Genomic DNA, 144,179 nt, shown 5'->3' on the forward strand with positions numbered 1-144,179 from the left:
CAACATCATCTCTCTGAATATTTATGTTACAGAGAATTGCTATAAATGTTACCTATATATCAAGTTTCTCCTTGAGTGATGTGATAAATAAGAATTACAATATTTCATAATTGTGATACTAGAAGTATGAAAAATGTTCCTTATCATTTGTGGCAAAAACCTTCATTGGTTTAAAAAGAAAAAAACATTAAAGATAGTTGAACATTGGCTATCAGTAATATTTATACCGTTTTTACAGGGAAGTGTGTTAGGATTTAAGAAACAATACAATCCATTACAAGTAGTCCTCACTTACCGACCACAATTGGGACTGGCACCTCCGTTGCTAAGCAAAAAATCACATGACCGTGCTGGACTTACAATGTCACTTCCACTTCTGTCGTTAAGCAAATCACCTGCAGTCGTTAAATGAGATGTCATGTAACTATGACTTGCAATTTTACCGTTGGCTTCTCCGTTGATTCTGCTTGTTGGAAGCTGGCATTGAGGGGCACAAATGGCAATCGCGTGACTGTGGGATGCTGCAATGGCTGTAAATGTGAGGATTGATCACAAAGCTGTTTTTTTTTTCAACCATCGAAACTTTGAATGGTTGCTAAATAAGGCAGTTGGTAAGCAAGGACTACCTGTACTATTTTGTTTCAATGTCATGACAGAATCTGTAATAGCAGCAAGGAATTATGTCCAGTATCTAATTCCGAATAATATGGTTACTGCACAAGAAACAATACATTATATATCTGAGTCAAACAACACTTCATTTCTGATTTCTTTAGGTCATTGGATTTAACTGGCCCTCTGCTCCTTGGAGGAGTTCCCAATTTGCCTGAAGATTTTCCTGTGCATAACAGGCAGTTTGTTGGTTGTATGAGGAATCTCTCCATTGACAACAAGCCCATTGATATGGCCAGTTACATAGCCAATAATGGCACTCTTGCAGGTATAACCTCAACAAGAATGAAAGTGGAATAAAAACTATTTTGGGTTCTCTGAAAATTATATACACAAAGAACTGTGTTTTCATAGGAAAATATAAAAAGATGGAAATAGAGATGTATTCATGGGCTAATTTTTCAAATTTACTAACTATGTTGTGCATACAGGTAGTCCTTGTTAGCACCCACAATTGGGACCGTTAACTTGGTCATTAAGTGAAGTGGTCACTAAGTGAAACCATGACATATGACCTTACTTCAGCTTTTCTTTGCTTTACAGACCTGTGGTAGTTAATGTGAAGATTGGTCGTTAAGTTACTTTTTCATCACCGCCATAACTGCAAACGGTCACTAAATGAGGCAGTAACTAAACAAGCATAACCTGTATAGAGAATATCTTTCTGCAGATATATTTAAGATGACATCCTATGAAAACTGTTTCTGCACAGATGTTATTCTGAAGCATTGCTTGTAGCTTAAGTCCCTGATACATGTATTAACCACATAATAATCGTTTTGCCATGTAGATTTTATTATATTTGTACTTTTACTGTATTTTGTATTATAAAGGTTTTGAATTTTAAACTTGTTTTATTGTAAGCCTCCCAGAATCCCCCCATAGGGGAGAGAGGGGCGGTGAATAAATTTATAAATAAATAAATAAATTATAAACTTCTTTCTCTGAAGGGAAATGAAAGTAGTTGAGTTTCAAAGTTTTCAACTTTTGTTATAATACAATAACAGTCCTCTAGTTTTCAATATTTCCCCTTCACAAAAGAGAACTAGATATCACAATATAAAGTATGATAAAGCGTTGTGAACTACTTTCTAGAAAATGCAGTTGCAGCTATTCAGAAGCATAACAGTGAGCTAAACCACAGCTTGTCACAACATGAATGCACAATTACTGAATGACTTGAGGACAAAACTTTTTTTGAATTGCAGGTTGCTTAGCTCAGAAGAATTATTGCACCACAAACTGGTGTCAGAATGGTGGTACCTGTGTGAACAAATGGAATACTTACACTTGTGATTGCCCCCTGCAATATGGGGGGAAAAACTGTGAGCAAGGTAAACAATGCATCCTGTTTTCCACTGAATATGTGAAATCTTCCAAAAAGTGTGAGCGAATTTTAATTATTATAGAACAGCCTTTTTTATTATGGGACACTAAATGCATTATAAACGCGCTCTTCACCCCCTTAAAACTGGTATTATCAAGAATCTAATAGTCTGCAGCAACCTTTGCCAGTTTGGTGCCTTCTAAATATATTGGGACTATAATTCCCAGTATCTACACCAATTATTTTCATGTTGGTTGGGAAATCTGGGCATTACTGTTGAAGCATATCTAGAGGGTTTTAGACTGGGGAAGTTTGGTTCATAGAATCTCTGGATGGTAGGCCATGTCCATTCTGGTACAGCATAGTCTTCATCTCCACTGTGGAGGCAATCCCAAACACAGAAAATCAATCTTCAATCTTCTTTGAGCAAAAATGCTCCAGTTTAAGATGATCTGGTCCCATTTAGTTCAATCAAATAATAGCATTAGTTGATAATACTGGCTTAATTAGGTTCAGCCTCTTGTTTGATCATCACTAGGGCAGGAAATCAGCCCAGACATAAAAGAATTCATTAAAATAATTTAGTCACCTGTATATCCTAATAGAGAACATCTTCATTAAATACTCTTCATTGCGATTCTTTGGCTTCCATTTGGCAGCTTCAGTCTTCAGGGAATTCTTTTTTCATTTGTTCCTCAGCTGGGGAAATCTGTATTCTGCACCATATCTATGAAACATTAGCACATGACAGTGAATGTGGGAGCATATTTTAAAGTTCATATTCATGGAAGATACTGGCTAAGTTTCTTGAGTTTCAGTGTTTCCAAAATGGGCTTCAAAAGCAATAGTTTCTAACTATTAAGTTGTACTTTTACACAAACTGTATCTACATGTGCATGGATGGTGACATTTGGGTGATATAAGGAGCAGTACTCTGAGAACTGGAGCTGTCTATTTATAATTTACTAAGTGCATTTAAGAATATGAGTGTGGGTGCTTTATGCTTTCAAGAAAATGTGAAAATCAGATTGATGAACTGTCTTTCAGCAAGATTTTGGAAAATGTTTCTCCCAATATTGCTAATTCCATGAGGAAACCCTTAATAAGTTTCCAAAGAATTATTACTGTGAACAGTATATATGTTCTGCCTTCATTTCTCTTACTATAATCAAAATGGTATACTATAGTTTAGAAGATTTAGTCTCTTTTGTGCTTTTCTTTCAGCTGATGAAAAATTATTTTTAATCATTATTTAATCATTCTTCTTATTTAGACTTCTTGTAATAAACTTTGACAGCATGTTAATCCCTAATCATGATTCAAGTCAGAACATACGTGATGCGTATTGCACACTCTTGTTCCCATTTTTGCTAGAAATTCAGCTAAAGCAGACTGATAATGCAGTCCTTCCGTATAGCGTAACTGCTTTTCTGCAAAAATCCACTTTCAGAAACCAGTTGATTCATGCTATTGTCAGGTGTAAGTAAGTAAATAAGTAAGATCAATTACTTATTTCTTGTAAGATAGATATGTGGGGCAGAATGTGCATAAAGGAAAATAAGTAATGTCAATAAATGCTTTCTGCCTGGGGTGTAGATGACACAGCAGCCACAAATTTGGGTTTGCCAGATCCTTTATAGAAGTGTTTTTTTGCTGCCCCTTGGGGCCATAAAAATAACATTGTCAAATTCTCAGTAGACATTAATAATAGATAGCATGCTTCCTTGCTATGGCCAGGGCCTTGAATTTGTCAGATTCCCACATAAAATTTTAAACATTTTACTGGATTTTGTTACCTTCTATAAAATCATTATTAAACTCAATGCATTTGTATAACTACTGTACACTGAGAATAACATGCTTGCTATTCGATATATAGCATCACTGCAATGGGCAGAGGCTTTACAGATGAGCTGTACATAGTTAATATTACCTTCCAATTAGTGAAATGTATAAATGCCCATGCTTCTTATTAGTATTTGTGTAGCATAAATAACAGTGTAGGTGTTGCCAAACAGAGAAGTATGGTTCCTGCTCCAGAAGCCTTCAACTCCTCTAGGCTGGATGTGGGCAGTTGGGCATTCTCTAGATATTTTGGACCACATAACCTACAATCCTTTGCCAGTAGCCATGTTCCCTGGGGCTGGTAGAGATTGATGCCCAATACTTGGAGACATTGTAGGAGGAGAGCTGTGTTAGTCTATTGTGGCAAAAAATCAGGAGTCTGGTAGCATCTTTTCTGACTAACAAACCTTAATAAAAGGCATCACTTTAACAATTTACACAAAAATTGTTAATCAGAAAAGATGCTACCAGACTCTTGTGTTTTATTTTTGCTTTCTTAATTCAACTGGATAGCTTTTTCAGAGTGTGTGTGTGCGTGTGTGATTTTGTCTACAAAATCAGTTGGCCACAGATTTTGCAGAAGAAATACTTCTACATATAAAGACCATTTTGACATCTTAAGATACAGCCACTACTTACGTGCTTCTTGGTTATATGGGGATTCAAAAATGTTACCATTAAAGTGTCATTGTGGGAACACTGGAATCTATTAACACGCCTGTTTTCATTTACTGTTGTGTAGGAAGTATCTCCTATGCCAGCAGCGGGCAAAATGTTGATTGGGATCCACAGGCAAATCTCTGAGGGATTTGCGAGATTTCAGATTCTCAGTTGTTTAATAATAGTACTTAGAAAAAGTAACCCCAACCTAAAATTATATAGAAAAAATGAAAAAAGCTTGAGATAAATAGGCGTGGATATTTCTCTGGAAAGACTATAGATTTTATTCTGGACAGAGAATCCTTATTTTATAAGATATCTGTTTTTTGCACTAGACTTCAGTTAATAACATTTGAGGTTTAATAAAAAAGAAGGTAGATTCCAACAAGCTAAAAGTCTGCCTGACTTTATACTTACTGATACTGTATGGTATTTATTTATTGTGCAATTAAGAATGCTCTGAGGATTTTCCCCTCATTCCAAAGTTTTTGATTAAGTGATCCTGCTTTGTCTTCTTTTTGTCTTGTGTTACAGTAATGCCTTTTCCTCAGCGTTTCACTGGGGAAAGCATCATCACCTGGAATAACCTTGATATCACTATCTCTATACCATGGTACATTGGCCTCATGTTTAGAACTCGGAAGGTTAATGGTGTGTTAATGCAAGCCAATGCAGGGGTATCATCTAAGATTAATATACAGGTATGTTAGCTTATAAATCTAGTAACAACAACAACAACCAGAGAATGCCATTAGATAATAAATGGCAACAGTTAACAAGTGTCTTTGCTTAACCATGAAGACAACTCAGCAGTACAACCTTATACGTATTTCATTTACAACAGGCTCTGGATTCTAGTGAAAAGCAAAGCAGATTGAACAAACCTGAAGTTGCCCATCCCTGGAGGTGCAGAATATCATAAAACTGTCAGAGTTCACTCAGCCTACAATCAGAGCAGTCTTAAGGAGGAAGTGAGAGGAGCAAAATTAGTAGCTATTCAATTCCCCTTGTTCATTTCAGCAGAAGGAAAAAGGCTTTTGCCAAATTGAGACTGTTCTAGATATTAATTAATGCATATTGATCTAGAACAGTGGGCATTCTTTAACTGAGAGTTGCCACTCATAGTGGACCTAACACTGAATATAAATAGGCAGAATATTGGTATAAATACTAATTATCCACTGAAGAATAAATAGTAAAAATGTCTTAAAATATAGTCTTTTTATAACCATGTCCAAGAATTGTATATGTAATTCTATATACAGGTATATAGGGTTTTTTTCCAGCAATTCAGGTTTTTTTCAGCAACTAAAGTTATGTTTCAACAGATATTGAATAAATATGTGGTATTTGAGGTCTATGATGGGCTGAATCAGGTGGCCAGTTTAAGGATGACCCAGGCACGGATCAGTGATGGTGAATGGCATCATTTGCTAATAGAGTTGAAGAGTTCGAAAGATGGCAAAGACATCAAGTACCTGGCAGTTGTGTCTTTGGATTATGGCATGTATCAGGTAAGATGACATCCATAATCTTTCATCATAAAAATGAGACGGGAATGACCAGTTAAGGAATATGTAATGGTTGCCTATCCCAAACACTCAGACTCACAAGAGGTTACTTAAATGAAATCTGATTTATTAGGGAAATTATGGTAGATACAGAGAAAGCTGAGAATGACTAAAAGCGTGCCAAATACAAACTAAAAACCCTTGGCTCCAAACGTAATCCCTCCCCCCTACCAGCCATAGCAACCACCCCCCTCCCAGGTGCTGGTAACCATTTTCCACACATCCTGGGAAAGCAACCTTGAACACATGAGATAACTCAAACACATTCCAACCCAGCGGCCAACAGATAACAACTCCTTGACGAGGAATCCTCCTCTCTCCCGAGATCAAACACGTATCAGGCAAATGACATGCGAAACGTTACGATGTACCAAGCACATTGAAACGGTGAACATGACAGAATAGGTGGCAGCACGAACGATGCCAAAATGAAGTTATTTCTCATTGCATTTATCCTGGATTCAGAAATATATTTTTCTTTAACAGTTGTGTTACAATCCACCAGCTATTCTTAACCCAGTGTCATCCAGTACTGTATGTTGAACTCAAGTACATCTGCAGCTGGTGAAAATCCTGGAGGAAACAAATTATCTAGATCTGTTTCAGTCTGGATTCAGATTAGGATTTAGTATTGAGAAAGCTTTGGTTGCACGTGTAGTTGATCTGTGGCAGAGCCAGGATGGCCAGTGGTGCATCCATCCTTGTGCTCCTTGATCTCTCAACAGCGTTTGATACCAATGACCACAGTCTCCTTCTGACCTGGCTCCATGGGCTGGGGACTGGGGGCACTGTTTTGCAGTGGTTCTCTTCCTTTCTCTGGGGCCAGTTTCACTTGGTGTTAGTTGGGGGGCATAGATAGCTTCATAGACCCTTCTTTGTGGAGTGCTTCAGGGTTCTATTCTCTCTCTCCTCCTTTTCAGCATGTACATAAAACCACTGGGTAAGGTTGTCTGCCAGTTTGGGGTTCAGTATTATCAATCTGCTACCAAATTTTATATTTCAACCCCAGACTGGCCAAGTGAGGCTGTCAAGGTTCTGTCCCAGTGCCAGTGGCTGTGAAGGTTTGGATGGGGAAGAATTGTCTCTGACTCAATCCTACCAAGACTGGGTAGCTGTGGATGTTTGGGCCACCTAGATATTCCATCTTTAACATTGGATGGGGTTGCGCTTCCCCATTCAAGAGTGGTTTACAATCTGGGTATCTTCCTGGACAAACAGGATGCAGTGGCATGGAGAGTGATGGGAATGCTTCAGTATGCCCATTTAACACCTCTGCTTCACAAGCTGCACTGGTTGCCGGTGTGCTTCTGGTGTGATTCAAGGGGCTGATTGCTACGTATAAAGTCCTACATGGCATAGGGCCTGGTCTGTCTCCCATAGTATCTGTCCAGCCAATTTAATCTTGGCTGGGTTGGTATGGTCTGGGTTCCTTTGATTAAACAATGACATCTGTTGGGATCCCAGTAGCATGCCTGCCTTTTCTATAGCAGTGCTTGCCCCTGCAATGAGGTTCCCCCCAAGATCTGGACAGTCCTTCCTGCTGGTGTTTTGAAGGGCCTTGAAGACATGGCTCTTCGCCCAGGCCTTTGGGGAGGGAAATGAAGCCCCCTTTCTTTTTTGTTCCTGCCCAGTTTTTCTCATCTTTGCCTTTTTTTTTTATTCCTTTGTCTATTACCATATTTTTTTTCTTGTTTTTTACTTGTGAACTGCCCAGAGTTGTTGGGAGTTGGGTGGCATACACATTTAATTAAATAAATAAATCTTCAAGGCCATCAAACCTGGATGGCACCGGAACAAGGAAAAACTGAACTACATGGGCATCATAATTCTATCAAGATGGATTTCGTGACTTCCAAAGCCCACACATTATACACTGGATCCTATTGAAATATTTAATTCTATTTGACTTCTTCCTCTTGGTGACAGAAGATTTATTCACTCATAGAGAATTAATTACCATTTTAATTTCTTTCTTGCAATTGTACTGAACAGAGGAAGTCATTATACCTTTTGGAAATGCTTCCTTATTGGAATCACATGATTAGCTTCTATTACCACTTTCAGACTTATTCTTGCTTATGTTTTTGTTTTTTTTTACTTTTACCAGTGAAATACTATAACTAAGAATTTACAGAAGAGCTTCAATCACCTTTCCTATCTTACTCTTTTCAGAACACTGTACAGATTGGAAATCAGTTGCCTGGAATGAAAATAAAAAGCATTATTGTGGGAGGTGTCTCTGGAGATCTAGTCTCTGTGCAGCAGGGCTTCTATGGCTGTCTACAGGTGAAAACTGAAAATAAATAACTTTACAACATTAGCTATGAGAAGATTTCTTGTTTCGTCAAAGACAGGAGGAGGGGGAGAGCAGAATGAAAATGAACAGAGTTCTCTCTAATTATGAGCTTAGGTTCCTTTGATTTTAGTTGAACTTATTCCATTGGAATTGCATTCAAATGATTTAATTGCTTGGGAATGTTATTCTGTAAAGCGTTCAGAAAAGGCTCCTATGCAAAACACATTGATGCAAGCAAGCACCCTTTTTGACATATTAAAGCAGCTTTGTCCTCTGGAAGACTCACACAGCTGCTTCAAAAAGTTTTCCTGGTTGTCTGCGCATGCTTGTCCTGGGGCTGCCAGCAGAGTAGATGTGCATATAGACAGACAGTTTGGGAAAGCCTTCAAAGCAACTTTGTGAACCCTTCAAAAGATGCAGCTTCTTTAGCACTTTGAGGAAGGGTGCTCCATTCATGGTTTGTGAAACATCTTTTTTAATCCTTTGCCCAACCCTACTGTTAGCAACTGAGTTTTAAGAAATCAGGATTTTGATCTAATAGCTCCCATTGACTAATTTGATTTTTGGAAAGTCAAAGATCTCATTGCATTCATTATACTTTAGCATGATGTCAGCCATGAACAAACCACAGTAGACAGTGGGTGTGAGTTCTCCACACTTCCAGCATGGAAAGAAGAAGGGGCGTACATTAATCTGAATGTAGGGTTTTATTGAAACCCTAAACTGTAATTTAACAGAGTTTTTATGAAAACTTCATAAGCTAGAGTTTAAAATAGGCTCATTTCTTTAAAAAAACAAAAACAAATCAGAACCTTAATCATTAACACCTGGGAATTGGAGTGTTTCTATTTTTGGTTCTGGTTGGGATGGCTGTACCTGGGCTGCCCTAGAAGATCATCTGGAAGCTTCAGTTGGTCCAGAATGCAGTGGCAGAGGTAGTTATGGGCACAGCGGTGGTATGCCCACATAACACTGCTACTCTGAGTTGCAGTGGCTCCCAGTAGGCTTCTGGGTGTGATTCAAGGTGCTGGTCGTTATTTTTAAAGCCCTACTTGGCATAAGACCAGATTACTTGAGGGACCACCTTCTCCCAAGAACATCTGCCTGTTCCACATGTTTCCACATGGAGTCCAGGTTCCCTCTTTTAAATCTTGTCACCTTATGGGACCTAGGCAGGTTTGCTTTTTCAGTGGCTGCCCCTGTGTTCTGGGACAATCTCCTTCCCACCCCCAACAGTTATTCATGGGGGTGGTTGGCCCCAGGAGGGTGCCAGGATAAGATCTTTGCCCATCTTGAATTTTATATGTTATATGTTATATATGTTATATTTTATATATGTATTGGATTTATATGTTTTTATATTTATTCTTGTTCTTTGTAAGCTGCCGAGAGTCGTGTATGAGATGGGCGGCAGAGAAATTTAAATACATACATACGCATACATACAACAGGCTCCAACTTTGCTTGCCTTTTGGAAAGCCTAGCTTTTCCCCCAGCCATTTGGGGCTAGTTGATTGGGAGTCCCTTGTTGGTTGGTTTTATTATGGTAGCTTGGTTGCCATTTTACAGACTTTACTTCATATTTATATTTTGGATATGTTTTAATGTTAATGGGGGGGAGGATTGGTTTATTTGTTTTTCGTTATGGTATACACCACCCAGAGTTACATTTTTTGAGTTGGGCAGCCTTATAATTCTAGTAAATAAATAGATAAATTAATGTGTTGGGCTTAACCAAGATGTGCTTAAGCAAAAATGGAAGTGAAAGTTTGCCATTCTTCTTGTGATTACATCAAAGGAGTGAGTGAAAATGACCCTCTTTCTCCTATAGCAATACTACGCCTTTTATTGTGATATATATATTAATTGGTTATTATTTCAGTCTCTTTTCCCCTATTTCAGGGAGTGAGAATGGGGGAAACATCTACAAATGTTGCTACATTGAACATGAAACAGGCAGTCAAGATTAATGTCAAGGATGGCTGTGAAGTAGACAATCCTTGTGATTCTAACCCTTGTCCGCATCACAGCTATTGTAGTGATGACTGGGACAGCTATTCATGTGTCTGTGATCCAGGTAATTAAGGCTTGTAGCAGGTTGGTCATAATATCCAGGGCTCTGTACCTTATAGAACTGCATGCTTAAGAATGTTTTTCTAGAATTTGGCAGCTGAACAGAAATCCCTGCCTATAGTGCCATGCAATGGAAGCGATCATCTTGCACGCACACTTCTGAATGACACTCTGTAGCTCTCTGCTATTCTTACTTTCTCAAGTATTGCCACTTTCACACTTTCATTCTTGTGGGGAAAGGAGGAAGAATGGTATAATTTCTATGAAAACTAAGCAAAAACTCCTCTTCAAAATCTCTTATTTGGATTTGTTTTAATTTGGATAATTTTGAATGTTCACTTCTTGCCACCTAAGAGTTGGAAAGAAAAATAGATAATTTACATGCAATTGAGTATGATCGCAAGATTAAACATGTGAATGAAATATAAAATGCAACTGTTATTTGCTTAAACTTCAAAAGAATTTTAATTTTAAAAAATACTTTAATCCCTGTTTTATATAATTCTGTTTTTTTCAGTCTGAGTTTGTTTTGAGCCTTAAATTGCATAACTGACGTGTTAAGCCATAAATACTTAAAAAGTGAATCCCAATAATTATGTTTAATGTAAGGTTTACCATATAGGGTTAGTATACGTTTAGTATTATGATTACTACAGAGCTTACTTCTAAACCCTTGTGTCTGAGATTACAGCTTTTGAACAACTGTTTGTGAGATACGTTTTACTGTTAGGCATATCATTAAGACTTTTTCTGAAAATTTAGAAATCAAGAAACATATTTTAAATTAGTTCCTTTAATATCTTAAGCAACACAATGCTTCAGTTGCACCCATATGTGACTGCGAAATATTGGACCATCCTGTACTGTATGTGATTGGAGTCCTAAGCAGAAGTAGTTTCTGATGGCTATAGAAAACTGTATTGATATTTCAAGAGGTGTTATTAGTGTCCAGATTTGTTTATTTCTGAGATAAACAAATCAATTCTCACTTAGTTTTCTCTATGTCTATAACCTTGTTTCCTCAGGGTACTTTGGGACAGAGTGTGTTGATGTTTGTAGCCTGAACCCATGTGAACATGTCTCTACTTGTATCCATAAACCAAGCTCTTCCCATGGATACACTTGTGAATGTGGACAAAGCTATTATGGACAGTACTGTGAAAGCAAGTAAGCAAAGGATATTGGCTAGCTCTTTTCCTTTCTCAATACTCTCTACACTCTCTCTCACACAGACGTACCCAGGGTCAAACTGTTATGTTCCAAACAGAATATATTTGGAAGAGAAATTCCATTTGTTTAGTTATATTTCATTTGTACCTTTTTAATGCACTTTTAATTGTGAAATTTCCATATTGAGTTCAACTCCTGGTGACTTTGTGGATACTTCCAAGTAATTTTCTTGGCAACAATATGGAAGCAGCTTGTTCTTGTCTTCTTCTGGGATGTATTTTTGACTTCCCAATCTAGGCTACAATCCTGGGATTTCATGGTGGTTTCCCATTCAAGTACTAACCAGGTCTGACCCTCCTCAGCTTGTTGAGACCAGTCATGGTTGGCTAGGTGCCATCACCAGATCTCTCTAAGAAAGACATTACCTGTTGCAGAAGTCAGAGTACTTAGCCTGAATTGTCTCTCTCTCTATATTCATTCTTTTATTATATATATTATATTTTATAAATTCATATGTGTGGTGTCAATATACATACATACATACATACATCTGATTTTATAAAATATTAGCATAAGAGGGCAAGGTATATCTTGCTATTTTCAGTGAAAGAGAGTGCCTTTTTCTTCATTGTCTTTACATAATTTTGAAAAAGAGTAGTGGTTCTTACATCTTTCAACATTCCAATTTCTTTGTAGAATTGATTTACCCTGTCCCAGAGGTTGGTGGGGAAATCCTATCTGTGGGCCATGTAATTGTGAGGTCAGTAAAGGATTTGATCCTGACTGCAATAAGACAAATGGGGCATGTCGATGTAAGGTAAGGAATGGATCATTCTTTCCATCAAACTTCAGGCTGTTCAGGCAATTCACCCCACAGGGTTGTTGTGGGGAAAATGGGAGGAGGAAGGAGTATTCGGTATGTTCGCTGCCTTGAGTTATTTATAAAAATAATAAAGGAGGGATAAAAAAAAAATCAGGAATGAATAATATTGATGAAGTTTAACTTAAATCTCCACACACCTTCAAAACTTCCAAGTTCCTTTTATATACTTGGTTTTAACAGTTACGTTTCAAGAAAAAGTAAGGGTAGATTTGAGAGTTGTCTGAATGAGAATTATCAGTGTCTTATTTCTATGTTGTTACATTTTGAAACTTGAGAAAGTCCGGCTGTTATCTCCAGTGCTTGTACATGGAAAATATATTTTAAGCATCATTTTCCTGAGGGGAAAAAAAAAGTCTGAATCCCTGAGTTTTTTACATTGTTTGTATTTCTGGTAGCCCTGATGAAAAAGCATTGACCAATGGGTCTTCATCTTTCCAGATAAACTATTACCGACCACAGAACAGTGACTCCTGTTACCCGTGTGACTGTTTCCCTTCTGGTTCCCATACTCGCACTTGTGACATGGAAACTGGACAATGTCCCTGTAAATCAGGAGTGATTGGACGACAGTGCAATCGCTGTGATAATCCCTTTGCTGAAGTTACACTTCATGGCTGTGAAGGTATTTTCTTGTTGGTTTGCCATTTGCTATGTTTGAAAATTTGTCCCCTATTTTGAATAGTGTTGACTGCCATAAATGTGAATAGAACTAGATATAATAACTACATGATCTCTCTCTTTCTCCTCATAAAATGTATATAAATGTGTATAAATTCCCCTTGAATCTTATGTAGTGGTTTACAACGGATGTCCCAAAGCATTTGAGGCTGGTATTTGGTGGCCACAAACCAAGTTTGGACAGCCTGCTGCTGTTCCCTGTCCTAAGGGATCAGTGGGTAAGTAACAATTATTCTATATCTATATCTATATATCTATATCTATATCTGTATATCTCTAGTATTATTCTAGGTTAAGTGTTGGGAAAAACAGAGATTCAAAAAGGTCAGCTGACATATAGAAGAGAGTTTTCCATCAGAGTCTGAAGACGGAAGTCTGTTTCACGGATGGAGAACTTGTTAAGAATATACTAAAAATATCTCATTTAGAAAAAAAAATCAAAATATAAATTAGATAGTTGGAATATAGGAGTGAAGAGAAAACAAAACTTTTAAAAACATAATCAGAATCTTCTTTTACTTTTATTCTGTAGTATAATAACATGTTTAATAGTGATATATATATATATATAGAGAGAGAGAAAGAAAATTATTTGATGATTTTAGTGGTAAAACCACCACCACCACCAAACTCAATCAATATCTGATTCTGTTGTAAAATGCCCTTTTTAGAAATTATAATTAGAAGTGCTTCTTACATATAATTGTGTATTTGTTAGGAATCTATTGCTGTAAGGAAAAAGTTATGAAAGTCTAATTTTCTTATTAATTAAATATAGTGGTAAAATTTTTGAATCTCTCACTAATTGATTTTCTATTTAAGGAAATGCTGTCCGGCATTGTAGCAGTGAGAAAGGCTGGCTTTCCCCTGAACTTTTTAACTGTACTACCCTTGACTTTGTGACTCTTAAAATCATGGTAAGAGTGGGGCTGAGCACAGTATTAATTGTTCCATAGTAATTTGTAATATTGCTGGAGAAGTTATAATGTATCATTACATTGCTGACTCAAATCTCTTATGTGAGATTATACATATGTTATAATTTTGCTGGACCCACAAAGAACTAGTTCTCACGATCTTTCAGTGCATAGGCAAACATGTGGGAAGGAATATTCACCTCATAAGAGTTTTTGCCCAAATGTCTAACAGATGACATGTGTACAGGTAAAATGCACATGTACACATAGACCAGATACTCTTCATACACTGAAAGTAGAGTATGTTTGCATGTGAATCAAACCTACAAATTAGACCACCATTCTACCACATTCAGGTTTATTTATCAGGTGAGCCAAACTTGACAAATTTGAATCTAGACTGACGAATCAGGCACTTCTTTAAATCATTTAACAAAGAAAAAATGAAATCTGTTTGCTAAAATTTAACTTACTTCTTTCTTTCTTTCTTTCTTTCTTTCTTTCTTTCTTTCTTTCTTTCTTTCTTTCTTTCTTTCTTTCCATCAGAATGAGAAGTTTCTCCATAATGAGACAAAAATGGATGGTGATAAGTCAGTGCAGATAGCTAAAGTGCTTCAAAACGCCACAAACCACACAAGTTCCTTCTATGGAAATGATGTGCGGACAGCCTACCAGATGATGATCAGGGTGTTGCAGTATGAGAGCCAGCAGCAGGGGTTTGATTTGGCTGCAACAAGGGATGTGGAATTTAATGAGGTAAGAAATGTTGAACTGATAGTGAAAAAGCACAGGTTGTGACACTTATGGAGGACCAGTTGCAGAAAATGTGGGAATGTAATTCCTCTTAGGAGGGCCTGTGAAGGAAGCCCTGAAGATTGCACAGTATTTGTTTTGTGGTCCCTTTCAGTCCTTTGACCACGCAAAGGACGAGCAGTGCTAAGGGCTTGATGGAAGAATAGAAGGTCCAGATGTATCTTTTGTCTAATAAACACTGTGCAGAAAAATCACATAACTGAAAAAGCTTTCTAAAGCGGTTCAGCTGAAAACAACTGCAGATAAGAATATCTGTATCTTATAGGATCTAGGAATTCGATTTAATTTTTTTTCTAGTGTGGCTTTTAGTGATCAATCCTTGTTATAATCTCTTTAGTGCAATGGAGCAATATATTTCTATTTTTAGTGGTGTTTGCTGGGCTGAAATGGCATTTCTGATAAATTGGTACTGAGAAAAGGATAGGTTGTGATCACGGAACTGTGATGGGCAGGAGAATCATTTCATGCCAAGACCAGGATTCTGCTGTCACCCTGTTAATACCAAAACAAAACAAAAATTCCTCTTGATCAGCCCTAGATTATATGGCTTTGTGTTAAAGTGCATTGCAAGGTATCTATATACTACTAAAACTCTTGTGTCTGTGGAGTCCTTGGTGCTCTCTGAGCTTAGTTCTTGCAGATGTTTCATTGCCCAACTAGGCAACATCTTTGGTGCTAGAAGGGAGTGGGGCTTGCTCTCTGTTTACATATAGTAGCTTTCTCTGACAGTGTTGGTGGGGATGTTGTTCTCTCCATGGTAGTTCCTTGATTAGGCTGTTGTTTGCTGCTTGCTTGTTTGACTGAGTTGGTAGTACCTTGATTAGGGTATAGCTTACTGCTTGATTGTTCGTCTGGTGTTAATCCTGGTGTTAATCTTTGCTTGCTGGATAAGGTGATGACTGGGGAAGGCAATGGCAAACCACCACAATATAGTCTGCCAAGAAAACATCGCGAAAGTGGCGTCCCCCCAAAGGGTCAGACATGACTCTGTGCTTGCACAGGGGACCTTTCACCTTTCACAATCTTTGCTTATCTGGGTGTTGACTGCTGGCAAGGAGGTGTTCTGGTCTTTTTGTTTCCTTCTTAAAAATGAGTCCGATGGAGCATAGAGATTCTATTTGTGGAAACTTAAGAAACCCCATCTAATTTCACCAAAAACTAATCTAATCCTCCAAAGAGCCAAGTCACTGTGTTATGCGAAGTTCGTTTAACTCTTAGTGAAACAATAGTTATATGACTGTAGTTCTAATGCCCATCTCTCTACACATTTATAATCTGTGCTAAATGAAAGCACTTTCCATTATTATCAGGTTGCAACAGAAAGAAACATTTTTCCTGAAGAAAATATATTTACTTTGGCCTTGTTTTTCATTAGCTTGCCAAATTCCCTTAATATTAAATAATCACTTTTAAATACTAAAAAATTAACCCAAATGATGTCTGTGTAAAAAAAAAGTGTAGAATCTGCTTTTCCACAGAAATCAAATACAAAACTTTGAAAAATAGTTTGTGTTCCAATTATACAGTTTATACTTTTACATGAATGTCAAGAAACATTACGTATTACAGCTTCCATGTTGAGGTCAGGAAAAAGCCCCTCTTACCCCATGCAATGCTTCATTGTAGAACCAACTGCAGATAGAGATCTGTAGTTTTGTGAAGAGATGCTTAATCATTCATGCCAATACATAGGAAAGAAGAGTTTTATTATTATGTTCCCTATGTTGAATGTTCTTCTTGGAAGATATGAATCCATGTGAATCTAATACAAAAGAATACTGTTTTCTTCCATTGTTAACTCAGCTATGCTAGCTAAGAATGGCTTCTGCCTCAATTCACTGACAAGAATAAGTACTCCTCTAGGTTTCTCCCTGCAGGTATTTCATGGATTTCTAAAAATGAGCTTTCCATTGTAATGATTGATCAATTATGTGCCATCAAGTTGGTGTTGACTTTTAGAGACCATAGATAGATTTTCCCCATGATGATCTGTCCTCAACCTGCTCTCTCAGATCTTCCAACATCATCACTGTAAGTTCATCCAGCTCACTGCTGGACTTCCTCTTCTTCTCTTTCCTTCCACCTTTCCCAGCATTAGAGCCTTCTCCAGAGATCTGGGTCTTTGCATAATGTAACCGAAGTAGGATAATTTGAGCCTGGTCATTTGTGCCTCGAGTGAGAACTCTGGTTGATTTGTTCGATGATCCATTGATTTGTTTTCTTGGTTGTCCACAGTATTCTCAGGATTCTTTTCCAATAACTGTTCTAATGACAGATGGCTTATTTATTATTTCAGTTTGAGGACAGTTATCAAATCCTCCGACCATTGTATTACTTAAAATACAGCAATAATCCAATGTAAAATTCTAAAAGTCTTACAATATTTTTAATAAAAATATAAAAATTGCAAAAATTGCAAAAATCATAGTTTGTGTTTATTTTAGCATTTTGCTCTTTGATGGTTTTAATTTTTAATTTTTTATGGTATTTTGGTTTTGCAATTTTTATATTTTTATTAAAAAGACTCCTGAGAATACTGTGGACAGCCAAGAAAACAAACCAATGGACCATCGAACAAATCAACCAGAGTTCTCACTCGAGGCACAAATGACCAGGCTCAAATTATCCTACTTCGGTTACATTATGCGAAGACCCAGCTCTCTGGAGAAGGCTCTAATGCTGGGAAAGGTGGAAGGAAAGAGAGGAAGAGGAAGTCCAGCAGTGAGGTGGAGGGACTCAATTACAGCGATGATGTTGGAAGATCTGAGAGAGCAGGCTGAGGACAGATCATCATGGGGAAAATCTATCTTTGGTCTCTCAAAGTCAACACCAACTTGATGGCACATAATTGATCAATCATTACAATGGAAAGCTCATTTTTAGAAATCCATGAAATATCTGCAGGGAGAAACCTAGAGGAGTACTTATTCTTGTCAGTGAAGGAAAACTTCATTAGATTCCGTGCAGAATTTCAGTTATATCTTCAGCTTCTTTCTTTCCACCATAAGTATGATATTGTTGCGTTTTTTTCCTTAGCATGTTTTCCTTCTTCTCCTAGAATATCATAAAAACAGGTAGTGCCTTACTAGATCCTCGCACTAAAGATCATTGGGAACAAATCCAGAGGACAGAAGGAGGTACAGCTCACTTGCTGAAATACTATGAAGATTATTTTCATAATCTGGCAAAAAACATGGAAAGAACCTACATGAAGCCTTTTGTTATCATTGCTGCAAACATGAGTAAGTACTTGCCTCTAGTGCTTTCATTTTCCTAGCAGATATGACCTCTTAAAGCAGTGTTTCTCAAACTTGGCAACAATGCTGGCTGGGGAATTTTGGGAGTTGAAGTCCACAGGTCTTAAAGTTGCCAAGTTTGAGAAACACTGTCTTAAAGCATCTTTTCTCAGCCTTCCAAGGATATTGGGCTACAACTTTTAGATTTCCCAACAAGTATAACTAGAATTGGGGCAGCAATTGATTGATCAGTATTAAAAACTAGTAATCAATTTTAAAAATGTCTGTACAGATAGTCCTTGAGTTATGATGGCAGTTGGGACCGAAATTTCCATCACTAAGCAATGCAGTCGTAAAGTGTGATTGCATCACTTCGCGACAGCAATCCCTGCAGTCCCCATTGCCATCATTGAGCAAGGATCATGGGTCATTAAGCGAGTACCTCCTTGCAATCTCTTGCCGGCAAGTTGCAAGTCCCAGGTGGCTTGCAAGCAGGGCGGCAGGCAGGCAGGCAAGTGGCTGCTGCTGGGTGAGAGAGGGAGTGAGGGGGTGCACAGGAGACCAGGGAGGTACAGTGCAAGCAGGGCTTGGGGTGGCTGCTGCTGGGTGGGGGAGGACGTGTGAGGGGCAGGGGAGGCGCGGTGTGAGCGCAGCGAGGGTGTGCAAAGGTGTGTGGGTGGCTGGTGAGGCGCAGCATGAACTCAGAGGGGGTGGGGGAGGGTACACGGGTTAGGGAGACTTACCCAAGTGACTTGCAACCTTCTCTGCCAGCTTCCCCATTGACTTTGCTTGTGGGAAGCTGGCAGGAAAGGTCACAAATCATGATCGTGTGACCGTGGGAAGCTGCAACTGTCATAAGTGAAAGCCAGTTGCCAAGCACTCAGATCATGAGCACATGACCGCAGGGGTGCTGGGACAGCCAGAACCTCGAGGACCAGTTGTAACCACCACTTGTTGATTCTGTTGTAACTTCAAACAGTCGCTGAATGAGTGGTTGTTAACCAAGGACTACCTGTAGTTACTGAGCAGCATGTTTTATTTGTTCATATCCTGCTTTGAAATTGCCAATGCCAGGAAACATTTAAAAAAAAGCATTTCCTTTTTCCTTCTGTCATCAGGCAAAATGGCTGTTTTAAAGTTATGTGTGCTACGATGCATGTGTCCATCATTAAAACCAGAACTATGAAAATTCATGCAAGTTTAATTGATAGATAAAACCCTGTACAGTTGTTTGATCATGCTGTCTGTCAGTTCTGGGAATATTCCCCACATACTTAGAAGGCAATAGATTATGGAAGATTCATTGCCTGGTCCCTGGGATGCCCAGTATGCATAAGTAACATGGATATATGGCATACTTGAAGGATATATAACAAGGATACCCACACAAACATGCATGTATATATATGCATATACAGTGTGTGTGTGTGTGTGTGTGTACGTACGTACGTACGTACAGTGTCTCTCTCTCACACTTGAAAAAGAACAGGAGGGACAGATGGGACAGATATAGCTCTACATCCAATTTCTCCATTGAATCCAGAGGCTTCGTCATAATGACAAAATATGTGTCAAGATGTTGTGACACAAGCTCCACCCTTATGTACAGGCATAAAATATTGTGAGGCATGTACGAAAGGTGCAGAGTTTGCCTTACTTGTGTTGGGATGTGTATTTCATCATTTGCCCCAGTTCCCCTGCAGACACCCCCTGCAGACATTCTCGTCTTCTGTTTCCTTGTGCTGCTGCTTGCTTGCTCAAAACCATTCTAAAAGCACACTTAGAACTGGCAGAAAATGCCCATCAGAGTGGCATTAATTCTGCCTCTTAGCCCCTGTTGTTTTAAAGCACTGAAAGAGCTACATAGTAGCTTTTTAAAGTAGTCAAAAAGCAAGACGATAGTCCTCATTTAGTGACTGCCTCATTTAGCGACCATTCACAGTTACCACAGTGATAAAAAGTAACTTTACGACCAATCCTCACATTTATGACCTTCACAGGTCTGCAAAGCAAAGGAAAGCTGAAGTAAGATCATAAGCACAGCTGCAATTTCACTTAATGATCGCTTCGCTTAACAACCAAGTTGCCAATCCCAATTGTGGTCACTAAAAAAAGACTACCTGTACACAGTGGTCCAAGTGAAAAAAAAAACCCTACTATTTATGTTTCCTTCCTTTAGCACCTCAATGATGCCATGAGCTAAACCGTGAAGGGCCACCCAAGTCGGGAAGGTCATGACAGAGAGGTCAGACTAAATGCGATCCCTGGGGAAGCTAATGGCAATCCACCCCAGTATTCTTGCCGTGAAAACTAAATGGATCAGTACAACCAGAGATATGTCAGTATACCATCAGAAGATGAGACCCCCAGATTGGAAGATGGTCAAAATGCTACTGGGGAGAAACAGAGGATGAGTTCAACTAGCCCCAGACGTGATGACGCAGCTAGCTCAAAGCCGAAAGGACAGCCAGTGGCCGACGGTGCTGGTGGTGAACGGCGAATCCGATGTTCTAAGGATCAACACACCATTGGAACCTGGAATGTAAGATCTATGAGCCAGGGCAAATTGGATGTGGTTATTGGTGAGATGTCAAGATTAAAGATAGACATTTTGGGCGTCAGTGAACTGAAATGGACTGGAATGGGCCACTTCACATCAAATGACCACCAGATCTACTACTGTGGACAAGAGGACCACAGAAGAAATGGAGTAGCCTTCATAATTAATAGTAAAGTAGCTAAAGCAGTGCTTGGATACAATCCAAACAACGATAGAATGATCTCAATTCAAATTCAGGGCAAGCCATCTAACATCACAGTGATCCAAATATACGCCCCAACCACAGATGCTGAAGAAGCTGAAGTAGAGCAGTTCTATGAGGATCTGCAGCACCTACTGGACAACACGCCTAAAAGAGATGTTATTTTCATCACGGGAGACTGGAATGCTAAGGTGGGCAGTCAAATGACACCTAGAATTACAGGTAAGCATGGCCTGGGAGAACAAAACGAAGCAGGACATAGGCTGATAGAATTTTGCCAAGACAACTCACTCTGCATAACAAACACTCTCTTCCAACAACCTAAGAGACGGCTTTATACATGGACTTCACCAGATGGACAACACTGATATCAGATTGACTACATCCTTTGCAGCCAAAGGTGGCGGACATCTATACAGTCGGTAAAAACAAGACCTGGAGCTGACTGTAGTTCTGATCACGAACTTCTTACTGCACAATTTAGGATCAGACTAAAGAGATTAGGGAAGACCCACAGATCAGCTAGATATGAGTTCACTAATATTCCTAAGGAATATGCAGTGGAGGTGAAGAATAGATTTAAGGGACTGGACTTAGTAGATAGGGTCCCGGAAGAACTCTGGACAGAAGTTCGCAACATTGTTCAGGAGGCAGCAACAAAATACATCCCAAAGAAAGAGAAAACCAAGAAGGCAAAATGGCTGTCTGCTGAGACACTAGAAGTAGTCCAAGAAAGAAGGAAAGCAAAAGGCAACAGTGATAGGGGGAGATACGCCCAATTAAATGCAAAATTCCAGAGGTTAGCCAGAAGAGATAAGGAATTATTTTTAAACAAGCAATGCGCGGAAGTGGAAGAAGACAATAGAATAGGAAGGACAAGAGACCTCTTCCAGAAAATTACAAACATCGGAGGTAAATTCCAGGCAAAAATGGGTATGATCAAAAACAAAGATGGCAAGGACCTAACAGAAGAAGAAGAGATCAAGAAAAGGTGGCAAGAATATACAGAGGATCTGTATGGGAAGGATAACAATATTGGAGATAGCTTTGACAGTGTGGTCAGTGAGCTAGAGCCAGACATCCTGAAGAGTGAGGTTGAATGGGCCTTAAGAAGCATTGCTAATAACAAGGCAGCAGGAGATGACGGCATCCCAGCTGAACTGTTCAAAATCTTGCAAGATGATGCTGTCAAGGTAATGCATGCTATATGCCAGCAAATTTGGAAAACACAAGAATGGCCATCAGATTGGAAAAAATCAACTTATATCCCCATACCAAAAAAGGGAAACACGAAAGAATGTTCAAACTATCGAACAGTGGCACTCATTTCACATGCCAGTAAGGTAATGCTCAAGATCCTGCAAGGTAGACTTCAGCAATTCATGGAGCGAGAATTGCCAGATGTACAAGCTGGGTTTAGAAAAGGCAGAGGAACTAGGGACCAAATTGCCAATATCCGCTGGATAATGGAAAAAGCCAGGGAGTTTCAGAAAAACATCTATTTCTGTTTTATTGACTATTCTAAAGCCTTTGACTGTGTGGACCATAACAAATTGTGGCAAGTTCTTAGTGGTATGGGGATACCAAGTCATCTTGTATGCCTCCTGAAGAATCTGTATAACAACCAAGTAGCAACAGTAAGAACAGACCACGGAACAACAGACTGGTTTAAGATTGGGAAAGGAGTACGGCAGGGCTGTATACTTTTACCCTACCTATTCAACTTGTACGCAGAACACATCATGCGACATGCTGGGCTTGAGGAATCCAAGGCTGGAGTTAAAATTGCTGGAAGAAACATTAACAATCTCAGATATGCAGATGATACCACTTTGATGGCTGAAAGCGAAGAGGAACTAAGGATCCTTATGATGAAGGTGGAAGAAGAAAGTGCAAAAGCTGGCTTGCAGCTAAACCTCAAAAAAACCAAGATTATGGCAACCAGCTTGATTGAGAACTGGCAAATAGAGGGAGAAAATGTAGAAGCAGTGAAAGACTTTCTAGGTGCGAAGATGACTGCAGATGCTGACTGCAGTCAGGAAATCAGAAGACGCTTAATCCTTGGGAGAAGAGCAATGACAAATCTTAATAAAATAGTTAAGAGCAGAGACATCACACTGACAACAAAGGTCCGCATAGTTAAAGCAATGGTGTTCCCCGTAGTAACATATGGCTGTGAGAGCTGGACCATAAGGAAGGCTGAGAGAAGGAAAATAGATGCTTTTGAACTGTGGTGTTGGAGGAAAATTCTGAGAGTGCCTTGGACTGCAAGAAGATCAAACCAGTCCATCCTCCAGGAAATCAAGCCAGACTGCTCACTTGAGGGAATGATATTAAAGGCAAAACTGAACTACTTTGGCCACATAATGAGAAGACAGGACAGCCTGGAGAAGATGCTGATGCTAGGGAGAGTGGAAGGCAAAAGGAAGAGGGGCCGACCAAGGCAAGATGGATGGACGACATTCTAGAGGTGACGGACTTGTCCCTGGGGGAGCTGGGGTTGTTGACAACCAACAGGAAGCTCTGGTGTGGGCTGGTCCATGAAGTCACAAAGAGTCGGAAGCGACTAAACGAATAAACAACAACAATTTATGTTTCAGAATCACTCAGCGCTTTGTCAAATTCAACAGCTCACTGGGATTCCAACCCTGTCACTCTCTTCCGCACCACCACCATCCCCACCCTAGCAGCTGTGGACCATGGTGTGGAAAAGAAAGAGACAAAGAAAAGGAAGATGAAGATAATAGGGGGATAGACATGTCACTCTCTAACTTCAGTAAGGAAACGATTGCCTCACTGGCAGGGAATTCAGCAACTGCTGAAGGATTTGACAGGGAGCTTAAATGAGAACGAGAAAGAAGCAGCCAAAGAAAATATTTAGGGCTAGTTTTGACATTAAAATTTGTGCATTTGTACACAAAGACAAATAGGAGGGATGGGGAATATGGATAATTGGCACCATTTAATGTCAGAAAATTGCCGGTTATTTTGTGTACAAGGCTAGGAATGTTTACTCAGGAACTTGGTTTCATTGACTTGAGGGGGCTTCCTTCTGTCTAAGTGTCATTCCTGTCATCTAACGGTTTCATTTAGTATGTGATCTTGTACTAATCTGATCTGTAGAATACTGTATATTGTGTTATAAATCTGATTGATTGTTTTTGTTATGTATGTATCCTGTCCTTCCTCCCAGTTCCTGAAGACATGAGCTTTCCTATTTTCCATGTGAAGTTAGAAGAATGACTGGCCCAAGGTCATTCAATGAAAATTAAATGGCCAAGGGAGGATTTAAACCTACTAGTTTTCCTATTCCTCATCTAATGCTAACCAGTGCATTTCACACATTGTAGCACATCATGGATATGCTAAGAGCGATTTTAATACAAACCTGCATTTCCAAGAGCACAGTTGTAATTTATAATCAACTAATACACAGTTGGATTATATTCCAAAGAAGATCAAAAGAAAAGTTGGTTGGTATTGTGAAATTAAAGTGGCTCCAAATCCTGAGGTGTGCAACCTATGATTTGGAGATTGCGTGCGGTCCTCCCATTTGTCGCCTGCATGACTCTGTAGCAAAGTTTCTGGGTTTTATCAGTGTGATTTGTGTTGTTTTTCATGAAAGAGAGGCAAAAATAAATGTGTTAAGCCTCTATGAGTTTGGTTCCTTAAAATTACCACACATCTCCCACCAAAACTATGCCATTCACCTTGGAACTTTTAGAGGCAGCCATCCATCATAATCACTTCAAAGCGCAACCCCCAGGCCAAAAGAAGACACCTGCTCTTGAAGTATATTTATTTTTCTCCACCCCTATGGCAAAAGACATTTCTCACTAACATCATTGCTCTACAAAACGCTTAGCAGTATTTCAAGACGTGCTGTGGCTCAATGGTAGAACTTTTGTATTGCCTGCAGAAGCTTTGGGGGTCAATCCCTGACCTTTCCAGGAGGGGTGGGAAAGCCTGAGAAAATTTGCTGAAACCATATAAATTAGATGAGTAAGTAGTCTGACTTGATATAAGGCAGCTTCTCATAATGCTGTGCTAGAACATGGAACTCATTTTCTGAGAAATCATTTAAAGTTGTCAAATATCCAGTGCGTTCTTGAAAGTGCTTAACAATGTTCCTGTTGCAGAATATGGCACCACTAAAAATGGACTGGTGTGTTGTATCTTCACACGCTTCTTTGCAGCTTTTACTCCTTGAAAAAAATCCTGTAGATGAATATGAAAAAGTCTTTCCCCCAATATCTGTATAGTCTAGCATTAAATTTACTAACTATTATTTGGTATTTAAGTCATATGTGAAAGAAATGAACTATACTATGACTTTTATTGATATTGCTGTTACATTGTTTATATTGTTTCTTTTAGTTATTGCTGTTGACATATTTGAAAAGTCTAATTTTACGGGAGCTAGAGTACCACATTTTAGTGCAATCAAAGAAGATTATCCGAAAGATTTGGAATCATCTGTTTTGTTTCCTGAAACGTTGCTCAAAACATCTATCAGAAAAGGTATGATGCTGCTTTAGGGTAGTTCTTCCCAATCTTGTACCCATTAAATCTATTGAGATTTCAACTCCAAAAATTCCAAGACAGCATAACCTTTAGCTGGCTGGGAATTCTAAGAATTATAATACAAGCACATTTAGAAATAATGAGATTGGGAAGGTTTCTCTAACTGTTTTTGGAAACACATAATAAGAATGTTCAATCTATTGATGTATCTGTACTTTTCTTCAGTTGATTAGTGCAATAATTTTTTAAAAACCTTGCAATTGTGAACCACCATGGGAATACTGGGGGAGACTAGAAGGAGAACTACAGATGAAATCAATATTTCACTTTGACCTTCAATTACAAATTCTCTAAATCTATAGTTCCAGCAACCTCTTAATTCACTTCTTTAAAGTAGGGATAGGCAATGTTTTTGCAGCCAGCTGATGCCCATCTTTTGTTATATTTTGAGTGAATTTGACAGTACAATTTGGGGGGACTTCAGGGACCATCACACTAGATCTGGTGGTCACTTCAGACCATGAAATTGCCATTGCTGCTTTAAGTATAAATCCATGCCCCGGATGATAGCATATTATTTGGCATCACATTTTTCTTTAGTGGTTCCTACAACAAAGCCTTCAAACTATGGAATTTTGTCCGAGATGGAGGATGAGATTGTAAAGAACAAAAACATACATGCCAAAAGAAAGCGCCAGCATCCACAGGATTCCAGCCAGCATGCTGTTGGCATGGTGATTGTATATCGAACCCTGGGACACTTTCTACCTGAGAACTATGATCCAGACCGAAGGAGTTTAAGGTAAATTTAACATCTTTAATAATCCTGAATAATAATTATGTTCTGGATTGGGCAATTGTGCTTATGTATGACAAAATAATGTATTGTACATTTAATCTTAGGTTTAGTGAGAAATTAGTTGCTGACATTTCTGTCCTGGATGATCCTAGAAACTAATCCACAATAAAAGAGATACCAGTTTGGGAAAAAATTAGGATTTATTTGTTTAAACATTCTATCTTAGAAATCCCAAGGACTCTTAGGAACAATTCAGAACTCAGTTGAGTTCTCATGATTTTTGGGCTCACAGTTAAATGTATGAACTGACTCAGTTATGTGAGAATATTGTGCATGTTCTGTCAGTGCTTTTTACATTTGTGATGACTCACTAATACACAAAAGCCATCACTCATTTGCTACAGCTATCAGGTAATGAGTGTGCTTGCTTAAACTGCCCCTTTAGATGTCTTCACACAGCACAGCATTCAGTACTGAGTCCTGGCTAAACCTAATGGAATATGCTCTTTGGAAAACAACAAAATATTTTGTTGCACATCTGTAATGATAATTTTGTTCTATTTTGCCAGGTTACCCAACCGGCCCATCATTAATACTCCAGTAATCAGTGTAATCATTTATAGAGATGGAAAGTCTTTGCCCAATTTACTGGACAGCCCAATTATGATTGAGCATGTTATGCTGAAAACGGAGGAAAGAACAAAGCCTGTTTGTGTGTTCTGGAACCATTCAATTGCGTATGTTTGCCAATCTGCACTGTTTTGGAAGATAGTTATTGTGTGTGGGCATTTTAAGGATAATAGCAATTGATTGATTGATTAATTGATTGATTGATTAGGTGCCATCAAGTCCATGTCAACTCTTAGCAATCACATAGATTTTCTCCATAATAGTAATAGTTTGGTCTTTTGTATATAGATAGCATAATATAAAAAGCAGTGACAACTTCCTTGGCTATTATTTATTGCCAATTAGAAATAAAAGTTAGGTAACAAGTTTTTAATAAAGTATTCTGATATTCAAACAGAGAGATGGCATTTTTAGCCAAATTCACACAACATATTTGAGAAATGTTTCAAGACAGAAGCTATCTGTTTAAATGGAAAGAATTCTATTTAAAAAAAAGATTTAAAAATACATAGACTATCAATCTACTTTTTGAAGCAGTATCAAATTGACTCAAAGACAATTCTGTTAATTATCAGCAGCTTTCTGTCACTCTATTAGTCATCTTTATTGTTTGTAATAAAAATAGAAAGAATATACTTGTGGATATAAAGAAGTGATTTCACTGGAATCTCTGACTTCTTTTCATTCTGCCTCTTATTCCCAGATGGGGAAAAAATAGTTTGTGGAGTCCTTGGTGCTCTCTGAGCCTTGTTGTTTTCTTGCAGACGTTTCATTGCTCTGAGCAAGGCCCACTCCCTCTTTGCACTGAAGATGTTGCCTAGTCTGGCAATGAAACGTCTGCAATAAAACAACAAGGCTCAGAGAGCACCAAGGACTCCACAGTTCAACCCTGAGCTACAAATATTTGCTTTGATTGGTAAAAAATAGTTTATCCATCCAGGGATATAATCAGTAGAAAGGAATATTTATGTAACTACTGTGATTGAGGGCACGTTCTCATGTCCCATTAAGCATGGCAGAAAGATACCACATAACTATTTTTGCAGGTTATAGCCTCATGAGCTGCCTCATCTCATTCCCAGATCACCAAGGACAACGTAAACTCATATTTATTCAAGCCATTCTTAAAGTCATGTTTTCCCTCTTCTTTCAACACAATTATTATCATTAAAACAATCTATGCCTTATTGATCATGTTGATGACGATGCCCAGCTCCTGTTGGCTGCCTTAGGCTACCATGAGCAAACTCTCTTTCTTCACTCTCTGGGATTATTTTTAAGGCCATTCTGATCTTGGTAGTGGGAGACCACAATCCAACGGCAGGCTCTTCTGTACCCACATACCCACATACATCCAGTCCCACATACTTGATCCATGAGATTGGAGAACTGGCAGGCAAAGAGCTATCTCTCCTCAATTCTTCTGCCATCACTCTAAGGCCTGGCAATCAATCCAGGGGTGTAAGAGATGTGGAGGGAGCCATCAGTTATCCTTCACCTTCAGCCCACTGCATAGAATGGGGAAGGTGCTTTGGATCATCTTGCCCAAAGCAAAAATGCAGAATTTAATAAAACCTTGTGAGCATCCTAAAAAAAACATAAGAGGTGCTTGTGTTTTAACCATGCAGTCTTACATATTAGGAAGGTTCTAATGAAAAATTCCTTTTTGAAAAACAGTGAAGTCAAATCTCACTATATAATAAGAGTTTATTAAGAAAAGGGAAATTAGGGAAAACAAGAGAAGATAAACAATCATGTCTTCCTAATTCCAAATAAAATCAATACAGACAGCTGAGCTTGCTTAATACTTGATACTTGATCATGAGAATCGATGGTTATTAGCCTTGATGGCAGTATGACTGCCTGTGAAGACTGTCTGCTGGGAAACTAGTGGGCTTCCTTCTGCAGTTGGTTGGCCACTATGAGAACAGACTGCTGGACTAGGTGGGCCAGGGAATCCAGAAGGAACGGCTTATGTTTCTAATACCTCTTTGAATTGCAAAGATAACAGTTGAATAGAGATCATCTACTTTCCTCTTTACTTCTGAGCATGCATCCCCAATTTTCTGGGGAATAAATGGAATCCACTGTCTTTCTGGGAGACTGACTGTTGCTTTGCCCAGTTAGAAAGAGTGTTCCTTATATGATATACTGGGCCCCAGCAGCAAATCAGAAATTATTTAAGAGGTTGATTTGCCTTCCTAAAGACCCTTGGTGGAATTAGAAAAGCGTAGTTTAATTTTCACCAGTTGTTGTTGCTGTTGTTGTTTTGTCTAAATGGAATTACATGGGAGAGGCTTTTTTTTTTTTTTTTTTTTTAGGAAAAGAAGCTGAAACCCATCCATTCTGAATTCCTCTTAGAAAGGGGTCAGTTTATCAAATGTTCTGGGGACTGTGTGGTGCCCTACCAAAAATGTGGGGCTTCTGTGCTATTTATTTTTGCAAAAATTACAGCTCTTACAGAGTTATAAGAAGTTATGTGGGCCATCAAAATGACATCCCTGAAGATGTGGGAAATACTGTGCCTGTATATTGAAATCAATCTTGGGATATAAAAATAGATACATACTGAATAATCTGAGAGATTTAGAATAATGGGATTTTATTATAGCTTTCTTACCAGGAGAAGATTCAACATTACTTAAAGCTCAAAGAGATAGCTAAGTCTCATAAAGTGATAATAATGGGTTACTTGAGTTCTTAAACTACCTGTATATAATCTGGTCATTTGTCATGTTGCGGCAAAGTTGAAAGAAACAACAACCTTTACTTATTGCAAACATTGACTTCAATTGCCAGACATTGCATTAATGAGCAGGCTGCTCCAGGACATGAGTGCTGTTCTTGAGAAGTGGGGGTAAACTTGTGAAAGCACCAGTTTTCATAAATGCTGCACCTTTAAAAAACTGTTATGTTACGTGAGTTGCACTGTTGATTATTTAGAGGCGGGGGGGGGGCGTGATGAGAAACTAAAATACCAATCCATCCTTGAATCAGTTTGACCTGTCAAATAAAAAATATAACTGGAATTGATTTATTTTTTTCTTTCATTGACCAGAACTAGAGAAGTAGGAGGCTGGTCTTCAAAAGGATGTGAGCTGTTATCTCGGCACCAGAACCGTATTACTTGCCAGTGTAACCACATGACCAGTTTTGCAGTCCTAATGGATATTTCAAAACGTGAAGTAAGCAGTTCCCTTGTGATTATTTTGTTTATTACAGTAATGAAACAGTGCTTAATGAAAGTAATAAGCAAGTGAGATCATTTTAAATTAGTGTTTTATTTTTACTTTAAAAGCTACCTTCCAGTTTATCAAAGTAGTATGTTTTAACACACAGTACCCTCTTTCAGCTACAAAGTGCTTGTGTAGGGCAGGATTTATTGTTCGATTCATTTTTTGTTTTCTCACCATCATACAGTGAACATTTTTAGAAAATGAATTACTGTCATTTTTAAATCAGGAATCTGGTAGCACCTTTTTTGACTAACAAATGTTATTAAAAAGCCTAAGTTGCCATGAGCTGCAGCCTCAGCTGAACTGAAAGGTGCTATCAAATTTCTGATTATTTGCCACCATAGACTAACACAGGTCTTCTGCTACAATGTCATTATTAATGAATTCCTGATCACCTGTATTTCTTGACAGCTTTAAATCTAAGTCAAGAGAGCTAGTTTTTTTTTTTTTAAAGGTTTGCTGATTATTTACTTATTTAGTAATTTATATTTACTTTTCTTCTTTTATGAGTCAAAGCATATCAGGTTCCTAGGTTCTCTCTCACTGGGCACTGATTGGCCAGGGGCTTGCATGAGTGCAGGTAGAGGAGCAAAAAATTCAAGATGGCACTTACATGATGAAACCCCCATTCTTTTTATGGGCATGCCATGCCCATGAAAAGGGGTGGAGTTTCAGCCATGTGGGCATGCCTACCATCTTGAATCTTTGACACACACCCCTGCAGATGCCCCTAGCCTAACCCCAAGCCATCAGTACCCTACATCTCAACCCATGTATTCCAGAGCAAAGTATGGACCCAGAACTGTCCATGTTTAATCATTTGCATCATACTTTTTGTTTGCAAATTGCTCTATTTCTTAATGTATTTATCCTTACTATAAGATGACAAAGTGAGTTGTTGCAATTCCCATTTCACAGATAGGGACTTGCCAAAGTCAAGAATCCTTTTTGAGGCCATTGCAGGTGGGTTTGCAGAGAAAGGCTGCAGGGGAAGAAACTGTGATGTCATGTTGTCCCTTGAGGGGCGCAGCTTAGATCTTCTGGTGGGAGGCTCCTGCAGGAGCTTAATAGCTTGACCTATGGGGACTCTGTGTGCTCTAAAAAGGGTGCCTTCCCTTCCCTGCTGTAATACCTATTTTTTTTTTCTTATTTATGCATATACTTTCAGAGACATAGATACTTGGAAATCTCATTACTGTATTTCATCTTGAAGCTTTTCCTTCTGGCACAGGATAGTCTCTTATTGATATGGATATGCTTCAGGAAGCAGTGAAATAGAAATAAAAACATAAAGGCTAAATAAAAGGGTTGAAATCCATTTAACTATGCTCTTCTTTCACTAGAAAAAACTTGTTAGTGAATTAATTGCACTGCCTGACATATTCTCTGAAGTTTTTTAAAAAAAATTGTGCTTGGAAATTGACAGCCTTTCATGCTGCTTAAGTGAATCTGGATTTGAGGTGGAACAGCATTTAGTCAAATAAATATACTGACTAAGAAATTAATGCTGCTTTTAAAAGCATAATAACTGAGCATTTGGGAGGGGAATAACGACAAATGAATAATACTTTCTTTTTATTGGTTTATATCTGTGATAAACAGATTGATAAGTAATCTTTTATTTCACAGAATGGTGAAGTACTTCCTCTCAAGATCATCACTTACACAACAGTCTCCATCTCACTGGTAGCTTTGTTGCTGACCTTTATACTTTTGGTCTTGATCCGAACATTGCGGTCCAACTTGCACAGCATTCACAAAAACTTGGTAGCTGCTCTGTTCTGCTCAGAGTTAGTCTTCCTGATCGGAATCAACCAGATGGAAAATCCAGTAAGAGTTAATATCAGTAACTTTTGTCTAACATGCTTTTTCTCACTTTGATGTATCCCAAACAAAAAGATATACCATGACCCAAAGGTGTGCATGCATTTCTATCAGTTTTGCTACCAAATTGGCCTTGTTCTGCTTGGAATACACAGTTTGAGCCAAACAGATGGTTGAGCTTAAGATGGATCCCACACAGACACTGTTTCTTTAACCGTATAGACCAGCTCTTCACAATGTTCAATTTTGCAATTTGTTGTAGCCTTGGTGCATCTGGACGGCATCAGGTAGGGGAAGACTGATGTGGAAAAATAGTTACTTTATCAACCACTGGAACAAGTGACAGGAAAGGTATCTAAATCTGTCTGACCCAGCCCTTCCTTCACTTCTTGTGGAGTAGTGATGGACAATGTTAGAGGGGGTAGGGGGTGTAATTCTGCCTCCCAGTCTTTCATAGGACTGCAGAGGACATCACCAGAACATGGTGCTGATGTCACTGTTGGCATCACTGAAAAGGGCAAGATTTTACAAGCAGGCAAGGGGGTGGAAGACCTCTGGAAGTCAGACTGCTCTCATTTCCACCCTTAAAACCCCCAAACAGCCAGAAATAAAACAGACATTTTTCAGGCTATTTTCAGCCTTTTCCTAAGATTATGATGAAGTTAAGTGTGGGATGAATGCAGGTTTATTTATTTATTTATTTATCTATCTATCTATCAGATTTATATAGCCACCCATATCATGAGAAGTGACACTGGGCAGCATACAATAATCAGTAAAAAACAATACATAAATAAAAACAGGCATATAAAAATATAAAAATCAACAAAGTGGAGATTAATTAGAACTAAAATATACACAAACCCCAAGCAAAGAAAGAATGAGTACATCCACCTCAGTAGTGAAACCATCTAGACAAGGCGACAAGATTGTCTCCTGTTCTCATTTCCACAAATGTCTGGTTGAAATGTGGCCATTTTCAGCTGCAGAATCTTGAGTATTGGAGTGACAGATGGGGCACCTTAGGGTTATATGTGGTCCACAAGCCTTAGGCTACTTATCCCTGCTTTAGAAAGAGAGCGAAAGAAAGGGAACATGTGTTGGGTTTGCAATTTGGGCAGGTGACATTTTTTTTTTCTTTATCAAATTTTGCCACTGCCTGTGGTTGTTAGGACACTGCCCATCTTCCCCCAAAAGAGGGACTCTGGGCAGTTTACAATAAAGCTAAAAAATTTAAAATACAGTAAGACCATAAATAATACATAAAATATAAATACAAGATATGAGTATAAAATAGAATCCAGATGGCAGTTAAAAGTTCTAATTCGATTCATGTATATATGAGGACCACTTTAAGGCGCCAGTCATCCCCAAGAACGACCACTCCCCTTCCCGCCCCAAGCAAGGTGGCAGAGCCAGGTCTTTAACTTCTTCTGGAAGGCCAGGAGAGAGGGGGCTTGCCTCACCTCTTGGGGAAGTGTGTTCCAAAGGGTGGGAGCCACTGCAGAGAAGGCCTGCTTCCTGGATCCTGCCAAACGGCATTCTCTTATAGTCGGGTCCATAACATGCCCTCTCTGCATGACCACGTGGGACGGGTCGATGGTATATGGCAAGTCTTCTCTCCCCCACCTGCCTTTTAATAGCCAGATGTTATAAAAAAGGAATGCCATGGTTAGGAGGCAGCAGCATCCATGTCAACCCTACTAAGTAGACCAGACCAGGAAATCAACTTAACAAGAAGGCTAAAACTACTTTTATTGAGATTGGCTATAATAACAATCTTGCAAGTCTGATTGTGCTGTACCTCTTCCTCCTCCTCATAGTTCAGTGAGTTAGAGAGGGGACATCCTGAGTCACTTCCAAATGCTATCTTGTTCTGGTCTTAAAAATGCTTCAGCCCCTCTTGCCTAGGTAACAGTTCCTGCATATCTCCATCAAGGTCCTTACTTTCTACAACCCATGACTCTCCTCAAGTGCCTCTAGTCTCTGATGTGTCACTTGTTGAATCAGGAGCAGGATCTAAAGAAAGCGAAAAGCTGTATCAACCCAACTTCACACTTTCCCTTTCAGGCTTCTAGATTCAGGGGACAATGGGCCCTGACATTTGCCCCACCATGTTGGTGCTGATGATGCTTGGCCTGGGGATTGCTTCTGAGTAAATAAGTTTAAAATGGGCCTGGGTGTCACCTCTATATCCACATGGAGAATAGAAAACTCAGCACAGGAGTTTTCTTTCTTTGGCTTAAAGGCCACACAAGGCTTTACATGGCATATCAAGGGCCGTACTAAAAAAATGAGCAGACCCAGGATGTGTTGGGGAGGGTGGGAGGGCAGAGTAGACTTAAGAATTGAGTTGGGCTTGCTATTAAATTAAACCTTTAACCCCAACCATTCTGAGAAGACTCTGGGGACTTTACCTCAGTAAAATGTATAACTCTTTAGCTGTCCTTTATAATACGTTGGCTTTGCACTTCTAAGGAGCTTATGATAAGAACTTTTTTTTTCAGATTAATGTCCTTTTAAATTCTCATTTTCATTTAATATTTCAGAGCATTTGTTAAGGTGTTCAGAAATGTATTTCTTTTATAAGCTTGAGCTGAGTGTGAGCTAATTAACAAAAATATACTGCCACATCTTAAGCCATTTCTTAAACATTTTATTTGAGCGAGCATGAAATTACAGAGAAAGGGCCACTCCTTGAAATGTAGTGAGGTCTGCTGTGTATGTCTTTCAAACAGTTCTTGAATCGTCCTTGCAGAATGAGAATAGTCTCAGCAGTCACACGCTAATGAGCATGAAAAGTCCAAGAATGTAGGAACAGAAATGACATAGAGTCACTCAACATTTCCTTTAACTTTTATTAATAAAGTAAAGCGGGGATCACATGTTTGGGAGAGGTTTCAGTCATCCGTGGATGATTGATTGACAAATTCTTTATTTTCATTGTTGCATATCTGAAATAAGCAGTTTGCATCATTATGACCTATGCAGATAAAACATCCCACACCCACAATTGTGCAAATAATACTTAGAATTATATTAGGAGAGTAAAGCCTTCACAGGAAGGTTATAAAATTGCCAACTTTAGCTTTTAAACTGTGAGTGTAAGCTCAGGTTCAGCTCTTTCCTGAAGTCTTAATTAGATGAAGAAATTAAGTGGCAATCTTCTTACTCTTCTTTAGTAGTTTAACATAGGAGACCAAGGCTATGTTCAGATACAAAAAGAAGTATACATCCATCTGCTTCCTGTGGGGCCATAAATAGACCAAAAGTTACTACTTCCATTTTGTGTTAACCAGCGTAGCATCAAGTAAAATCCTCCAACTGCAATTCATCTTAATTATGGTTTCTTAATACAGTTTAGTTTTATTGACTTAAGTTCGACATTGGCTTGCTTTAATGAACAATTGTTAAGACTGACCACAAACCTGAGTTCAGATGAAATGGCTAATGTTTAGCTAACTTCAGTTAGTTAAAAACAAATGTGAAAATGTCTTTTCTCCTTTCAGTTGCCCCAGGAGTTCATAGGAAGTTTTGGTTTTTGGAGTTTCTTTCAGTGCCTGGTTGGCTACTGTACACATTTTGCAGACTGTGTAAGGTCTGGCGAGTCACAGAGTGGGCAGGTCTTAGGGACTGAAAGAAGCCTTCCCAAATTATGAGTGTAGAAATGACTATATGTTACTGTAAATTAAGAGAAAATATGCTTCTGGAGAACAAAAACAGGAGAAGGTGATTCTACTAACCCAGAAGCATCTGACTGGTCATGTTTAAAATGAGATGCTAGACTATATTTGCATTTGGTCTAGCATAGGAGAACTAACATTACACTTCTTTCAGAAGATAGTATGGCAGTCTGAAAAAAAGGCTAGGCTGTAGTCATGCATAAAATAGTTATTTGGACTGCAACATATAACCAAAGATTAATTGTGGTGCTAAATTATATGGTGGCTTGACAGAGGCAGTTCTAATTGATCTGGATTCTTCCTTTTTCTAGTTCGTGTGCACCGTAATAGCCATTCTTTTGCACTACTTCTACATGAGCACATTTGCTTGGATGTTTGTTGAGCAGCTTCATATCTACCGTATGCTGACCGAAGTGAGAAACATCAATTTTGGGCACATGAGGTTCTATTACGTTATGGGTTGGGGGATTCCTGCCATTATAACAGGTAAGAAAGGGGCGTACTTGCAATATGAACATATATTTATTCTTATGACTGCCGTAACTTCCTCCCAGGAATTCTCGGTAACTGAAATTTGGGGAATGTTCTATATATCCTGAGCAAAAAAAGACAGACATATCCTAGGTTTCTACTTGAAGATGTAGATACTACCTTGGGCTACAGAAAATTGAGAAGTACACAAAATTAATATTCTGGTTTTAAATGCTTACTTTTTGGCAGCAAAAGATATCTCCACTCCCATCAAATGTACATTAAACTAGAGGTTAAACATAGTGACTTAAAAAGAAATTTGAATGACTTATAAGGGAAAATATTTAAGCATAAAAATCCAAAGATACTCTGCATAAATCCAGTGTCTCAGATGAATGAAAATATATTCACTACCAGACCTAAAATATCTTCCTTTACGATTGTTGTATGTTCTAATGGTCACCAGCCAGAAAGTGACATGATACTCTGGAAGTGACATGATATCACTGGAACCGTGAGTGGTTCAAGTAACATCTGAAGGATCAGAGCTTCTCTACCTTGCCATTTGCATCAGAGAGCCAGCCCCATTCAAACAAGGCTCTGGATGGCTACAGTAAACTAGTGAGCAAAGAAACCAAAACCAAAATAAATAAGTACCATCTAAAAATCAAATATAACCATTGTTGTTCAAGGACTCAAATTTATTATACTTTTCCAGACTAGTTCTAAAAATCCTAACCCAAATGCCCAAAAAATTCAGATTACCCATAAATCAAAGGCAATTTAAAAAACTACAAGGGAGACAAAAGACAAAATCTTCCAGTTAGGATAGAAAGATTACTTTGAAAAAAAGATAAAGACTGATATGATTGTATGGGTTAATGGGGATGGATAGAAAACATGAAGAGGTTTTGGAGAGAGATTTTTTTTCTTGAAACTGTAGTTCAGTAGAACACGAACATATCAACCTTTCACCTCCAGTACCTTCTGCCTATTAAAAAAGGATTATAATTGTTTGTTTAGGAATTAGAATTTGGCTAGCCTCACTCTGTATGTTTGTTTGCATAGTATTTAATCGGAGCAGAATATTTACTATATATAACATACGGTATTATGGCGTGGCGTGGCGTGGCATGAGATACAAGATGGGTTGATAAGTTATTGTGCCCCAGGCATGATGTTGAGAGAAGGACTATTAATACTCATGAAAATTGTTCTCTTCTTGTAGCTGGCATGCTAGTAAAACAGTCTTAGCATATGAGAAGGATATAGATTTCTCCCCACCAATTTTTATACTACAATATCAAGGTTCCTTGTAATCACATGATATTTTCAACAACAAAAGCAGCTAAATCTGTGACAACAAAGAATGAGGATGATTATACCCCACAAATATCCTGAAAATACTGATTAGTTTTCAATGACTGAAAAGGTACCATGATAAAACAGTGTTTTATGCAAAATAAACTGGATGAATGAAGCATTTAAATTAGTTTTTATTTGTTTTATTATAAGACAGATAAAGGGGGAAAAGGAGAAAACGTTGGAAGACTTTTATATCTTTTTTCTACAATATTCTCCAGCATGTTTTAAGTGCCTCAAGCAATGGGAATGTTTGCACATGCTAATGGTTCTACAGTAATTTCTAAGCAGCTTTGTTTATCTGCAGGTGGATTCCTTTAGAAAAGAAACTAAAAACTTTTTAAAAAATCAATTTAGTTGCCAGTTTTCCTATCACCTTCACTTTGGTTTCACAGTGACTATCTGTTAACATAAATTTCTGGATCTATTGACTTCTTTTTGTCTTGATAAAAGTCTTTGATCTAGTTTCACAAGCTTTTGAGGTTTTTCAGGGTTAAAGCTTATATCCATCTTTTTTGCACCATTCATTCAGACCTAATACAGAACATAAGCATGTGAATGTACAAGAAAACTCTGGCTTGCCTTATTCTGAGAGCAGGTTTGTCCCATCTGTATTGCCTGGTAAAGAGTTTCAGATCAAAAATATTCTGTGATGCTGTAAGAAATTGCATAAAAAGGCAAACTGCATATGTGGCAGGGTGTGTGCCTAAAGGATTCTTTAGCTACTAAGTGCTTCTTAAAGCAGAGCAATATTAAGAATAGATGTGTGTGGCATTGCAAATTCCTACGGATAATTCCTTTATCTAATCTGCTTGGCAGTGTTTGTCATACCAATTACATTGTACTGCACCTATCTCTTCTATCAACAGGCCAGACTGCTCTGATGCTATAAAATAGTCATGAATCTTGTAATCAGTTGTAGAGGAGCTACTCAGTAATTGAATGCTAACAAGTTAGAAACAGCAGAAGGGCTTGAGAGGGGAAGGTAGTATCACAGAAATTGAGAATGCAGAGAAAGAGTATAGTGACTAAGAAACATGGCCAGAGGAAAGATAATGGAATAAGAAAAAGCAGAGTTCACAGAAAACTGCTGAGGAGCAAAGACCAGAGAGGAAAGATGGATCACAAAAATGAGGGCCTGAAAATGGTCCAGTGGAAAGTGGAGGAGGAGGGCCTATACATGATCTAGATCAGACTTCTCAATCTCAGGCTGTCAAGATTGGTTGGACTGCCTTCATGCTCACTCAACAGTTGGCCGGGGACTATGGGAAATGCGAACTATCAAGTCTGGAGGGCAACTGGCTAGAGAAGGTTGGCATGGAGAGTTTTTTGTGCTGTTAGCAGGCAAGCTTAGAATATGATCAAGGATTAGGATATGAAAGCTCAAAGGACAGAGATATACTGGGTGGGAGTGGGATTTTCAATCCTTGGTAGTAAGTACTTCTTTCCTAAACTATTGATTTCATACCTGAGGGCTGAAATACATCTCATTTTAATTCAGTAAAACATTAAATAAGGTAAGATTTAGACAGTGAGAAACAACTTTCCTTCTCCCAAAAAACCAACTGAAACCAATGGAATTCTCCTGCTCTTCTTATGCATTTTTTAAAATACTTCTTAATGTGAATTAATGTTTCAAAGGACTCCATACAATGAGTTTCTCTCTGCTTTTGTATTGCAATGCAGGTCTTGCTGTTGGTTTAGATCCCCAGGGATACGGGAACCAAGATTTCTGTTGGCTCTCTGTTTATGACACCCTGATTTGGAGCTTTGCTGGTCCCATTGTAATAGTTGTGGCTGTAAGTATTGTAGATTCTGCAGTGGTATAGCCCTCTAGTAGAACAAGGTCACAGTGTAGAGAGCAGTAGTCACAACTGAGTGAGTGTGAGGACACCTCCCCTTTAGAGTTTTTGTACAAAACATAAATAAGAATAGATACCTAACAGCTGTTTAAAATTATAAAATGTCTCAGTAACGTGATTGATTGATTGAGTCAGTGATTGATTATGTGCTATCAAGTCATTTTCAACTCCTAGCGACCATATAGATAGATTTTCTTCATGATAACCTATCCCTAATCTGGTCTTTCAGGTCTTCTAATGGTGTGTTCATTGCCATTGTAATTGAGTCCATCCACTTGCCAGTAGCAATGTGACTAATGGCAAATTACCTTTTTTCCCCAAACATTATTATTGTTTGTTAAAAGATAGGTCTTATTTGTACTTAATTATGTGCATGCCTTTTATTGACAAGAATTTGATTGTGATTCCAAATACAATGAAGCCTGAAGGTTATGTTCTCCTTAAAGTTGTAATATGGCTACATTTGTCTGTATAAAATTCTAATAAATATTTTAGTATATTTATGAGATATGCATCTCTCCTCCTGAATTCTCTTTTCCCTTGTCTCACTGAAAGGAAATTAGAACTTTTAGGACTCTGACCCTTTGAAGTTTAAACTTTATTGTGTTTTTTAAAAAAGCATTCCCTATAGTCATAACTAAAGAGTCTCTCCAAAAACTCAATAGGTTGCAGAGCAGACAAGCCAAATCAATGTTCAAACCATGCTGGATAAGGTGTATATAGGTGTCTTAAAATAAGAAGGTTATACTTGTTTCTTTTTTTATTTGATTTATACCCCATCTTTGTAGTCTGGTGAGTACTCAAAATTTAAAAAACAAAAACTATAAAAAGTTAAATCCTCAGATTAAAATCAGCAATAAAAGAAGTGATAACATCATTTACTACCAATTAAAAACCTGATGGAAGAAAACATGTTTACAGATTTTCTAAATACTGAGTGAAGGCCAGATGTGCTCCTAGGGAATGCATTCCATAACCTTGGAGCAACACAGACCTCTGATAGTGAGGGTGTCCTCAAAAGGGCCTCTCTCCTCTAAATTTTATCAGCTGGACAGGATTGTAACAGGAGAGGTGGCCCTACAGATAGTTAGACCCTCAGCCATTTAGGGCTTTAAAGGTCAATACCAATCTCTTAAGCTGTGTGACCCATAAGCTTACTTTAGTACTACATGATCCTTTAGCTCATTATCAACACAATCTTTTTCATTTGCCTTCCTAACAACTTCCATACATTAGTGAAGACTTTTCAGGAGTGCTTTCCTTGTACAACCTTTCTTGCTAATTTGTCTTGCTACTTAAATACTTTATACATTCTGTTTGTTGCTGTTATATTATTCTGTTACTGTTTTGGGTTTTATATTTCTGTGTTCTACAGTAATGTTTTTATTGTTAGTTTATGAGAGCTATCTAGAACTCTATGGAGGACAAACATTTTCATTAAAAATACAAGAAAATTCCCAGTAGTGTAGTTCTCTTTTTTATTCACACCCTCACACATACATGGTAAACTCATAAAATAGAAATTGCTGTTCTGATGTTTGTGTATTTTTCCCTTCAAGATCAACATTGTAATCTTCATCTTAGCAGTGAAAGCATCATGCAAACGAAGGCAGCGTTCATTGGAGAAAACTGGTATCATGTAAGTTTATAGCCGGGTAGAAAAGAAATAATCCTGAGCAGAGATAATATGGAGTGACGTATATTTGTTAGAAAGTAGAGTAATTTTTAGCAGTTTATTGAGTCTTTGGTTGTCTTAAGAAGATGGTATCAAGACTGGAGAAGCTCTGCTTGTGTGCCATTTAATCTCATTTACATTATACTCCTTCACTTCTCATTTCCACATTCGTTTTTGTGATTCCATTCATAAGATAGCTTTTTGCATAATAGCATTATAGTGAACTGTGTGCTAAAACAGATCTGTTAAAGATATAAAGAATAAGGATTGCCTTCAGATCTGGAATTGCCTTCTTCTTTGATAGCATGTATTCTCAATTTTGAGATTCATTCCAAACATTTTTGAGATCAGATCAGTACATTTTTTAAAAAATCACACCCAAATTTTTCTTCAGAAAGCATTCACAACAAATTATACTCCAACACATTACTGCAGTGGATTTTGGGGACTGAAGGAACAGCCCAGGTTCTGTTGAATAAAGATACCAAGTAGCTCTTGACACTCTATTCTGTTGAATAAAGATACCAAGTAGCTCTAGACATACAAGTAGCTCTTTTGTTGATGTTCTAGATCTTCCTCTTTCTGACAGTTGGCTTAAATATGTCCTTTTCTCATTTACTCTGAAAGTCTGACCAATTTTAGCCAGTTTAGGACACATCCTGAGACGCTGTACATAGAAGTTGCCTTCTACTGAGTTCTATTTTATTTCTACTGTACTGAGTCTATTTAGACCAACTCCAGCTTTCCAGCAGTTTTTCTAGCCCTGTCTGGAGTTGCCAGAGATTGAATCTGGGACTTTCTATACCCAAGGCATGAGTTTTATCATTCTGCAACACCCCCTTTCTCAATATATACTAATAGCTGGAGAAGCAGTTAGTGATACAATATAACTAAGGTTGTTCCACCATTCTCTACTCTACCTTTATCTACCATACTGCTGTTAGCTGATAATGCAATAAGAGGAAGTCAAAGGAGGCAACTTACTTTGTTCCTGAAGATCATTGCAAGTCTCTGAATTTATTCACTGAGCCAGGCGGTGCTGATGTGTCCAGATGTCTGTGAAAAACACTTAAGGCATTGCTTTGCAATGAGTCCTTCAAAGCATTGAGAGCACACCTGTCCCCCAAAAGACTCAAGGTTGTTTCAAGGGCTTTCATAGGTTGTCTCTCCGAGTATGTGTGGACACCCTGGAGGTGTCTTTGTCTGCACATGCACAAACAGACAATCTGGGGAAACTCTCAAAACAGCAACCCCAAGTCTTAATATGTCTGCCTCAGCACATCAAGGAGGGATGTTTTCCTCATGCAAAGTGAAGTGTTCTTTCCTTGCCCAAGCCAAGTGCTGTATATAGCATATATTAATGTCCATATCATATTGGGAGAAAGACAGCATGTGAATAGGTTTGGTGTAGTAGAATCGTGCAGCCTGATCAGGAAAAACACCGCTAGCACATGATGTAATCAGCATTGTTAGGAGCTGGTACTTAATTATAGTGTAAATGCTTATGAGATTATCATGCAGAAGTCACAGATCAGTTACTGACACCTGTTTGGACAAGGCTGGACAAGGTTTATGAGCTGCAAAAGTCTACAGCAATTTTGACAAGGTCACAGAGTAGATTAAAACCTTTTTGTTTCTGCATTTTAGTTAGGGATCTTCCAGAAGTCTTACATGCCAAGGGAGCTGTATTTCATGCCTTAAAACAATTATTTTAATTTTGCTTTTTATCTAGCTCTGTACTGAGGACTGCCTTCCTCCTCCTCCTGTTGGTCAGTGCGACTTGGTTACTGGGTCTGATGGCAGTAAATAGTGACATAATGACCTTTCACTACTTGTTTGCTATCTTTAGCTGTTTACAGGTAAGTTACAACACTTGGTCTTAATGGAAAGGCTTTTGTTCTATTTCAGCTTTGACACCTGCTTTTGCTATAATGCTTGTCCCATTTTAGTTATTTAAACGTATCTCTGCTGCTAATCATTTCAAGAAATGATGATTTTTAACCAATGTCTTTGGCTTTTAGTTTCTGTGAGGATAGGTTAACAGAAGCACGGAAGATCCCATTGGGAAATTGTAATGACATGCAATATAGGAACATATTTGCTAAATTTAATTAATTAAATAGAAATATAGGTAGGTGCTATACACCAAGTAAGACCTCTTTCCCATCTAGCTCAATATTGCCTGCAATATAGCCCTGGAAGGGTTAGCTTTTTATTTCAGTGGGGGTTAGAATAATTCCAACTAGATTATGTGCCTGTACTAGTATAAGATGCCACCTTAGGGCAGAGATAAACAGCACTCAGGTGGCTATGTTCAATGGTTTGAGGGAGCCGAGAGCTACAATCATGGGACAATGATATTCAGAGGATAAAGGCTCATCTTCAGAAGATGTACTCATCTCAGACGTTGTACTCATTTCTAAGTCCTACCAGCATATGATCAAAGGGGAGATGTTTGGGAGAGATAAGAGCTAAATGGGAGAGGAGCACAGGCAAATGGAAACACTTCTTCATGCAATTCATAGTTAAATTATGGGATTCACTTGCATAAAACCCATTTCCATCAACATATGGTAACATAAATTTACTCTCAAGTCGAATTCAACTCCTAGTGACTACTGTACTGAGACAAGTCTGTGTTATTTTCTTAGCAAAAGTACAGAACTGGTTTGCCATTACCTTCCTCCAGGTTATTTTTTCAACTTTCCAGTGTAGTTAGAAGCCATCAATTAAGCTTGCTTTTACTATACTAACTCCAGAATCAGAAGCCATGTGCCTCTGAAGGCTAGTCACTATGGGAAAGATGCTACTGCATCCACATCTTTTTAAAAGTCTTTTTCATGTTTTCCTCTTTTTTTCTTTTTAAGTTATTTTTGCCTAGGTTTCTCCTTTTATGCATGTAGATTTCCTATAATAAGGTCATAGTTTGCATATAGGTTCATTAGTATACGTTATTAGTCATAATGTCTTTATAAAATGTAATATATTTGTAAAGGTTCTCATTATCTGATCTCTTTGATTGTCATTATGGAAGAATAACATATTAACATTTATTCCTCTCCTTCTTGGTCCCTCTCACAACAATCTAGGGCCTGTTCATCTTTTTCTTCCACTGTATATTCAATAAGGAAGTGAGGAAGCATTTGAAGAATACGTTCACTGGAAAGAAGTCATTTCCAGATGACTCCACAACAACCAGAGCTACCCTGTTAACTGTGAGAAGTTATTTTGCAGAAACATTTCCCTACAAATTGGTTGGCTCAGAATCCTGTTTTATTTATTTATTTATTTATTCCCTCTAAAATTGTCCATCTTTGTGTTGATAATTGTTCAGTTTGGGACTCAGGTATTTTTAACTGAATTTGTAACTGAGAACAGTGACCTTAGAGTGGGTCTACCAGGCACTCAGAAAGTCCTGATTGATCTGGGATTTATTTGTTTATTTATTTTCTATCCTGCCTTTATTATTTTTATAAATAACTCAAGGCAGTGAACATACTCTCCTCCTCCTATTTTTCCCACAACAACCACCTTGCGAGGTGAGTTGGGCTGAGAGAAGGTGACTGGCCCAAGGTCACCCAGCCTGCTTTCATGCCTAAGGCGGGACTAGAACTGACAGCCTCTTGGTTTCTAGCCTGTTGCCTTAACCTCTAGTTAGTTAATTAATTAATTCAAGTTCACGGTCCAATTTTTTTGGGATTTTGGGCCACCTGGGTCCTGTTTCTTACTTTTGTTCATGCACAGAACCAAATCCAGCCACGTAATAGACAACTGGTCACAACTGGTGGCAAAGACTTAAGAGAAGGCAACAGTGAACACATGGGGGCCTTAATTACAAGGTGGCTGCAGGTAGTTTCCACAGCTTGGTTCAGCAAACATGTTTTGAGATTGAGGAGGATATGCTCTGTTCCATTAATTCAACAAGAGAGTGTCAAGGAGTTTATTGTCACTGTCCCTGGCACCACTAATTTAAAGACGAAAGAAAGTTTTATGCAGGAAGAAGCAAGCTATGAGCAGGCATCCATAGGACAGAGAGAGGCCATTAATTTGAATATGTGGAAAGAGTAACTTCACGTTGAATTATTCAGAGATGCAGGAATTTGGGACTTGAGAAGGTGGTTTGTGTGTTTTCATGGCAGAGACTGAAATAGTGCATGCATTCTCTGTGATGATGATTATGATTTATTGATTAGTTATAAGGACATATCAGAATACAAAATACAAAACAATAATTATATAACAAAATAAAATAAAAGACAGAACTTAAAGGAAATACAAATCATATTTCTGTATTTACTCCAGTCAGATCTATGTATGCTTATTCCAATATAGCCTGAGACTGTTGGAGCCAAGAATAAAAAAATAAAATAATCTACATTAATTAATATTAATTAATTAATTAATGTGCAAATTATGTAAATGTTTTTGTAGTTGATGTGCATGTGTGCTTTTATTTAAGCTTGAGATCAGATAGCCCTACTTACAGTGCAAATAGGAGAATCAGGAAAAAAAATTAACTGGAGCAAATGTCTTATTTGACCATTATAAATAGAAATGGAAAGTTGGATTATTCCTTTTTTTTTTTTTAGAGAGCAAAATGTTTCTTTTTATTATTAGAAGTTCTTTACTGAAGGCAGCTCTTTTCTTTCTCCGAAAAGCAAAACTGTAAGTTAAGCAAAAGATTAGTAAGGCTGATCCTTGTTTTAACTAACCATGAAAAAATCTGATTATTTTTAAAGAGTTTAAGACTCGTTTGATTACTAAGGCTGTTAAGACTCAGTTAATTACATAATGTGAGTCTTCATGGGATGTTCCATTTCAGATTGCCAACAATCTAGAGTGTCCTCTCCACCCCAAAGAATGCAAAGAACAAGCAGGAAGAAAAATAGTAAGAATGGTTTCCTGTGGGATCTTTTTTCCTGTGCTAAAATACTATGGAGAAAGCCCAGCTTAGCTTATAGCCCAGCAGAAGCTTTAGATATACATATTATTTTTCAGGAAGGTCTCAATTAGTGTGGTTAATTAATCCCACAAAATGGTTGCATTATTCGAATTTGCACTATTCGAAATAACATTTCTGTGGAAAATAGGATAATTGGTTCCAGCCTGATGGAAATAGGCAATTAAAAATTGTAAACATAAATTTTTATATGTGTAGTAATGAAATACTGTGTAATAGTAAAAGAGGATCAACCCATATCCAAAATGTACCTGCTATCTTGTGTAGTCTACTGTGGTTCTTCAAAATCAACCTCTTCATTTTTGAGCTTTCCTTGAATGGAACCTTCCTTTTCTCCATTTTTGCACACACAACAGTCTAAAACCCCAATGGCAACCGCACATGTGCTAGCCTCAATCACATGTGCACTAGCCTCATACTAACTGAATTTTGGCTCGCATTAAACGCAACCTGGTATTAATTTATAATTCGCACCAAATCGAGTATCGCACTATTCAAAGTCGCACTAATTGCGACCTATCTGGACATGTAACATTTTTTAAAATACCATCTATCTTTTAAGTAGCCTTGCTTTCCAGCTGACGTTTCTTCTTTTTTATCCCTCTCTCAGCGGTCTCTGAATTGCAACGATACGTATATTGAAGAACCAAATATGTATCGAACCACAATTGGGGAATCCACAGTCTCCCTAGAAAGCACCGTCAGGTCAGCCAGCAATCACAATAACTACCTTGCTTGTATCCTCAGGTAATCTGGTGATGGTGCATGGTTTTCCACATTTCCTTTTCTTTTTGTGTTTCTTTTACAAATAAAATGGTTCCTTGCTCCTTTGGCAAACAAAATAATGTGTTGCCCCTTTTGCACAAATTGCCCTTCCCTCCTTTCTCTGCAGATTTGTTCTTATGCAATGTATTTTCTCTGTGCTCTTGCAGTGTCCATGCACTTTGATCAGACAAGAACAGTAATGAGCAATGGTTCACTTACTCTATTGTCTACACTACTACCATATAATCCACTAGGACAAGACGACAAAATACAGTATAATTTTTAGTTTTGCTTAGATTTTTAAGCACTGATTGGGAAACATTTATTTACTTACTTACTTGATTTAGTAGAGATGAAGCAGCCCAGAAGCTCAGTATATCAAGTCAAGCAAGAGCTGGTAATAATACTGAAGGAGATTCCTCCATCTTCCAAAGGAAGCCATCAAAATCCAATGGTAAGAGAAATACAAAATTCAATGGATTTAACTAATGCGCCTTTTGTTTTCTACGCTTAGTTAGGGCCGTATTTCTTAGTTTAGTTTTATTAACCTGATGCAAACAAAAAGCACAGGATAATGGTCTAATTGTCAAATACCATCAGCTAGAATAGACCCATGGAGTAGAAACAGCTTGTTTTTAACAGTAGGAAAGATAAGGCCATACAAAACAGGAAAGCAGAAGTGGACCATTGGTTTCAAAGGAGAGAAAAATAGTTAAAACACTCAGTGAAAATCCTAGCGTTTGGACCACATAATATAAGTCAGTGACCCTGATTTGTCAGGCATTTGAACCTGGCTCCCCCTGGTCCTTTAGCCGTTACTGCAAAGCACATGCTGGATGGCATCATTCCAGCCAGCTTACTGTATATTACACCAATTTACATCATCTGTCATTACTACTAGCTTCCATTTGACAGGGAGATACAGTAAAATGCAGAACATCTGGATTAAGCTTATAGACATCTGGGTTTTTATTTGGTGTAGTCATTAAGGTGATGGAGTAGAACTAAGAAAACCCGGGTCCAAGTTCACCTTCAGCATTGGAAGCTCACTGTGGGCATGTCTCCTGTGTCTCCAGGAATGTAAGGTGGCTGAAGGCCACGGTGCAACATGTAGGTTGACCACATGTTCCTTTCCACAAATTCCTCCCACTCTCAAACAAGAGTGATGGCTAATGGAGTCCATGAACCATCTTTCTCTTGGAAAAAAACAGCTGGGCAATTATGCACATGAGAGAAATTAGTTACCAATGTTAGATTTTACTTGCACTGCAGATTCCTAGTATCAGCCTCACTTGGCTGTATCCTTGCATATAGTAAAAAGCTCATCCCAATATAGTAATGGGAAATCTATGGCAAAATTCAGTTTTGTTTGTCACAGCTCATTTCACTGGTTTGTGTGGTTATTTTTGTCGACAGAGAGCGATTCTGATTCTGACAGTGAACTGTCCCTTGATGAACACAGCAGTTCGTATGCCTCCTCTCACTCTTCAGAGAGTGAGGAAGATGTGATAGACGTGGAGAAGAAATGGAACACTGGCACTTTGAAAAACAATGAGCGGATCCCGGTCCACAGCACTCCCAAAGGTAAAAGCTTCCCGCTTGGAAAATGTAGACTTACTGCCCAAAGAAAGCCAGTCAGAATGTGGTTCTTCAAGCTAGCTAGCTAGCTAGCTATATTTCGAATTTCGTCCCTGCCCATCTCACCTGAAGAGCAGCTCTGGTTGCTTCAAGACCTCCTCTGTAGAATTCAAATATTCATTATCTTGGGCTGCTTGTAAAGAGACTGCAGTATTTAAAATGCTAAAAAAACTATAGAAATACATTGTAATGCAAAGGAGTGATTGTGTTGTGCTAGGAGATTCTCTAGATGACCTGCTGTTGTTAACCTGAAAAAGGAGGTTCACTTTGTTTTAATAGCAACCCCTGCAAAGAAGGATGCAGCTACTGCATGCTTTATTTGTGGAGACTGAATAGGCACTTTGGATGGGGTGCATGGTCTTATTTGTAATGTGAAATTATACTTGAGAAGTTGGAGAACTATACTTTAAGGCTACTTTTCTATTTTGATTTTTTTATAGTATCTCTGTCCCTGGTTTTTTTTTCACATTACATACATGGATACAAGTGCATGAACCAAACAGATAAAAAAGGGAAATTCAGTAAACTTATCAGCTGTAGGTAGAATAATGCATATATTAACATCCTCTAGATTAGCTCACATAGCCCAGGTTATAGGTATGTTGGAATTAAAGATTTGGAGCATCATGGGGTATTCTGGTAAGGTTCTTGAAGAGAAAACATGTCTGACTTCTTCAAGAATACAGAGCTTTTCTTCAGCTTTATGCCCTCTGTGAAATATAAGGATGCACTTTCTACTAAGCCAACATTGCTGATAGGATATTTCAAGGACATCTAAGTTCAAGGATTGCAGAAATTGGAGATGGGTTATTGAATTATGGGAAAGCTGATGGAAAACTGTTAAATCAAGCAGGTTGAGCAGAACAGATCTCTTGAATCATGCAACAGAGACTCTCACTGAAGATGTTGCCTAGTTGGGCAATGAAACGTCTGCAAGAAAACAACCAAGCTCAGAGAGCACCAAGAACTCCACAGACTTAAACTTAATATCCCAAATCACACTTGGTTACATCATAAACATTCAGTGGTGGGAAAAAGATATCTGCTCCTAATTCTGCTGCTGGGTTTTCAGCAGCCTTGGTGGAGGCAGAAAAATAGGAAAATGAAATTGCAAGTAATTGAGGGAAAAAGAAGGAATCATGGGCCTGAACCTGAAATTTTGTACAATCTGCTTTCAAGCTAATACAGCTTTTTGCTAACAGAAAGTGCTTTCAGATGGTGGATTCTTGGTACTACCAATTAATCTACTTTTTGTTTTTAATGCTGTTTTTATTTAATTTTCTGTGTGGCATGAAAAGGACTGAAGAAGCAATGGAAAAGCACAGGAGGGGTACAGTTGGAAGATGTGGTTCTTTGACTCCCTTATAAAATCCCATGTGGCACAATAAGTATCTTGTCTAATATATATGATTCTATTTCCTAAGTTACATTTCAAACATGATCCTAAATTGCAATACTAATATCAGTAAACTTCAGCAAAGGATCGTTACCTTGTCATGGTGCTGGAGCTTGAGCACCTCAATGATGCCATGAGCTAAACCGTGAAGGGCCACCCAAGATGGAAAGGTCATGACAGAGAGGCCAGACTAAATGCGATCCCTGGGGAAGGTAATGGCAACCCACCCCAGTATTCTTGCTGTGAAAACTAAATGGATCAGTACAACCAGAGATATGTCGGTATACCATTGGAAGATGAGACCCCCAGGTTGGAAGATGGTCAAAATGCTACTGGGGAGGAACAGAGGATGAGTTCAACTAGCCCCAGATGTGATGGCGCAGCTAGCTCAAAGCCAAAAGGACGGCTAGTGGCCGACGGTGCTGGTGGTGAACGGCGAATCCGATGTTCTAAGGATCAACACACCGTTGGAACCTGGAATGTAAGATCTATGAGCCAGGGCAAATTGGATGTGGTTATTGGTGAGATGTCAAGATTAAAGATAGACATTCTGGGCATCAGTGAACTGAAATGGACTGGAATGGGCCACTTCACATCAAATGACCACCAGATCTACTACTGTGGACAAGAGAACCACAGAAGAAATGGAGTAGCCTTCATAATTAATTGTGAAGTGGCTAAAGCAGTGCTTGGATACAATCCAAACAACGATAGAATGATCTCAATTCGAATTCAGGGCAAGCCATCTAACATCACAGTGATCCAAATATACGCCCCAACCACAGAAGCTGAAGAAGCTGATCAGTTCTATGAGGATCTGCAGCACCTACTGGACAACACGCCTAAAAGAGATGTTATTTTCATCACGGGAGACTGGAATGCTAAGGTGGGCAGTCAAATGACACCTGGAATTACAGGTAAGCATGGCCTGGGAGAACAAACCGAAGCAGGACATAGGCTGATAGAATTTTGCCAAGACAACTCACTCTGCATAACAAACACTCTCTTCCAGCAACCTAAGAGACGGCTTTATACATGGACTTCCCCAGATGGACAACACCAAAACCAGATTGACTACATCCTTTGCAGCCAAAGGTGGCGGACATCTATACAGTCGGTAAAAACAAGACCTGGAGCTGACTGTAGTTCCGATCACGAACTTCTTACTGCACAATTTAGGATCAGACTAAAGAGATTAGGGAAGACCCACAGATCAGCTAGATATGAGTTCACTAATATTCCTAAGGAATATGCAGTGGAGGTGAAGAATAGATTTAAGGGACTGGACTTAGTAGATAGGGTCCCGGAAGAACTATGGACAGAAGTTCGCAGCATTGTTCGGGAGGCGGCAACAAAATACATCCCAAAGAAAGAGAAAACCAAGAAGGCAAAATGGCTATCTGCTGAGACACTAGAAGTAGTCCAAGAAAGAAGGAAAGCAAAAGGCAACAGTGATAGGGGGAGATATGCCCAATTAAATGCAAAATTCCAGAGGTTAGCCAGAAGAGATAAGGAATTATTTTTAAACAAGCAATGAGCGGAAGTGGAAGAAGACAATAGAATAGGAAGGACAAGAGACCTCTTCCAGAAAATTAGAAACATTGGAGGTAAATTCCAGGCAAAAATGGGTATGACCAAAAACAAAGATGGCAAGGACCTAACAGAAGAAGAAGAGATCAAGAAAAGGTGGCAAGAATATATAGAAGACCTGTATAGGAAGGATAACAATATCGGGGATAGCTTTGACGGTGTGGTCAGTGAGCTAGAGCCAGACATCCTGAAGAGTGAGGTTGAATGGGCCTTAAGAAGCATTGCTAATAACAAGGCAGCAGGAGACGACGGCATCCCAGCTGAACTGTTCAAAATCTTGCAAGATGATGCTGTCAAGGTAATGCATGCTATATGCCAGCAAATTTGGAAAACACAAGAATGGCCATCAGATTGGAATGTCAGTAAAATCAAATCCAGTGCCTGGATACACATTTTCACATACTGGACTAAGCTATTTCCCCCCCCACCTCCACCCCAAGTCCTTTCTGGTAATTTTGATCCATTATCGGCCAAGGCAGTGCATAAGAAACTGGAAGTCTTGGGTTTTTCTTTAACTCAGCTGCACATACTAGGGCATGAGCATGCAGTACAAGCACTCAAGCAGTACCTTAAGTACATCAATATTCAATCAGATCTGATGTCCCTTCCTAAATATATTTTTTGAAGCAGCCCTCACATGCCTTCCGGACCTCTCAGATTTAAATTAAATTACTGTCCCCAGATTGAGGAGGGCTCTAACCTTGGCACAATACAAAGCACTTCCATCAGTGGTTTTAATGGGAGATATAAATTATTCCATCCAAATCTAGACTATACCAATGCAGAAGAGGAACTGTTGAAACCATTATGTATGTCTTGTTTGCTTTATACTGACACCCGCCACAAGCTGTTAACTCCACATTTAACCAAATTTCCCAGTCATTCTGATCAATTTTATTTACAGCTTTGACTTTCGGGCTCAAGGGATTTTATTTCTTCAATTGTGGCAAATTCTGTCATGTAGTATGAGAGTTGCTCAGTGACTTGATTGGCATCTTACCTAATTAATCAGTGTCAATTAGTTTTATGTATGCAATGTGTTTTGTGGACTGGTAATTGACCATAACAAAGAATCTTTGTGAGCAGTGAGCAATAGAAAAGTCTTTCCTTGCTGATGGACCTTTTCTCTTTAAGTTGAAGGTAATTGCAGAAATTTGAAGAGATGCTCATTGAAACTGTCGTTCAAAAATCTGTGTGTGTGTGTGTTGTTTTAAATATGGTCTTATTTTGTATCCTGCAGCTGATACTGTGCCCAACCATGTGAAACCCTATTGGCCATCTGAGGGCATCGATGCGAGTGATGAGGAGGAGCCAAATGCAAAACAAAAACTGAAGGTGGAAACCAAGGTTAATGTGGAACTTCATCAGGAAAATCAAGTGAATCACAGCAGTGAAATACCTCAGGAAAAAGAGGAAGATGGACAGCAAAAGGAGAATAAACCACTCACTCATCAAAACCACCAGCCACCAGAACATAGGAAAGGTATTAAGGAAAGTTTAAACTATAAAATTCACTACTACAAAATGGGGTGAAAGCTATCTAATTATATGGCTTAAAGATAAATTCATGAAGGATAACGTCATCAGTCATTATTAATCATGATAATATGTGATGCCTTCAGAGTCAGACCTATCATGAATATTGATTGCTAGAGAACAATCCTGAGAGAAGATTTTTGCCTTTTGCTTCAGTTGTGGGCCATCCAGAGGTCTCTGTGTGGTCACTGTGAGAAAGAAGATGCTGAAACAGATGGACTTTCAGCCTCATCTAATATAGTTCTTGTTATGTTCTTAATACAAGTTGCATTACCATGAAAAACAAGGGCTTTCAGAATTAAATTGTTCAGTGTTCTCACTTCTATAGTGAGATGGCTGGTGTATAAATGTAATAATAAATAAAAAACTTAAGGCCATTTCACAAATTACAATTGGGAAGTGTACTTCTAAGGTACTTTAGGTGTAACCTGAAATCACAGCATATATGGTGACATGCCGTTAAGAGCTGTTATCTTGGATTGTGACAGGGAAGGACACTCTGGCCTGCCTCTGTTTCTCTCAGCCTCATGTGTGAAGTGGCGGAAAGTCCAATACCCTTGCAGAAAGTCTTTGTGAAACCCCTTTGTGAAATCCCTATGGACTTCCTTCAGTGCTTTGACCCTAATTCCTTACTAAAATAGTTTCTACCATAAAGTAGAGAGAAGTCAGGGTTAAATGCTAATATTATTCCTGCTGACGCTACACTTGCATGGCGTGGGGCAGGCGATATCCAGATGGGCATCAGGTACCTCAGGTGAAGCATATTAATAGAAGTTGGAAACAGAAGCTTTCTTCATGTCAAATATATAGTAAATATGCAGAGAGCATTGCCTTTTACTAATTGAACCTTTTGAGGTTTTTTTTCTCCATCTGATTATATTAATATGATGATGGCCACATCCTCTTCTTCCCTTTTTAGGCATACTGAAAAATAAGATCACCTACCCTCCTCCATTAGTGGACAAAAATATGAAGAATCGACTACGGGAGAAAATGTCAGACTATAATCAAACGGCAATCTCACCTCGAACAACTTCCATTGGGACTAACAATGGTGTTCGCTCCACTTCAGACTCGGGGGTAACAATAAAAAACCCAAGAAGAGAACATTCTCCAGAACAGATAAATGGTTTAGCCATGAATGTCCACATGGGAACAATAACGGCTGAGAATAACTCGGATTCTGAGTGAGTGCCAAGTCTGCACATTTACCGTGCTTTTCCCACTGTGCCACCCCTCTTGAATTTCTGATGTTTATTTCTTTCCAAAGACGTACCACTTAATTCTTGCAGTGGTTTGTTTTGGACATTCATTCAGGAATGAGCATCAGAGCCATCTGCGCCTCCCTTGCTGCTTCACCTCCTCCTCCTCCTCCCTTTCATGTCCTTCAACGCTTTGATCATGACTTGCTCGTAAGGGAGTTTTTGTGACCCCTGAAAGAGTTACGTTTAGTATAATCTCTCTGATCTAATCAGATACACTGGATTTGTATTCTCAAACCTAACTTCTGTCTTCTCCCAAAATGTTTCCTTTACCAGTTATCTTCATCTAAGACCCTGCACCCCTTCCCAATATTATTTCTCAAGAATTTTCTGCCACTTTTGTCTTTTGCACTCCATCAAAAATGGGCCACACTTGGGGAAGCTTAGCTGTTGAAGCATGGCTGTTCTTCTGCATATTAACATAACTCTGATAATCTAGGTAGTTTCACTTGCAATTGTCAGCTTGGCACTGTTTAACCCTAAGTTGCATGGTTACTTCTTCTCATGAACAGAGGCAGTAATGAAACTTCAATTTGAATCATCAGGAAATTGTGAAGACCCTTTTACCTTGGAGAATTACTCTACTGTACATCACTTCCTTGGCATCACTCGAGTCTGCATTTGCTCACCGTGGAGTGAGGGTGCCAAGACTGTCACTTCTGGAAATCTGCACCTACTTGTGGCAATTCCACAGTTTCCTGTGAGTTGCTCACTAAAGCTACAGTTATAGTCCCTTCAAGTACTCGCCTGACTGCATCCATTGTGCCATATGGAGACCAGCAAATGGAATTCGCCACTGCAAAAGAATGCCTTTGAAAAGTGGTCTGAGCCATAGCAGTGCTGCAAGGGGTGTTGGGCAGGGCAGTCTGTCTGACAAGAGACTTACTTTTGAGGAATAAATCGTCAATAACATGAACGATGTATCATCAGGCCCCCATCTGATTTTATGCTGGGGTTTTGCTCTGTTTCAGCAGGATTGCAGAATTCAGGAGGAAGAGGTATCCCATCAAGTGTCCTTTCATTTCTTCTCCAGTTTCTATCCCAGCATGCGGTGGATACCTTGCCTTAAAATACCATTGTTTTATATAAATATATATAAATAAATCTATATATATATCTATATATATATATATAGCTGTAGATAATTTTATATATTTTGTATGGCAATTCTTTTGTACATTTCATATATTTACTGTTTTTTCTCAGATTTGATAGCAGGAGAGCAATTGCGAAAGAACTTTGATATTTTTTATATTAAAAAAGAATTGCACGAGTTTACTTGAATTTGGCATTTGAGCAGAGAGGGAAAGGGAGAGGAATCTCAGCTTGATCTGTGAGTCTTTTTAAAAAAGCCTGACATGTTAAGGTGTTAAATTCATTCATTCATCATATGAACCTGAAATATTTTAATGGCTGCAGTGTGTACTTTTATGGTCTCAAGACAATATTTGCGCATGTGTTCATAGGCTCACTGGATTCCTTCATTGCATTAAGTTACAATAGGTGGGTTGTTTATTTGTGCCTTAGTGTGTCATGTGGAGCCAGTTGTGGCTTGTAAGCCATTGCATATAGCTTGGCATCTGTGTGAAACAGCCAGTTGTGATTAAGCATGCCATGGCTTGGCACAGTGTATGAATCCATCCTCATAAATCTACCTGTGGTAGATTTCTAAGGCAGTCTGGTCCTCTTTCTATTCTTCAGGATATTTAGATTCTCCACCACCCCCTTGGTGGAATTCATAGCCTATCTTCAGCATTGTTTTGAGATTGCTATAATTTTTTAATAGTATCATCTAATTCTGCTGAAATTTATTTAACTTTTGAAGCTTGTTCCTCCTTCATCTTACTCTTTTAAAAGTTAAAATTACACTTTGTTTCCATACTTCACTCTTTAGAAAAAGTCTAAGAATATTCTAATTTCTCCATCTCTTAGCAAATGTTCAGAAATTTTTAAAATACATGAAACATCTTACAGGTCAGGTGAACTAAATATTTTTACAGCATTGTGTTCAAAACAGTTTGAAGAAAGAAAGGAACAGCTTTGTCAGTTTTTCAATTTTTGTGGTATTTATAAATTAGAGAAAACATCTGTTGTGAAATGTTTCAGCTATGATTAGACTCACAATTAATTCTTCTCAATCAACTGGGTAAAATACACTGAAGAATTTAATTAATGCAAGCCACTTTAGATTTAATCAAACTACTACTAGAAAGCCCATATGTAAGCAAAAAAGATGATATAAGACAGGAAATCTCTAGGCCAGGAATCCTCAGATTACAACCCCCTAAATTGATGGGACCCCTCTCCCATGAGTAAAATTAATAATTTCACTGAGGTTAGCATTGGACAAGAAATATACCACTTTTAATCATTTATTTTTAATCTGCATCTCACAGGAATTCTCAAACTTTTGGTACTCCAACTATCCCCTGGGGTTTGCATGGGCAAAGTGAGAAGTTTTGACAGCACTCCCAGGGGTGATCAGTTTGTTTCTTTGTTTTTAATTGTAAAACCCCTTCCCTGGATTCCTTTTTTTAATATATAATTTTATTGAAAGTTTTTTTTAAAAAAATTAATACAAACTAATAAGAAAAAAAAAAGAAAGAAAAAGCTGAAAGTGCAAGGAAGGAAAAAAAGAAAAAAAGAAAAAAAAGATACAATGAAGTAGCTTCTGATCTTCTTTTATAGCAGTTATAATTATCTCTTTCTCTAAAGTTACAACATGTCTCTCTTCTTTCTATAATCTATCCTGTCTAATCATCAAAACCACAAATCATAAGTTCATTTTTTTCTATTTTCCACAAAAAGCCCATAAGGGGTTTCCAGTGAGCAATAAATGTAGATACTGTCTTTTCCCTTCCCTGGATTCCTGACCTACAGCTTGAGAACTGCTCTAGTCCAAACTTTGCCTTAGCTGTGAATTTGCTAGTGGCCCCAGTTGGCTGTTATCTCTGAGCCAAAGTGCCTTTTTCTCATAACTGGAATAAGAGTCATCAATAAGAGTTGTGATGATCAAATTAATAATTTACATAAGGTATAAACTTTTACCAGAAGTAACTATATAAGTGTTCAATATGTACTTCCGAACTCATTTTCATCAGGGGAAAAATGTTTGGATGCTCAGGAAAGTTCCATAATCTTTTTCTTTTTGAGAAGTCTATAATCTACTATTAATTTAGATTTATAGATTCAGAATTTGATCTGAAGAAGGCTACTCTCCCTTGATGAGAAGGACTTCTGCAGAAAAAATGAACCCAAAAATGCCTTTAAATCAGGGTCTCTATGAATTTTGTTTGCTAGAAGTTTTATTAATGAGAGGATGGGGTGGGAGGCAGAATTTTACACATTCAAGTTGAATTAAAGTTTAATAATTTGGTCCATTGACTTCCCTGTCCTATCAGAGGGCAATGTTTAGGAGAAATTCCCCCTGAATTGTGCATAATATGAAAGCATTTACATCAATCATTTCCAGTTTCACTTGTGATCTACCTTATACTTAGTATTACTTCTAACTGCAGAAACACATTCTCTTCAATTGTGTCATTTTGTAGAAGAAAGGCTGTGTTAGTCTACGGTAGCAAAAAATCAGGAGTCGTCTGATAGCACCTTTTCCGACTAACAAAGCCATTCACAAAAGCTTATGCCTTTAATAAAATGTGTTAGTTGATGCTACCAGACTCCTCCTTCATTGTGTGAATGTGTAAGAAAATAAACAGATGCACATCAAATGTGATTGAATTAATGAACCTGCACAAAATCTAAAATATTTCTTAACGTAAGTTTTGAATCACCAGATGACTTATTTTGCTAAGAAAAGGATACAACTTATATTGATTCAAATCAAAACTGAGCTTTTGAATTCCTATAATTCGTGAGTTTAAATGCTTCAGTTTGCAGTTAAACATCTTTTGTATTATCAAGCAGCATAACTTAAAATACTTCGATGATGCGCACATATGAACACACATGCACAATCATTATTCAAAACAACCCAAGTGCCCAGAATTGCCTTGTGAGAAGGACTCTTTCTTATACTATACAGCAGTGTTTCTCAACCTTGGAGGCTTGAAGATGTGTGGACTTCAACTCCCAGAATTCCACAGCATGCTGCCTAGGGAATTCTGGGAGTTGAAGTTCACACATCCTCAAGTTGCCAAAGTTGAGAAACACTGTTATAGAGAATGGTATTGTTTAGTGGAGAGAAGTACAAATGTTTTTATTTTGTACATGAGCTGTGTTTCATATTTATACTTGTTCTCAGAATTCAAGCCTTGCCGCTTTGATTTTTTTTTCTTATACCGTAAAGCAGATGTTAACTGAGTGAGCATGGCCCAACTAAGTTACACACTTTTACAGCCCATTTTTCAGTGGGAGAATTAAGAATTAATTCTTAAATCTTTCTCCCTGTGAATTTTAAAAGTGCATAATGTGGATTGGAGATTTCGTTATTCTGTTTTTAAATATTACATATGCAAACTTTCACTACTTTTTTCAAATCCAGATAAAAATCCCGTATGTAATAAGTGTTTGCTAAATTATTTTTTTCATCAACCCTGTTCCCATGAGGCCTTTTTAGAAGAGGGGAAGAGTCATGCTCTTTAAAAACTATGTATATTGCTTTCATGCTGCATAAAACTTTGATGTAAAAAAATTGAATGTGTGTTTGCCTATCATACTTCAATATGTGCTAAATGATGTTACATCTATGTGTATATTTTGCCCAATGAGATGTAGTTAGTTATTTTTGATCAGAACACCAGCTGTGCACTAACCACAGAGGAAATAAGAACCTATTTTTTACGATTTATGACAGATTTTAGACACTGGAGAGTTTTTAAAATGTATATTTATTAAAGTTCAAAACACTGGAATTTGAGCACAGTTGAGAAAATGTAACAGTAAATTAAACTTTTGGATTTGTTTGTATTTCTATGTCAAGCATTTATTTCCATAAAATGATCGATGTCTTGTGTATTTATTATTTACATTTACATGCTGTGGTTTTCAATGAAATCAAATCTACAAAATGGGATGAAAACAAAGAACAAAATGACACTAAAACAAGCCCCCTAAAAATAAAGAGCATTTTAGAAAAATAATTTTGATTTAGTGATTGAAAGATGCAATTCTGAACCCACTTACCTAAGAGCAAGTCTCAGTGAATTAAACAGGGCCTAATTTTAAGTAGATACGACACACCCAGGGGTGGGGGGTGAGGGTCCAAAAAGTCAAAATGGTAGCCATGACCATGCAATTGAACTTTGCCTTTATGTGCAATGCACATGAAAATTGGGCCTTTGATTGGGCTGACATGGCAGAAAAATGTTCTGGAATTGTGCTTGGAAGCCAACAAGGTCATCACAAAATCAGCCTTTTTCAGCTGCCGACACTGCTGTCTGGAGCCTTCAGCAAAGTTCAAGAGCAGATGCAAACAAAAGGCATCTTCTCTCCCATGACAGACATCTGTTTCTGAATCAAATGTTTTTCTTTTCTTAGTGCTCAGTCATATTTGGGAGTTTCCAGGAAATATCAGGCATGCTCACATTTGCACTGTTTTTCTCTCCAGATTTACATTCTGTGTGCATCTTCCCAGTTCAAATTTCAACACCATCCCATGTTATTAGTGCACTCACAGCTGAAGGCTGTGGATTTGCTTCTTGGAATAATCAGTGAGGGGTTGCTGGGCAGTGAACATTTGGCTGTTTCTGCTCTCTCCAACAGCGAAAGTTTTGCAGCTGCCATTAAATCCGAAACGTTTGGAATCCATTTATTTAGAATAAAACTTTTCAGATGATTCTTCTGTGTTCTTCCTAATCACCTCACAGGCAGAGTGAAGTAAACCACAACAACAAAAACTTTTTAATAGAAAAATCCTCCTCTCACTGATCCTACTTAGCTTCTGAGCCCAGGGATCTGTAATTTTAGAGCAAAAGAAGTCTACTCCATCATGGTTAAGAGGCCAAAAAGTCTATTAAAAGACACTTTTATTTCAGGAAAACTGGGCCAGAACTTGTACTCTAACATTCCCACGCGTGAGTTTAAAAACTTTCTGTGGTGCTCAAAGGTAGGATATGTGCAACTGACAACCCTTTTATTAGCTACTTTTTAAAAAAAAAAAATGTGTTGTCTAATCTGTTTCTAATGCTGTTAGGTAGAAGATGAAGATTCATCTATCCTATTTATGATTATATTTTATGAGTTGCATTTACTCAAACTAACATACTTATTATTCTCCCTGAAAGGGGATTTGCTGAGAAGCAAGTGGGGATTAGAATGATATAACTGTATCTTTGTGAGTTGTTTTGTACTGTAACTGTTCTTAATTACTAAAACTAAACCCAAGATTATTCTTGGTTCCAATGTGCTCCTTGATTACAAAAGTTAGTATCTGGCTCGTACCAGATTTATCTGCCTAAATGTTAGCAACCTTAACTTAAACAAAATGCAAGCAGGACTTGTTATCCTATCTTCAGGATCAAGATCATGGCACAGGGCTGATTCTTGGCACAAGTAAATATATACACACCCCATCACGGAAGGTCTGCTGAGAGGATACCCTTCTCCATCTTCTCACTAGAGGCAGTCTACCTTGCATGATAGAGGGGACTTCCTTGATCTGGCACACCTATGGTCTCTCAACAGCATGACCTTCTTCCAGAGGACATCAACCTTGGCTAAGGAACCAGATGGAAATCAAGTCAATTGTTGGAGCCTGGTAAGTGCAGTGCCGTGTGTGTTTCAGCTTGTTCATTCAGTGTTCCAGAATTATGTCGTTCACTGCAGTCCTCCTCTGAAATCTCTGCTGGACGGAGAACTAGGCTTACTTCATTTTATGTACTAAAATAAATCACAACTATTGTAGCTCCAAGCTGCTCCAGTTGGAAGTGCCACAACAAAGCCAGCACCAGGGATGTCCACAGGGTTTGGTTAAAAAAGGCAAGATAGCACATCATGGACATAAACAACAGATGGCACTTCCATCGTGCAGCCTCCAGACATCCCCAGCCTGCACCTTTAGAAGTAGCTGGATCAGCCTGTTTCAGGAATGGTGTATGCCCTGGAAGGAAGACCACCTTTCCAAGTCCTATTGCTATTGCCTGGGACTCTGGTGCAATATTTTTTGTTCAAAAACCATGCTTATCATCTCCAGTGCAGCAAAGGTAACCTTTTGCAAAAGATTGTTGGGGTAAAACACAAACACACCAAAAAACCAAATAGAAACATTCACATCTGAAACAGAGTTGAGGGTGTCTGGAGCTAAAAAAATAAAAGACATAGTTTTAATTGCATAATTACTACTGTCTTGACTTTTTTGACTACCCCTCTCTACAGATATCCCTGGACAGAGCAGTATTTTTAATTAGTTTTTTTTTAATGTGACCACAAATGGTTACACTACATTATGTATGTATGTATTTCAGATTAATTTGCTTGTTTGTCTGAGAATACGTTATATGATTAAGAGTACATATTTCCTGGTGGTGAAGCACCACGAACGTTCAGCTGCCTCTCCTGAAACAGCTAGCACCCAAGTAAAGCAACAAACAAAAATTCAACCAGACATAAATACTTCTTTTTAAATAAACAGATGGCAGGGGCTTAAATCAAGAAACAGTCATTTGATTTTGGAATGCAATCGAGCAGGCATCTGAATAAGCCAGAAGTGGTCATGAAGCTACATTTCCCCCAGCAGCAGCTCACCAGGTAAATGAAAGTAGCACACGAAAACTATTGGTGACACCAATAGACCCCAAACAGCCTGGTGGGGATGAGCTTCATCAATGGCTGATACTCAGTGGGAAAACACAGGCAGACAGTAATGCCAGAATCAAAACAGCTCCTATCAGAAAAAAAAGTGACAGTCTGAGATGACCACCTTGATGTCAATGGATGCAATTTAAAAGGGAAAAGGCATCAAAAATAAGTGAGGCGATTGCAGTACAATTTAATACAATTTTTCATATAGTTCAAAAATTTAAACATAAATCCAGAGAGAGTTTTTCTTTCTGCTCTTGATAGAACTGATTTTTATAGAAATGGAGTTAATAAATACCTTGCTTACACAGTTTACTTTTTTGGTTTCGTGACCATGTTTATGTTCAGTCCACGATGCTTTATCTCACTATGAGAATGTAAGGCTATGCTAACTTAGACTGAGGCTAGTACTTGCTGAAGGTCTACTAGGGACTGTTGGGATTATGACAGTCATGACCCAACCAACTGCAACAAGGAAATAGCAAAATAAAACATAGAATGGTATGTGTATATTTAAAGGGAAAAAAGGGAGAAGGAGTGAAAAATTAGAGAATATATTGAGTTATGGGAGCCCAGGCAAGGCTCAGCATCACCTCTCTTGGAGTTATGTTTGATCATAGCTCTGACACAGAAGAGGGCTACTGTCTGAAAACCTCTTTAGCAAGAGAGTGAAATAATCAACCTCCAACCTGCCCAGGGAATTGTATTATACAAGGCGAAATACACGTATCTTGTAGGTTTCGATAAAAAAGGCAACATGTGACCCACAGTTTCAATCTCCCCCTCACTGCAAGGAGAGCCACAGTTCCTTTTGTTATGTTATAGAACGGTGTTTTTCAAACTTGGCAACTTGAAGATGTGTCGACTTCAACTGCCAGAATTCCCCAGCCAGCATGCCGGCTAGGGAATTCTGGGAGTTGAGTCCATACATCTTCAAATTGTCAAGGTTGAAAAACACCGTTACAGAACCTTCCCTCCAGAAGGGTGGAGAGGAGGGCATTACAGCAGACTAAGTGTAAGAGCTGTTCTGGTGTCTGGGGGGACGATATTGTGCCGGCAATGTGCCGGGAGCAACACTTTTTTGTGGGTTCCCTGAATTAATATATCGTGGAGCCTGTGTATGGTAGTCAAAACTCAGAAGGAATCTGGTAGGACCTTTTCAGACTAATGTTATTAAAAGGCTAAGTATGTGTGAGCTACAGCACCCTTCACCAGATGCACAGCCAAATTAAACCACCGATTTTATGAATGCTTCAATTGTTAACTTGACAGGCTGCAGATACCAGTTCATTCCCTGTGCACAGAATGGCTGAATTTACCTGACCCAACTGATTTAGTCTTTCCCCAGGGGGGAAAAAATTACAGAATACTAACTGGGGTCAAGAGAGCCAGTCTGGTGTGGTAGTTAATGGCACCAGGCTAGAAACTGGGAAACCATGAACTCTGATCCTACCATAGGTCCTTATGGCCAGTCCCATTCTCTCAGCCCTAGGAAGATGGTGGTGGTGACAACCCACTTCCAAAAATGTTGCCAAAAAACCTGCATGGTTTATCCAGGCAGTCACCAAGGGTCAAGACCAACTCAAAGCCACCAAAAAAAAAAAAAGGGGGGGGGGGTCAAAGCCATCAAGGACAGACTCAGCAAAGGCTTGCCTATTTCTGGAGGAGACTTCAACTTTCACCTTACACTGGACACCAGAAGAGCACTAAATTTCCAAAATTAGGATGAGCAAGTCTATAATATATTCCAAAAAGCAACATGGCCAGGACAATGCTTAGTCCCAGGTTCAGAACTATCCAATTTGTCCAGTTAGCTATCAAATGTTGCAAAAAGTCAAGGAAAACTTAAGAAAAAGGGAGCTGTGTACTTGTTTCTCCTGCAGCTCCTATACTATATGAAGTAATATAGTTGAGATCCAGAATAGGAAGCAAAACAGGGATAGGAAAACCACACTTTGTCTTTACCTGCTCTTGTGGGTCTGGGTCATTGAACTGGTAGTCTTAAGCTGGGTGCTTTAGGAAAATATTCACTGTTTGCTAATTGCCCTCCTCATCTTATTTGGGAGACTCTGAAACATCATTGGCTTCCTTTTGACTTTCTAGTCTGGGTACGGTGATGTGTATAAAAGCAGCAAATGTTGCCTCCTAGTTTGCAAAATCAGACAAGAAATAACTGTTCCTAGGCTTTACAGGTTTTTACAAGCTTGTATGATTTGGTGGCGCTGCGGGTTAAACCGCTGAGCTGCTGAGCTTGCCGATCGGAAGGTCGGCAGTTCAAATCCACGTGATGGGGTGAGCTCCCGTTGCTAGTCCCAGCTCCTGCCAACCTAGCAGTTCGAAAACATGCCAATGTGAGTAGATTAATAGGTACCACTTCGGTGGGCAGGTAACGGTGTTCCGTTTAGTCATGCGGGCCACATGACCATGGAAGTGTCTATGGACAAACGCCGGCTCTTCGGCTTTAAAACAGAGATGAGCACCGCCCCCTAGAGTCGGACACAACTGGACTTAATGTCAAGGGAAACCTTTACCTTTACTATGATTTTGCATTTTATCTATGTTTATATTTTAATGTTCAATTTGGTTCTGGTTTTTTATGTGCTGCTCTATGAGCAAAATAAATAAAATAAGCAATACTTGCCATTTCTTTCCTTCCTTCCCTTGAAGTAGTTCTCAATAGTAGCCTTGGGCAAATTCGTAAGGATGGGTTAAGGGAGCTTCATAGTTTTCAATAATTTCCCTTGACTTAGCAAAGATACTAGATTGTCATGCAAAGGGAGCAATTACATATTTAGTGTAGGATCCTTCCTACCAAGTTTTTTTTCCCTTGCCAAGCAAAGATCTGTGTTAATTGTATGGAATCTTCTGAATCATATTTTCTTGATGGTGAAGGAAAGAGACAAAATGTACATCATCTTGATAAGGTTATTATTACCAATAGAAAAAAATATCTTCTATATCTCCTATAGAATAGAGTATCTTCTATATCTTCTAAGAGAATATCAAGGACTCCACAAGGTTATTATTACATATAAGTTTGATCTTTCTTCATGTATATAGTCATTAGTAGTACAGATGTTCCAGTATCTTCTGATCTAGACAGAAAAAGATGGGGGGGATGTAGCTGGCATAACCGTATGTTTGTAACAGGTGCTACAGCCTGTCATGTGGGCTGAATCATTTTGTTACTGTAGAAACTCTGGTTGCTATGATGCAGTTCTAAAACCATCCTTGGTGGCCTTCATGGGAGAACAGCTTGTTCCAACTTGATGCTCCAACATTGCTCATAGCCTCTTCTCCCAAAATAGATCTCTCAAACATTGAAATATAAAAACATTAAAAGCATATTGATTGAAATGTTATTCTATGATTGTTTCAGCAAAACCCTGCCCTGAGGTATTTGTAAAAAAATCACTAAAATCTAAAGCGTTTTTACTTTGCGAAGTATAAGTTTTTGTTTACTTTCAATACATATTAAAAGCTTTCAGTCCTAAAATAATGAATTAAGAATTTAATTACATGGTTAGGTTCATGATGTTATATCAACCTGACAACAATTTAACACATGTCGAAAATGAAAACTCTGAAATAATAGGCAATTTTGAATCTGACTCATAATACACTTTTCCCCAAAGAGACGTTGATTTTAAGCACAGGAGAAAAGACATTGTAAGAAATTTGGGCTTGGAATGAATCTGTGGAACTTCCCTTTTTAACATAAGCAGGATCTATAGAAGGCTAGCGTTTTTCCAGATATTCTATGTAGCATGTACTGTGTTCTCATTAAAATTATTTCTACTAATTAATCTTAGGGAACAAGAAAATGCCATTTTCTTTAAGTATTTTCACTCCCACAGTTAGTGCCGCTCTTGAGCTTATTCAGGGCTTATTTATCCTCCAGAGACATATAAGAGAGTGAGGAGAAGTCTTGCCTCAATCCCCTCCCCTCCATGATTCGAAGGCGTGCAGCAAACACTGGCTCCGCTTAGGCATATTCCAGGCTTGAAATCCGATAGGCAATCTGCTTGTAAAAAGAAGGATCCTCAATGGAGATTTATGCCCTCTAACTTACGGAGAATGACAAAGATGAGGAGGACAGAAAAATGTGGACCTAGTCGAATCATTTCCCTAGTACAATTCTAATTGTGTCAGATGTACAAAGTACAGCTGAAGAGAATAAATAAAAACAGCTTTTTCAAGGTTGAAGGCAAGTATCAGTAGGTTCTTAAAAATATTATCTGAAGTTGCCAGTATGTCCAAGAGCCAAGATATTTCCCTAGTTGTTCCCAAATTACTTACCATATACAATGACATTTCATTTTGGGTTCCTTAAGAATTTTCAACTCCATTTTCAACAAGTAGGCAAAGAAAAAAAGAGACCTCTAGATATCCCCAACATTCACCCTCCATTCTCTTACCTACTTTTGAACTGTAACTTTGCCTCCCAGATCGCAAATGACTTTTTGGTTTAAAAGCTTACAAGATGGGAAACCAAAAAGCAAATAAATCCACTGTAATCACACAAGCTCGTATGCATTTAGCCATAATCTATTGTCCCAGATTCCAGAAAACTTACTTACATGACGTTAACAGGATTTCTCAAGCAATATAAATTACACATCAATCGTATACACACTTATTTGGGTGTTAAGTCTCCTTATGCTTAATTTCTGCACAAGGCGGGCCTTCAAGAGATGGGAAAAGGTAACCATTTTCTCACCAATGAGTCATTCCCTGTATCACAACTCTTCTTTATTTATCCTCTGACAATTCCAAACATATCCAGATGTGCATTCATGTGTCTGATGATCATTCACAGGCTTTTAACTAAACAGTTTTTAAAAGTCTCTGGTTTTGTTTTTTTTTAAAAGCAAGAAGTCATTTGGTTGGCTGTACCGTGACCTCGTCGGCTGGCACGTTCATAGAAGTAGTTTCCTTGTTCTTGCCCTGTTGCAATGTAAAGACAGACGGCCCCAGCCTCAGAATCATGCCACTGCCCAGGCATTCATCACCCTTGTAGAAAACGGCAAACTGAAAATACAGAAGGGTGACAATGTGTACTGTACGAAGTGTGCAGGTGTGTGCGTTGAAAAGATCTCTACCAAGGGGTCACCTGACCAATCCTCTTTTAAACACCCCATATAGCTTAGTCATGGGGGAAAATGGGAGAGGGAACTCATTGCTAGTATAGTTATTACCATGATTATTAGCTAAATCTTTCTTAGAGGTGTAAATTGCACTGATACAAAAAAAGTCTAAGTAAATCATCTTAGGATAATTCTTGCATTCAATTAAATAGACATTATTTCATTCAGTCCACAGTAAAGAAAGCTTCTAAGAGGAGTCTGAAATATTGACTTAATTATAACAGTCTAGCAAACTGATCAACAGTGAAATGCAACAAGTTATATTCACACATCTCAGAGTAAATGTGCTGAATTAAGTAATTCAGCGTAGTCTCTCCCTTTTTCCTGCTGCATTATTCCCGTTGTTAAAAATCTGTACAATTTGAAATTCTTCTTGCAGTTTTAAGGAATCATGGCTCCGATACCTCTTAATGCCTGAGACTTTTTTGCACAAGCTGGATACAGCTCTTACATTCCACTCTTTTTCACCAAGACTTTTGGTTATTTACAGAATCTCTTCCACAATGTCAACAGGACTTGCATGACAGGACTTGACAAAGCCTGTGGTTTAACAAGCCCTCTAAACGTTTTCTGTTGATTATGAAAGCTATCATTCTCCTTCTCACACCGCAGTTGCTATTTTTGCTGTGATAACTGAGGTGGGAAGGCAACAAAGGGCAGATAAAGACTGGCTGGGGAATTCTGGGAATTGAAGTCCACCCATCTTATAATTGCTGTGATTGAGAAATCTCTTCTAACTGAACATTCGACTACTGGACCATCTTATCCAGGAAAAAAAATGGACTATCTTATCAGGCTGAAGAAATGGAGACAGGTGGGCTCCCCCTCCCCCCACCATCTGCTGAGATCCACAGATCATACCTGATCTTTTCCGCATGTAAGAATGTACTCTGTGGCTGAACTACATTTCATTCAATATTATTGGCGATATTTTCCTTGGAGAGTAAATACACCTCCCTTGCAAGTAAATAGCTATAGGGCTTCAAATATAGCTTAGTTCTGCTTCTTTACTACCATTGCTAGCAGCCCAACACAATACAGATGTTTAGAAAACCTTAGCGTTGGTGCTGGGAATCAAAATCCAGTATTATGAATCACGCCAGCCGTGTTGGATCATCTTCAAGCATTCAGGTGTTAATAGCAATGTATGGAACCTAGATTCCTGCTGAGATTTTCTACTCACTCATATGTAATTAATCAACCAATAAAATTGTTTAATAAATCAACTAATAATACGTTTGGACAAAACTAATACTTTTGTCCAAATATATTTGGACTAAATCTGCTCCATATTTTGCTATCCAATCTATCATCTGTTAAAGGGTGCAACTACTGTATGAGTGCATTTACTGGGAAATATGTCCTGGCATGCTTAGAAAATTTAAGATAATCACAGAGGAAGTAGGCTCAGCACATACCTGCCCTGCTGTAAGATCCCTCATTGGCTTAGCCAGGGTCAACCATACTGATCCATCTTGATTTAGAGTTAATGTGCAGAGTGCTGCAAATTTAAAAAAAACAACTGTTAATTGACTGGCCTTTATTTATTTATTCTGTTTGTATAGCTGCCCATCTACGTGACTCTGGGTGGCTCACATCACATCACATCACAATCAAACAACCAAAACGAAATACAAAAGTCAATTTAAAACAAGCCCTTACAACCAGCGAAAACCCAATTAAAACCAGAAATTAAAACCAAAAACTTCTCATCAATATCAGATGCTATTTGTAATCTGAATGAATAATCAATAGGTAAGATTTCCTTCTACTGTATAAATGGCCTGTTTGTTCCTCTGAAGGAATACACTAACCAGGGTTGTTCAATTAACAAAGACTAGTCACCTATCGCCATCAGGTGTTGGAAGCGGAAATTACACTCCATCATTTTTTCCCGAACGAGTTCTGCAGGCGGTTCCTCAGCAATCCAGTGCATTCTGCTTGTCCGTAAGAGATCTCTGTAAAGTGCAGGGTGATCCCTGCAGGGCGCCTTCAGAGGGGGACAACAGTTTTAATTTACAGCGCAGCAACTCAACTCAATATGGAATAAAATGAGCATCAGGTAAAAGGAAAATATTTTCAAAGTTAAATCAGAAGGCAAAATAAAACTGCTCCCCAGTAGCCATAAGGGACCCCTCATGGGTCATAATTTATTGCAACCAACAGGCTTATACTGTTAAACTATATCAGTGTTTCTCAACCTTGGCAACTTGAAGACGTGTGGACTTCAGCTCCCAGAATTCCCCAGCCTCCCATTCTGGGAGTTGAAGTTGAAGTCCACAAGTCTTCAACGCTAAGGTTGAGAAACACTGCACAATGTAATTGTTATGAAATGTTTGTTTCCCACAAAAAGCAGGAAAGTGTTGACCCTAAAATTTAACCATGTTTTTCTTTAACCATAATTAGCCTATAGATAGCTAAAGCTATGGCCAGAAATATGAATGAGAAATTATGCTTTTGCATAGGTATTAACTTTAACTGAGCTTTGTATCTGCAAAATGTCATGCTTTCAAGGATGAGGAGTGAAGCTTGCAACAAAAGTTGAGCCATTGCTCCCCATATGAATTTAGGAATTTTAGCCAGACTTAAAGGAGCATATTAACTACAGGTGGTCCTCATTTAGTGACCACAATGGGTCCAGTTGTTAAATGAAGCAGTCACTAAGTGAAACTGCAACTGTGCTCAGGCTCTTACTTCTGCTTTTCTTTGCTTTACAGACCTGCGAAGGTCGTAAATGCAAGGACTGGTTGTAAAGTTATTTTTTCATCATTGTTATAACTGCAAATGGTCACTAAAAAGTGCAATTGCTAAACGAGGACTACCTGGAGATCCACACACTATCCATGGAAACAGGGAAATGTTGATGTAAAGGGCAGCAGGTGGACAGTTTTAGCATGTCCGTCAAAGTGCTGTTGCTCATTCAGCCCCTACCAATGCTGATGTCACATCACGTGACCTTTGTGATGATACAGGAATGGAAATCTCATAGCAGCTTCCACAAGCACAGATGAGCATTCATTCCCTGTTGATGAGGGGAGAGAGATGCAGGACTCTGAGGACGAGCTACACAGGTCATCCCTTCCAGCTTGAGACAGTGTCCATCACTAACAATAGAACTGTGGTATCAGGACTGATGGTATGAATTAAAGATGCAATGAAAAACTTAAGACGAAGGCATGCATGTTCCAAGGTGAAGCTCAACAGTCTGATCACTTCTTTCATTGCTTGCCATTCATTTCATACTTGGTGCCAACATCCTTTTCAATTTTCTGTTCATCAAAAGCTAGTTAGAACAGGATGTGATAAAACTTCTCGACACCGGTTTACTTAACAGCTTTGGTTTTTCTTTTGTATGCAAAAGGCAAGAATCTTGGGCCAGTAATAACCACATTCTTCTAGGCAGCAATCACAAATGCAAGCAAACTTACCACAAAGACTTCCCCAGAGGCTATATTTTTATCTACAACAAACCAAGCATTTCTGCAGCCTTTTAGCTTAGCTTTCTGGCCAAACGTATACAAGAAGCAACCTAAGAAAAACAAAACACGTATTTTAAAATATAACCCACGTGCTTCTCACATCATTTAAGCCACTGCTTTCAATAAGAAAAAAAAAAAAGCAGCCTTCCATTTGTCTCTTTTTGACAGAGGGAAGTTTCTTACAGTTGAAATATTTTTTCTGTGTTTCTGGGTATGGAATTTATGAAGATTTCGAGAAAATAAAAAGAAAAATCTTGTTTTCTTAAGCAGTGCCAAGCATGACAGCAAACATCTGCTAAATTGGCTGCAAGTCAGCTACTTCCAACAAGAAAAGTGGTGAGTTTTCACAGTATAATATGTCAGCCATTCTTTTCCAACCTGGTGCCTTTCCAATATGTTTAGGTAAAGGTAAAGGTCTCCCTTGACATTAAGTCCAGTCGTGTCCGACTCTAGGGGACGGTGCTCATCTCTGTTTCAAAGCCGAAGAGCCGGCGTTTGTCCGTAGACGCTTCCGTGGTCATGTGGCCATTACCTGCCCACCGAAGCGGTACCTATTAATCTACTCACATTTGCATGCTTTTGAACTGCTAGGTTGGCAGGAGCTGGGACTAGCAACGGGAGCTCACCCCGTCACGCGGATTCGAACCGCTGACCTTCCGATCGGCAAAACATGGGGATGGGGGGGGCTTCAATTACCCCAACTTCTGTTGGGAGACAAACTCTACCAAGCATAGTCCTTCCAGGAAATTCCTGACTTATCTTGCTGATATAACTTTACCCTTCAGAGAGTAGAGGAAGGCTAAAATGGATCAGCTACCCTTGACCTGATACTAGTCAACAGAGAAGACTTAGTTGAGGAAATAGAAGCAGCAGAGACTTTGGGGAACCTGATTCTGCATGGTTGGACTTCTTCATTCTAAGGGAAACTAAACTTGAATGCTTTTCCCGGATTTCAAAAAAGTAAATTTTAATAAACTCAGAGACATGATAAGTAGGAGTCCAAAGCTGGGGAAGTTAATGAAGAGCTCAAGATAGGTGAGAGTTCCTAAATAAGAATATACTGTAAGTACAGCTGCAAGCAAGTCTAATGAGAAAAAAGTGAAAGGCTGCAGAAGAAGCTGGTGTGGCTACAAAAGATGCTTAAAGAACTGAAAACAGAAAGAATATATATAGGATATGGAAACAGGAAAAGATCACCCAGGAAGAACCAAAACTGTAGAGATATTATTAGGAATGTTAAAACTGAGAATCAACTGGGGTTGGTGAACAGTAAAACTTGAACCACAAACAAGTTTTCTTCAGATATGTTGAAAATAAAGGGGACAGAAAAGACTCCGTATACCAGCTGTTCAGTGACGATGGAAAATGCAGGAACCAGACACATACCTACTGAACTCATATCTCCTTCTACTCCAACAAGAAAGCATGTGTTCAACCAAGTGAAGAGCAAAATGAATGGCTGGGTTGGCACTGATTAAAAACATTGACATGGAATAATACTATTTTATTTGGAATCAGTCTAAATCTCTATGGAGAGATTAATTGCATCCTGGAGTACTGAAGGAACTTGCTAGTTATCTGGCTGAACTTTTATATCCTGTGAGGAATTTTGGAGAATTGATAAAGTGTTGGATGACTGCAAGATGGCAAATGTTGTCCACTGTCTTCAAAGAGGAGAAAAAGAAGCCAGGAATTACAGACCAGTCAATCTGACCTAAAAAAACTGGAGAAGTTTCTAGAAAATCATGAAGAAATTGATGAACAAGCACTTTTAAAAAAAGGTAACAATGCTTCACTCCTGGTGACTACGTGGACACAATCAAAAACACTGCAGTAATTATCAGAAATCATCATGGAGTTATCAGAAACAAGACTTGCCAAGCTAATCTTTTATTATTTTGCTTGGGTAAGTTCCTTAGTACAGGTAGTCTTCACTTAAAGATCATTCATTCAGCGACCATTTGAAATTATGACGGCACTGAAAAAATGGACTTACGACCTGTGCCCGAAATTACAACTGTTGCAGCACCCCCACAGTCATGTGATCAAAATTCGGGCGCTTGGCAGCCCACCCGCACTTATGACTGTGTGGGTGCTTCAACTCCCCTCACCAATCTATCTCCCCCCATCTCTGCCCTTTTGGAAGCCCCGCATCCTGCCTTGCAGGGCGGGAAGCCCAGCTGTGCCACGCCGCACCACCCGCCCATGCCGCACCACCCACCCACTCCACTCAGCACCACCTGCGATTGGGGTGAGTGCTCGGGCTAATGATGGGTAAAATTCACTAAACGACAGCAAGGGGAATTGCCAGGATTGCTCTCACTAAGTAATGCCATCTCACTTTACAACCTCATGGCTTAGCAATGGAAATTCCATGCTCAATTACTGTCTTTAAAGGAGGACTACCTGTAAATAATGGGAATGCTACGGGCATAATATATCTTGATTTCAGCAAAGCATCTAATCAAGTGTCCCAGAATTTTATGATCAGTGAGCTAGTTAATTATGGTCTGAAGTGGATAAATAGCTGGCTTGAAAATCAAGTTCAAAAAGTGTCGTCAATGTTTCTTTTTCAACCTGGACAGAGATATCAAGTGGGGTACCAGAAGGGCTACCCCTGTATTTTTAAATATTTTTATTAATGACCTAGGTTATTAACTTGACACCTTTATAATGTGTGGACTTCAACTGCCAGAATTCTGGGAGTTGAAGTCCACACATCTTAAAAGTTGCCAAATTTCAAAAATACCGACTTAGATGAAGTGTTAGCTGGAACACTTATCAAATTTGCTGATGACAGAAAAATGGGTCGGACATCTAGTAGAACTAGGCATGCTTCAAAAAAGATTAAGACAAAGCATTTTGGACCTCTCTGCTGTTCATTAAAGCAGCCCATCGTTTATCAGGCATCTGTGCAAACCAGCAAAAAAGATGCTGCAGCTTTCAGACAACTCCTAATGTGACTCTTAAAGCAGACATATTTCAGAATATAAAATAATAGATTTCATTTACAAGAAGGAAGATTCTAACTGAATGTTCACAAAATCTTCCTGGCAGGAAGAGTAGTTCAACAGCAGGACCAAATACCAGATAAGCGCTAAGCTCCCCTTTACTGGAGGCATTCAAGCATACAGTCCTCTGTCAGGGAAGTTTTAATTTGAATTCCTGAACTGAGCAGGGGGTTGAACTTGATGGCCTACATCTGCAGTGCCTTCCAGAAGGGGGGGCAGGTCAAAAAAGGCAAGATGGCAGTCACTGCAGCATGATTGAGGCACTGTCACTTTTATATCTGCAATGACACTGCACACACAAAGGGACAGAGCTTTGATTGTGCTGTTGCAACCAGTAGATTGTCCTTTTTTACCCCCTTCCCTCTGGTGACCCAGCTAACCTAGATGGTCCCTTCCAACGCTATGATTCTAAGTCCTATCATCCATGCTGGCTAGGAATGAGATTCATATCCCAAACATGCCTGGGGCAACAGGCTGAACTAAGACCAGACACAAGTTAGTTCCTGTGACTCTGGAGCAGTATTTATTAATAAAAACAGCAAAAAGGAAACAGCAAATTTGCAGGTATTAGACAAGGACACTCTAAGCCTGTTCTTTGAAAATACGGTAATTGCATGAGGATTTTCTATACTTCAGCAGGAAAAAAATAGGCCCATATTTTGGTCATAAAAATCTTAATCCATTCATATTAATACCAGCAAGCAGAGATTGAAAAGTGAAAGTGAAAGGTCCCCTGTGCAAGCACCCAGTCATGTCTGACCCTTTGGGGGGACCCCACTTTCAGATTAAAATAATCCAACTGCTAAGAGATTGTGCCAATTTAATTTCTCTAAAAGACAGAATGTAAGGTTGATGTTTAAACTCATTATGCTTAAAAATCAGCTTAACAGCTCCATCCTAACCAATATCCCAACCCTAAATGAAGTTCAATGTGACTTACGTCCAAGTCCCAATAATGTTAGCAAGCAGTTACTATATATAGTAGCTCAAAGCACTTTTAACTCTCTCAATAACTCTCCAAATGAAGGGGACACAACTTTTGTCAAGTGGGTAGTCCCCCAGTGGTGCTGGAAGTCAACAATCAACAAAGCATTAGATTGGGGAAAGCTAAATAAAGATCATTTAGTGAAAGATGTAACAGAAAGATCTGAAAGTGAGATTCCTGGCTCATGACCAGCACTCTTAGCCAACAGATTACCCCAGTTTAGAATTGCAGCCAGATGTGTTAAAATCACATATATTAACAATGTGTTAGGATTAGGTAATTACCAAAACAAGAATATGAAGATTGATTGACTGACTGGACTTATATACAATCGTCAGCAACAGAGTCACTTTTATAGTGAGATGGGCAGTGTATAAATTTAATAATAAATAAAATAAAAAATAAATGTGTCTCTTGCAGGTTTCTGAAATCCTCCTAGACAACAGTCATGGCCATTCAAAAATGTTTGTTTGTTTCAACAGCAACATAATCATCATCAAAAATAGTACCAACAACAACAACAACACAAATAATATAACCGAATAGCTTAAGTAACTTTCTTGGAGAGCTGTCTACAATATGGAGCCTGAAAAGATGACCAGCTCCACTGAAATGCATTGCCTCTGAAACTGATTGCTTTTTATTTCTTTCCAGACTTGACTCTTTGTACGTTGAACCGTCCCTTCTACCCAGAATAGAAATAGCTTGAAGCTGTGGAACAACCTCTCTCCGAAGGGAAAAAGACCTACAGTCAAATAAGATGCCAGACGCCAAAGGAACCAAACGCCATCTTCTCCGCAGTGGCATGGCTTTAAGGCTCTGGAGGCCACCTCCCAGCTGGTCTCTGGTCAAAATCCCTGGCAACGTCACCCTATGGAATCCCCTTCCGTCTGCAAAGCCCCCCAGCCCCGGAGGCCAAGTCAGCAATTATTACACCACCACCCCTCTGAAAAACATTATTCTCTCCTTACAAGTCTGGTCTAATTTTCAGCATTAATAGATACCTTCCTTAAGCAGGTTTATGTTTAGACTGCTTTACCGTTTACTTTTAAGGGGATTAAAGGATCCACATTTTGTTTGCTTTCTAAAATCCCACTTTCCTCCACCATATCACCTAATAAAAACAATAACCAAATGCAGCCATTTAATAACTCTCCACCTAATTTGAAGCTTTTGTGGCCAGATGTTTCTAACAAGAGGATATTATACAGGCCTTGGGGCTCCAAACTCATTCTAATCCATTGTCAGATGTGACAATCTGGGGAAAGCTAAAGGTTTACTGAGTTTTATGTTGCCAGATTCAAGGAGAAAAAAAAAGGGGCGGATGTACAAATATTTATATTTCACACCATTTAACAACAACTGAATGAAAATACGCTTGCTCACCCTTGTGTGTTCCAACAACTTTGCCATCTTCAATGGAGACAAAATTGCCTGGACGTGGTTCCAGATACTACAAGGGGAAAACACCCTTTAAATTTAAAATCCATTTAAAAGTCATACATATGAAAAGTAACCATAAAGTGAAACATACACATTTATAAAAATTGTGAATCAGCAATTTCTCACCTCAAGGAGGAACTCTGAAAAATCCCTTTTACCGACAAAACAGAGGCCCATACTCTAAAATAAAACACATTTGATGGTCACCCTTAAGATATTTTGAAAATTCAACTAATGGCACTTAAGATCTATCTATTCCCACCTACAAATCCATCTATCTAGAACATGCTAAATAGACAAAGAAATCTTAAAAGAAAACATTAAGAGAAAAACAAACAATATGAAATGCTGACTGCTCACACAAAAATATGTGTTCAGCAGAAGACTATCCTACATGGCCGCTATGAAAGATAGATGAACTAATTTCTGATTTAGAAACTATCAAAATACAAAAATGGCACAATTGGTAATTTTATCCAGAAACATAATCAAAAGAACAGCAGAGTTTATTCTCTCAAAATGGCACTCAAAGGCATCCCTTTTGATCATTTCCAGATTGCAAAGACATCTAAACCAGTGTTTTTCAGACTTGGCAATTGCTGGCTGGGGAATTCTGGGAGTCCACCCATCTTAAAGTTGACAAGACTGAGAAACGCTGCTCTAAGTTATAATGATTGATTCTGTGAGTCCTTTGAGTAGGAAAGGTTACCATGCCTCTTTTTTTTTCAACACATGGTGAAGCTGATGTTCTGCAGCTATCTTCTTCACAAAGTCTTTTGTTAAGTCTCCAAGAGGAAAAATGGTTTTCTGCAAAGCTTCTTGAGAAATCTGACTGAGAAAGAATGTTTGGTCTTTACTGTGATCAGCTCCCTGAAGAAGTTTGACAGCTGCAAGAGGAAGAGAGAAGAGACAGATAAAATAATGTTGTGTGACTATATTCCCACCTCCTTCACATATTTAGTTTATTACATTAGGGCCCGAAAATTAGGCCTTCAGTGAAAAGAAGGATGAGGAATTCTTCACCCGGGCTCCCAAAGTCATTCTCACATACCATTACGATATCTGACCTGGATGTAAGCAGTGGAGCACTTACCATTTCTTACTTCAAATCTATTTCTGAAAAGTCCTGGTGGCCTTTGTGTGTATTTTTGTTGAAATACTTCATTATCTTCCAGAGAAGTCCTTGCATAATGTCCAGTTGCTATTGCATCAGCTCCTGGTATAGTTTTGAAAAAATAAAGACACATTTCAACAGATTCTATTGAATGAGATGATTTTAATAAGACTTTAAATATATTTCACGTTTTACTTTTATACTGATGCTCCTAATCTTATACCACCTTGGTCAGGAGGAAACTCCACTGAATTCAGTAAGACTTTCTCTGAATACATAAGTGTAGGATTGCACCCTCAATTTCTGAAAGACACAGATTGATCTGAAGAGCAAGATCTTCATCGGCTATAAGAAGACTGTATGCAAGATTGGGCTTGATTTTCAGGTTTACGCCAGATATTCATTTTTCAGAAAGGTAAATACCACTGAAAATAAAACTTACCAAGATTATTCATAGCATAGTGTAGGAAATAATTGAATTTGATGTGTTTATTACATATAATATCGGGATTAGGTGTCCGGCCGACTTCATATTCATTTAAAAGGTAGCTATAGGAAAGAAAAAAAGCATTAGAATGATTATGAGTATTTGAAAATGCAGAGACATGTTTCCTGTCCCATCAAGAATCCTGATTACTTTGTATAAAGCTAAGCACCTGAAATTACTCCATTTCATCAGACCAGAATGGAGAAATCTCTTTGCCCTGACTGGTTTTACTGAAGTTGCTTCAGTTTATAATTAGGCTACTTATTTTAATCAATTGAAAACGACATGGCTGTGCTTCTGATGTTTAGCACTTAAGTGACTGGGTATGCTGTAGGTGCTTCGAATGATGGCATCCATTGTCTCTTCCATGGGACTAAGAAAACATGAATGCAATGGTATGCAGGAATGGCCTTGGGAGGCAGGAGGAAGAGCTGCAGACTAGACAATGGTCAGATAAGAGGCAGCTGAGCCAAAGAAGAAATGGGGTCGTGGCAAATGTCTCAGAAGAGACCCTCCCTAGTTTCTTGGACTGTAAAGGCGAGGTGGGGAGAGATGCACTTTCAGACTTTCAAGATTCTGTTATGGTAACCTTACAATAAAGATAGAGCTAGTTCATCTGGGTGTGCTTCTTGTCTAGAATACCTCGCAAGGCTGACATTAATGTAACATTAATGCTACACATTATTTCAAAGTCTACAGCAAGTGGCAGCCCTTAGATCTGCCTGATCTTGAAAAAACAAGGTCTAATTAGTACTGGGATGGGAGAGACCATGTGGAAATTCCAAGGTTGCAGGCTAGACAGTAAAGTCAAAAAAATATATACCGTAAGTAGGCAATGATGAATTACTTCCATATTTTTCCCAAGGAAACAATGTGGAAGTCTCCAAGTAGTCATCAGAAGTTAAACTCAATTCAAGGAAGTCTATATCTTTAGCTTATCATTTCCATCCCTTCAAATAAGCCTCCTTCAGTTACCATGGTGGATTGTTTTTGCTTGCTAAGGCAAAGGAATTTTATTAGAGCCAGTTTGGTTTAGTGGTTAAGGCTCCAGGCTAGAAACCAGGAGACTGTGAGTTCTAGTCCCGCCTTAGGCATGAAACCCGGCTGGGTGACCTTGGGCCAGTCACTCTCTCAGCCCAACTCACCTCACAGGGTGGTTGTTGTGGGGAAAATAGGAGGAGGAAGGAGTATTAGGTATGTTCCCCGTCTTGAGTTATTTGTAAAAATAATAAAGGCGGGATAAAAAATAAAATAAAAAATATAAAAAATAAAACTTAAGAGTTCAGGATGTTCTAAAATTGAGCCCTTTTCCACATATACTTTCATAACCAAAGCATAGAGCACTGATGCTTTGCTAGATCATGAAGAGCAGCAGATGAGAGAAGAACCAGTCAGGGAAGCTTGCAAAGCCCAAATAGGGAGTCCATTCTCTAGCTTCTCTATTAATCCTCCCAATCATACAAAGCTTTCTTTCAGCAAATAATTTATGAAAATTCTCCTACCTAAACACTTCATTCCAATATTCTTTAACGTAGGAAACTTGACGAAATGGAATGTTGAGCATCTGACACACTTTATAAGCATCTTCACAATCTTGGTTGCCTTGACAAATTCCCTTTTCATCCACCATGTCCCAGTTGTTCATGAACACCCCAGTCACATTATATCCTACTTGGACGGGGAAAGCAAGAAATTAGCTTCATCATTAAAATATAAAATGAAGAATTAAATTTGATCTTGGCAGAAAGATGTTTCAAAGTCTGTGTTTGGATCTCACTTAGTATCTGTCTGCAACTCTTTTAAACCAAATGCATCTTTCCCCAGGATTGTGCTACAGAGAATAGCTGAGATATTCTCAGAAAGTATTTATTTTATTTACATTTCTACTTTAGGGAGTTGCAAACATGGGCTATGTGAACATTTGAAAAGCTCCAAAGCTTTTTTTTTCCCTTTTGCTTTCAGTTTCAAAGTGTTGCACAGCCCTACCCCATAGGAGAAGGGTAATGTAATCATAATAAAATCCCTTTCATCAGATGTTATCTTTTCTCATTGGTATATATTATGAGGACCAGAGCATATTTGAAAGTAAGTGTAATAAATAACTAGAAATATCTACATGTTTAGCAGCCCTTTGTATGTGAATTTGACTCCTGAAAGCCATACCCAATGCTGGAAATATTTAAAATGACTCATTCATGTAGTGATCCTTTAATCATTTTTGAAAATGCAACTGTTGACTTTAAAAAAAAGGTTGAGAAAGATTGTTCACTTAAAGACAGAACTTGACTGCTGCAGGCCATTAGCGTCAAACAAAATTCCCATAACCAGTTTTCCAGTGTTCCCTGGAAAAAAAACCCTCCAAAACCAAATGAAGATGGACTTAAAATAGGAGGAAGAAAGAGTATTAGGTATGTTCCCTGCCTTGAGTTATTTATAAAAATAATGAAGGCAGGATATAAGTAAGTAAGTAAATAAATATCATACATTTCTTTTTGTATTTGTTATATATCCGTCTTTCTTCTAGAAATATGTCCTTCCTCCAGTTTTCCCTCACAGTAGAAACCCTGGAGATACACTGAGCTCAGAAATAAGGATTGGTCAATAGCAGTGTTTCTCAAACTTGGCAACTTTAAGATGTGTGGACTTGAACTCCAAGAATTCCCCAGCCATCCACAGATCTTAAAGCTGCCAAGTTTGAAAAACACTACTTTAGGACCTAGGTTCCACATACTGAATGCCCAAGGAACAAGTCAACTTGTAGGAATTGGGCACAATTCAGTGAATGACAACCGAACTATATGGAGTCCCTAAATGACCTTGGTTGATCTGCAAAAGCTAAGCAGGCTAGAAAGGCTGAGTGCTTGGGTGGAAGACCACCATGAAAGTTCAGGGTTGCAGAAAGGACCGAGAAGCTGAAAACCTCACTCCGAAAGCAGGCCAGGGCAAAGCACTTCCCTTCTGCTGCTTCGAATACTACATAGGCCTTTCCCTAAAGTTCCCAGGAATCCCACTGCAAGCAGCGCTTTTTCCGCGCGGAGCAACTCCTTCCCCCGGATTTCGCCCACCTGGGGTTGAGTACTACACCTCCCAGAATCCTTCGCAAGGGAATGCCGGGAGTTGTAGTCTCCATACACCGGAAGGGACGTTCCACTGACGGAAGGAACGCTCAGATGAGGCAGGAAAAGGACGCCGGGAAAAGAACCTGGAGCTGGGGAGCTCCGCCGTCATTCCCTGCTGGGGAGGCCTCACCTCTCCGCCGCAGCAGCAGCGCCGCCACGGCGCTGTCCACCCCGCCCGACATGGCGCACACCACGTGCCGACGCGCGGCCCCGATCATGGCCTCGCCTCGCCTCGCTGTCTCAAGGCCGGCCGCGCTTCCTTTCCCGCCTGCGGCCCACCGTGACCTGAAGAGCAGAGGCGGGACGGGGCCGCCTTATGGGCGGAGCTGATCTCACAAAGGCCCGGGAAATGGGGATTCTCCCCTGTTCTCCCTGGGGAGGAGATCCGCTTTCGTGGGGTCCCGAGGGTGGGAGGGGCTTTCCCGTCCCTTCATTCCTTTTGGTCATATTGGCGGGGGATGATGGAAGCTGAAGTCATGCCTTTTGGGTGCAGCGCACGCAGAGGAAGCTTTTTCGAATGGGAGTAGCTGCTGGAGGACACACGTGCGTGTGTTTGTGGGCACGCGCCTTAGAGTCAGTGTTGTTTTCTGGCTTGTGCCTGGACAAGTCCCTGCAGTTTTCTTGGGAAGATTTTGGAAGTGGTTTGCCATTGCCTGTTTCCTAGGGTTGAGAGAGAGGGACTGGCTCTCACAGTCTCCTGGTTTCTAGCTAGGTGCCTTAGGCACCGCACCAGACTGGCTCTTTGAGGGCTTGTGCCAGCTGCAGACTCATTAAGCCTCTAAGGCTGCTTGCTTTGTACAGGTTGCTGCTGTTTTGCAAATAGGAAGCTCAACAAATCAAGCATGGAAATGTACTTTGGCCTTCCCAAGCAAAAGCAGAGTGTTTGCTCCACCGGCAACCTCTTCTGGCCTTTGTAAAAGCACTTCTGGTCTCCAGAAGCAGCTGAATGTGCACACGTTTCAAGTACCCCTTTCTCCCATGTTTTTCCCCTTCTTTTCTCTGTGATTTTCAAAGGGAAAAAAGATTCCTTCAAAAAAGTTGTGGAAATTTAAAAGGTCTCCTGCATAGGGCTTGTTTTCCCATTAACATGGATCTGTTTTGCTATCCAGGTGCTAAACATTGTATGAGTGCTGCAGAGCAAGGGCAAGTTACAAACTTTTATGAGCTGTTCCTTAAACCATTGTTTTTCAAACTTGGCAACTTGAAGATGTGTGAACTGGGGAATTCTGGGAGTTGAAGTCCACAGATCTTCAAGTTGCCAAGTTTGAAAAACCGATTTAAACAAAGAATTGCTTTTCAATTCTCAAGGCTATGCTATCTTCTGTTAGTTGGTATGATTCCCATATTCTTGGATAGCCATCTTAAGGAATTTATGTAAGCTTACCTGACCTTTCTTAAAATCAGTGTTAAACAATAGATCAGAGATTAGGCCTTTCTCTGCTTACACCTACCCTTAACACAAACATGCTCTGCATCCTGTTTTTTCTGTTGTGACCTCATGATTTTGCATTCCTTTCATCTTCAATCGGTGGCTTTAGGAATGGGATCAGCCTGGTGCTTTATAACCACTTTAGATTGGTGCAGGTGTGATCTCTGGTCCCTGTCCTCTACAGCCATTCTCACCTGGACATCAGAAGAGTCCCCATCTTTCCAGCTAGCCTTTTCCACTGTGCCCAACACATTTCCAAGTCAGTTCCTGGCCCAACATGTTTTAATGCTTCCCTAAATGGGTACTGGGAGGCTGTGCAGTAAAATGGGAGAGCCTGCTTTGCTGCGCAGCTACCCTGGTGCCTATCAGCTGTTTTTCAGATGTCACTGACAGGTGTGGGGGAACAGTATAGGGATCCCCTGGCTGGGAAATCAGACAGGTAAAGCAGGGAGAGCAGGGATTTTACCCACCAGGTAAAGATCATGGGCCAGCTCCATGGGATTCAAGACCAAGTAGACAGAGCAGCTTCTCCACTTCTCCTGCTCCCTCTCCCAGTCATGTTGGTCAGTTTACTGAGGGCTTGTGCAGTCTGAAGCAATGATTTTTGATGGATGGCTAAACCTAGCTGTCTCTCTGAACTCACCTCCCAGCCTAGCTAAGGAGAGTGATTGATGAATGTTTGGTGGGAGGGGAAGGAAGCAAAACTGAAGGAGCCCCCTTTTAAAACCTGCCCTGTACAGTGTAAATAAGGACATCCCCATTTGGCAGCATCTTTCCTATGGCAGCGTAGGGACTGAAAGGGCAGGGGCAGCAAATTGCATGCTGGCAACTGAGCTGTGGGGAGGTAAAATGGCTTTTCTACTTTAGATGGAGGGTATCTTCAGCTTCTTCCGCTGCTTCATCATGCAGGACAAAATAATGTTGCTTTATAGCCTGTTTTAATCCTGCCTGCTACTTGGATGCAGACTGCTATAGGAGTTTCTGGTTATACTTTGATTTTTTCCTTCAAGTTCCATTTTTTTCTTAATTTTTTGTTCTCTGTAAGATTGTCGTGGCCTTGGATGGCCCAGGAAGTTCCTCACCCTAAACATATCAGGAGAGATTCTGGATGGTTGGTGTTGCCATTTTTAGCAGGGTTCAACCTTCCCATCAGGTCCGGCATGTTACGAGTCGTCTACCAAGGAATATCATCTGATGGGATTTAGGAGAGCCTTTTGTGCTGCATTACCTGCCCTTTGGAACATAATTCCCGCCGAGGTTAGGCTGGCCCTGACCCTGCTGGACTTTCAGAAGCTCGTAGGACATGGTTTTGTCATCTGGCCTGGAGACCCAGTGGTGGTGGTATGGAACCTGTCGGCTATATTGTTAGCAATTGTATGGAGTGTACTCTCCCACAAGTTAAGTTTTAAACTTTTAATTGGTTTTTCTAATACAGGTAGTCCTCACTCACTGACCACAATTGGGACCAGCAACTCCATTGCTAAGCAACTCAGTCATAATGTGAAAAATCACATGACTGCACCCAAGTTACAATGGCAGTTCATCTGTTCCGGCTGCGGTCATTAAGTGAGACATCCTTCCTGCCAGCTTCCCCAGTGACTCTGCTTGTCAGAAGCCAGCTGCGAAGATCGCAAATGGTGATCATGTGACTGCAGGATGCTGAAACACTCATAAATGTGTGCCACTTGCCAAGCATCTGAACTGTGATCGCATGACTGTGGGGACGCTGCAGCAGCCACGACTTCAAGGACCGGTGCAAGTCTCCTTATTCAGTGCTGTTGTAATTTCAAACAGTCACTGAATGAATGGTCAATAAGCGAGGACTACCTGTAGTTTTTTTTAGTTATTTGTAACTGTTTGTTTTTAATTGTGTGAGCTGCCCAGAGTCAAGTATGTGAGATGGGCGGCTATATAAACTGAGTAAATAAAATAAGTAGTTCAGCGCCAACCACTCATCTACGAAACAGGACATACATACATGTGGAGTTTCCATTGTTTCTGATGAGAAAGCGTCAGGCTTATAAAACTGCACATTTTCACTCTAGATATCACCTTTTTAATTGTTGTCTAGAAAAAACGCATTTAGTTCTATAACTGATCACTTCAACCTATTTTACTATAGGTAATTTTAATTTCATAAATACACATAACAAAATCTAGAATTGTACAGGTAGACCTTGCTTACTGACTGCCTTATTCAGCGACCATTCGAAGTTAGTGCTGAAAAAATAATTTTATGACCAATGCCCACATTTACAACCTTCGCAGCATCCCTCAGTCACATGGTCACCATTACAGTCAGTATGTGTTGTCCTGCGCCTGACCTGTGTTTTTTTCTTTTTTTCCCCCTTGCATAGTGGGGAGATTAGAGACGGAAGGAATTACAAGGGAGTAAGCAGGCACACAATAGGGAATACACATTGAAAGGAAGGCATTAGTGCCAGGGCTGAGAGCCACAAGTGCACTACAGAAACAGGTGGTATATTCCCCATTGTGTGCCTGCTTACTGCTTTGTAATCCCTTCTCCATCTCTCTGCTCTGCAAGGGGAAGGAGGGAGAAAAAAATGGGTCAGGCATGGGAGAGATGGCCTACAGAAATTGCTTTTTTCTCTTCCCTCCCCCCCGAGCAAGAGATGGTTTAAACAATAATTGTATTATTTTACATTATTCTCTCTGATGATGAAAACAAAATGTGCAATTCCTGTTTATATGTTACAGGACAAAACTTCACCTACATCTGAGCTGTTGCGGTAAGAGAAAGGAATGTGGTAATGGTTTTGCTTTTTGCAACTACTTATTCTTCATGCTGTAAGGAATTCCATGAAGCAAATCATTTGGCTAACATGAGTTGCCTTGACAAGCCACTTGGAATAGCATGAAAGGTTTGGGTGTAACACCCAGCGGCTTTATAAATGTTGCCGCTAACTGCAATTTTTAATGAGACAGAGAGGTGAATATTAAAGAACTCATCCATGATGCAAGGTAATTTGGAACAGTGTATTCTGTATTGAGTTCAAATTAGCTACCCTAATGAAATTTTGGAGAACTCATTCTTTTTTGCACATTTGGTGGTTCAGTGTAAAGGAACAGTAAGACTATAGAAATATAGATATAGATACAGTGTAATTGAAATTATTCAACCCCCATTGCAAATCAGGTTGATTGTCAAAATGTACAGACTTTCAGCTGTTTGCAATGAGCAAATCAAACAAAAGCAATTGAAATAGCTCAACAAAACGAATACTTCAAGTGATGTCCCCAAATTCAACTTAAAATGCAACTTATAATGAGTTCTTCAGTCTCAAAATTATTCAACCCCTTCATGGCAAGCATCTTCAGTACTTAGTAGAGCACCCTTTTGCTCTTATGACCTGCTGCAAAAGAGATGCATAACCAGACACCAGCTTCTGGCAGTGTTCCTGAGGAATCTTAGCCCATTCCTCATGAGCAACGGCTTCCAATTCAGTAATATTCTTGGGTTTGTGTGCTGCAACTACCTTCTTCGAATCCCACCAGAGATTTTCTATGTGGTTCAAGTCAGGTGACTGTGATAGCCACTGTAGAATCTTCCAGGACTACTTCTGCATCCAAGCCTTAGTGGAATTTGAGGTATGCTTGGGATCATTGTCCTGTTGGAAGGTCCAGTGACGCCCAAGCTTCAGCTTCCTTACAGACGGCATGACGCTTTCTCCTAGGATTTCCTGATACTTCAATGAATCCATCTTGCTGTCCACACGCTGCAGGTTTCCAGTGCCAGAGGATGCAAAGCAGCCCCAGAGCATGACCGAGCCACCACCATGCTTAACTGTAGGCAGAGTGTTCTTTTCGGCCTATGCTTCATTCTTCCTCCAGACACCGCTGCTCCATTGGGCCGAAAAGTTCCAGTTTTGTTTCATCACTTCACAGAGCAGAATCCCAAAACCTCTGAAGCTTATTTATATGATTTTGAGCATATTGGAGCCAACTTTTGTGCTTTTGGGTCAGTAGTGGTGTACATCTTGGAGTTCTGGCATGGGAACCTTCTGTGTTTAGTACGCGCCTCACTGTGCTCACTGAAACCTCAGTGCCTGTTGCCACCAAGTCTTGCTGCAGGTCTTTTGCAGTCACTCGAGGGTTTCTCTCCACCTGCCTTCTCAGAAATCTGGTTGCAGCCATTGACAGCTTCCTTTTTCTGCCCTGTCCAGGTAGTGTAACCACTGTTCCTTGAACTTTGAACTTGCGAACTGTGCTTCCAACAATGTCTCTAGGAACATTCGGTGCCTTCGCTCTTTTTATATCCTGTTCCTTGTTTGTGAAGGGCGATGATCTCTTCTCTTACCTTTTTGGGCCATTCTTTTGACTTAGCCATACTGTATGTCTAACGTGCAGTCAAATATGACACTCAACAATCTCCTAGCCACTTCAGGAATTTAATGTGTTCTAGCTCAAGCACACCTGGTGCACCTAATGAAGCCCTTGATTAGTTGCATCAGGTGTGCTTGAGACAACACCTGTTTTGCATACTGTATGTGTGCTGTTGTGACGGATTCTATTCAGGGGGTTGAATAATTCTGAGACTGGAGAAGTCATTATAAGTTGCATTTTCAACTGAATTTGGGGACACCACTTGAAGCATTCATTGTGTTCAGCTATTTCAATTGCTTTTGTTTGATTTGTTCATCGCAAACAGCTGAAAGTCTGTACATTTTAACAATCAACCTGATTTGCAATGGAGGCTGAATAATTTCGATTATAACTATATATATCTAGCCAGCCATAAACAGAAGTTCTGCATTTAATACTCTGCCATTCTTACAGAATAGAGTGACTGAATTGTGATTGCCTTCACAGAGACTCTGAATATTGTGCAATAATTATGAAAGTGCATAATCAATATTTAAAATGCATAACTTTATTTCAACTTACAATATTTGACATATTTCTACTATTTACTTTGCACAATTTTCAAACAAATATGCAGCATGTTTTATCAGGAAAGACATTTGCTACAACCAACATTCCTTGAAATATAGAAAAACCATCATGTAAGCTATATTCTTCATTTTCCCTAGCAGCAATATATCAACTTTTCAAGCTCAAAATTTAAATTTCATGCAATTTCAAGTCTTTTTTTTCCAGTATTTACTGACCAGTGAAACCTATTAGTTGCTAAATTCCAGAATGTTTTCTAGTTTGAAAACCATTTTTTTAAAAAATTAGAATTTCAGAAGAGGTGAATTCTCTTTATTTTCTTCAGGACTTAGTTTCATCAAAGGAGAGCTCAGATCTATTAGCTAGAAGTAGAAAAGACACTATTAAAATGTGGACTAAACACAACCTTTATATTCTTGGGAATATAAGGAACCCCATTTGCTAGCAAATCTGCAGTGGCAGTGCAGTTTTGATTCCACCCAATCACAGGCAATTCAAAAGTAATTTTGCAATTGCCTATTAATGCCAGGTCTTGGCAGAATTTTGATGTTAAGTTTTTAAAACTACATGCAGTATATTTAGCGTCAGATATTGCACAGAGCTTCAAAGATTCAGTTGAGTGCTGCTAACTACAAAAAAGTTTAAAGTTAAACCTTTTGTTAACTAATTTTTTTGTATCAACCCACTTAGATGCAAACAGTATTAAGAGGAAGATAAAAATGGAGAATAGCCTTACCTGCCCTGCAAGTTTCAATGGAGGGGCTTTAATAATTTCGGGAGTGTTAAAAAGATCGATGAGAGGTTTGTTTTCACATTCCTGGATGGCAACTGGTGTTTTATCTGTTTCAAATTCTATCAACAAGCTCTAGAAAAAGTGTTTTAAAATGTTGCTTATTCCAATAGGATACTCTAAAATATAGAATATTGGATTACAGAACATCTGCCTCTCAAAATACCTAAATTTTTGAGATTCTCAGTTGTTACTGCTGCTCCAAACAACCTTTGATTTCAGTGCTTGTGTTATCTAATTCAAAATTTCTCCTTAGTGAGTCATCCATGTAAACAGAAGTTTCCCACACACCTTTCCTAAAAGCTGACTTAACAAGAAACTGTTTCTCAAGGTATTAATAGGAGGCACCGATGGACTCTTTAGATAACCAACGTTTAGAATAATTGTATTTAAATTCTTTTCAAAAGATATAAATCTTCTGCAAAACACATTTAAAAACAAGGCCAACAAAAATCCTGCTTTATTGAAGTACCATGACAAGCACCTACTTTAGTATCACATATTACCATAACAATGTAAGCACACTAGAGGGTGACAGCATCTTTCAAATCCTTTTGAGCACAAGTAGAATTTGCAACAGTAGTTTCTATCGAAATACGTGTTTTGCATTTTAACATGGCAGATATTTTTTAAGAGACACAGCAACTTACCTCCTTAGCTGGTATTACTTCTGCTACTTTCCCTTTTTTAGTCATGTCTTGGTCTATTTCAATAAAAGGTTTATCTGGTGAAAAATCAAGTGCAATGGCTATAGCCTGTGGCGGAGATAAGTCTCCTGTTGAAGATGAGCTTGAAGACACCCATGTATTGTTCTCATTCACACATTTAGAACTAGGTAGGAACAGCAAAAGAGCATTCTTACGTAAAATTCTCTTTTATGCAAAACATTGGTATCATTTCTTTCTACTCTCATTATATGCAAGTGTTCCTTTACCTCAATTCCACAGGGAAACAAAATTATATGAGAGATGGACTGTCCTTAAAATGTATATTAAAATAAATAAGCTGTTAAGATACTGTAAGATTTTTGTTTCAGCAGATTTAAGAAATTCTTAAAAATCATGAGTCCCGTGTTTTCACTGGGCATACAAATACAGTAAAAAGCCAGCTTATCTTCTGTCTAAGTCTGGGCTGTTTCATAATAGTTTTTTCAGAGCCAGAGAATTCCACACTGAAACCTTGTAGTTTTATTCTAGAGTAGCTAAACTTGCTGCACTCTTGACATTCAAGCCAACACTTGCATTTTCTGAAATCTGTGATGAGCCAGTTACCCAGGAAGTGAGGGCATATTAATAAGCGGTGACTACAGGAATGAGAAAAAGGGCAGAAAACTCCACAGTACTGCGCTTGAGCAAATCTAGATTTACCTAATTCCTGGATTCTTTTTAGAAGACACACTGGAGACACGACGAAGAGCTAAAAGATTAGGAGAAGTCATTGTTCTGGGCACTGTTTTGGGAGTGAGTGTTGGAATTCCTGAGGTACGTCGACCAACAGGGGTAGGCAATGTAGAATGCCTTATGTTCGGAGTCCGTAAGGTAGGCTTCACAGTAGAACAGGATTTTAGTACAGTTCCTTCTAATGGTTTGACAGGTGGGGAAACTGCAATATTGCTAGAGAGATTAAGGAAACACAAGAAATTTAGAAACTTAAAATTACAACTATTAAGTAGCTTATTCAGATTATGTTCCAGTTATTCTAATATAAGGAGGATAAGTTTGGTCTAGTGGTTAAGGCAACGGGCAAGAAACCAGGAGTCCGTGAGTTCTAGTCCCACCTTAGGCATGAAAGCCGGCTGGGTGACCTTGGGCCAGTCGCTCGCTCTCAGCCCAACTCAGCTCACAGGGTGGTGGTTGTGGGGAAAATAGGATGAAGAAGGAGTAATAGGTATGTTCCCCGCCTTGTGTTATTTATAAAAATAAGGCATGACAGAAAATTAAAATAATATATCATTTACTGTAGTTCCAAAAGATGTACAGGTAGTCCTCACTTATACCAATAGTAATTGGGACCAGGAACTCCGTTGCTAAGCAACACGGCAATAAGGTACGATGTCACATGATTATGCCAACTTAAAATGGCAGTTCTGGCAGTCTCAGTTGCTGTCATTAGATGAACCCCACGCAGTCACAGCATCCTGTGGTCACGTGATTGCCATTTGCAACCTCCTGCTGGCTTCCCCATTGACTTTTCTTGTGGGAAGCTGGCAGTGAAGGTCAGAAATGGCGATTACATGACTGGGATGCCGTGACGACATAATTGTGAGCCAGTTGCTAAGCGCCCAAATCGTAATCACATGACCGTGGGGATGCTGTGATGGTTGCAACTATGAGGAGCTGTGGTAGGTACCCCTCATTCATCACCGTTGTAAGTTTGAACAGTTGCTGAACAAGTGGTCATTCAGTGATGACTATCTGTACTTTACAGTGTTGCAATCAGATATGCCCCAAACCATAGATAAAGCTTAATAATTATTTAGTGTAATGTTTGAACTGGCAAACCTGGCTGGGTTTAATTCCACAAACACTAACTGTGCTGTAGCTTGCTAATTGCTCAGCCTTATTACCAACTTCAGCTCAATGTTTCTGAACATACAACTATGAGCACAGAATTTATCTAAGTATATTGATATTACAACACTGCACGACAGCTTGATAGAGGCTTTACTACTTTTCACAGGAAAGTAAGTATTTTGTATTCTCTCGATCAAGACCCCAAACACAGTTTCCAATCACCTATGTTACAGACCAGTTCAAGAGAAGACTAACAGTACCTATCATCATATAAAATTTTACCTTCCAATGTTGCTACAAGATAGTACAGGATTTGATTGCAATACTCTGGTGGCTTCATTTTCTGAAAATGCATCTAAGGAGAAAATACAGTTTAAGTGGTTATATTAATTCTTCCAGGCACACAAATATTCAACTGCTTAATTCAATCCTTTTTGGCCAACATGTACAACAGCACATGTTAAGTATAGAATCAACACTCTCCAGAAGTTAGCATAATTTAATGCATTAAGATCAGTTTCCTTACCTCTCTTTAAGTTTGGAGGTGCTGTTTTAGAGTTAAATTTAGGACTTGAACTTGCATTGCCCAGTGTGTTTTTCGGTAATAATGTCTGAAGACTAGGATATGAACCTCCTTTCTGCAACTTACTGCTTGCAGTCTCAGATGTCAGGGTAGCTTTATATTTGGGTATATTCACAGGATTTCCTTTAACACCACATTTGGGTGTGGGTTGCTTTCCAGATGCATCAGAGTGGGCAGCATTCACTGAAAATCCTTTCATAGGTTTAACTATGGAAATCTTGCTTGTTCCAGAACAGTGCCTGGAGATGTCTGCAGGAGCTTTTGTAACACTTGGTTTCACTAGGAAATAAGGCAACACAGATTGCGTTATCATTATTGTCGTCAAAGCTTTTAAAAATGTAACAAAAGCAGACATCAGTCCCTGCTGCAATAACCTTATTTCTCTGGATAGCAATAGGCATCCATATAGGTGTGAAATGACAAAAGCAATGTTGTGTACTCCTGATGCAAACTGTACCTTTAGATATTTGTCATGATGCTGCATGCATGGATGAAAGGAAAAATAGACTGTGTAGCATCCCACATGTCCTGGGACAGATTTGTTTTTTTTAAAGTGATCACTCTGGTTGGACTAGAGCTACTGTAACCCCAATTCCCTTCACCCAACCCACTGGAGCAATCCAGGATACTACAGTCAAGGGTATCTGAAATCATCTAACAGAATAGAAATACTTCATTTTACATGCATCATCCAACTGGGCTACCAAGGTTATTTGTGTCCTAAAATAGGGCTGACCCTAGTTTTTCTTATTAGGAACATACAACCCATTGTTCTTATTTAATTAAATTAGAGTTTTACTACCTTACAAGACTTTATTACTATCCATGCAGCAAACCATGCAGGAATAATACAGCCTCAGATCTATATCGTTCTTGTAGATGATAGTAATTTAATCCGAACAAATCAGGTTTCCTCAATCACAATGCAGATGAAGATAGAGCAGTGATTTATTATTGTATTTTTGAGATTAATGTTCTGATAAATAAGTTCACAGTCAAGTTTCAACCTATTTAAAAGTATTCAATGTTAAATTCATATTTTTAAAGTACACTTGCTTTATGTATGTTCATTGCAGTGGTCTTTGACTAACTGCAGATTAAGTATTTATTTGCTTGCTATTTATATTAGCTGGGAAAGGTGGAAGGAAAGTGAAAAAGAGGACCATCAGCAGCAAGGCGGATGAACTCAATTACAGCAATGATGGGTAGACCATTAGAAGACCTGAAGGACCAGGGTGGGTACAGATCATCCCAGAGAAAATCTATCTATATGGTCACTAAGAGTCGACACTAACTTGATAGCAGGTAATCAATCAGTTTATATTAGTGAGCACAGGTATTGAGCAATCACTTAGATATTTGTGCTGTGGAAGCAATTACTCAACAGATGCATCACTGTCATTGCTGTTCTTTAATACATGTTGTTTTGTCTTCCATGAATAGCTGTGGCTCCTGCCTTCCCCACTCGGTGCCTAACTCTGATCACTTGAATATGTTTTCATTAAGTCACAGTTCCCCATTCTATATAAAATATGCACCAGAATCAAACCACAATTTAATAATTACCATTTCCTGTTTTAGGAGAAATTGACAGACTTGAATTCAAACTTGAATTCATGCTGGAAATGGAGGAGGAGGAGGAGGATGAAGTATTTCTTCGCATATGAATATTATTAGGAGGTTTCAGTTGCTTTGTCTTCATTCCCAGCTAGAAAGAAAATGATAAATTATTTGGCTATATGCCAAAGAAGTATAATCAGGTATAATGGTCTTACCGCTGTGCTTTGGATTTTTTCCTCATCAAATTAGAGTTATTGCATCTCCCTGCAGGTTGCTGGTTTCAGACTTTACCTGGATAATTTCAGTTGGAAGCACATGGGAAACCTGCTCATCTCTCCCACTCTGTAGCAGCATATGGATTTTCTTCTGTTTAGCAGCAAGAAATCAGGCCAAATTAGAGCTTACTACTATGTAAATTACATTTCTGCATTACTGGATTTTTTTGTCATGCTGATTCATTGCATGGGAGAAAATCAAAAGACATTCCAGTTAAAATACTGAAATGCCACGTATAGCTTACTGGCAACATCCAACTCCAATTAGTTATTAGTCAAGAGTATTCACCTTGCTGGGAGTTGGAAGAGTTTTCTTGCTTTGCATGGATGAACTGGTAGAAAATGATGATTCGCCTGCATCCGAAGCTATGCTTGATTTGTCAGAGAGCAAATCTTCAGACAACCCCATACTATTTGAAGAAATCCTGTTGGAAGGACTAGGCAATTTCCCTTGTTTGGGCTGCAAGGTTTGGATTTGAAATATTTGTAAAACAAATAGATATCAGAAAGATACAAAAATCTCATATTCTCTCCATTAAATTAAAACATTCTTGAATGGGTATGTCATCAAACTATAACCAGACCATTAGTTAAGGGAATCAAACGATCTGTTCTCAGAATGCAAATATTAAACATTCCAATATTATGAAATCCAATTCATTTATGCACTCCCTACCCTCCAGTCTATACATCTTCCTGTATGGATTACAGTTGAAAGTGCAGACTGCACTGAAAAGCATTGTGCTGAAGTAATACTGAATGCTTCACAGTGAAAGATCATGCATACATGCTTGTCGTCCCTTGATGAACATAATGGTGTGACCCTGTCTGCCCTCGGGATGAACTTGAGTGAAAAGGCATATCTTCTGCTTTGCATTGTCTCCTCTTACGAAGACAAAGCTCCTTCCTGCTGCCCTCTTTATAGTGACACGCCAGACATTATCCTCTATCATATTCAGGCACGAAAAAGGCCTGGATAAAAAATCTGAAATAGAACCTGCAACAGTTTCAAGGTCTGTTCAGGTTAGGGCAGAGCTAATTACCTTTCAGGAAATCAGGGGAGCAACTGGTAAACCATCTTCAAAAGCCTCAGGCCTCCCTCTGGCTCTCTTCCTCAGCATCTTTAGGGCTGTTCCCCCCCACCCCCAATCTCCTGGTTAAGATTCTAATTCAAATGCCACTGGCTAAATACATTTTTGCAGTAAGACCAATAAGCATTTAAGCAATAAATTACACCCTAGCCTCAAACTGTGTCTAGGAATACTAGTCACTTTTACCTAACATTCTGACCAATCACAATGATAAGAATCAGGAACATTGTTTTAGACTCATGAATTCAGGCAGTAACCTTAGAAGTCAGGAGCACAGAGCCATATGCTTTCTCAGAAACAAAAACAGAAATATTAACAAACCCATAGATTTAAATACAAACCAGAAAGTTACCATTCTAATATTACAACACAACTTAAAGCTTTGAGTATAATGTAAAAGGAAAATCTTTACCTCTCCTACTGCTAAGTAACTGTTATTTCTAAATGCAGGTGGTGTTTTTACAGTCTGAAATTCGCTTCTTTTTTTAAGGTTTGTGTCGTTCTTTGCATGGGCCGAGGGTACAGTAGGCATTTCAGGTAGTTTATCTGTTATAGCAGGACTTGATGTGTTCAGAGGCATTTGGGGAGAATGAGAGCTGTCCGTTATTGTGACAGGTTGCCCTAAACGCTTCTGAATTGAAGGCAGCAGTTGCCCACTTGGACTTTCCCATATACAGTATGTCTCTCTTCTAATGGCTGTTGGGGTTTTATCTGTCACTATTCCTTTTTCAAGGATTTTCAGTTTTGACTTTGATTCTTTCACAAATTTTTCAAAAACCTCTGTCTTTTCCTCCCCTGGATGGACAGTATTGTTTTTCTTTGTTTTGCTTCCACTTTTAAGTTGGAGAGCTAGCAGGTGAGCTTCTTTAAATATTTCCACAAATTTGCCTCCAGCAGGAGGGCTCCATGCCAGGTCATCTCTGAGTGATGGAATGTTATTTTCACTCTCTTCATGGGTTTCAAGAGACACAGCAATGCATTTTTCTTTGTGGCCCATTGATCCAATAAAAACCTCATCTTCATTTTCACTATGACAGAGACAAACAAAGTCAGATAACTGTACATTCTTCCCTCTGCTCTTAATGCACCTTGATTTTGATACTAATTTTACCTTGCGGGAGACAGTGAAAGGTCAAAATCAAATTTTTCGTCAGTCAGGAAGTGAAAATCTGAAATTACAATAGTACATCATACATTACTATTATGACTTCTGGGATTCACTTTTTTCTACAGGAGCCAAATTATCACGCAGTAAAACCTCAGTGTAATAGGCATTGGTTTAATGAACTTTCTATTTAATGAGCAGATTCTGCTTAACAGGTATTCACAGGGCTGGGACATCAGTGGTAGTGATTGAGGGGAGGTCGGGGGCAGGAAAGATTGGTAATTGTGGCATATGCTGCACTAGGAGCTGTTAAGGGGAGGAGGAGATGACACATTTAACTCTTACGGTACTTACCAGCTTTCCCTTACTAATTGTTAGACTAAGCCCTCAATTTAACAAACATTCTCCTTTACTGGATACCTCTTCTCCCATACAGTAAGTCATTGAATTGAGGATTTACCGTACAGATTTTTTCCCCCCTTTGCTAATGCACTCTATAACAATAAGTTCGCTATTTTATTTCTTTGGTGCCTTAGTCAGTGTGGACTCCTGGCAACTGCCTGGACAGGTCCTTGCAGTTTTCTTGGCAAGATTTCAGAAGTGGTTTGCCATTGCCTGCTTCCTAAGGCTGAGAGAGAGGGACTGGCCCAAGGTCACCCAGCTGGCTTTGTGCCTAAGGTGGGACTAGAACTCACAGTCTCCCGGTTTCTAGCCTGGTGCCTTAACCCTTATACCAAACTGGCTCTCCTGAAGACATAACTCCAGAAAACACAACACAAAATCTACTTCTGCCCTGTGCATAGATGTACTTTTAGACCAAGTACTGTACAAATCCAGGGAAGAATCCTTATATCCACCACCAAGGGTAACACTACTGATGGAGTGGCTTTACATTTTCCGTTCTTTATGCACTAGACTTGTAATTGCTACCTGAACAAATCACTGCAAGTAGAAGTACCTGTGGAACCCACTTCTGCTCCAAATGGCATTTGGATCAATTCCAGTATTAAACATCACTCCTCACTGGCTGAAGCTAATGAATTACTGGAAGAGTCCAAATAAGAAATTCAGTGCAAACTGTAACAAGAAATTCCTCAGTGTCATTAATTGGGACCACAATCTTTTTGGACTGCTGAGCACATCTGAAATGCCAAGAATACATTGTGAATGTTCTCATAAAATGGCTAATGGGAGTTGTCCATTCACAAAATGGCTGCCACAGGACACATAAGCAATTACAAAGCACTTATTTACCAGAACGCTATCACCTAATTCCTTACATTCTTCCCCCGTAGGATATACTCTACTAACTCTGCTTTCATCTGTTTTCTGAGCAAGTTGGTACACTTCCAAGCAAAGTACTGACTTACAGTTGCCCATCATGTGCGTTCTCTATAAAAGCTTGGTGCCCATAGGCATTCTTAGAAATACAGATTATGTAGAGGATGGCATTTTGTTTTGTCCAAGCCAGGTTCCAGTATTTTTAAATATGAAATTTAGTGGGGCAGGGACCTCACAGACATCAAGGGAAATATTACTGGAAACTTTGGGGACTCCAGAAATCAAGCTATAGCAGTTACATCTACTGTATTATGAGATTCCCCCCCATAAGCATAATTGCAACCAAGTTTCTACTAGAATTATATACTATTCACTTTTTAAAATAACAAATTTCAGCTACCAAGGAGTCATTCTCAAGAACATAGAAAAATACAAGTCACTGAGATCTTGATTCAAGATTGGTATCTGAAAACATTATTCTTTCTATAACCTGTTCAATATATAGATTAGCTTCAAAATCACTTTGTAAAATGTTTAGTAACCTTTTATTTTATGCAGTGACATACCACATAACAACAGTAATGTGCCAAAGACAGGCTATTCAATGACATTATTAAATGTAGTATGAAAATTAAAAAACAGGGAAAGCAGGGAAAGAAGAAATCTGTTCCAGCTGGATCATTTCCTCCAACTGATCTGCAAGAAGAATTCAGCTTATTTTTAAATTGTGTTTTTCTTTATAATTACTAATTGGTTTGGAAGCTGCTTTAATAGAATTTGTAATAATAAAGGACTTTGCAAGAAAGCAGGTTACTTTATCTACAGATGATTGAACTTATATCCTAAAATTTTTTTAAGGTAAGTAGTGTCATGTTTCCCATTTCAATGTTCTGTTAACATTGTAACGTTTCACATGTCAAGTCATTTTCCGTGTCTATTCGCTTCGCTCGTTCAGGGTTTTTCCATTCCTGCGCCCTCCTTTGTTTTGGAGCTTTGGAATGTATGTTTGGGTTTGCGATCCTGTTCAAGGTTACTTTCCCAGGCGTGTGTAACGGTTCCTAGCACCTGGGAGGGGGTGCGTACTGACGGGTGCTTGGGGCGGGACTGGCTTGCAGGCAAGGCTTTTAAGTTAGTATTTGGCGCGCTTTTGCTCATTCTCAGCTTTCTCTGTATTTGCATACTATTCCTTTAATAAATCAGTTATCTTTAAGCCCGAGCTTGTGAGACTGAGTATTTGGGATTAGGCAACCATTACAAGTAGTAAGTGGGTGTGTACATATAGCAAATGGATTAATTAAAACAGCATGAAAATAAACACATTTATTGATTATAAGATAAATAAGATTACCTACGCTCATTTTCATTAGTGATTTCAAACACTATACCAGGCATTTGCCTTGTGTTTTTGGCAGACTGTGATGTAAGACCATGCAGGTTGATCAAGGATGGATGGAGTGGGATCTCCTGGGCATAGGAAAAGGACAATCTGGGGAAAACTACCAAGTCATTTATCTCTCAAACTGCTTGTTACCATTAAGTGGATTCGGCTTGATTTTGGGACCTTTCCGTAACAGTCACAACAGAGTGATTAGGAAGATACTCCACGTCTTTAAATTATTTTAGGACCTACCACTGAGATGAACATCTGCTGCTTTACATTCTGAATGCAGTGTTTTTCCATCTTCCATGGTGTCACTGCAAAACAATTTCACATCTCATATGTTAGGAATTAAACTATTAAACTATCACGTTAGCCCATTGTTTTGCCAAAAAATAACTGAGCAGCAATGATAAAAATGGTCAGTTCAAAGAACTAACTGTTATAATACTGACACATCCATATAAGAAATTTCTGTCTTGCACTAGTTTAAGTATTCCAAACTTTATTATTAATGGCCAAACTGACTGAAGTTCAGTTCTTCTTTTGTCCAGTATGTACATCCATCATCCTATTAATCTCTACTGGTTAATGTAATGTGAAAGCAGATATATAGCAAAGATGATCCTGCTTATGATAGGAAGCCCAGTCCAGTAAGTATTCCTTTAGTTTCTCTGCATTTGACAGTAGATAAATTAGAGCACATTTTAAGAACTTGAAGCTTAATATAAGCAGATGAGAGCTTGTTTTTAAGATTGGAATTTTACTCCAAAGAATTTCTTTGTGCTCACTCCCACTACGAAGAACTTTTGCAGGATGCACTCATTATGATGGGAATTCTAGCCTTATATAAAACAATTTATTTTTTAAAAAAATCTGACCAGCTGCTACCATGGAAACTAGGGATTTCAAATATGGTACACCAGCGTAACAGTGGCATATATTAACATATCAGTAAACCTGCTTGGGCAACTCAGTTCATGCTACACATTTAAAAGCACTTTCAGAGAGCAACATATGGTGAAAGGTTACAGGTCACTTCCTTCTAACAATACAATCCTTCAATACTTGGACCAGCGTTCCTACTCTGATCATGATTTGGCTTCATCTGGTTTAAGATGTATCCTTGATTAGCTTTCAGATATGAAATATTTTCAAGTTAGCCTTTTTCATTGCTTCCCAGCTCTGCTTTATTAGTCTAACTGAACAACACTGGAGGATGTCTTCCTGCAATGAATTGTCTTATTTCCTAGCTGAATTCCTTTCTCTTCGTCTCGTTTCATTGAAAATTTTGGGTCTTAGCATTTGGGAGAAAATGTCAAGTCTGCTAATACACATGCACAGTTCAATTTTTTTTACAGCTGGGCTGTAAAACCATCTGGAAATCAAGCTCTCCTTTCATTTGAAGCCCTTCAGCTTCTTGGCAAGTTGGACACATAACCTTACTTGCATTTTTGAGGTGCCTCCAGTTAAGATTTATAGGATTGTCTCAAGAGCTTACTTTCAAACCAGTAAAACTTTGTTTCCTGTTATTAGACAGCTGATCCTTTAAAACAGTGTTTTTCAACCTTGGCAACTTTAAGATATGTGAACTTCAACTCCCAGAATTCCCCAGCCAGCATGGGGAATTCTAGGAGTTGAAGTCCACACATCTTAAAAGTTGCCAAGGTTAAAAAACACTGATTTAGAAGCTTTAAGCAGTACAACATGTTGACCAATGAAAAGCAGAATGAATTTTGCACGAGGTGGGGGGGGAAGCAGCCTGTTCTTATATCTGCAGTGTCTCTTGCGATTAGGTGCCTTAAAAATTTAATGAATAAATAAAACTAGGTAAGTCCCATCCCCTTTGGGGGTGTGCGTGTGCGTGCAAAGATCTCATTAAGTTTCTCCCTCTAATAAACTGCCCTCTGCCACTCTTACATTGCATCTCCCGCCCAAACACCCCCAAAGCGTACGTAAACCCGCACCGCCAGGCCGGGTACCTCTACGAGGCCCTCGTGGACCATTCACACGTGAGTTAATTGGACACTCCTCGGAGGACGTACCTGGCCCGGTTTTCCCGTCTCCAGAGCCGGGGTGAGCACGATTTAGGTACACCACCGGTTGCCGCTTGCACACAGCCTGGAAGCCGCTAAATGTAACCCCAAACCACGGGACTAGATTCGAATTCACCTCAGAAAGGGGTCAAAAGAAAACTCCAATCCCCTCCGCGATTCCATTTGAAATGGCCACTCCGCCCCCCCCCAGCCGGTTTCTTCCATCTCATTGGTTGGTTTAAACAACGCTCACAGTCTTCTAGCCAATTAGAGAAAAATCAGTGACCGCCTCACCCTATCCTGCTCTAGTGCAACGTGGAACTTGTAGTTTTTGCCATTGGCCTTCCTTCCTACCCGAGCGACGCTCAAAATTCTTACCACTCGGTGACCGCTCTAGGAAGAACATAGAGCTTGATAGGAAAAAATGATAGAGCACCTTGCCTAACTCTATGGTCCGGCCTTCGATAAAAAGCCCGAGGACTAACAACAACCACAACCACAACAGGTTCTTTCCACTTGGGGCCTCCAAGCTTAGTCACTGCGCCCCCTACCGAGGCGCGTTTTGCCAAGTCACTCTGATTCCAAATTTTGGCTTCACAAAACATTTTACGTTGCTGCTGTGCTCTCACAAATACACGCAGGAGATTGGGGTTGTGGAGGTTCTTGCTTTGCACCAGAAGACCAGCCCATATTTTAGCTTTATGTCTGTTTTCAGCATAGATCAGAATGAGAGTGCAGCGTCTCATTCCGTGTCACTGAAGTTGGGGCACATTGTGTTCTAGCGCATATGTGGCCACTAGGAACAGTCAGTGCCCAGATGCTTTGATGAATAAGGTATCAGTTTCATCTTGGGGTCACCTTCCAAGGTTTCCTACTGCCCTCAAAATGACTCCTCTTGTCAGCGAAGAGCTGCAGAAGACAGATTACTCTGATGAAATTTTCCATGGCTGGCTACACCTTGAGCGGAAAATGTCAGGGCTTTTTAGGTGATGTGTTAACAAGGTTGTGTTTTCTCCAGAAAGTGTCAAATCAAATACCCTCTGCACCACAGTTAATTTGTTTTTTAACTTCACCCAAAGCCCACATCTCACTGTGTTTCTTGTTTTGGTCCCAATATTTGCTAGATTGGAATGATGTTTATTTTTTGCTCAGGATGTGTGCTTCAGAAAATGTCAGCGCTTTTCAAAATCTGATCAAGCTACCACCGTGAATCCAGGCGACTCATGAAGAACTATGGCAAGTATATACGACTGTAAGATAGGCCATATTCAGCCTTCAGCTTCATTTCAAAAATCCTCTGTATATGATCAGTTTAGGTCTCTGGTGCCCCACCCATCTGGCCCCCAACAGAATACCAGCTAAGAAATGCAGGGTTTGATTATAAAAATAAATGTGGCCTCCTCCAATATATGATAAAGGGAATAACATGCAGTTTGCCTTGGAAAGGAAGAAACATAGTATTTCCTTCGGAAAGGAAAGATCCAAAATAGAGATCCATTTTTCTTTCTGCAAATATTTGAATGGATGAATTATATTTGCAATATTCATTGCTAGTATTTATCATGCTATTCTTTGAGTTCCTGATGGGGAATTGTCAGCGGGGCAGCTAAGTAATTTTATGCAGTATCTTTGACTCCTAAAGCCTGTTATAGGTGGGGCACCCAGCTCAATATGTACATAGTTACAGGTACACAAAATTATTTTTAATTTAAAAAGATATTATTCTTTACTTTAAAAATCTGCCTATTTCCAACTTAGGAGGAGAGTCATGTTGGTTGATGGTGGTAAAAATCAGGAGAAGTCTGGTAGCACCTTTTCTAACTAACTAATTTCATTAAAAGCCATAAGCTTATATTTAATAAAATCTGTGAGTTGGAAAAAGTGCTACCAGACTTCTCCTGATTTTTTGCCTATTTCTAAGTACTGCAGGTAATTTAACATAATACATCAGGAAGAAATAATATTGGCGCCTTGGGCTTCTGTAACAATATCTCTATATTCTAGGATGCATATACTATATCTCCTTTCATCCAAGCATGGGTAACGTTTACTCTCAGTGTTCCTGCTGAGTATTAACCTAAAACTAACTTGAAGTGATTTATGAGATGGAAACCTCCCATCCAGGATTTCTGTTGGGAGGCTTTACAATAAACAGGAATGATTTGCTTCTTCAAATCTAGAAATGCAAATGTTAATATTGGCAAAAAAGCAGTATTCCAAGTATCTTTTCATTAAGTTTTGAAACAGAATGGTGTCTGCTTCACTCAAGCTCTCCTCCCTCATTCCGCCACCTCCCAGCCACCCCCTGCTCTGTTCCTTTTGAAGACATACATGATACAAGGGAGGACTTTTTCTACAGTTCCACTTTTGGAAAAGAATAGACTTAGCTGCTTCTGTTTATAAAGACTGAGTAGCCACCGAGGAAAGAGAACATGAGTGTGATCACTACTTGCAACAGATCCATGGCATTCCCAGGGATTTAATCCTGTTTAGTTGTAGCCTTTTTGCTACTAGTTTCAGTTCACTGATTGATAGGCCCTTGGCTTTGGGGAAAAGAGGCACAAGAGCCATCAAGAAAGCAATGAATGTCTCTAGAAGGTAAGCAACCTGGGTTCATAATCTGGGATCAGGAAGCAACTTCACTGTCACCTGTCCTTTTCCCCTCTTAGCAGCTGAGTTTTAGGGACTCTGATAAGGTGTTGTCTTTAGAAATATAGAATTGTCTTGTTGCAAGATTTGCTGTGGTGTCTGTGGAGGATTAGGTGGTAAACAGTGGTGTTTTGAGAATACAGAAGCAGAAGGAATTGAACGTGTTGGTTGGATCATGAGACTCTTTGGTCTGCTTAAGTATTAGCTAATAATAATTCCTGGAAAGCCAGAATTTGATAGGAACAGGAATGCTCTAGGAAAGCAGAGTTAATGGGTTTTTTTATACTTCCATTTTTTCTGGATCTGCCCTTTTAAGTGGAAACTTAAATTACATTTATTTACCCCAGTAAATGTATGCAATACTTTATTTTAAAACAGAATGTATATTGTAGCTGATTTAAAATTTTCATATTATTAATGTAAGGTACCCATATCTGTTTATAAACATTTCTGGAAAGCAGTGGATTGCCAGCTGATTTGGTTTTCAGATGCTCTTACACAGAAGTGGTACAAAAAAAAACTGTCTTCAAGTCAGTCCTGATGCTTGGCAAATACAGGCTAATCCTAGTCCTAAACCCTGTTCATTTTGAGGTTTATCAAGTGTCCTTTAGGAGAGATGATAGGGAAGGAGCTTGCTAATGCTCAGTGTCTTTATTTTGGCAGGATACATTGCCTTCGTGCTCACCGGCCTAAACCATCAGCAAGCCCTGGAGACATCTGGCACAATTCTTGTGGCTGCAAACATTGGTGTGAAGATGAACGAACAACAGTCCGCACACTCTATACACTGATCATCATGGTTATTCTTATTGCAATTTGGGGAGTATGGGCAAGGAAAGATGACTGAGCTCATATCATCATCTTTTTCTCCATCAAAAACTCGACACCTGCTGAGGACAATAACAAAACTAGCACATGAAGCAGTGATGCTTTTCTTCAACTCAGGAATGGAATTCCTAGTGGCTTCATACTACTTTCTCAGCTTACAATAAATGTAAGAAAGAAAATGACGCAAAAGATTATTTTGATATGAATAATACTAGTATGTATAGCACTCTAAAATCAAATGTATAGTATGTTACATTTAACTGTTAGACATACTCAGAACAGTTTTGTCAATACTTTTGCTGGTCTGGAGATGTCTTTTACATCCAACAGTTGTCTTGTATTTCAGGTACCTAATTTCATAGAGCCAAAATATGGACACGATCATTTGGAAAGAATTGAGGTGGTAGGTTGACTATGCAGGTGGATCTTTGTAGATCCATTTCAGTAAAGCATATCCTGTACATGCTTCACTGGTTGTAATCTCACTGTACTCTGGGATTTAACTCTGAATTGACTAGACTGTGCCCTCCGCTAAGGCTAAATTCAGTCAAAAAATAGGCAATTAACAATAATGCTATGATCTTCTTCCCTACTATATAATATTAATAGAGAACTGGATGGCCAGCATCTGAACCCTTATATGGTGTCTTATAGGTTAGCTAGGTATGTAAGCAAGATTTCTAGCTCAGAAGACTGTGACATCCAGGGATGCTGAACTGTAATTTGCGTGATGATTGGCCATCATGGCTAATGGCCATCCTGACTGGAGAAAATAAAAGTAATACTGTACTCCAAATTATCTGGAGGGCATTAGCAAGGGGAAAGGCGCTACAGTGACATTTTTTGGATTCTTTCAGTAGTATGGGAAAGGGAAGAATTTTCCAAGAGTCCTACCATTTACCCAACCACTGGCCCTTAGAAACATCTTGTCCTCTCCCTTTTATCTGTAACGTGAATGTAACATTTGCCTATAACACTGGGGGTTTGGAAAGGTGAATTAATTAACATTAGAAAAATTCTCTGAGTTCCTGTGGTAAAGGTTATGTTTAAACATGTGATTACTGAGTGTTGTTTCTTTACTAGAGGGATCACACTTCTTTGCCCAAGATTTATTTTCAGAGACCGATAACACATTCTATCAGCCTTCCTTGATTTCATAACCTACTGAAGTGTAAAATTATGAATCTTATTACCCAGTTAGTATGGTCAATATGCATGCTGGCTAAGGATCATGGGAGTTGTAGTACAAGATATCTAGAGTGTGCCATGTCAGGGGTGGTTGTTAGACACCCATGAATACCAGGGGAAAAAAACCCTTAACATTCAGTTTTCCTAGAATCATAGAATTGTGGAGTTGGAAGAGACCACAATGATCATCTGGTCCAGGGTTTCTCAGCTTTGGCAACTTTAGGATGTGTGGACTTCAACTCCCAGAATTCCACACCTCTTAAAGTTGCCAAGGTTGAGAAACACTGATCTACTCCAACCTCTGCAATACAGGATGCAAAAAAATCAGTTAAGCCATCTTGTCCAGCCTCCAAAAATGGAGAACCCACATTCTCTGTAGGCAGACTCTTCCATTCTGGACAAATTTTACTGCCAGGAAGTGTTCCTTATATTGAAATGAAGTCTAAGTAGCAGCAACTTGTACCTGTTTTTTCATGTTCTACTTTTTATGGTCCTGGAAGAGAGCTGCTAACCATCTTCCCTGTGGCATCCTTTTATGTACCTGAATCCAGCCATCATCACTCCCATTAGTCTTTTTTTCTCCAAACTGAACACCGCAGTTCCTTCAGCCCGTCCTTATGGGACAGATCCCTTTCAACCTGTACCCACCTATCAATATATCAGAGGCAAGTGTTTTCTCTTATATACATGTGAGGTAAATAATACAAATATTTGGGCTGTATCCTGACATACTCTCCCAGGTCAATAAAAGATTATGCTCAATACTCTGAGATATTTTAGCAGGCTTAACTTGAAACTATTTCCATGCAAGACTTGAACAGCAGTTTTCAGCCCCGTGTGCTATTTGTGGCATCAGCTAATGTGATATATTTACGGCATGTGTGCTTCTATCAAGAGGAATATCTACTCCTATCCCCTCTTCACTATAGTTTCTCCTCTATAAGTAGAGGTGTTAACATTTGTTAAGATTTTATTAACATTTTAGGATCAAATTAGAAAATTAGCAATCAGCCCTGGCTTTCAGATCTGCTAGAGAAGCTGTACTGAAGATATGCCTGTGGGGAAAGGGTTGTGTCTGTCAAAAAAGGCAAGATGGCAGCTGTGATCACAGCCACCATATTGACTTCTTTTGTCGCCCCCCCGCCCCCGGATGCTCCTGCCATTCTCACGTTATTACCAGTATTAGTTAGCATGACCTAAGGGACAGACGATTCTCAGCTGTAGGTTCTTGTTTGCAGAACTTCCACTTGAGATTCCTCTTGACTATTATTTAAATACCATCATGTTTCTTTTTTGTTTTGCTTCTGAGTTACTTTTGATTTTCCCGCAGAGAAAAGTTATCTCTGAGTTGGCTGGCTTGGAATGGTTAGTTTCTGAATTCTGTAAATTTACAGGTTAGTCCTAGGTTTAGCCTATAAACACTTTTGAAAGATTTTTTCATTAATACAAGCATTTTATAAATTCAAATATATAACAAAATTGAATCAACGTATGGATGCATCTAATGGTTTACATAGATTTCACAGCCCCATAGCTTCCAAATCTGTGGGAATACAATTCTTACTTTCAGGCAAGAAATAATGGAAAACTGTCTAATGCATCTTGGATGTTTGATTTAAACAGTTTGTAGGCTGCTTAAAAACTAATAATGGAGGGCTAATTTACCTTGTACACAACCACAAACTTTCCTTTACATTAGAAGGCATGGCCTGAAGTATCAAAATCTTTGTAAAGTCTAGAGTGAGATCCCAGACCTCCAAAGGTTGTCATGAAATTGTAGCTGATGGAGAAAATGGTTCAAAGTGAAGATTAATTACATTAACTAGATGTATTTAATTTAAATGAAATCAAGCTTAGTTTCAAAAGCCAACTGTAGTCCCTGGCCAACAAAAAGTTTTATACTTCTGCCCTCCAATATTGTATGGAAGGATTGGAGAAGATTAGCTGCTTTCCTGTTTATTAACTTGGCCTCCAAGCTTTGGATAACCAAAAGAGGTACCAAATTGGGTGCCATCCACCTTGCAGATGCTTAAGGAACTCATTTCACCCCCTAAAACATCAGAAACTTTGCAATGGTGGGAATTTTTACTCAATGTAACTCAGCTGCTGGCCTGCTGCTTTGCTGTTGCTGTAAACATTGTAAAATGTGGTAGCTTAGACGTGAGTTGTATTGTGAAGTTTTTTTATTTTTTGTGATTTTTACCCAGAGGTTCCCTGAGACCTGAACATTATTTCAAAGGTTCTCCCAGAATAAAAACACTGAGAAAGGCTGCCTTAACTACTACTTCACACTAGAAATTGCAGACTTCTGCCTCTCGCAATTTTTTACCATTACTCTGGACCATCACTCTGAAGTTTTTAAAAATCATTCAGACTCAGTTCATCTCTTAACGTATTTCATTTCTAAAGATACAATTGCAGAACAAGAGAAGACTTCAGTTCATGATACATGCATTCCCCCAGGGAACAACGAAGTTACAGCCCATCAGTTTATGTTAACTGGACTCAAGCCATTTTTCATGTATGTTCAAAAAAGGATATGATTTAATTCTACCTGCTTGCCACCAGTTAGTTACCAAAAATAGCATCTTCATTTCAGCCAGCAAGTTGAATGATTTATTCCATGTGCCATTTCTTTTGTCAGGCAATGAAAACAAATCTTTAATTTTCCACGATAAAAATGTACTACCAAGGCTGCACTGTGTTGTTTTCAAAGCTTTATATCCTTTTCTCATCCAGCTCTAGTTATCATTCTGTATCTTTCACCCTCAACAAGCTTTTTAAAAGGCAGCTTGCCTAGAAAAATAACCTGTAGAACCAATCCAACTTTTGCTGTTACCATGTTGCCTAATCCTTCCTAAGAAAATCTTGCAGATATCATGATCTTTAGCATAAGGATGTAATGTGAAAATAATTCTATGGTTACATATTGTCATTTTTACTTCTCAAAGGTATGCTGTGCAAACAGAATTTTAAGGGAAATCTCTTAAAATTTTCCAGGTATGCTTAAAGATTAACCTCTATGCAATTCCTAATTTTTCATGTAAAAGCAGTTTTTCTAGATTGTATTGTCATTTAAACACCTAAATATCAATTCTCGGGTGCTAAAGGTAGGCTTCTGTTTATTAAAGTCTGGCCTTAAATGTAAAGCAGATGCAGTATCAGTACTGATGTTCCAATTTATTGATATAGTACATCATTGTAATGTAGTAATTGACTGTACATTGTATGTATAAACTTCAAAGTCTCAGGTCAGCTTTGGTGATGTCACTCTAAAGGAGCTCAGCATATTATCTATCCAATTCAAGCATCTTTGTTTTAGGAGCAAATCTGACATAAGTCCAAGGCAGCAGCATGACAGAACATTCTCTACTGAAGTGCAATCGCACACACAGATCTATTTGTTCTCAGCCCTAAGAGACAAAGAAAAATCAACACTTTCTAAGTTTTACAGGATGAATTATAGGTCATCATCATGCCTCAAGAAAGCTGCAAGAGTTGGAACAAAGTGATCTGTTACCATATATCCTCACACTGCTCCATGTTCAAAGACTAAAGCTGTTAGGCTTCTCTAACCAAGCACTAGCACAGTAATTGTATAGATCCTACAACCTCCAGAATTTCCAGCCAACATGACCAGTGCAGTTGTACTTCAAACACAAACAGAGGGCACCAAGTGCTATATGGGTTATGCTTGGTTGAAACAGGGAGCTGTAATAAGCCTACAGAAAAAAGAAAATGAGGATTACAGCAAAGTGGAATTTACCTGTGTTGGCTCCATCTGATCAGAGAAGCTTGGCCAAGGGCAGGGCAACTCAAAGGAACAGTAGAATGAGACAGAAGGAACTTAAGAGTGACCATGAAAACAAAGGGCTAGAACATCCAGTTGTTTTCAACATGGCTGGCATTACAAAGAAGCAGAATCGTGGTCCTAGGAGAAGTGACATTAACTCTCAATTTTCTCACGTGGGAATAGTCTCTTTGGAGCAACAGAGTACTATGAGACTTTCATTAGACTGAAAATGAGATGAAAGCAGGGAATTAGTATAGAATTATCTAAAGTTCCTAGTCTTGCTGAATAAACCATTTTTTTAATGACCAAAGAATTCTAATGACAATTTGCTGCTTTTTTTACTTGTTGCTGTGTTTTCCAGGGAAAATTGAGAGTTTGAGTCAAAAAATCATGGTGGCATGCAATGAAGGGCGATGGCCTCAGAATTCTGCAGTTTTAATTTTTAATATTTAAATTTGACAATTATTGGCAGCAGGGCACTTCAAAAAAACTGCATTGCTGTGCTTCATGTAATAAAATTATGTAAGATTGTGCTTCAAATCAAATCAGAGATTCCAAAATACTTCTAATACTGGCAGAACCAGACAGGAAAGAGACTAAAAATAACATTTCTTCCAGCAACAGGCTGCTATCGTTCTAACGCAGTCATATTTCTTCATGTAACATCTTTTGTTGCCATTCTGCAAATGATGCCATCTAAGAGGGTGCCTATTTTTTCTTCTTGGGGAGTGAGCTTGTATACCTGCAAAGACAGCAGAATAGTGATTTCCTTGAGAGACAGCATGGTTCTACAAACTTTATGTTAGTGTTTAAAATGGTTTGAAGCAAGGTAGCCATCCTCTCCGTGACTGAAGACCAGATACTAGTGGCAGTTTTACACTTCAGAGTTGCACTGAAAGGGGCACTGATACAGTGGCTATGGAGGCAGAGAGAAAAAAGAAAACATCTCAAGAAACTTCTTCTGATAGTGTAGGAGCAGTGCAGAAGCAAGCAAGAAACTCAGTTCAATGTATTAATATGCTATGCCACTGAAATTCACAGCACAGAGGGGGGACATGACAACTCCGAGCACACTTACAGCCTACAAGTTGCTTACTCCTAGTTTACAGGCTGTGTTACGACATTTACATCTTTTATTAGTTACGTCAGTCTTCCTCCTCCTGCTACTCTCCAAATATGTTGGCTGGAAGTTAGGAAAAGGCTTAATTACATTAACATTTAGATTTTCACTAAACTGAAACCAACCCAGATTGGGGGTTGAGATGTGTGTGTGTGTGAAAGATTACACAAACACTTTTTTCTATGGTTGTAATCCTGTGCATCCATATCTGAGTGAAAACTACCCTACCCTTGATGATGCTATCCCTGAGTGAACACCTGTTACATTGCACGGAAACATCAATTATTTTAAATAATCAAAATGCTCTTGTTTGCTATAGCTATATTTTCTTACTTAGAGAAGCTGAAACAAACCTTCTTAATTTTCTGTATATCACTTATTTTAGAGAGATCAGCTATGGAAACTTGCTGGCCGTCTACTTGACTTATTAGATCATTCAGATTCACAGTTTTCTCTTGGTGTTCAACCAGAACTATGAGTACTGCAGAGTCGCTATCGGAAATGCCAAATTTTTTGAAGGCATCTGAAATCTTAACATTAAAGGAGAATACAGGCTTGTATTAGTCATCACTAACAATCTGGAGCTTTCAAAAATAACCTTCCCATTTACAAGTCCCAGTGACATAAGAATTCCTATTATTTTAAGTGAAAACAAGGTATTTAATATTTCCTTCTTTCAGTTCAATACTTTCAGTCAGTATTGAAATATTTTTTTATAAACAGCTTAATATTCCTTCATCTGTTTTCAAGCCAAGAGATAAGAGTTCAGAGGATTTTATCACAGGGTGAACCCAGTCCCTTTGGGGCGCTATGTCACTGGAAACCCCAAAGGACCCAGAATGCTACTGGCAGAGACTTTTATCTGCTTGCCTCTGAAAATATGACCTTGATCCTTCACTTTTCTCTTGATAGCAGAATACTGATCAAAGGTCCTGTCAGCTCAACAAGGTGGACCAGACTAAGAAACCAAAGCTCCATAGGTCAGGTCCACTTTTATTGTAGCAGCTATAGCAGTGTTGAAGATGTGGGGACTTCAACTCCCAGAATTCCCCAGCCAGTATGGCTGACTGGGGAAGTCTGGGCGTTGAAGTCCACATATCTTAAAGTTGCCAAGGTTGAGAAACGCTGATGTATGCAATATTGTTTGTCATCTCTAATCACATACACTATATTTTCAACAGAAAGATGGAAAATAGTTAATGTGATGGATAATACCCCAAAATCTTTCAACTAGTTTTCTTCATTGTTTCACTGGAAAAAGGTGATTTAGAGCATAGTATAAATCAAGAATGGCTAATGTTTTGGGGCATGCTATACGCCAGGAAAATGGGGAGCTGCAGTTGGAGGCTAGCAATAAAAAATAAAAAAAAACCCAATAGTAGGTGAAGCTCCTAGTATTCTGATTGCACAACTTTTTCTCTCTTCCTTTCTCAGTGTACCTCAACATTTCTTTCTCTTTTTCTCCTTACACCAACCCACAAAGTGGAAGAGGAATGACAGTCCAGAGAGTACAGTTAGAGTATGTCTACAAAGTTTGAAGGCTTTGAAATAAGGCAGAGGACTGCAATATCTCAGCCCCAGTTGTAAGCATCTTACATTATTGTTCGGTGAAAGGTTGAATATGATTTCAGCATTAAGTGTTCTTGTCTTCATTTTGCCAATTTTGTGGAGATGAACAGCTTTATTTGTTGCTACTAGTATCTGAAAAGGATCAACAACCTGTCAGAAAGAACATAATGAAGTTTTCAATTGTAGTATTGGTTTCATAATAAAATTTGCATTTTTTAGCCAAGTAAAAAATATACCTTCAGAGTTGCTCTCTGAGTGAGATGGGTGGTGAACAAATAAATAAATAAATACTTACCTTACAATCTCTTACCTTATACATATGCTAATTTTATGAAGGAAACAGTATGTTTAGGCTAGCCCTGTATTTATATTAAAATTTAAACCACGTATCACATTTCTACCCTGGAAAGTTAGACTCCTACCATTCCCTTTGATATTTATAATTTAGCTTTCAGGGGAAAAAAATGCTATTCTGTTTAAAAGAACTTCAACAAAATGCCTTTCACAGAAACAGGTTCAAGAGGGAAAAAAATCACTGAGAAACCATGTTCCACAAGTCCGAGCAGGCATTTTAACATTCAGGTGAAAATTATTTATCTCCCTAAAAGTTTCCACTCACTGAAAAAACATTTTTTTTATAAACAATATGAATGTGACCCTAGTAAATTCTGATCATGTTACTGAATATGCAAAAACGGAGACGAGTAGCTTACCATCGCAGGATTAATTAACGCTCCATCAATAGCACCTTCCATTGCTTTCTTCCGCAAAGTAGCAGCATTTTTCACATCATTAAATAGGATAAGAGTCACAAGACAGTCAGGAAACAATTCTAATCGATGTGTTAAACACTGCATCTTGCACCAGAACAGTAAGCTCCTTCTGAATTAATCAAACCTGAAACATTTATAAACATTTGAAAGTTACAGTTGGATACTGTTTATACTTAATCTTTGCTGTTTCAAAGAGAGAGATGTGATGAAGTTTAAAGATTCATTCTGTGAGATGAATGGAAAGCATCAGACCTGTCCTAGACTGCTGTGAACTGTGAAGCTGAAGTGTAGCCTAGTGATTCTATCCAATGTTAACATCTGGAAAATTAAACTAAGTTGAGTGGGTTTATGTTCCAGATTTATTATGTTTTAGGCAATGTGACCTTATAGTAATTATCTGTTCTCCAGCAAGATAGATTCAGGAATATCTTTTTTTCAACAGAAAAAAGACCATTCTTGCTGTTTTCCTGAATTTTTTCCCCGCCCATTTGTCACTAAGCAAGAAAATTGTGCCAATATGAGTAGGATAATCAACATTTTTAAAAAATGTGGACTTGTAGTGAGCTAATCTTCACAGCTGCCTGAGTAGCCAGACTTCATTTCTGGTTGCCATGTAAAAATTCTTTGCTTCCATGCACATATGGGATACCTCAAAGGAGTGAGTTACTATCAGCATTTTTTCTTCTTCAAGGCCTATCCCACAAAATGACAATAGATCATCCAAATGTGTGCACCACCCAATATTGTGTGAAAATATTGTAATTAAATTTAAGATGCACCTTTATAAAAATAGCTTTTGAAGCCCTTCATTCTGACTTGCATGAAGTACATTCTCACATCTCACACACTAAATAAATTAAAACTGTTATTTAACGTGCTCTTTTAAATCGTCATTTGACAAAAGGTTGATTCAGTCATAATGTTTGCTGGTGATCCTGCTAATTTTTAGGTTAGGTTTAGGGTTTTTTCCAGGGGAACATCTACATCTACATCTATTCCATAGTTTCTTAACTACCCATTGTCCCATTGCAATCTAAGAAATCTTCCCTCAAGATTACTTCTAAAATGTTAACTTTTTTCTTGAAGTTTAAAGATTGCTTTGTTGATTGTGTATGTTAAAAATACAAAATATAAATAAATAAAGAAAAATATTACTTCTAAAATTAGATGAAGCTCTTGGATTGATGTTTCAAAAATAAGTCAGGAAAAAAAAAGAAAAATGAAATTTGAAAGGGCTAGTGGAAAAAAATCACATTATCCTTCTCAAAAACAGAAAGGCTGTAACTCTAAGCATGCTTACAGGAAAGCAAATATAAGCAATGCAATTATTCTCAAATCCAAGGAATATGTGTAAGTGGGGGTTCACTCTGCATTGAATTTCTAACAGATACAAGATTACAGATAGTCCTCCTTGAATCACCATTCATTCAGCAACCATGTGATGTTACGACTGAATGAGGGGGGCTTAGAATAAAATTTATTTATAATATTTATATGATAATTATATTTATTATGTTTATTTATATTATTATAATGCATAATAATTTATAATAATTATAATGCATTATTTTAAATTATTATTTAAAATAAATTATTCTTATTTGGGCTTCACTCCTCCCGTCTCTCCCCTCTTCTCTAGGCTAATCTCCATGACAAGGCACGACGCTGTGCTCAGCCCATCCTTCCCCCTTTAGGAAGGCCAATCTATGTACTGGATCCTTTCTTAAGTGCATTTTTATATCGTTTCTCCTACAGCGCTCTCCAAGCAACATGCCAAGGCGCCCCATCGCAGCTCCTGAACACCCTGAGCACGAACAAGAAGCGTGCAGAGAGAGAGCACAATTCACTCCTAAGATTTTACACGGGAAGAGCAGAATTTTGCACAAGGGCTGCAAAGAGAGCCCCCCCGCCCCGCTTTCCCTCCCGGGGGGCCGCAGCCGGGCGATGCCCACCAACCTGGATGCGGGTCAACGGCAGCGGCCCGCAGAGGCTCCTCCTCCCCTCCAGCCGACCACCTTCCCCTGTCCCCCGGGAAGGCCTCTCCGGCGTGGAGGCCCGGCTCGGTCTCTCCTCGCTTCCCGAAGCCCGTTCCCGGCAGCGCCGCCCGGCCGCTCCTCCAGCGCCTCCCCGAGGCCCGGCGGCGCTTGGGCCAAGCCGGATGGGAGCCGCGGCATGGAGCTCTCCGAGGCCTCCTGCTTCTCGGCAGCCTTCAGCTGCGCCTTCCTCGCCTCCTGCCTGCTTTTCTCGGCGCTCAACCGGCAGCAGCGGGCGGCGTACATGGACGAGGCCTTCCACGTCCCGCAGGCGCAAGCTTATTGCGCGGGCCGCTTCGGGCAGGTAGGCGGGCGAGCGGGTGCCTTGGGCCCGGCGCCGCTCCGATGTGCGGAGTCAAAAGTGGGTTTGCAGGCCTTTCTGTGCCTGCAAGTGGCCCCTTTATAGTTTATCCAGCTGCTGAAGGCTGCCATTTCCTGTTCTGCTTTGCTTCTTTTTCCTAAGCCAGAGCAAAAAAGAAGAAGAAAGAATACAGCGTGGTATATCACCACAAACAGTTTGAAGTATGGCTCCAAAATAGGCACCCCACTCCCCCACCCCCAATTCCATTTCTTCATCCTCTCTTACATCAAGCACTGCACAAGGCCAGCCTCTTGCCCTCTGGTTCTTTTGGACTAAAACTCCCATTCTTCCTGGCCACTGCCCTTGCTGGAACAGGTTCATGGGAGTTGAATTCCTTCGCATCTGGAGGGTACATTTGGTGGGGCAAGACGTTCACAATCCCTCTTCTAATAGACCAGGGTTCCCCAAAGTGATCTGCATGGATGGGCTTATTTATTATTGTTGTTATTTGTAGTACTATTAGTTAAAGTAGTATTTATTAAATTATTTTTATATGATAAATGTTTGGGGATCAGTGAACAATCTGAACCTTCATGAAGGGGTTGATGAGCTGAAGTGTTTGGGGACCCAAAAGGGGGCTGATTATATTATGTGTCATCCCCTTTTCCCCTATTTGGAATTTGAGGTTACAGTTTGGGGTTCCAGTCCAATTTAGCACAGTTGACTAAAAGGGATAATTTAATCCTGCGATATTCAAACCATGTTCATTCCCTGGAACCCCAAGATTCTAGGAAAACCATGCAGGGATCCAACAGGACAGTTTCTGTTTACATTGTATGAAACGTATTATTGCAACATTAATTGTATTTCAGCATTTATTTTATTCAAATAAAATTTATTACATGAAATGTATTTATTAATGGGTTCCGCACTGATGTTTCACATTGGGAAGGGTTCCTTGGGTATCTCAGGTTTGAAGGCCATTGTTCTGATCTCTTCTCCTCTATTCTAAACCTCTTTTAGTCACGTGTGCTAAATTGTACAGGGACTCAATCTGTAGTCACAAATGTGAAAATAACTGGAAGATTTGGGGTGCAAAACTCCATTTGACTATTTAGATGGCAGTAAAAAGCAAACCGAGGATTACTATGTTTCTGCTCCCTTCTACTGATTGTTGAGATTTTCATAGCTGTAGAAAAACCCATCCTGTACTAGTCCTTGATGGACACAATGCACTCTGTCCAGGTTCTTCAATGTACTGTACATATTCCAGGTCTCAGTCTTGGTACTGAAAACAGATTCTGTGACTGAATTCATGCTGAAATTGGAATTCCAAAAAAATTCCAGTTCATCTTTGTACTACAGAGCCTTTCTTAGTGCAACCCAAGGAAATACAGTCCTTAATAGCTTCCTACCTTGTCTTGTCAACAACCTTGACTATTTTAAATGTGTTCAGAATTTTAATTTACTTGAAGTAAGGACTTGCATGGATTCTGCATCAGTCTTTTTTCCCCTTAGCTGAACCCCATCTTTTCTTTTTTGTCTGTTTACCACCTAGCTCGATTAAGAGTTCTCAAAAACTTGATAATTTACACAGTGTGTGACCTTGTGCTGAACTGGTAAAGGTATTTCTCTAATAATGAATCTTGGGATTTTTGTTAGGGTGAACATCGTTCCCGTGTCTTTTGTATAGCTTAGACTGCTGAACTCAGCCTCTGAGATCACAACTGATCTCAGTGGTGAGACACTAAAGCTTAGACTCTGTTCTTTGAAGTTCATCCCCACCAGCTACTAATTAAACTGCCCAACATGGCTTCTACTGACATTTTAAAAAACCTAATACACTATTTAAATTATGTCCATGTTTGTTAATAGAAGAACTGAAACACTATTTTCTTGTTTCATTTTCTCCTTACGTAGAAATTGTGCTTTGCTTTAAAGAAACAATTCTAAGTAACAGCTAGGTGTTTTGTTCTAATTTTGTGCTTTTGAGCCAGTCTTAATTCCTGACAACTGCCTGGACAAGCCTCTGCAGTTTTCTTGGCAAGATTTCAGAAGTGGTTTGCCATTGCCTGCATCCTAGGGCTGAGAGAGAGGGACTCGCCCAAGGTGACCCAGCTCGTTTTGTGCCTAAGGCAGGACTAGAACTTATTTTTTATGTTTCCTGGTTTCTAGCCTGGTGCCTTAACCACTACATCAGACTGGCTCTCTATTTCATTCTAGTACTTTGTGTGTGTGTGTGTTTTCATATACAGAAATTAAAAAAAAGAGATTCCAAAAAAAGGAAAAACAAAAAGAAAGAAAAAGGAAACTGTAAAGGGCAGAATATCTATATTACACAGCTCAATTTTTAAACACATTATTAAAAATCTTGATCACACAGAGTAACGCTGATCCATGTTTTCATTACAGAGATCATGTTTTTGAACAGAGATCCAGCTGAAAAGCTGAGTGTGAAAATATGTTATCAGTCTAAAATTGAAAATTCACAGTGGCACTGTCTTTCCATTGTAAAAGAGTAACATTTTTTTTGCTCTGTCCCACCTTGATAGATCTTTGGTAAAGTCCACATTATTGGTATAATGTGGACTTTTTACCAAGTCCACATCCGTACCAGAATCATGTTCACCCCTTTCAACTATATTATTCTTCCCCGAACCATATTAATATATAAACCAAAAAGAAATGATAGTGGTACAAGCCCACATGATATACGTAAGTGTCTGCCCCATCATTTTACATTTCCAACACAAGTTAACAAGCAAACTTTAAAATATACTCTAAGGTATCTCGTAAAGTGGAAAAAAGCAATTTTCTTAAATTAATCTCACTTTTGACTAGCGATTTTTTAATAAGAGGTATTCTAACTCTATCCCAGTTTTTGCAAATAATTAATATCTATCTTAACAATACTCTTCAGCTGTCAATGAAAAAAATACTGTAGATTTGGAATCGTCCCAAACCCATTTTAGTGCTTACAGTAACTCGGAAGTTTTAAATGTTGCTAATGCATCTGAACTAACTTGTGAACTCAAAAGATGTTTTGATTGAATATACTGCCACTCTACAAATCCCTCTTGCAGTGATTCAAATTATTTAAAAAGTTGATTGGCAGGGTTAGTAAATAATGTTGAACATACTGGATCATAGTACTGATTTTCTTCTCAGAAGAAAGTAGCTTTTAGCCTAAAAGTGCTAATATGTTTTTATTGCAACTTTATTGTTAATAGTTCTGCTAGGTGATCTTTCCAAGTGATTCTTTGCAGGTGAGTGAAGTGGAGAAGGAGAAACCATATGCTGTCCCCCTTTCAGCTTGATTTATTTATTTGCAAACCGCTTGGTTGTTTATTCCGCCTTCATGATCCTCCTGAGTAGGAGCCACAGCTCAGCCTGAATACTTTTTAACATCTGATTTGGCAACTGGTGTATCTTCTCTGCGATGCTGAAGTTTCATGGAACATGTACAGAGGAGATACACAATTTATCCCTCTATAGCAGTGTTTCTCAACCTTGCCAACTTTAAGATATCTGGACTTTAACTGGCTGGCTGGAGAATTCTGGGAGTTGAAGTCCACATATCTTAAAATTGCCAAGGCTAAGAAATACTGCTATAGAGGAATGTGTAATTAATCTAAATAAAATACATTTTGCATTCTCCTTTTTGGTCTTGCATTTGTAATGTCTTTTCTTTTTCCAACAGTGGGATCCGATGATCACCACCTTGCCTGGTTTGTACTTGCTGTCAGTTGGACTTCTGAAGCCTGCAGCCTGGCTCTTTGGGTGGTCTGAAAGCATAGTCTGCTCTACAGGAATCCTCCGGTTCATTAATCTGCTTTTCAGCATTGGGAACTTCTATTTATTATATTTGCTCTTATGCAGGATACACCATAAAAAGGTAGATGCGATATGTTTAAAATTGTGTCACTCTACACAAAGTGGCAACACTTAACAGGTCAACATTTTGACAAAACTCTGAAGTCTTCCCTGAGTAACACTTGAATCATCCCAGCATCCCAGATTATCTTACCTTCCTGTTTTCTTAAATGGATAGAACCCTTCTGCACACATGCCAAATGCATGCTCTTAAAGTTATACCTGTAACTATTGGTCGTTCACAGACTTGTTTTATTGCTATGTAATAAGCCATGCTTATTTCCCATTCTCAGAGTATCTTACCTTTATGGTTTTAGCTGGCTTATTGCACTTAGAATTTACAGTCAGTCTAACCTTATGGAAAATAATAATAGTAATAATAATTTATTAAACTTGTATCTGGTTAGAATTTTTTTTTGCCAAGTCTGTTTTATCTTATAGTGGGGAAGTGGGCTTTTAAAAGTCAGTGTTGGCATTTCTTTGGGGGAGGGATGAGTGATTGGACTCACAGGCAGAACCTGATTGGTAATGCCAAAACTAAAAACTGCAGAGTGGGACAAAAAATGGACACACCTTTTCTCTCCCTCTACTTTGTTTTACATATATGTATACATTTTCTTCTGCTGATGCTGCTATTATTATTATTATTAATATTAATATTATCCTCCCTCCAACTTTATTTCCATTCCTTAACCCTTCCTGACTATTTAAAAAATCCACAGCTAATCAAGTAGCAGATTTGTTATGAAAGATTTTATTTTAAATATGTGAATGGTATATGTGTATGGTGCTTAGAAAATTAATGGTAACCCTATCTTGTAAGGGGAACTGTTTTTGTCTATAAAAGAAGCAAAAGTGCCTCTTCTAAAGTGATACCTTCTATGTCATATGTGTGAATCGTAGAAGCAAATTTGACTATAGAAATAATGTTTTTGCTCATGGGCAGATGTAATCAATTAATGAAATGCAGCAGTATGATTAATCAAAATTTCATTAATTGGTAGCAAAAAAAATTTTAGGATCTGAAATTCTAACAATGAGCTTTAAGATGGTATACTATGCTTTAATGCTAATGTCTTTATCTAAGTTATTTCCATTTCAAGTTCCTAGTGAATTTTTTGTTTTTTAATTTTTATTAGAAACAGTAGCCCTGATTCTTATTCTCATTTTTTCCCCATCTTTAGGCTGCCTCTAGATTCCAGAGAATCCTGTCAACCTTGACACTAGCAATATTTCCAACTCTTTATTTTTTTACATTCCTTTATTATACTGATACAGGGTCAACATTTTTTACTCTCTTTGCATATTTAATGTATCTTTATGGCAATCACAAAACCTCAGCATTCCTTGGATTTTGTGGGGTTATGTTTCGCCAGACGAATATTGTATGGACCATCTTCTATGGTGGAAGCATTGTTGCAGAAAAGCTAAGTGAAGACTGGAAAGTGGAATTACTGAAAAACAAAGAGAAGAAAAACTTACCAACACAGAGCTTCTTTTCAGAATCAATCCGGATCATTAGATTTCTCCTTGGGTACTTTATGTCACTTAAAAACTTGAGCAGTCTGATTCTCTTGACATGGCCATACATTACTGTGGTGCTGCTGTTTGCGTCTTTCGTTGTCCTCAATGGTGGCATCGTGCTTGGGGACAGGAGCAGCCACGAAGCCTGTCTGCACTTCCCTCAACTGTTTTACTTTTTTTCCTTTGCTCTTTTTTTTTCCTTCCCTCTTCTAGTGACCCCCAGTAAAATTATCAATTTTCTTCATTCTGTGAGGACCCATTTGCTACATTATAGTATCCTCACCATTGTCTCTTTATTCCTTGTCTGGAAATTTACTTATGCGCATAAATATTTGCTTGCAGATAATAGACACTACACGTTTTATGTGTGGAGAAAAATCTTTCAGAGACATGAACTTGTCAAGTACATATTAGTCCCGGTTTATATATTTGCTGGTTGGAGTTTCATAGATGCACTGAAGTCAAAATCGGTTTTCTGGAACTTAGTATATTTTGTATGTTTGTTTGCCATCGTAGTTCCACAAAAGCTTCTAGAGTTCCGTTATTTCATTTTGCCGTATATCGTATATCGGCTTAATATTCCTATGCCATCACTTTCGAAACTTTTCTTAGAGTTGATTATATACCTTTTGGTGAATGCAATAACATTCCATTTCTTTTTGAACAAACCATTTAAGTGGCCAAATAATGAGGAAATCCAGAGGTTTATGTGGTAATGTTTTGGTTTCTAAAACCTATTCTAGATCTTTTTGCTACAGATAACAGGTTACAATTTAGAAACTTCATCAAGGAAAATGAAGCATTCTAGAAGTTTTTATAATGAAGTAAATGTGAAATGTGCAGGGTTTTTGCAGACACTGGACTGTTACGAGGATAGCATCTTAGTAATTAATTCCTAAAAGATCAGGGAAATTTTATCCATGTATCCAAACTAATGTGAATGTAGGGACATTTCAGTCATACCAGTTATGCTACAGAAATCATACATTTGGGCTGTTTTCATTGTGTTTCTGTACATGTGTAACAAATGATTGAAAATAAGTTTTATTTGATACCACTCAATTATCATACTGTCTTTTCACCATGCTTGGGGAATACTGTTTCGTGCTTGTGTTATCATGATGTTGGATTTTACCTTTTGATGGGAACATTTAATTCTTTTATAATGTTTGGGGTCTAGGGGACAATGATAGGTGAAAGCCACATAATTATTATCAGTTTATTGCAATTAAAATGAATGAGAAAAATATTTCTCAGATTAAGGCTTTAATCTTGGACTTATTTTTCTGGCAGGAAACTTAAAATCAGTGGGACTTAATTGTATGTAGACATGGATAGGATTGTAGAGTAAAACAATAGGAGTGGCAAGAAGGAAGTTGATTATGAGCTTGAGAACCATGCTTAATTGACATGTCATGGGCAGATACTGAACAATGAACTTGATTTGTTAATCACTGAAAGAATATCTAGATATCATAGGTTGCTATACCGAGTACAGTGAATCAATTTGTAGTCTCACAATAAGCCATAAATTTTAAAATACTTTGCTAAATACTTAGGGCTGTATGTTTTTATTTTCCTAAAAGCAGTCCCCAGTGAACTTCATGTGTCTTCTCAATAAACATGCATAGCATACCTGCAGTCCTAAGTATGCTTTTTAGAAATGGTTCTCTTGAATTAAGTTGGAATTATCTTAGTATAAAGAATGGCCTAGGCTCAATTTTATCCATTGTAAATATTCTATAACATTTGAGAATTGATACTCCATTTATAATAAACAATGATAGGTAATGCTTAGAAGTAAATCAAGAGGGTTCCAGGGCTTCTAATTACTATTAACAAGATGCCAATTCTCAAAATGTTATAGGATGATAGTTCTATAGGTTGATTTTGCTATCAACATAATGTCAAACTATGGCAGCTAAAAATATGTTTTTTAAAAAAAATAAAACCTGATATTCTTCAAATTCTAGTAACTTGCATGCTGCATACCAAAAGATAAAAATCAAATCAGTGTTCCTTATATTTATGGGCCATAATCCTTGGGTAAAGCATGCTTAAGGATGAGAAAAGAAATATTTAGAACTCTACTTAATAAGAACACTTTGCAATGACTAATATAAAAAATTAAATATAGTTTTTCATCACAAACCAAATATAAACACAACTGTTGATGGCAAGTAATAAATGTTAGTATTTGTTTTAGCTTTTCTGTCTCTCTGGAATGCATTCAAGAGTACTTCAATTGTAAAAGATTCCTCCCGCCCATGATTATAGGCTTAATTTTCCATGGCTCGTGTAATAGAAAGATGATGCAGATTTTTTGGGTGGGGAAGCATTGAACACATATAACAAACCCATTTATGTTTACTTAAATTTATTTTTTGTAAATTAGAAAATGTGTCTTTTGGGAACCTTCATATGGTCCTCAGCTGGAAGTTTATAAATGGTTACCATGGTTTATTTTCTCACATGAAGATAAGGCTTCCACTGAAAACTGTATAGTATCTTCTTGGCTTCTGCAAACTGTTCTTTTGATTTCAAAGTGACCAAGTTTAAAGTGGGGCATGTCAATAGATTTGTCACCCTGTACATCTTTAAAAATAGTACAAATAGTACATGGCTTTGGTAGACTTTTTGTGCAGAGAATAGTCACAATTATCATACTTGTGCACAAAGTTAATAGGGAAATTTAAATTTCTCACAAAACATGGAGGATGGAAAGTTGACAGTAGACTCTCAATTTAATTTTGTACTTGAAGCTATTATCGTCCCTATTTTCCAATCCTCTCCCCATTATGAATGTCATGGCTTTCTTTGATGAATAGATCATGTTGAATCAATATTACAATTCAATAAAATAAGCACTTTAGATCTGCAAGTAGTGGCTAACTTGATTAGATTATTCTTACTTTATGGCTCGCCTCCTTTTCTAATACCATCACTTATATACCACATTACACTGCCAAGTTAAGGGCATTAATTGCTTCACTATCTAAGGCAACTTGGAAGCACATTTCTATCTTCAAGCTGAGAAAGATCTCTAAGTCATTCTTGTCCTTGTTCTTACCCAGGGAGCCTGCATCAGGCTTCTGGACAAAAACTAAATCTGTTGATGAATCCAGAGATGAAGGCACCTCCATTTCTGGTATATTTTATTGCTCTGTGCATTCTTTTCTATAACTTGCTTGTTCAGATCGAAAGTGTCTTGCCTTTCAGATAGAAAGGGTGAAAAATGGGCTTGAATTCTACTGTTTGAAAGTCTTACGCTCTTTCAGAGTAAGGCAGGAAAATGCTAGAGACAAAGCAAGGATATGTTACAATCAAATAGTCTAGTTATTTTGTTAAAACAAAATGATAATTAGGAATTGAAAGGTTTGAGCTTCAAATCACTTCCATGTGATCCCATGAATTTATAAAAAAAAGGTTCTCGAGCGTAGTGTTCTGGACTGCATAAAATTTAGAGGCTGATGTCCAGAATACAAAACTTCAGAATATACAGTAACGTAAAAAGTTTCTTTGACACTTCCACTGTTTTCTGTCCAAGGTGTAAATATTAAGGATGAAGACAAAATGTGAATGGTCTTTCAAGCAAATTACTTATTTAGACAAAAAAGTATGCAGGTAAAATTCTCAGGGCAGGGTTGTTAGAGAAACAAACAAATTTATTTATTAGTAATTTTCAGTAGCACTAACAGCATTTAATCTTTTTTGAGAAGCTAGATTATGATTTGGTCATTCTTTTGGAAACAGTTTAGTAACTCAAAAAGCAGTATTCTCATGAGAGTTGGCATGATTTATTAATATTCCTACCAACTCCAAATGAAACGGAACCTTAAATTATACTTACTGCTTACAGAAGATGGCAAAGCCAACATAATCTTTGTTTTACTATTCTGTTTGCTGACATGCCAATCTAACTATTCGATGATTTTATGAAGTAATGGTTTGTTTCTTTTGGTAGCATGTTCCCACCACTGCCAAAAACACACAGCACTGATACAAAGTGCTTCCACCCGATGCAGAGGGTGCAACTTTGGAGTGACGTTGCTATTTACAGTACCGGGGCTTCTCTTCCAAGGATTATCTGCATGCTTTTCAGTTATTCCAAAAGGGGAAGTGAATTACTGTTTACAGTTATTCCTGACACTATATTATGTTACAATTATTACTAAAGTCATGTCTCTCTATTGAATTAAACAGTTGTGGGTCCTGTACAGGGGAAAGAAAGATTGTTTTTTCTATATCAGTGTTTCTCAACCTTGACAACTTTAAGATGTGTGGACTTCAACTCCCAGAATTCCTCAGCCAGCATGGCTGTCTAGGGAATTCTGGGAGTTGAAGTCCATGCACCTTAAAGTTGCCATGGTTGAGAAACATTGTTCTATATGGTCAAACAACCTTAGGGCACTTCTTCATACTGGTTACTCATTGTCCATTTAGCACCAACGACATGGTATCACCTACATAGAACAGTATAATCACATTCATGTCCCTGACACTCACATTTCTAATGTTACTAAAATCATTCCTTATTCTTTTATACATAACTATATTTTGGGTAAGGAATATTACACATCCTTATCTTACTCCCTGCTGAATGTTGAACCAGTTACTAACCATTCCATTCTCATACTTTTTACTTCATTCAGCAATCAACTTCAGTGGCCCAGTCACTTTTTCTGTTAAAAAGTTGCTTGTTCCCACCCATCCATTTATGTTGCCCGGAGAATAATTTTTCTCTTGGATCTCATTCATTCAGAATTTGCATATTTTTCCCCAGAATTCATCTCTGGTGTCTTTTCACTGTTGCCATTCACAGCATAGCATGCTACTTTTACCAACCTGTAGATTCCTATATTCATTCTGCTTTCTCAACAGCTTAATTATCATACTTCCTTACATACATTTTAGTGTTTTCATTCATTAAGCCTGTGACTTCTTTCCATGCATGTGAGAAAATAAACTATGGTAACCATTTATAAGCTTCCAACTGAGGACCATATAAAGGTTCCCTAAAGACACATTTCATCAGTATTCATCAGTCCAATTCCTAAGATCAGATAATCTTCATTCAACTATTATATCTTTTCCTGTTCACTGGCACACATCTTTCTCTCTCTCTCTCTACCATTTACTCATCTTACAGTCCAAGTTGTACTTTTTCCATATGCCACCAGATCTGTAGGCTAATTCCCAGGATTAACTGCATTATTACTGCTATTGCTATTTTTATTTTTTAATAGAAATTATATTTAATTCAAAATCCTTTATTAGAAAAGGGACCAATATCAGAGCTGAAACTGTGATTTTTATAGGAATAATTGAATTTTTTATTTTGCTATTTCACTTCTCCTTCTAAAAAGAAATCTATCACTGACTAGCTGAGAAATGAAATGTTTGCTAACAGGGATGTATTTCCCTTTTGGAGAACATGTTTAAAATCATGGTAAGTGTACAATTTAAAGAAAAATATTCCATTAAAATCATTTGGAGGAATAAGGAATAAAAATGAATAACAGGTTCACATGGTGGCACTGTTGAGCTATGTTTACTGTACAGCTCACAGCATTTTAACAGCTTTTGATTGAATGTTTTTTTAGAACAGTAGCCTGCAAAACCTAAAGCAAAATATTTTAATAAAGAACTAGGGGGGGTCCCCCCCCAAAAAACTGGAATTTTATATTTAGGGGAACAATCCTTTCACTGTGGTAAAATGCACCTAGCTCTAATTGGGAAGCAGGCCAGTAACTGGAGTAAATGGGTTGTTCTAAAATATTTATTCTCTGAAGCTGGAATTAGTTGAGCTTTTAAAATGTATCATCCAAGGGTTTTTCACCATCAGTTCCTTTGACCAGACGTGTTAAATGTCACCTGTATTCAGGTGGGACACTCGGAGCCAAGAAGCTCTGGTCTCTAAAATAGATATTTCTCTGTGGCATCCAGGCATCTTTTCTGAGCATGGTCAACGAGGTCAAGATGGCAGCCGCAACAGTGGAGCTTTGATCACACTGTTGCCGCTGCCATTTTGACTTCTTTTTTTTTAACTATACCCTGTGCACTCCCCTGGTGGCATCTCTTTAATCTTTGAACCTGCACAAGTATTTCTTCTTTTCTTTTTTTAAATAGCTTTGTCCTCCAGCTATGTTACACTATAATAGATACCCATCATGGTGCAGGAGAGAAGTCTGGCTATGTTGTTTACAAAACATCCCACAGATGTGAAAACCTGACCTAAATCCAGTTATTGACACCATAGTTAGCATACTTAGCTCAGGCAGACTTTGTCTCAATGAGTGCTGAGTTTCCTTCTTTTGGTGGATTTATCTTTCAGTTCAGAACATTTTAAATGTCCAAACTTGAACTGACATCAATACAACCAAAGATATTTCATTAGGGCAATAAAAAAATTAATGGCCAAGATGATGGACAGATTTATATACTTACCTCGTGATGTATTCTTTTAATATCTTGGAAGTACATTTTCCTCTCTCTTCGCCATGATCATTAGGAAGGTGTGATATACTATGTCTAATTTCCCCAATTCTTCCCCCAGGCTAAAAACGAGTGAATTAGTAAGAATTGTACTTAGCCTCTGTAATGCCTCTCCAGTATTGTCAAATGCACACCATTGTATTCCGCCCAGATTCACATAGGTGAGATGGGAGCTTATATAAAAGTGATGAATAAATAAATACATAAATTTGTACTCTCATCTTATGTATATACTTCCTCCTTCCCAGTGTAAAGAGGATCAACAGCTGAATAAGTAAACCCACTGCCTTATAGAGTTGACTTCTGCAGAAATGATCTGAACACAGCCATGGAATTCAACAGGGCAGCCATAAAATATTGTTCAGATTTTCTACATTTTAAAAGAAATCTTTCAAAAGGAAAGCATTTAACCAACACTGTATGTTATAAATAAACAAGGAAATGGATTTATTCTGGTAGTTTGGCTTCTTGTGTTTTAGCCCTCGCAGCAGAGGCATTTATTTATTGGTATTCTTCAGTGGAGGGGACAGAAATGCATAAATAAAACTGTTTTCTTACTAAAATGAGGGCTGAAGTGCCCGATTCAATTACTGGGTTAGGATGCTCCATTTGCTGATGGCATAGAATTGTAATGAAGAACAAGATTGGTGATGCCTGTCAGAAAAGGAAGTAAGCAGGCTAACTCATTGTCCCTGCTATAGAAATAACACTAGAAGGAAGAATAAATTAATCACTTTTCATGTTAACTTGCCAAATTATTCCTCCTGTTATTTAAAAGAGTATAAAGTGTCTGCCTCTCTATTTTCAAGAAATGTATTTTAACTCGAATGTTCTTTGTACCATGTATTACTATTTTGATATGCATGTGTGTTTTCCTGTAAAATATTGGTGCATCCAGAATTTTGTAATGTTTAAGTAAAACATCCCTTCTGTCTTGATGTGAGCATCTTTTGTTTGCATGCTGCAGAATTGCCAAATGAATGTACAATTCTTTTTCACTGCATGTATCATATACTGAATCAGAGGGATTAATAATAGAATATTATTAACAGGATTGCACACTCCATCAGCACAACCATTTTTATTGATGAGGTGCCGTAATATTCTATAAAGTCACAATTTTCATGACTTTGTTTGGATTGTTGCTATATTAAATACAGTTGGTAAAAGCTATGAAACCATAACTGCATTGCCCCCACATTCAGATGTAACTTAACTAGCATTAATCTTATAGCGGACGAACAGGCTGGCTTTAGAGAGGGCAGAGGAACTATTGAACAATGCCTGATTCTTCAACACTTGATTGAAAAATATTGTTCCAACAAGATAACATCATTGTATGCTGCTTGCATAGACTTAAAGGCAGCTTTTGATTCTATATCTAGGCCTAAGCTGTGGGAGAAGTTGGAAGCTGCCTCAATAGATAGCAGGCTTCTCTACCTAATACGTGCCCTACACTCAGATATGGCCTTGAAGGTCAGGTGCAATAGATCTGGGTCACTGTCCAAGCCGATTAAAGTACAAAAGGGGGTAAAACAGGGTTGCATTTTGGCTCCCCTACTTTTTAACTTTTACATTAATGATATGGTAAGATGCCTAAGTCACCCAGACTTTCATCCTCCTAAATTAGGGGACTGAAGTATTGCCCTGCTGCTGTATGCAGACGATGCGGTCTTACTCTCTAGGTCTCAAGAGAGCTTTGACATCCTTGGCCCAATATTGTATTAATAATCAGTTAGAAATAAATTATCAGAAAACAAAGTTAATGACCTTGGCTAAAAGGCCGAAACTTCGCTCCTGGCATATAAATGGGCACAGAATAGAGCAAGTGACGAGCTTCAAATACCTAGGGGTAGTTGTGCATGCCACTGGATCTAGGAAACCTCACTTTGAGTATGCAGCTGATTCTGGACAAAAATCAGCCAATGCCATTCTAAAGTTTTTCCAAAGCAAAGGCGGGCACTATATTCCAGCAGCTCTTAAGCTCTTCCAGGCGAAGTCATTAGCCCAGCTCCTTTATGGGTCCTGCGTTGGTGCTCCGACTTCAAGCATTACACCTCTGGAAAGAGTGCAGTCCAAATTTATTAGAGCAGTACTCCAAATGCCCAAATGTGTGACAAACGCTCAACTTCGATTGGAAGTTGGCATGATAAAAGTCGAGGCAAGAGTGCGTCTAGCCTCCCTGAACCTTTGGTTAAAACTCAAGCATTATCCCCAAGGTTTAGCACCACTCATTTTTCAAGAATACTTCCAATCCTCTTGGTTAAAGGACATTGAATTTAGCTTCCCAAAGCTAGGATTTTCTACAGATTCAATTCTTAGGATGGATTACAAACAGGCAAAATTGACCCTGAAGCAAAGGATAAAGGATATAGAGAGACAAATGGACTTACAGAAGGCCCCTCATTTCCTATCTTCGGAGCATAAGAAATATATTGTCAACACTAACTACCTTTCTCAACTTGAAATTCCTAGCCAGCGGAAAGCTTTCTCCCTAGCTCGAAGCCATGCAGTCCCTTCTGCAGTCTTGGAAGGCAGATACAAAAAAATCCCAATAGCTGCAAGGCGGTGCCCTTGTAACAGTGGAGGGATAGAAACTACAGACCACGTGCTTCTCCATTGTCCTTTTTATAAAGAGCTCAGGAGTAAACTAATATTACCTTTGATTAGTAAATGCCCTAGATGGAAAGATATAGATTGTATGCAAATGTTACTTATAGATGAATATCCAACTGTCATGGCGCAAGTAGCCAGATTCTGCGCAGCTACTATGAAGATACGTCAGATTATGATTGGAAAAATATAGTAACGTATCCCTTGTAATAACTTTGTGGTCTATATAACACATTTTATATATGATATTTTACTCTTTTTATCACTCCTTTTAGTATTTTACATATATTTTATAGACACTTATACCTGATAGAATATTAGTCATGATAATGCAAATTAATAAGTTTGTTTTTAAACTTGATTAAGGGGCTCACTTACATTGTGATCCAAACGTATTTTAACACCTAATTGGAACTTGTAAACTCAAATTTAAAATTATTTTAATTTAGATGGCTCATATTTTATGGCTAATGGCTAATGTGCATATTTTTATAGAATTGTATCTTATACTGGTCAGTGACCGTAATAAAATCAATTGAATTAACTAGCTTTATCTCCATGAATTCAGTTTATTAGTATGAATGTACTCATGATTGACTGAAAAGCTGGCCATGAAAATAATTGGTTTATTTGGCCATCTAATTTAAAAACTGGAAGCACCAGAAACAGTCTCTGTAACTAACATTTCCTTCTCCTTAAATAGAAGGCATGACTGTTTAGAAAAAGATGTTCTTTAAAAAAAAAAAGCAGCCTTGGGAGACGTGTTTGGATTTGCTGGACAGTTTTTTTTTATATTTTCTTTTTTATCTCCCATTAATATGCTCCAGAATATATTTAGAAAACAAATTATATCCAGTGGCTTCTAAACTCCTTTATCCTTTTGCTCCAACAGGTTTTTGATCCACTGGATTGACTGTGTGAGAAGCCAAACGGTGGCCGTGGGGGTGCAAATACTCTTTGATTCCTTTCTTAATTCAATCTCAAAGCAGTTTTAGGCAGAGAATTGCACACAGTCAATGATGCAATACATACATAGGCCAATCTGTGAAAGTTAAACGAGCTTTGTAAGAAAAATAGGTAAAGGTAAAGGTAAAGGTTTCCCTTGACGTAAAGTCCAGTCATGTCCGACTCTAGGGGGCGGTGCTCATCTCCGTTTCTAAGCCGTTAGAGCCGGCGTTGTCATAGACACTTCCGGGTCATGTGGCCAGCATAACTCACGGAACGCCGTTACCTTCCCGCCGAAGCGGTACCTATTGATCTACTCACATTTGCATGTTTTCGAACTGCTAGGTTGGCAGGAGCTGGGACTAGCAACGGGAGCTCACCCCGCCGCGCGGTTTCGAACCGCCGACCTTCCGATCAGCAGCTCAGCGGTTTAACCTGCAGCGCCACCGCGTCCCTGTAAGAAAAATAGGGGCACTTATTTTTAGTATATTTTAGATCCCCCATTTCTTCCACCATGGCGGCTGCTTTTAATGTCCAGTGTGCATGGTTCCATTCAATAATGTCATGGTCATTCAGACTTTGTGGCCGTTCTTTAGTCATCAGCCCATGTTTTATTACCTGTTTTTTTCCTCTCCTGACAGGAGAAACACAATTAGGCAGAAAGAACTGGATGAGGAGTGCAGATCTTTGAAAGATGAGATGGTCTGCAGCACGCACTCCCTGTGATTGTGGTAATGGGCAACTCTGAAGTCGCTCTAGCACTGTTCGTCCTTCCCCTTTTCATCTTTACCTGCTTACTCTCCTGAACTCTCTGCAACAGTTATGAGCATGGGCACAGTTGTTTTGTAGCCTGTGTGTGTATATTTTTCCTTTCTCCTTAGGATTTTTGCTTTATACACTACTGTACAGTGCTCAACTTTTAACATGCTGTGATATTTCCAAAATGTTCTCTGTCTCATTTTTTAAACTTTACTTAGATAATCTACTTTTCTAACCTTTCACAGCATTTTTCTGTATAAGGACAGAGTTGGGTGATCTGCCTACAAGCAAGTATTCTTTATGTAAAAAAAAAAATCTTTGTATGACTATGTGACAGAGAAATAGGTATGTAAAGCAATCTTCAGCTTTCTAACAGATAATGTTCCAAGCACTGCACTCTGAGGATAAGCCTTGGAAAATTATTTTGCTACCTCCCTGGCTTCTTTCTTTTTTACAAAACATAAGAATGCTGCTATTAGGATAGGAGGACTTGGGAAGGGGTGCAGAATACTTAGAATATTTTTAAATTTAAGAGTTCCAGTTCAATTGTTTTTTTAAAAAATGTGCACTTAGATTCCGAACGTCTTGCTAAAGAGGTGAATTTTACTTTTCAGTGTGAAGCCAATTCTGACTATGACTTGTCAGCAATCAGAATAACTTACAAAAAAATTCAGCTTTACATACAGCCTATGCACTAGGGCTGTGCAGTGCTTTGGATACAGTTCCAGAAAGGTGTTTGGGAGCAGGCCAAGGCACAATTGTGGTTTTCCCAGGATCTCTCACACTCTGAAGCAGCTGCTTGGAACTGAACTGGAAGCCCTGCACAGCACATTTGTAAATTAGGGAGGCTGCCCTTGTGTTTTGAATGGTGAATCAGGGGCCATACTCAAATTGTAGGCAAAAATGGATTGATTTAATTTAAATTTTAAGTAAATGCAGGCAATAATGATAGTTCCAATGTATTTAGCAATTTTCACCTTCCATTAAATTAACTTCTAGTCACTTATTCTTTCTAAGATTTATATACTCCTTATCCTTTAGGAACTCAAGGTGACATACCCAGTGCTTCCTCCTATTTTTCTGCACAAATCTGTGAGCTAGGCTAGGCTGAAAAAGAGTACATGGCCCAAAGGTACCCAGTGAGCTTCTGTGGCTGGAGATGGACTAGAACAGGGTTCCTCAACCTTGGCAACTCTAAGCTGCTCAGACTTCAACTCCCAGAATTCTGGGAGTTGAAGTCCGCACAGCTTAGAGTTGCCAAGGTTGAGGAACCCTGGAGTAGAACCTGTGTCTACCTGCTACTAATCCAAAACTTTCACCACTGGCTCTTTTAAAGAAAGGCAATGTTTGGAAAGGCTTTGTGAGTCATGTCCAATGCTTGGGGGATGCACATATCTATCTATCTATCTATCTATCTATCTATCTATCTATCTATCTATCATCTATCTATCTATCATCAGATTTCTATAGCTGCCCATTTCACAAACATGACTCTGAGTGGCGTACAATAAACAACCCATTAAAGCAGTTAAAACAACAGTTGAAAACAGTTAAACGTAAATGTAAATACAACCGCAGGAGATGCACCTCACAGGTTTCCAGGTGCGATTCAAAGTCATGATCTTAACCTAATAAGCCCTTTATGTCTTGGCATCATCAAATTACCTTCAGGACCACATTTCCCCACTAAAATTAGCCTGATCAATTTGATCTGGCCAGGAAAAGCAGTTGGTAGTTCCCTGTTTTCAGGAGGTACTGTTACCTGGAATTGTTAGGCTTCATTATTGGCTTTTAAGGAAAGGTGATATTGGCATTTCTAACATGGCAGTCTGGGCCTCTTTTCTAACCTTAGGAAAACATGTTTTTCTTCTGGGCCAAGGCCCTTTCTTCTGGTATCTGAGAACTTGCCTTTTCAGCAACTAAACAAGAGGAAGTGTATTCTGGAAGTCCTTGAATCCAATTGCAAGTCTTAAAAGATACAAACCCTGCTGGGAAAGCGACTGATGTAACTCGTAAATTTGCCATTTGTGGAATGTTATCTAGAATCCATGTTTTCTATTGTTCAATTCTCACGTGTAATCAGTGTCTTTCATTGTTTGATTACTTGCTTTATGACATATCACATATACTGACGTATGAATCGTTTGTTTCTGCACCCTATAAAAGGGTTTGATCCCCCTTAATAAAGGCTTTTGCTTTTGCCTGAAATACTTTGTGATTCCTGTTTTCGGGTAGGCAGAAAGCCACCTTTGCAAAGGTTAAGTTGTTTTCCCTCCCAAATTCAGGGAATGGGTCTTCAGCTCCACGCCACTCAGGGTGCCTGAGTTTACAGGCAACAGCACAGTGGTCCAAGGCTTGGAGGGACTGCTTCTCAGTAGCAGCACCAACCCACTGGAATGTCCTCCAACTAGAGATTAGGTCAGCTTTGACCTTGGTGGTTGTCAGCCCTTCAAGGTAGTCCAGATAAGAGACCAAAACCAAACCAATATAAATTGAATGAATGAATGAATGAATAAATAAATAAATAAATAAATAAAACTGTGAGTACTAGCACTACGTTTATTGGAAGGTACATGAACAGAATCTTGCAAGTCTGAAAGCACATCTCTCCCCCTTGCCTTTACTTTCCAGAGAACCAGGGAGGGTCCCTTCTGGGACGCTTCCCACGCCCCCATTCCTTCTTTGGGCTGAGATGTCTCTTGTCTGACGGTTGTCTAGGCTGCGACTGCTCCTCCTCCCTCTCCAGGCCCATGACAGTGGCCTGCTGGAAGCAGCTGGAAGGTTTCTGGGACTTTGGCTTCTTTTATACATTTTTCAGCATTGCTATTACTGTTTAAATACTGACTGGGGATCTTTTAATAGTTGTGTATTCCTGTAAACCACTAAGAGTCCTGCCAGATATAATTCAGGAAGGAAGGAAGGAAGGAAGGAAGGAAGGAAGGAAGGAAGGAAGGAAGGAAGGAAGGAAGGAAGGAAGGAAGGAAGGAAGGGAGGGATGGAGGGACGGAGGAAGGAAGGAAGGAAACCCCAGGCTCCATCCTTATTATCTTTTTCGTCCAGATCAAAAACATTTTTATTCCCCCAAGCCTTCTAAAAATGTGTTAATTGATAACACAGCTGTGATATTTTTAACTTCCTTAGTGTTTTTATTCTCAATTTTATTCATTATTTTACTGTCTGTATCTTGTATAATGTTTTAATATGTTTTATATCCATTTCATTTCCCTTTCTGTTCATATTTTAATTTCTTTGTAATCCATTTCAGGATTTTTAAATGGAAGATTTATGAAGTTTTAAGAAATAAGTAAATGAACAAGCAAACATTTTGGGAAAGAAGGTCCTCTAATGAGTCAGCATCCAGGAATGAATGACTGGGTGTCACTTGCCCTGGAAAATACACTTTGCCTTCTTCTTTGGTCTCTGTCAGTAGATTAATAATAATAACCCTCTTCTTTGGGATGCTGGTAGGTGGACAAGAAACACCACCAGGCAATCGTTGTCAGGACTAACCAGAGTTTGACATTGGTGTACCAACTAAAACCTGAATCCACTATCAGCTGCTGTTGCAGGAAGACCTGGCAAATTAGAGAGGAGTAGACATTTTCCCCTTCTCTTGAACAACAAACTTTGATCTGGCCCTTCCTCTGATTTGCCCCTTCTGTCTAACTGGTTTATCTCTTGTTTGCATGTGGCTTTCATAGGTGAGGCGCTAACTGGGTATGCCTACTTAGGTCTAAATTGGAAAAGGGGTATGTGGGTAGCGGAAGAGAGTTTTAAAGCAAGCTTTTGCTTAAAAGGGGAAAAAATTAGGGCTCTGTTCAACTTATGTGTATATCTAGTAAGCATCAGAATAATGTTTTCACAATGAGTTGAAAAATTGACACTCCCATTTAACAGGTTGTCTTTTTGGGAAGAGGAGTTTTATGGGAAGAAGGAAAATGTCCTTTTAAACTCAAAAAAGGGCTGCATTGAAAGCAAGGGGTTGAGGATTCAAAAAACTAAAAAAGAACAACAAGCACATAGTTGAACTAAAATAGGATGGGAGTGGCGGTGGTCTCAGAGGCCAGCAGTAGCTGTGAGTTAATCTTGTAGCAGTCCTTTTCTTCCTCTCTTAGTCTCTCATCAATGGTAGCTAGAAGCAGAATGGTTCCCTTGCACCAATTGCTGCTTAAACATCTGCTGGTTCATCCAGATCCCCCATCCATCCTCAACCAAGAGCAGCAGGGACACAGATATACTGGCCTTGGTAGGAAAATGGAAAACACTGTAGTGGCGAGAAGCAAGACAGCCAGCAGTATCCACATGTATGTGTTTGTGTGTGTGTGTGAGAGAGAAAGAGACCAGGCAAGATGGCCATAGTGGCCATCTTGACTACAAGGCCCCTCTGCCCCTTTGTATCTGTATTGTACAATACCATGCAAGGATACCAGGTGCCCTAAATACAGTCTAAAATTAAAAAGTTTATTAGACCAATGAGAACAATGCCCAAGCTGATAGAAGAGTTTCCTTCCGTACACATTCCTTAGCAGCGACATAATGCAAGTTCCATTAATAAAAGTCAAAGAGCACAGCGAAAAAATGGGACTAAAATATTAAAGAAGACCAAACTAATGAGAACAGGTAGAACAACCAGCCTTAGAATTGGCAATGAAGATATCAAAGTGGACTTTGAAGAAGCAAGATAGGAAGAGTATTGATTCTTTTGAACTTTAGTGTTGGAGAAGACTCCTGAGAATACCATGGACAGATAAGAAAACAACAAATGGATCATTGAAAATTCAGCCAAGGGTATTCACTTGAGGCACAAATGACCAGGCTCAAATTATCATACTTTGGGCACATTATGCAAAGACCTAGCTCTCTGGAGAAGGCTGTAATGCTGGGAAAGGTGGAAGGAAAGAGAAGAGGACAACAGCAGCAAGGTGGATGGACTCAGTTACAGGGGCAATGAGTGCAATGTTGGAAGACATGAAAGACCAGGTTAGGGACAGATTGTCATGGAGAAATCTATGTACTGTATGTGGTCACTAAGAGATGACAACAGTTCGATGGCACATAATCAGTTAATCAATCCATATACCCATGGGTAGGTATTCTTTCAAGTAACAGTTTTTACTCAATTTTGTAATTTTCTCACCATCTTTCAGCAAACAGGTATCAATGTAATTCTCAACAATAATGTCAATGCAGTAAAATCGATACAACAAAGCAAAACAAAACCAATCATGATCTTTAAAAGTCCATCCATTCCACTGCAGTGCTTGCAGCACTGCCAAATGTTCACAAACAAACCTGTGACTCCTTGGTTCAAGTTTTAAGTTGGGCAAGCTATAACAACTTCACAGCTTGCATACTTGCCTGGTGTTCAGAATGAGATTTTTTTTTTCCTTCTCTCTCTGGCTGACCAAATAGGGTTTTTACATTGTGTCTGTCAATGTGGGATACTCAGAGTGATTGCCAAGTCATCCCCTAACCCAGGGTCAAATTCACAAATCTTCCCAGTTCTGACTGTCCTTAAAATATGTTGATTTCTTCCTCTTGCATTCAAAGTAATCAGCATTGATGAGACTTGTAATCCAGCCAAACTTTCAACAGATGCCTATGTACTGGCTACATCTTCCCCCAATGAATGTTTTACCCTTGTAGGCCACATTGGTTTTAAATCTGAGTATAAGGTCACATTTGCAAGTGGCAGAGGGAATAGGAGAAAGATAATTTCACATACGCACTTTCGATAGGTGTCCTATATACCTCTCCAATACTTGTTATTCAATGAGGGATTTCCCTTTTATAACGCCTAAAATGGTACAATATTGGGATTTCTGAAATGGGAGTCTTAGGACAAGCTGAAGAGGGGACTGTTTCTTATTATAATTGGTGGCTACATTTCAACTCTAACCATCAAAGGCCCATTAAATATATGGCAGTTTTGGGGGAGTAAGGAGGACAGATGATGAAATGTGTATTTTTTTACAGATTCCTTTGATTCTGAGGTTGAAGAGAAGAACGTGGCAGACACAGCAGGCTGTCAGCCACCTGTGAGTAATGACTCAGACACAGTACAGGTGGCTGGTGACTCAGATACAAAGAGTCACATCCTGATTTTAGGAAAGTGAAAAACACTAAGACACCCTGCCTGCTAAAGAGGGCTAAGCAGAAAGGATCTTCATGACTTGTCACGAGGAGAAATTGCAAACTCTTCTAAACAGGCAAAGCAAAACCTCTGACTGTATAAGTCTTCTGGTCCCCCTTCCTCAGGGCCGCAACTGGGGGAGGGCATCCGGGGCATGTGCCCCGGGCTCCGCGCCGGTGGGGCACCAAAATGGGCGCAGAATCCATGTTTGCCCCGGGTGACACAGACCCTAGTTGCGGCCCTGCCCTTTCTGATAGTTGGAAACAGGTCTCCTGCCTTCAAACTGATTCAACCCCAGATTCACTGATACAAAGGGCAAATTCATTCTAATTTAGGTCTCAGATTATCTCTACCTGCTATTGTGAAAGGTTTATGACAGGCCATTTAAAGCTTACAGATTTGTAATTTTGTCTCTCACTCTGCCTGCAGTCAAAGTTCTGCAAAGCTCTGAATTGAAGTCCACACAGCTTGAAGTTGCCAAGGTTGAGAAACACTGCATATAGGCCATTCAGCATTCAGTTTTCAGAAAGGACATGGTATTACACCTCTCAACTCATTCTTCAGTTACAATCATATAATTACAGAGACATGCCTGACTAAATGCTGGGACGAGACCCAAGTGCAATGCAAAGAGATCTAATCCCGTGGAGTATAGCTTTGAGAATGGGAAGGGGCTTTGGCCTAGGAAGTTGTGTGGTCCACATCCAAACTGTGGTTGGGGAAGGATTCCTCTCTTAGGGGAATGAAATGCAAAACATTACTAGAAAACATCAACTGAAGGACAAGTACTAGATCTAACTTTTTAAAAAGTTGCCTGCCCAGCTCTTGTAGATTAGCAATTGTTGTTGATAATGATATCTCACTGGCTGAATGTTCTGACTGCCATTTCCATTTATGCAGGTATCTTCTGAGATACCATGAAGATGGAAACAAAGAAGGACAGCTAGCCAACAGTTCTCACTCAGCTTGACCTGGAGACAGATTTCTGAAAATTAGTTTATATAACTATGTAAAAGAGAAATAGGCAATTCTGGATGCTGTTGGGCTACAAGCCCCATGATTGGATTGTATATTCACCACTGACTATGGAGTTGGATTGCAAGAATTTATGGAGGGTTATTCATTGCCCATTCCAATATAAACTAGTTATAATTTAATTGGATTGTATATTTGGTCTATGGATAAAATATAATTTGATTGAACTGGATAATTGGGTTTTATGATTTTAGACCTAGATGATAAACTGAATGTCTGAAGGCTTCCCATAAGGATGGGGGAAACAAATACAATCTATGTAGAATATGTATTGAATGAATGTAAGCAGAAGCTTATAGCTTAGCCTTTTCTCCAACATGGTATGATTCTATTTTCAATTAAATATTTCTTCTCTTAAAGAGGCAGGCAACAACAGCAAAAGATAAATAAAGCATGCCAAACAATATGAAGGACCTCTCCTATGCCACCTACAACTCTGAAACACTCCCCAGTATTCTAAGCATGCCTGTGAAGTCAAGGAACAAGAAAAGCTGCATTAAGATCATTTGAAGAGCTCGGAGTGTTCCTATGCCCAGTGTGTTAAATTCTGCCCCAGTTAAACCATTTTTCAGCAAAACAGAAAGACCGGCACAATTTGTCCCATAAGGCTGTGTCATCTGCATAGCATCAAGTTTCATGAGGCATGATCTCACTCTACATCAACCTTCTGAAACTGTACATGCACTCAGTACAGTGCCCCTAACCCAGGCAATGTTAACTGGGGGTTCTAGGAGTTGTAGTCTAATGCAGTGTTTCTCAACCTTGGCAACTTTAAGATGTGTGGACTTCAACAAGTTGAAGTCCACACATCTTAAAGTTGCCAAGGTTGAGAAACACTGCTCTACACCATCAGCTCGGGAAAGCAACAGCTCTCCAAGATTTCCAACAGGTTTCTTTCTGAGCTGTAACTGGAAATGCCATGAATTCACTGAGCATTGTTCAGGGAAGGCTTTTCTTTGAAATTTGCTTCATATTAATATGAAAACAAGTCTAATCAACTACACCAGACTGAGAACCAGTTTGGTGTTGTGGTTAAGACACCAGGCTAGAAACAGGGAGACTGTGAGGGTCCTGCCTTAGGCACAAAGCCAGCTGGGTGACCTTGGGCCAGTCACTTTCTCTCAACTCTAGGAAGGAGGCAATGGTAAGCCACTTCTGAAAAACCTTGCCAAGAAAACTGCAGGGATTTGTCCAGGCAGTGTCTGAGAATCAGACATGATTGAACAGAACACACACACACACAGAGTTTGGGATGGTTGGAGGTGGGGAACTAATATTCCCACTGATCCCTGTACCCTCACTGGAGGCGAGACAGCGCCTTCTCTGTCCCCAGAGACAAACTCACATCCACATAAATTAAGGTGATGCACTGATTTTCTAACCCCTAACCCTGACATAATTATAAATTCCCCCAGAGCCAGTCAGGGCAGAGTTCTGGCTGCTCTGTGCATCTGGAGTTCTAGAAAACAGATCTATCAAGATTTCCCCTTAGCCAAAGGTGCTCTGCCTTATTAGCAGGGGGAAATATGAAATTTTGATTTTCACAAGATTAATTTGACTCCAGTATTTAGGTAAGTGAATCCATTCCATGGAAAGGTCTTTATCGACCTATCCAGAACAATTTGTGTTTTGATTAGGACAAGGCATAAGACATGTCAGTCTGGACTGTAACATATAAAGAAAGTGACAGTAAATCTCAAGCCTGTAGGTGAGATTATAAAATGCATCACAACAGTCTGTCATTCAGAGTGGAAATTGTATTGGAAATGTTATCAAGCATCCTTCCTGCCTTCTCATGCATTCCTTTTCCTTCAGAAGCAAAAAATAATGGCATCCTCACTTTTTAAGACAAGAAACTGCAGCATAGCAACCGACCAGTAATTTCAATATGTCATATAACCACCAAACAAGGATATTACATATTTGTCAATTTTGGAAACATATCAAACCATGACGGCAGTACACAATTTGTAGCCTATTAGCAAAAGCCTGCAACAGCAAACCAGAGGTTAACTACAAAGCATATAAAGTAGCAAATAAGGCAAAGGATAGGGCTACCACATCTGGGCTGCAAAGACCTCAACTCTAGAATTCTCAGTAATAGTCATGCTGGCTAGGGAATTCTGGAAGTGAAGTCTGCATATGTGGAGGATGGCCACATATGTTAAGGGGAGCGATTGGTGATTATTTGTCCTGCCAACAGGGGACACTCAGTGGGATGCATAATAAAACCAGGGAAATCCACCAATTATTTTCCATAACTTATCCTGCACTAAAACAGTAAGAGTAGCACCTCAAATGGGCCTTATTCCTGAGGCAGAATAGAAGTCAATGACCAAAGCAGCGCAGTTTAGGCAAACACACTTTGTGCCCATTCAAAGACTGGAGGTTGGCAGCTTAAATTGCTTGTCTGGCTATGCCCCAGGCCACAAGAGAGCTGTGACATGAATCAAGCATGTATTTTATTTCAGAGCTGAACTGAGAAATGTGATGACTCCCCATCCAAAACTTATTAATGTTTGTGTAGCCATTTGAATTGATCCTAATTTGTGTCAGCCTGGATGTTAATTGATCATTATTACCAAAACATCTACATCCATTGATTATCAATTAAATGTAATGAAAGCATTTTTGAGCATGAACGGAGAATGAATGGGAAAGTACCTAGAAGGCAGAAAACTGGGCAAGAAAGAGGCCAACCAGTTGAAAACAAAAGACTTCTGTGGAGAAGTAAGGTCAGTAGAAAGTTGAAAATTAGACAGGAAGATTCTCTTAGCTGTCTAGAAGGAAGTAACAGGGACACCAAGGTTTGTTAAGTATGGCTTGTTGCCTAAGTTACCTGTGACATAAAGAGCAGGTGGATGAGTTTCACAAGAGAGCTTAGGTATCAGCACCCAAACTCAGACCTCTGAAGAAACCTACCAAACCCTTAGGAAATGCTTCATCTGCTTTATGACGATTGTGCGGGAGCATCAATAGGGAATGTATTTCATAAATGTTGAGTCCTACTAAATACAGGCATTGCTGTCCTGCTTGGGAGTCTCACTTTCTGTCTCTAACAATTCTGCAGTGCAGAACTGTCCCATATAGTGGGCCTAGGGTCAATTAAACAATATTCTAATTGTGATGAATAGTTCTGTGCATAACAAAACATGTACATATAAGTGTTTTGGGGCAGCACTATCACACACTAGAGCAGTGTTTCTTAACCTTGGCGGTTTGAAGATGTGTGGACTTCAACTCCCAGAATTTCCTAGCCAGCATGGCTGGCTGGGGAATTCTGGGAGCTGAAGTCCACACATCTTCAAACCACCAAGCTTGAGAAACACTGCACTAGAGAGAAGCAGCAGATATGGGGTGTCATGAAAGGGCAGCAAAGTGTTACTTAATTTGTTGTTCTTGTGCTGTTGTTTTCCCCTAGGAGTAATACTCATGAATGTTCTGCTTTGTTTACCAAAATAAATTGCTGGCTATGAATATTATGCAGTTTTGACTTGGATTGATAAATACAAAGCCTCAGGCAGTAGAATGTCTTGGGTTGATTATGTGATTTTTATTTATTTATATATGTATTAATATTTCCCCCTTGGTTGTTCCCTGAGGTTACAGCATTTGAACCTGTTGAATGCTGTCTGGATGTCCTCAAAGAAAATAAAATTAGTTCCATCCTTCTTGCCTGCAACAATGTGCTCATTTTCAGTGGAGACTTTATTTTAATGTTTGTATCTCCCTCTTTTCAGTTTCTATCTCTCAGGGCATGTCTCCTTTCTTTGGTATAAAATGGAAACCCAGGGCTCTTCATTATACTGCCTCCCCTACCCCAATTACATTCATTTATTTTATTTATTTAAACAATTTATATGGCTGCCCATCTCACAACAGTGACTTTGGGTAGCATACAAAACCAAAACAACAGTTAAAACAATCCAAATTGTAAATGTCTGAGGTCAACAAGCAGAACAACACTAGTCACAACACAGAGCTTGCTTATCTTTTTGGCTAAACACCTGAGGGAAGAGCCAGGTCTTCAATGCATTATGAAAGGCTAACAGGGTAAGGGCCATCCAGATTGCTGGAAGATGCTCTTCCATAGGGCAGATGCTGCAACAGAGAAGGCATGACACGTGGGTCCAACAAGATGTTTTTTTTTGATGGAAGGTACCTGGAGCATACCCTCCCTGTTAGATCTGGTGGAGCAAGCAGAGATGATAGGAGATGGAAGGTTCTGCAAATAGCAGGACTACCTGTCTCCTATCCTCCAGTGTTTAGCTGCGTTTCCAGGATTGTGGCCAGTCATATTTTTGGAGGGCATCTGATCAACTGTGTCAGTGAGTCTCCTATTAGGTTCTTCCTCCTCCTCATTTGCTGCAAAGTTCAAGAGACCTGGTAAGTGGTAACTTCTGCTTCTATGCCCTCTGCCTGTGCAAGAGGGTGATGATCAATTGCAACCTTCCATCGTTTCATGTTTCATGACCAAGGAGGAGAATTTCATAAGTAGCAGCCCAACCATGGAGAGAGAAGCATGGAATTAACTAGAGGGAGACAGTAGATGGCAGGAGTTGATGTTACTCATCTTCAGAGACAGAGGAAGGGGAGAATCTTCCCTGGAAAGTAAAACCTTGGCTACCTCCTGCTTCCAGCCCTTGGTACCTTCAAGCAAGCAGCACCTCCCTCATGTGTTGCTTCAGAATGGTTGGGCTGGCAAAACATCTAGGCAGTTAACCAGTGGGGTGGAGACCAGACCAGATCTGTGCAAGGTTAGGTTTAGAAAGGGTTGCAGAGGCATGGAACCATGTTGCCAGATTGAGAAATGGTTTTCCAGAAGGCCAATTACAGTCTATCAGGTTATTGACTTTAGGAAGACTCTTCCTCCAAGTGAAATTATCAGCCTGGGAGATTTTCTTCCATTTTCCCACAGAAAATACCATTTTTCTGCCAGATCCCCTTGATCTACCCTGCCTCAGCAGTAGAGCGGCAATGTGATGAAGGCTCCATGTCATCAACAACTGGTAAGTGGACTATCTCCTGGATGGCCAAGGAGCTTGTGTGATATGGTCTGTGTGTGGATCAGGCTTCTCCAACCTGTGTTACCTCCAGAGATATTGGGATTATAATTCCAAGAAGTCCCAGCCAGATGGAAATTCCCAAATTTGTAGTCTTGCACATCTCAAAAGTAGCAGATTGGGGAAGAATAAGCAGCATTAAAGTAAATGGATCAAAAACTGGATACAAGGCCATTTCCCACTTTCAGTGTTTTCCATAACATCTCCTTCCTCCCTCTATCATTCCTAACCTAATGTCCTCCAGATGTGCAAGACTATTTTTCCCATCATCCCCACTTCAGAGAACAGTCATGTTGGATGGACATTTGGAGGGTATTAGATTATGGAAAACTACATTATACAGTCTTCGAATAGAAGGTCATATTAACTAGACAGGAACAAAACCGATTTATGAATGAGGGAGTAAAACCATTGAACTGTTTTCCACAGTGAGGGCCTTACTGGAGGATTAACTGGAGATACAAACCTGCTCAAAACGTTTATCTTGAAATTACCCCAGGAAAAAGTTTCTGGATCATAATTTGTTTACAGTAGGAAATTAATTATTTCAGGCACATCAGCCCATCTTCCCTCTTTCATCCATCGTGTTTTCTTTTTGCATTTTTTTTCTGCCATTAACTCTACACTGGATCTACAGTGAAAGTTTTTTCATTATATTCTCGCCTGAGTTCACTATTTTAAAAGAAAAAGTGGAAACACTTCCCAGCCTCCTTGCATACAGAGGGAAAACGTGTGGGCCGAGCAGCCTTTGCAGCCAAAAAAGAACATGCTTAAGCAGGGTAATCGAGCAGATCTGAACAATGATGATATTGGAAGATATTAAACCCGGAAACTGACGTTACACTGCGCGCCTTTGTAAATAAAATTAGTGAGCTATTTAAAATGGCATCATTAACATAGCTGTCACGGAAGGAAAATCCTCAAGGCAGAGCCTTTACAACCCAGTTGTAAAGTGAACACTGCTCTTGTTTAAAATGGAGTTTAAGAAAGAGAGATCAATTTGGTAGGTTATTTTTTTCTCAGTGTAATAATGAGGAGAAAAGGATAAAACTATTATAAGAGTTTCCTGTCAAAATACTGGAAAACAAATAAGATTGAGTTCTTTCTTTCTTTTTCTTTCTTTTTAAGTCTCAATAGGAGAGAGAATAAAATCTCTGCTGAAGACCTTTATTATCTTCTTGCAAAAGGGGAAGCACTGAAAATGGCTGCATTAAGGCAATTAGGAAAATGAAAGGGCTGTCATAATATGAAGCCAATCGAGGATTTTCTCTGTGGATTTTTTAAAAAAACATGCACATTTTCCACCTTTGATCTTGAGCATTTGTGGGGTAACAGTGACAATGTAGACCAGTGTTTCTCAGCCTTAGCAACTTTAAGATGTGTGGACTTCAACTCCCAGAATTCCCTAGCCAGCTGGCTGGGGAATTCTGGGAGTTGAAGTCCACACATCTTAAAGTTGCTAAGGCTGAGAAACACTGATGTAAACTGAGAACTGCCTGAGCTTGGATTTCAATGGAAGAGGCGCATCTGAAACCAACTTTTCACAAGCAGCAGGTTAAGTGGAATACACCATGTCCATTTGCACACAGGAACTAATAAGGCTGAATGCCCTTCATACAAACCATATTCAGTATACAAAAAACTAGAACTGTTTTAAAAGCTACACAGTAGCTTTTTATGTACACATTCAAACACTGATTTCCCCAAGCACAATCTGGAGGGGTGTGGTCCATAAGGAGGCCTAGGTTCTGCTGGATCGTACCAAAGCATTCAGAAATAATGAGATTGATTGAATAATGTTGTAAGCAAAGGCCACAGCTAAAGCAACTAACTTTCACATTTCAGAATTGTTTGTTTCTAAAGCGTGATATGCAATC

The 144,179-nt window shown here is 38.9% G+C and overlaps 5 protein-coding genes and 1 long non-coding RNA gene across 9 annotated transcripts; 3 read left to right on the top strand and 3 right to left on the bottom strand.

The window, feature by feature from the left end:
* Window positions 1-5,040: 5,040 nt before the first annotated feature.
* On the top strand, window positions 5,041-59,039 carry LOC134501514 (cadherin EGF LAG seven-pass G-type receptor 1-like). The gene is made up of 27 exons (XM_063309355.1): window positions 5,041-5,205; window positions 5,833-6,018; window positions 8,248-8,361; window positions 10,274-10,448; window positions 11,470-11,611; window positions 12,311-12,431; window positions 12,936-13,119; window positions 13,292-13,393; window positions 13,998-14,092; window positions 14,639-14,848; window positions 17,964-18,147; window positions 25,281-25,424; window positions 26,028-26,229; window positions 26,796-26,963; window positions 29,915-30,041; window positions 31,722-31,922; window positions 35,911-36,085; window positions 39,119-39,231; window positions 40,854-40,933; window positions 42,702-42,828; window positions 44,059-44,184; window positions 46,540-46,634; window positions 47,045-47,148; window positions 48,111-48,278; window positions 52,559-52,801; window positions 53,774-54,041; window positions 54,629-59,039. Exons 1-27 carry the CDS (start codon window positions 5,041-5,043, stop codon window positions 54,651-54,653), a joined length of 4,044 nt encoding a protein of 1,347 aa, XP_063165425.1. The 3' UTR covers window positions 54,654-59,039.
* A 7,580-nt stretch (window positions 59,040-66,619) lies between these two features.
* TRMU (tRNA mitochondrial 2-thiouridylase) lies at window positions 66,620-80,958 on the bottom strand. Of its 3 annotated transcripts, none has more exons than XM_063307953.1 (11): window positions 80,787-80,957; window positions 79,040-79,205; window positions 77,493-77,599; window positions 77,030-77,152; window positions 76,651-76,823; window positions 76,063-76,116; window positions 75,880-75,946; window positions 70,447-70,547; window positions 68,864-69,008; window positions 68,437-68,519; window positions 66,620-66,902 (listed from the first exon to the last, which is right to left on the bottom strand). In XM_063307953.1, the coding sequence occupies exons 1-11, from the start codon at window positions 80,872-80,874 to the stop codon at window positions 66,750-66,752; spliced, it is 1,260 nt and encodes a 419-aa protein (XP_063164023.1). In that variant the 5' UTR covers window positions 80,875-80,957; the 3' UTR covers window positions 66,620-66,749. The 3 variants fall into 3 exon arrangements, with proteins under 3 accessions (XP_063164023.1, XP_063164025.1, XP_063164024.1); XM_063307955.1 differs by lacking the exon at window positions 80,787-80,957 and adding an exon at window positions 80,603-80,710; XM_063307954.1 differs by lacking the exon at window positions 76,063-76,116 and having other exon boundaries at window positions 80,787-80,958.
* A 5,998-nt stretch (window positions 80,959-86,956) lies between these two features.
* On the bottom strand, window positions 86,957-98,049 carry GTSE1 (G2 and S-phase expressed 1). Its single transcript, XM_063307956.1, has 11 exons — window positions 97,825-98,049; window positions 94,920-94,977; window positions 94,221-94,836; window positions 93,007-93,177; window positions 92,449-92,590; window positions 90,826-91,161; window positions 90,582-90,654; window positions 89,154-89,399; window positions 88,437-88,617; window positions 87,733-87,861; window positions 86,957-87,358 (listed from the first exon to the last, which is right to left on the bottom strand). The coding sequence occupies exons 1-11, from the start codon at window positions 97,880-97,882 to the stop codon at window positions 87,281-87,283; spliced, it is 2,088 nt and encodes a 695-aa protein (XP_063164026.1). The 5' UTR covers window positions 97,883-98,049; the 3' UTR covers window positions 86,957-87,280.
* A 9,880-nt stretch (window positions 98,050-107,929) lies between these two features.
* TPRKB (TP53RK binding protein) lies at window positions 107,930-114,171 on the bottom strand. 2 transcript variants are annotated; one of them, XM_063307959.1, is made up of 5 exons: window positions 114,148-114,171; window positions 111,469-111,652; window positions 110,783-110,905; window positions 109,540-109,716; window positions 107,930-108,808 (listed from the first exon to the last, which is right to left on the bottom strand). In XM_063307959.1, exons 2-5 carry the CDS (start codon window positions 111,610-111,612, stop codon window positions 108,722-108,724), a joined length of 531 nt encoding a protein of 176 aa, XP_063164029.1. In that variant the 5' UTR covers window positions 111,613-111,652; window positions 114,148-114,171; the 3' UTR covers window positions 107,930-108,721. The 2 variants fall into 2 exon arrangements, with proteins under 2 accessions (XP_063164029.1, XP_063164028.1); XM_063307958.1 differs by lacking the exon at window positions 114,148-114,171 and adding an exon at window positions 113,485-113,604.
* On the top strand, window positions 113,243-126,200 carry ALG10 (ALG10 alpha-1,2-glucosyltransferase). The gene is made up of 5 exons (XM_063307957.1): window positions 113,243-113,865; window positions 117,563-117,757; window positions 118,920-123,539; window positions 123,572-124,866; window positions 125,000-126,200. The coding sequence occupies exons 1-3, from the start codon at window positions 113,299-113,301 to the stop codon at window positions 119,973-119,975; spliced, it is 1,818 nt and encodes a 605-aa protein (XP_063164027.1). The 5' UTR covers window positions 113,243-113,298; the 3' UTR covers window positions 119,976-123,539; window positions 123,572-124,866; window positions 125,000-126,200.
* A 2,908-nt stretch (window positions 126,201-129,108) lies between these two features.
* LOC134501300 (uncharacterized) lies at window positions 129,109-130,256 on the top strand. The gene is made up of 2 exons (XR_010068340.1): window positions 129,109-129,444; window positions 129,782-130,256. It is a non-coding gene; the product is annotated as an uncharacterized LOC134501300 (long non-coding RNA).
* Window positions 130,257-144,179: the final 13,923 nt, after the last annotated feature.

Source organism: Candoia aspera, chromosome 7 (assembly GCF_035149785.1).
Source record: "Candoia aspera isolate rCanAsp1 chromosome 7, rCanAsp1.hap2, whole genome shotgun sequence".
NCBI lineage: Eukaryota > Metazoa > Chordata > Lepidosauria > Squamata > Boidae > Candoia > Candoia aspera.

Coding starts and splice junctions, on each gene's coding strand:
- LOC134501514 (XM_063309355.1), top strand. CDS start 5,041: ATGCCTTTTCCTCAGCGTTTCACTGGGGAAAGCATCATCACCTGGAAT. Junction 14,093..14,638: donor TTGTGACTCTTAAAATCATG/GTAAGAGTGGGG, acceptor TCTTTCCATCAG/AATGAGAAGTTTCTCCATAA. Junction 26,230..26,795: donor CCAGACCGAAGGAGTTTAAG/GTAAATTTAACA, acceptor CTATTTTGCCAG/GTTACCCAACCGGCCCATCA.
- TRMU (XM_063307953.1), bottom strand. CDS start 80,874: ATGATCGGGGCCGCGCGTCGGCACGTGGTGTGCGCCATGTCGGGCGGG. Junction 75,947..76,062: donor TTTCAGAGTTCCTCCTTGAG/GTGAGAAATTGC, acceptor TTCCCCTTGTAG/TATCTGGAACCACGTCCAGG. Junction 69,009..70,446: donor CCTCTGGGGAAGTCTTTGTG/GTAAGTTTGCTT, acceptor CCCCCTCTGAAG/GCGCCCTGCAGGGATCACCC.
- GTSE1 (XM_063307956.1), bottom strand. CDS start 97,882: ATGGAAGATGGAAAAACACTGCATTCAGAATGTAAAGCAGCAGATGTT. Junction 92,591..93,006: donor CTCTTCCAACTCCCAGCAAG/GTGAATACTCTT, acceptor TTTTCTTTCTAG/CTGGGAATGAAGACAAAGCA. Junction 87,359..87,732: donor CATTGAAACTTGCAGGGCAG/GTAAGGCTATTC, acceptor TTCTACTTCTAG/CTAATAGATCTGAGCTCTCC.
- TPRKB (XM_063307959.1), bottom strand. CDS start 111,612: ATGCAGTGTTTAACACATCGATTAGAATTGTTTCCTGACTGTCTTGTG. Junction 110,906..111,468: donor CGTTAATTAATCCTGCGATG/GTAAGCTACTCG, acceptor TCTTTCTGACAG/GTTGTTGATCCTTTTCAGAT. Junction 109,717..110,782: donor ACCTTTCACCGAACAATAAT/GTAAGATGCTTA, acceptor TTTAATGTTAAG/ATTTCAGATGCCTTCAAAAA.
- ALG10 (XM_063307957.1), top strand. CDS start 113,299: ATGCCAAGGCGCCCCATCGCAGCTCCTGAACACCCTGAGCACGAACAA. Junction 113,866..117,562: donor GCGCGGGCCGCTTCGGGCAG/GTAGGCGGGCGA, acceptor TTTTTCCAACAG/TGGGATCCGATGATCACCAC. Junction 117,758..118,919: donor GCAGGATACACCATAAAAAG/GTAGATGCGATA, acceptor CCCCATCTTTAG/GCTGCCTCTAGATTCCAGAG.